The 144,179-nt window shown below is 42.8% G+C and overlaps 1 protein-coding gene across 1 annotated transcript; it reads right to left on the reverse strand.

Annotated features, from left to right (window-relative positions):
* Nucleotides 1–14,833: 14,833 nt before the first annotated feature.
* On the reverse strand, nt 14,834–117,499 carry NRSN1 (neurensin 1). Its single transcript, XM_085607046.1, has 3 exons — nt 117,346–117,499; nt 52,073–52,270; nt 14,834–20,626 (listed from the first exon to the last, which is right to left on the reverse strand). Exons 2-3 carry the CDS (start codon nt 52,259–52,261, stop codon nt 20,228–20,230), a joined length of 588 nt encoding a protein of 195 aa, XP_085463172.1. The 5' UTR covers nt 52,262–52,270; nt 117,346–117,499; the 3' UTR covers nt 14,834–20,227.
* Between the last annotated feature and the right edge of the window lie 26,680 nt (nt 117,500–144,179).

Raw genomic sequence — 144,179 nt, forward strand, 5'->3', positions numbered from 1 at the left:
CAGGGTTTTCCCTGCTGGTAACTGCTCCCTAGCATATAGAACTCCTACATATGGAGGAATTTGAGGGCACAGAGAACTTGATGCAGGAATAGATCACATACCTCCCCATAGATGATGATTTCTGTCAGGTGATGGATGCTCCATCTTTAGGGCTGCATCACAAGTAGTATCCCCCCTGGAAAGGAAAATTACACAACTGCAGGTGCAGTGCCTGAGACCCCTCGTACAGAGGAAAGACACTTCTGGGCCCCGAGCCCCCATTCTTCCAGAGCAGCCGGCTATGCATGTTTCTGTCAAGCTCAAGCACTCAGACAACCAAGGAGTCAATCTCAATGCCTTTGACCACCTTAAAAAGGCTTCTATGGAATCTCAGCCCCCGCAGAATGCACCCAGGTAACTAACATCTCAGAGACCGCTCCCCCCTCGACACAGGGGATGGTGACATCTCCCCCAATACCTCAGATGTGGATGGGTACTCTGGCCGGCCATGGCACCCGTCCACCAATCCCTTCTTGACCTCCGATCCCATAGTAGATACAACAAAGTCCCCTGAAGCGGACTTGTTTGACCCAGATGACATTTAACATCAGCAGAATGGTGCCCAGCCCCCAAGGTAACCGCCTACATCGTGAGCAGGTTAAGAAAGCACCTTGAAAAGGAGGTAAGGAGCTGCCTTCGGGCAGAATGCCCCAGACCATCCCTACAGGATAAAGTGGCACTCACACTTAGATACCAGAATAGCCACCTTTCTTGCCAAATTTGTCTGAGACCCCCAAGAAGGGGATAGACAGGTTATGGCGCTCCTGCCAGGACAAACTTCTGGAGGTGGCCGGCCCCTGGCCAAAATAATGGACATAGCTGGGGATGCAAAAGCATTTGGGTCGGCGGTATCTTGGGTATCACCCTATCCAGATGGGACCAGAGAGCCATCATCTTTCTTGAGAATGCCAGCTGCACGATTTCCACCAACATAGATCGATGTTGATTAAAATTGACCCAAAGTTGAGGGAACTTTCCACCTCAGTGCTGGCAAGGTGACTCTGGGAAATCTGTTCAGATATCCAGTCAGTCGCGAGCTGGGCAACTTTGTCAATATGTTCAATTCATTAGACAAACATCGATAAAAAAGTATTTTCCCACCCCGCGTTTTTGTCAGAGCCAGTCGTGGTAGTGGGCACTCAATTGGCCGCACTTCCCAGCAAGCCTCTGCCAGAGGTACCGACTCTCGTCGAGGCCAGTGGCAAGACTCCTCCAAATTTGCAAACTTCTACCACACAAAATCTTACCCCCACCACCGAGTCGCCTGAGGCGGTTCCAAGGGCAATGGTAACTACAACAACTCACAAGGTAAGAGTGCAGATCCCAGCAGGGTTGCAGGTGGGGGGAAGGTTGATGCAGTTTTCAACAATTGGGAGGCTCTTTCCACAGATGTGTGGGTTCTCCAAACAGTAAGAGGGTTTCAACTGGAATTTTATGGTACTCCAGTCCAACCTCGCAAACTTAGACCCCTGTCTTTCTCCCAGGAACACACCGGCTAGTGGAACTAGAGATATTACAGCTTCCTGAAAGCTATCGTTCAGACCACTTTGCACCCCAATGGTTTTCTGAGCAACCTTTTCCTAGTGGAAAAGATAGAGTGAGGTCAGCCCACTGTCATCAATATAAAGGTGTTCAATGAGTGGCTAATCTATCGCCACTTCAAGATGGAGGGCATCCCTCTCCTCAGGGACCTCCTGCAAATGGACAACTGGATGGTTCGCCTGGATCTGACAGACACCTATTTGGCGATAGCCATCTTTCCTCCTCACAGGTGCTTCTTACAATTCTGATGGAATTCTCAGATATTCAAATTCATCTCTCTCCCGTTCGGTCTGTCCTGTGCCCCATGGTGTTTATCCAAACTAATGAGACCGGTGTTCGAACATTTATGGGCTTGAGGTGTGCAGATGATGCATCTATCTTGACGATATCCTGATCGTGAACCGATGCCCGGTGCGTCTTTCTGCGCATCTGCAGATGACCATCGACCACCTGGAGTCCCTTTGTTTCATGATCAACATGACGAAGTCAGCACTCATTCCATTTCAGTCTCTAGAATTTCTGGAGTTCCTCATAGACTTGGTCAAGGCCACCCTCAGCCTCCCGGCTCACAAGCTGACAAAGATCAAACACAAACTCAGAAGGACGTTGGTCAAGCCCCAGTTATAGCTAAGGCAGCCTGCACGTATAGTGGGACTCCTCTCATCATCCATTTAGGGCATCTTCCCACTATCGGGAACTTCAGCGCCTTAAGATTTCTCACCTCCAACGGGGCGTTACGTACTCCCGAGTTATTCCGCTGTCAGTGGACGTGAGGAAGAAGATGCAATGGTGGATTTCCCATATGGAGGACTGGTATGGTTGGTCAATCTTCGGCTCCCAAACTAAACAGGTGAGTCCGATGCCAGTGGCTCAGGTTGGGGAACTTGTTGCAGAGAATTCACAACAGGAGGAAAATGGCCCATTACCGAACAATCCCTGCACATAAACTGTCTGGAGCCGATGGCAGGCTCATTCGATTACAAGGGTTGGACCAAAGACCAGGTTCAATGTTTGATGCTTTTAAAAATGGACAACGTGGCAGCGGTCTGTTACATTAACCATCTGGGATGGACAAAATCCAAAACCTTGTCGAACCTGGCACTCACATTATGGGATTATTGCCTTGTCAATCAAATTTTGTTGGTAGAACATCTCTTGGGCCGTTCCAATCAGGTGGCAGATAAGCACTTTCTTCATTGGAGGGATTTCAGCTTATGGAAATTGCAAATCAGAGTGTTCCGGCAGATTCAAGAGAGATGGGGGTCCCTTCTCCATGGATCTCTTTTGCATCTCATCTGGATTTCCAGCTGAACAGATGTTGCAGTTGGAGGACGGACCCTAAAGCAGTGGCCATGGATGCATTTCTCCAGGATTAGAGCAAGGAGACGGCATTTGCATTCCCTCAATTTGCAATACTAATGAGGTTAGCAGTGCAGATACGCAGGCAGAGGGCGGATCTGGTGGTGGTCACCACAGCTTGGAGGTCTCAAGTCTGGTTTCCAGTGATGATGGAACTTTCTTAGGATTAGACCAATCCTTCTACCCCTCTTTCTGGATATTCTCTGGGATCCCCAAGGTAACCATCACCTGCTGGTCCTAGCGGGCTCTCTTTGTCTTATGGCCTGCAGGATTACCAGCAACGGTGGAAAGTCCCAGGCATTTCACAAGAAGCTGCAAATCTACTCGCCAGAGCCTTGGCGGACAGTACTTCCAAACAATATTATTCCGCCTGGTCCAGATGGCTGGGCTGGTGTCTCCGGTTCTAGGTGGATCCACTGGGGACAGATGTTGTCCATGTACTGAATTTTCTGGAAAATCTGGCCCCAACGGGACTGGCTTACAGGTCAACAAATACATTTCAATCTGCGATCTCTGTAGGTCACATACCGGTGGATGGTCACCAGGGGATCCTGGTATGTACGCTTTTGAGGGGCATTACATTGGCCCTACCCCCAGAACCCAGGTACTACATATTGTGGGATGTGAATAGAGTTCTTTATCTCTTTAAATCCTGGCCTTCTAACAAGTGCCTGTCTAGAAAACAATTATCGGCAAAATTAGCAATGCTGCTATGTAAATTTCATTCCGCAGTGTCAGACATTTGTGCTTTGGGCATAACAGGTAGAGTATTCACCACAGAGGGGTCACCTTTCACATTGCTCATCGAATGAAATGTAATTAAAGAATTGTAACCTATGCTTCACCTTTGTGTGGTTAAAGCGCTCAAGACTTATGAAGCTGTGACAAAGAAACTGCGTCCTCACTGCGAAAGACAAATGTTGATTGCTCTTTCCAAGCTTCATAAGGCGGCTTCTTCCCCTAAGGTTGCCAGATGGGTATTACAAGAAGCAGGTATTGATTATTCCCATTTTGGGCCGCACTCAATGAGAGGTGCCATGGTATCTAAGGTTTATGCGTTCGAAGCTAGACTGTAGGATATTCTCAAACAGTGGATTGGTCTGCGGACTCAACTTTTTTATGAGTTTTACTTTAAACCAGTGTCTCATCTGGCAACCCTAGTGGTAGAAAAGCTTTAAACTAGTCTAATACTTGCCTCTGGGTCCTGACATAGAATGAAGAATTTCTAAGCTGTCATAACGGAAGGTTTCTATTCTATTAGGGACACAGAGGCGAGGATTAGCCCGCCCAATATTTACAAGGTTCCTATTTGACACACTCGATGAATTATGATGAGTTCTATATGAGCAGGGAAGGTGATAAATGTAAATGTACAATTGACGATCTTGCTTCTTTGGTGTTCTATATTTAGCATGTGTTGGTGTTTTCTTTGAGATTGGCACATAGTTCTCAAACTGGATGATAGACACTTTGTCTTATACTTCCTTTCAGGAAACGGATGCCAATAAACAGGAACGAAGTCTGGAGAATCAGGCTGTGTCGCAGGAAGAAAGAGGAGGGTAGAGACTGAGTTGGCGATGATCGTTATATGGAGCTCTAGCACTCTGATTGGATTAACTGTTTTTCTGTTTATTCCCAAGGACTCATGGGAAATGTAGTTTTGTTTCGAAAAAGTGTTAAATGTTCAACGCGGCTGGTTGATTAAAGTGAGGAACGAAAACCCTAATCATCGCCTCCGTGTCCTTAATAGAATTCAAACTTTCTGTTACAACAGCTAGGAAGTTTTTCATTGTGGTGTGCGGCTGGCACTGAGCAGTTCCTCAATCCCAAAGCTGAGCTCCTAGCAGCGGGGCACATAAATACTTGCAGTTTGGCTGCAACCATACAAGGGCAGTACCTGACTAGGTGTCTGTGCTCCTCGCAGCGGAGGGCCTCCACATTTTTCATTCTTGCCATACCAGGACCCAGGAGGTCCCTGTGCGGCGTCCTTTGTTGCCGCTTTTGGGTGTCGCAGGCACATTACGAACCGGCCACTCTACGGTGTGGAGTGTGAACAGACGTTCAAACAGTAGCATGAGGATTTTAAGAGGAGTGGTTTCAGTGCATTGGCCAGGCTCCTCACAAATGTTCACAATGGCGCATTGTCAGTGCCAGTAACCGGACCAGGGTGGTCCCAGTTTGGCTTATACCTTGTTTTGAATATTTTGACCAAGTCCGAGCAATCTAAGTGTTTCTCTACAGCACTCTTCAGGGTCAGGAACTACAGACTTTTCAAGGCTCACAACACAAACCCCAGTGAAGCGTTATCTGCCCTAAGAGAAGCGCATTGGCTTCCGGAACTGCAATAGCTAATGTGCTTTCTAAAATTACCATAAAGGCTCTAAAACGAGCCCACCTGATCTTTTCTTCAAAAAGCACGGCTTGAAATGTAAAAGTGTATAATTCTTAATCCCTTGATTGGATTAATATTGTTTTTGGCGTCATTCTTTTATATACAAAAATGAGCTACTATTGTTCTCAACATGTGTGGATTCTTTTTGTGGTGTTTTAATTGTGTTACTGTGTGTGATGCACAAATACTTTACACATTGCCTCGTAGGATAAGCCAGCATGCTCTGCGCCAAGGAACCAGAGAGTGAGCACAGTTTATCTTTGGTGTGTATCCGACTTACCCTGATTAGAGTGGAGGACCCTGCTTGACTTAGGTGCATACGCTAGACAACCAGGTGCCCCATTCTAACATTGGTGATCAGCGCAGGGGATAGGTATTGTTTTGTGCAATACCATATAGCAATTCAGTGTGCTCTACAACTCTATACTTAGATCAATTAGAGCCCATTCTTCATAATTTGCATTTGTTTCTGTCCTTTTGTTAATTGCCATTTTTCATTTTTCGATTCTCCCTGATTAACATTCTTGATTTTTCCAAAAGTTTTCTTTCCCCATACTCAACGTTTCTACAATGTCTGTGGCCCTGCCTGGCAAAATGTAATTTCAGCTGGCCAACCTGGTGGCCTACACGGTGAACCAACTAATAGGGTTCTGCCAGGAGTGAGGAATGTTCCATAAGGGAAGTTCCAAGAACGCAGAGCTTCAGAAAGCCTTAAGGGCATGGGTGGCAGCTCACCCAGACAAAGAAGTGGATGAGGAGAAGGAGGATTTGGAGCAGGACCAAGATGGAGTTCTTTCTTTGCAGCCTGCTGATGTGGGAATAATATGCTCCTAGGACTGGAAGTCCACTCTAGGGCAGGCAGCAGTGTTTCACCAAAGAACCTGTCTGCAGAGGAGCTGGAGGACAGGAGAGAAAATTGAGACTAGAGCTTGCCAGAATCGAACTGGAGCAGTCTCTGCCAACATTGAAAAGGAGCAGGCCCTTGCCAAGCTAGAAAAAGAGCAGGAGCTTGCTAGATTGGAGAAAGAGAAAGCACTTGAGGAGAACAGGGTTGGCCATGCAGGAAAGGAAGATAGTCTATGAGCTCAGCCTCAAAGAGCTAGATATCAGAGCCCTCCAAGAGGGGACCAGCAACAACAACAATGGTGGCAGCATACCAGCAGCGGCCTCACAAGAATCCAGAGTTCATATTCCAAAAGATGTGGGGCCCAGTTTCAATGTGGGGGATGACGTGGACAAATGGCTGGCAGCCAACGAAGTGGCTCTAAGAGTGCACAGGGTCCCAGAGGAGTTCTTGGTGGTAGTCTTTGGAAGCACATGCCTCCAGTGGGGAGGGACACACTCCTTACATTAGAGGTGAGGGACCAGACCAACTACACTGCCATGAAGGCCACTTTACTCAGAAATTTTGGGTTGACACCTGAGAAGTACTGGCAGCGGTTCAGGGGTAGTCACAAACTTGCCACACAAAACTGGGTGGATTTCCTGTATTGCGCTAGTAAGGCACTGAAGGGCTGATGAGGGGCAGCAACATTAATAATTATGAAGGTTTGAATGACTTGTTTTTTGAAGGAGCACATTCTTGATAATTGTTTTCCAGAGTTGCGCCAACACCTGGTGATTAGCAAGTTGACTTACTCCAGGAAGCTTGCTGAGCAGGCGGACATCTAGGTCAGCACCAGAGTGTCCAGAGTGACTTCAGGAAGGGTGGTTTAGATTCCTCCCAAGAGAGTGCGGATGTCAAGAGAGCCCCTGACAGGTCCCAGGGTATGGGGAAGGAAAAGGTGTTATTGTCCCTACTGAGAAGAGGGAGGAAGTACTGGTGGTGGTGCCCCATGGCACACCATTTACAACCCCGCTGCTTTGATTGCTCTCAGTTAGGACACAAACAGGGGGACTCTGTCAGTCCAAAGAAACCCCCCACTGGTGGGAATTCTACAGGGCTGGCCCATGTGGCCTTAGGGGAAGGTAGTCCCCAGAGGCAGGTCATAGAACTTGCCATGATCTCCCTCAGCTGGGAGATAGATTCAGAGGGTGAGTTGGTGATCCCTGAGGGTGGAAATAATCACTTTCACCAGGTTTGAGTGAATGGGGTCCTACTCACTGCTTTGAGGGATACTGTGGCTAGAAGGGCCTTGGCTGTGGGAGAGCTAGTCTTCCCAGAGCAGTACATTGGTGTGGTGTGTAGAGTGACTCCAGACCCTGGGCAGACCTTTTTCCACCCTGTGACCCTGGTGTTCCAAGAGTGGGGTGGGGAGGTGACCCAGAGGAGGGTTGTAGTTAGTCCCCAGATGCCAATTGAGTGCATTCTAGGGAATGAGTTACCCTCAGTGTCAAGGAGCTAGAAGGGGCGGCTACCACATGCGCACTGGCAGTATCACTCCTCAGAGGAGGGTACAGAAGCCCAGATATAGGGGCAGGGCAGAAAGGACTCACCCTTGACTCCTGGCCAGCCCAAGGGTACCGGCCCTGGGTTGGGAGAGCAGTTGCAGGATACCTGTCCTGAAATGGTGGGAGGTGTAGTGGAGAAAGGATGAAAGGCACCTAGGGCTACACCCCCCCCACTCTAAGAAACTAATGAGGACAGAGACCCCTGGTAGGCTTTTGACACTGACAGCTGTAAGTGGCCTCTGTTGCTTGCTTGCCTGGTTGACAAGAGTTTTCATTGGTTTGGGGACAGAAGTCAGACCTAAGGGATGGAATGGGTCACATCACTTTGTTGGTCATTGTGGAACTGTCTGCCTACTGGGATGCATCTGTGAGCAAATTAAGGTACAGCACAGATGAGGTCCCCAGGTAAGGAGAAGGATTCCCCATGGGTTAGCTTAGTGACCCCAGAAAGCATAGACAGAGGGATCCAACTGGGTTCAGACAGGCTTATAACTGGCAAGTGCCCCTGCAGTAGGGGGCCATTGTCCAGGTTCTATTGCCCTAAGCAGGGAAGTCCATCAAGGTATTGATTAGGCTACCACAGCTTTAGGCGGGGGGTGTTTTGGAAATGGCCCATTTTGCAGGGTTACCCCAAACTTTTTTGGCTTCAACCTCCTCTTTTTGTGACCTTTTTGTTGGTGCTAGGACTCTGAGCACTTTACCACTGCTAATCGGTGCTAAAGTGCATGTGCTTCTTCCCTAAACAGGTGTGTAATTGGTGTATACCTGATTGGCATATTTAGTTTACTGGTGAGTCCCTGGTAAAGTGGTATTCCATATACCCAGGGCCTGTAACCTGAATGCTACTAGTGGGCCTAGAGCACTGGTTGTGCCACCCACACATGTAGCCTTTCAAAATTGTCTCAGGCCTGCCATTGCAAGGCCTGTGTGTGCCGTTTACTGACACTTTGATTTGGCATTTAAAACCACCTGCCAAGACTTAAACTTCCCTTTTATTACCCATAAGTCACGCCTAAGATAGGCCTCAAGTGATCCTATGGGCGGTGTGCTGTCTAACTGAAAGGCAGGACATGTACTTTTAAGTTTTATATGTCCTGGCAGTGACAAAGAGCAACATTAATTTTTACTACTGTGAGGCTTACTCCTTCCATGGGTCAGCGTTGGGGATTCCCTTATATACTTTTAAGCGGTAATTCCTGAACAGAGAGGATTAGCTTCATTATGTTTGGTATGGTTGGAATAGTAATGATAAACCCTCTTCAATGGTAAAGTGCATTTATCACTACTATTTTAGAAATGACACTTTTAGAAAGTGAGTCACATAGTAAGAATGCACTCCTTTCCTTGTGATATTACTTAATTAAACTGTTGTCATCTGAAGATGCGTGCGAACAGTTAGTGTGAACCGACCCAGTCACACATTTTATACAAAAGTGGTGAAATTTGGGCACGACCTTGTGCACCCATCTGTTGCACTGCTAAGTGGGAAACATCCCTCACGATTAACCACTCCTCGTTAATTTATCCTTATTCATTATTTAATTCCAAACTTTGTACTGTTGCTTCACTATTTCATCAACTTTATGAAATCACCGCTGCAGTTGAGAGCCCCATTTGCCAAACATTACCTAAAGTTAGCTGTGGTCGGCATCCCACTTGTGGCTGAAATATTTAACTTGCCGGTTTGCTCAACCAATTTTCCTGGCATATGCTCCATAAAATGGCAACGCTATCGTTGATAGCTCACTGCCAATTGAGCCATGCCTCTTCCAACATAACAGATGATCTTGTGCACCCTTGCTTCCTGGTACAATACAACGTTAACTGTAGCACCCTTGATGAGAGGTTAAAGGCCTCATGTTGTCTTTGAAGATTAACAGGCTAATAGTAGGCTGCCCCTCCAAACATGCCAATCAATCCTCATTGAAGTTGAGGGAGCTTTATGTGCATTAATCAGGAACGTGCATTTTTAACAGTGGGCAGAATATTACACTACACTTAATTTCACATGCATATGTTAATAGTACTATTGCCATTAAAGCAAATTTGCTACGACCTGTTCAAGCCAGGAAACATTGGCTTATTTAATGTGGCTCAGCTAGACCTCTATGTTACCTTGTTCAAAATGGATGACTCATCATGTTCATGTTTTGTTTATAATTTTCCTGCAAGTAGTCAAGCAAGATGTGGGATCATTTCTGAGTGACACTGTTGTCAAAGAAGACTTTTCAGCAGGGGCTCACTAATGTAAAAAAAATTCAAAGGATCTTCTACTTGCACACAGTATTATATTCATTCACAATGGTTTACTGTTGTTTATGTAATTAGTTTCTACTGATACCTCAGGATGACATTAGGTCAGAAGGGTTTAATCAATATTCATGTTGTAGGTTAGTGCTTATGTGCAGGGCTGTATTTTGATTTGTTGAAAATGTATTCCTTTGCTCATGTCATAATGATTCTAAAGTTTTAATATTCGAAGAGAAAATCATCTATATAAACCCTTGAATTTGGACGTGAGGTGGAATCTTTTTGGGTCTAATAGGGATGCAGTCCGATTTCTTACCGATTTTGCTGCACATCTCGGACTTAGCATTTCTTTGATTCTGTTATTATTCAGTCACTATTCAGTATAATTCAGAATTGATGGCTTTAATAGCATCTGAATTCTATGTAACTCGGTAGTTTCTGGTTTATATTACCCTGTATTGTACTTCTGAATTTTTGTAATAAATAATTCCGCTCTAGAACTCAGTTTTTGAGCCACTCTTGTCTAATTTTACTCAATTTTGAAATGCTGTTCTGTACCTTGTCTCTGGGACACATTGACTCATGAAATTGAGGTTAAAACCGTCCTTTATTCACACAAATGCTGGGCGTGCTTTTGGGGAGTAAGATTGTAGGCGTACAGCATGCCTACAGAGGCATCTGAGGTTTAGGGGCAGGTCCTTTAACATAGATATCAGGGTAGGTTATGGCCATTTTGCCTTCAGTAGCGTTTTGTCTGAGTAAAGGTTTCTAATTCCTTCCATTGTTTGTAATACTTTCATCTGTACCGCCTCAAGCACATCTGCCAGAGTTAAATCAAATGGATGGAGGAGTACGTGGCACTCAGAGGGACTTTCATCACAGTGGAAAATTTGTATTATCTTTTGGACTGGACAGCTAATATGAAGTCTGGCTTTGGCTGGACTGAAACTGGTGACTTATAGTTTGTCTCGAGTCTAGGCAGCACAGCTGGAGCAGTAGTAGGTGTCTACCCAAGTAGCGGTTTCTCCAGGCGCAAACGTTCCAGGATTGGGAGTTATGTAACTGAGTATTTGGGAAGTTCATTAAGTAATTCAAAAGGTGTTACTTGACTTTGGATATCAGTGGTAAACTGAAACACTCTGAAAACCCTTTCCAAAAGAGAATGAAAAAGGGAGTAAAATCTGGGGAGTGTCAACCTGAGCCAGCGTAGTCAACTTTCCTATAGAATGCTATCTGCAGTAAATGTAAAAAAAATAAATTGATACTTGTATAGCGCACTACTCACCTGCAAGGGTCTCAAGGCACTTGTACGAATACCGCTGAGGAACCCATCCTGGCTTTCCCTGTGAGGCGTCCACTCCTGGGCACCCCCAAGGTGGAGGCCAGGCATCCTTAGCGTTGTGTGGGCTGTTGTGGAGATTAAGCAAGCTATTGCCCAGAGTTGCAGAGTGGGACTCCATGATTGGAATAGGCACCGAGGCGAGAATTATCAGGTCCATGGAATTTTTGAGCCCAAGACCCGCCGAGGCGGGGAATTGGACCCTGGTCCTGGGCTAGACCTCTGCATCAGGGTCTGCCGCTCTAATCATTGAGCCACACTTCTCCACTAATGCGACTCCTTTGCTTATCCCACTTGTGGTGATCTTCTACTATATCTACAAGATTATCGTTTTCCAAAGGAGGTTCCTGAAACTTCTGCTAAGAAAGAGTGGAAGGTCTGTGTGAAATAGAAGTCAACGTTCCTTAAGAATTGTTTCAGTCAAAACTAGCCAAGGGGAAACTGAGGAATACACTTGTGGATGCTGATCAAGAGACAGGAAAAAGATCACAGAATTCACCCATCATCTGATAAATGAGACGTTCATATGGAACCTGCATCCTAAATATTCAGCATGTTTGTTGTCCTCGAGGTTACTCATCCCAACGCTTCCGACGTCTACACAGGTCTCTTAAATCCTCGTTCTTCTTGTTTTCATCAGGCCTGCCTGCTATGGTACTTCTGAGAGGCAATGGAGGAACAGCTAGCACAGTCCGTAAGCCCAGAGTCCTGATACACTTCTTCCTTCTCCTCTTTCTCGTCGGTTTCTGCTGCAGATGTTATGGGGGTACCTTAGATGGAGAGATTTGAGGAGGTATCATTTATAAACGTGGTTCGGCTAACCTAGATACTAATGTTGTCAAAGATGGCCATTGTCTTGAAATGGCCTTTTATGCAGTTGCGTGCCTTTTCATTAAAGTTTACAAGAAATGTGCAGGTGATGTTGTTATAGAGTGCCTCATTGATTAGCTTGTTTTTGTAGGTACCAACTGATGGCTTTTGTTTGCTGCCAAGGAGGAGTTTGCCAATGGGGATTCTGTGACCAACGAGAATTAGGCTATTGATGAAAGACTTTTCATCAACAAGTGTGCAATGAGCAAGATTGAGTTAAATAGGCTGGAGCCTAAGATGAGGTTTCAGTCATTGATAAAGTACAGTTACTGGTCGACATATCTGTTGACAATGAAGGGGTGGTTGATGATGTCCTGCCTGATAAACTCATTGATAATGAGTATTTGGGTAAGAGGTTCGTTCATTGTTGAGGAGCCACTCATCAAAGTAGAGTGTGTTACATTCTAACCCAGACTCAATATCCTCCAAGAAAAATAGCTTAGATACTGGTTGGTACCTCTGAGACTTGATGCCCAATCATGGAAACTCTACAGATATATGTTTTTGTTTGTTTTGAAGGAGCAGAAGGTAGAGCACTCCTTACTAAATCTTCCCCATCCTTGAAGGGGGTTCTGAGTGCAACCAGAGTTACTGTGAAAAAGGTCTAATGGGCCAATATTTAGGCACATGCTGAGTGTTAGGCACTTTGAGCACCAAGTATGTGGGAAATCAAATTAAATCTTCTTCGAACCGCAAGTGGCACATAGGTTCAAAAGTGCATCCTTCCATTAAGCAAAGGATGTTGCCCTATTACCCATGTTAATTCAATATTTTAGAAGGAGTCTCATTTTGGCCCACAGCTCAGTCACAGATTGAAGAGAAGGCCTTATGCTGTTTTGAAGTTCTGAGCTGCAGAAATCCAGGAGATAGGCAGGGGAGAGGATGTAGCCTAAGGGCTAGGGTGGTAGATCTCAAATCCGGAGAACCAGGTTCTAATCTCAGCAATGATGCTTCACATCCTGTGATTCTGGGCAAATCATGTAATCTCTGCGTGCCTAAGAAAAATGCATGTGTCCTTGTGCAACACAACTGGTGCTAAGGTAAAGCACTCTGATACCTTCTGGTCAAGTTTCCACTATATAAAACTACAGGGAAAAAATCCCATATCTTAAGATTTTCCATTGCAATTCAGGAGATGGTGGAAGAGAACAGCTGTTGAGATCAGAAGTTTTGACAGAGACTCCTTCGCACGGTGTGAAGTAGAAATATAGGCTATTGTGGTCACTGGTGGGAGTAGAGTCAAAAGAACGTATGTTTCATTGCTGAACTTTGACATTTGCAATGAGGTCAACGTGCTACTAAACAGACACCACTGCTTTACAATCTATACTTATTAAAAAACTGCTTACTGCTACTTACAATGTTGTTGGGGCCCTCCTGTATCATTAAGGTGGTTGGTGCAAGCATGAAAATCTATGAAAGATCCAATTCAGGAAAAATTCCAGCAACAAGGGTGAAATTACATGTGTCAGCTCAGGATCACAACGACTTACTATGAGGGCCTTTATAAAATCCTAGAGTGTGACCTCAGCACAACGTGTGGTCATACGCTCAGATGACCGTACCTGCAGACCAGGGTGGGTGACAAGTATGCGGTCATATTCGAATTCCAAGCAGAAGTCTTGGAAACCAAATCTCAGAAAATAAATGAGAAAGATTCAAAAACTATAGACCCACACTTGGATCATCAAACTGTATTAATGGGGTAGACAGTGCTGATTATGTAAATACACCTTGAGTTCCCACGCCAAATGTCATGTGAGCAAGGCTACTGCGACTAGCAAGATGGAAGACAATGTTCTGTGAGTTCTGAGCAGCAGACAGAAGCACTGGGCTTAAGAGTTACAGAGTCCAGAATGCATGGTCCAATATAGGGCTCTTTGCTCCACGTCCGCATCATCCCCGGCAGCAGAAGGGTGCTTCTCTCTCCTGAGAGAGCTATGAAGGCATCTGCGAAAATGACTCATAGGGAGTCGACCGACTACACGAGCCCCTGCTGGTCCTTTCCTCGTGGCAATCTCCTTGCCTGCAGATGCCCTAGTTGTCAGTTTAATCATCCTTAACAAACTGCAGTGTCGGACATGAAATGTCACGTTATGCTATTACAGATCATTAATTAAACTTTAGATTGAAAAGGGCAGGTTGGCCTGCACTATCTCACACAGTTTCATCGCACGTGCCTTCAACTTCACACATTCACACTAGAAAGCCTGCAGAGCGCATAGCTACCGCGCCTCTAACAGATATTGCCTTTATTAATGTCGTTTTCCAGAACGTCTTGAAGGTGCTTCCTACCCCTTAACACGTCCTCCACCCCCTTCTTCCGGTCCTGTGGAGTTCCATTTTAGGCCTTTTTCGTTCCTCTGCTCTTTCAGTGCAAAGACGCGTCACTGTCTTGACATCTCCGGCAGCGTTTATTTCGAGGGCAGCAGTGCGACCATTCTAACTTCATCTTGTGACATAATCACGCAGCACGCTGCTATGCAGACTCCCTTGTAGCAGGTGCCAGCTTTCATTAAGTGTGAGCATAAAGCCCTCTGCCTACGTGGCGACATAAACATTGAGCCTGGCTCGAGTGCGGAATGAATCCCACGCTGGAGGGAGCAGATGTTTGGAGGGCTTCAGCAAAAACAACACAAAAAACAATCATGTCTGATTCCTTCATAAAGTTTATTTAATCCATTCAAAAAATAGACAGTACTATAAGGTGGCACATAGTAGGATAGGACGGAACGGCAACAGCTTTCGGTTATGCAAATCTACAGCGGAAAGTGAGAACGGGGGACGTCATTTGTTAATTGCTTCATTTGTTTTGAAAGGGAAAAGTCACTCACACTGTAATGAGGGGAAGCAGCGTCGGGTGAACATCCAGACACATGTAATATCTATAAGGATAATGTTGTCTATTACCTATAAAAATATAACAGATATGTTTTCAGTTGGCGTATTCTTTCGCTGGGTCCCGTTAGGTGGGCGTGGGTACAGACTGAGGATCTGGGTGGCTATGGCAGTTTTTTTTTTAAGTCGTCGCCCACCAAACACACTGTCTTTTGTACTCACACAGTACTGCATCTTTACATGAAAACACACACAAGCTTTACACCTCTGGCAAGAAGAACATAAAGAAAACATGTTTGTGCCTTAGAAATATCTCTGAAGTTAGATATGATAACACAAAATACATACCGGGACTTTGTGTTGGAATTCTTTACTCAAAAAGCAGCACTACTACCAAATATTTTTCTCCACAATGTTTCTGGGTCTTATTGAAGGAAACAGCACCCAAAATACACAAACGGTTTCAAGTGCATATGTGGTGCAGGAGGTACTTGTTGGTGTTAGAGAAATGCCAGCAGTAACACTTCTGTAATACCACGTGTAGGCATTAAAAATAAAGAATTATATTATTTGCTAGGGACATGCAGAAGCAAAGGTGGGATTTCCTGCTTGCCATGTCACTTCCCAAGAGGTGAAAAATGTAAACAACTCAAAATGTGGTCTACATTTTGTGGCCCTCAATTCGAATGCGGTCCTTTGGCAGAGGCCAAGGAGGAACTTAATGATGCTCTGTGGGCACATTTATGAACTACACTCAGCAAGGAGTAGTGGTCTTGGGTCCCTTAAAAGTTGGGCTGGGGTAACTTTGTGCAGAGTGAAGCTATGTCTGTGCATGCTGGCTCAGAATCCGATACTGTACAAGAGACTTTAAGCTGGGTTGGCAACCTTCTGAGCTTGCTGTTTGCTACATTGTACAATATCTTTATTAAAGCCTACAAGAAAACCAGGCACCGAAATACACAGTTTCCCAAGCACACCCTGGCATTGCCAAGTGCATAAAAATACTTACATTTTCACTATGTGCCTGGGCGTCAGATACTCTTGCTATTATCACGCAAGACATTTTATAGTGCTTATAAATTATTTTCCCTAGGTTATGTTATGTTATATAATACTTATAGTGCGCACTAATACTCGAGAGTGTCCTGGCGCGGAAGCTGCAGACAAAACCTTGTGGAGAGGCCATTAGAGCGCCCCTGAGAATAGCAGAGTTTTCAATTGCTTTTTGAAGAGCCTAAGATCTTGAATGACTCGAAGCCTCAAAGGCAGAGCATTCCAGATGAGAGCTGTTTTGACTGAGAAAGATTGACCACCCAGACGAGCCCTACGGAAGCGAGGAACTGCCACCTGACGTAAGGTGGCAGATCGCAACACTCTGTTAGGAGTATAGAAAGCCAACCGCTTTTGGATGTAAATAGGTCCCCTATTATGCAACGCTCGGTGTGCCAGTCAGAGATTTAAATTGCACTCTTTGGAGAACTGGCAGCCAGTGCAAATCGCGAAGTTGTTTCTTTACACTAAGTCTACCTGAGATGTTATACAGGAGTCTGGCACCAGCATTCTGAATAGTCTGTAATTTGTTGATTAGGTATCTTGGGATCCCCAGATACAGAGCATTAGCATAATCAAGCCGAGAGAGGATAAGGGCACGGATCACAGTTTCCTTGGCTGACTGAGGCAGCAGCGGGAGAAATCTTCTCAGAGCCTTGAGAGTGCCAAAGCACGAACTAACCAGTTTATTAATTTGGTAGGTAGACCGTAGGTCCTCTGCAAACCAAATCCCGAGATTTTTCGCCGGAACGTCCTCAGATTGCGGGCAAGGAAAGTTAGAAGGCCATAGGGATGCTCTAAAATCAGATGGAAATTGACCATACAGGAGAACCTCTGATTTATCCTCATTACATTTCAACTGGGCAGCGGCCAGCCACTTAAAAACTGCCGATAGGCAGTTCTGGGCGGCCGCAGTAGACAAATCTGAATCCTTCCATGTGAAAAGAAGTTGCGTATCATCCGCATAGGCCATTATTTTTGCACCAAGCTCCTCTGCCAGAAAAATCAAAGGTGTAAGATAGATATTAAAAAGCAGGGGACTCAAGGTGGATCCCTGCGGGACGCCCGTAGATACCTTCCTCACCGTAGAGAAAAAAGGAGGCATCCAGACCTGCTGGGACCGATCCTCTAGGAAAGATTTTATCCAGTCCCACACAGGGCCGCCGATACCAATGTTAGTCAGGCGAGAGAGGAGAAGCCGATGGGGAACCGTATCGAAGGCGGACAGAGATCGAGTAACACTAAGGCTGCTCTGCCGCCCGCATCAAGGCACTCCCGAATAGCTTCGGCCACTTCCACCAGCGCGGTCTCCGTGCTGTAGGTTGACCTAAAGCCAGACTGCGCAGGCTGGAGTAGGCCAGAGGATTCCACAAAGGCTTCCAGTTGCCGAAAGACAACCTTCTCACAAATTTTAGCCATAGCTGGGAGAAGAGAAATGGGACGATAGCTAGTTGGAATGGAAGGGTCAAGTGAGGGTTTTTTCAAGAGAGGAAGGAGTTTGGCCTGCTTCCAGCTACTAGGAACCGTAGAGGTCTGCAAGGAAAGATTTATAATTCTATTGACCTCCACAGAAATCACCTCAGCAATACCAGCAAGCACCCTGGCCGGAACCGGGTCAGAGGGAGACTCTGATTTGAGGGATTTTAAAATAGCCAAGGTGTCAGATTCCTCTACATAAGAGAACTTAGAAAAGAGGGCGGAAGGGGCTGAAAAAGTCGGCAATATCAAATGAGAGGAGTCAACCAGGGAAGGAGAGTCCCGGCCAAGACTATCCTGAATCATTTGAATTTTTTCAATAAAAAATTACGACAGTTCCTCGCACCACTCTGAAGAAGATGGAAGGGGAGTTTGTTCGGCGACAGGGGATAGGAAACTTCTAACAATCGAGAAAATCTCTTTACTGTTGTTCTTAGCTTTAGCTATACGGGCGACAAAGAAACTACTCTTAGGTGCATTGATAGCTACATAGTAATCTCTTTGGGCTTTACGCAGAGTTGCCTTAGCTAAAGGGCAATAATCTCGGTGCCAGGTCCGCTCCAATGCCTTACAGGACAGTTTAAGATCTCTAAGGGAAGTCGAGTACCAAGGTTTGGGCAGAGTAGCCCTAGGGCGGCATACGAGGGGAACATTTTGACACTGTTTTCACACCACCAGCAATCCATGAAGTAAAGTCAGCACATGCAACCTCAAGGACGCTGGCAGGCGGAGGTTCCGTCAATGCTAAAGTCTTAGCAAGAGCAGGGATATTGATCCTGCTAGACTGGATTATGTGCTGGACGGGCATGGGGCGTGGACTTTCCAATAGACCATGAGAAATGGAGCAAATAATGGTCAGACCACGTAACCGGTAGAGGGTCAGGAGTTAATAAATCAAAGTTGGAGCAGATCAGATCAATAAGATGCCCCCCCTTGGTGCGTAGGTAATTTAACCCACTGAGTTAAGTGAGACAGGTCACACAAATCATTGAGCTCCCTGGTGCCCGGGGCATCCAAACAGTCTAGGTGAATATTAAAATCGCCAAGGAGAAGGAACCTAGGGAAACGCAAAGCACGAGGAATAATCACATCATCCAAGGCCTTGAGAAAGCCTCCCGGGGAACCCGGGGGCCGGTAGACCAGCGTACCGCCCAAGGTAAAATGAGGGGACAGAACAATGGAGAAATCAAGAGCTTCTCCTTCTACCAGCCCCACAGAAGATTCACTGGAAAGAGTCCAAATGTCTCTAAAAATTATAGCAATACCACCTCCTCTCCCCGAGGTCCGGTCAAGCCTTGCAATTTTAAAACCAGGCGGAATAGAGTGTTCAATTGAGGGGGCACACGAATCATTGAGCCATGTCTCAGTAATAAATAAGAGGTCCAAGTCCGCATCAGAGAGAAGGTCAACTGTGCTTGCACTGGCCTGATAGAGCCAACATACCACAGATCGAAAATGGTTGAAGTCTGGATTATCGAGTAAAGAATATCAAGTGGCCACAATGTTGTGACCAAAATATCGAAAACCAAAATATTGAGGAGGTAAGTCCCACTGGGTACATATAGTTTGACTATTCTTGAATCCACATCTGTGTACCTTGACAACATATATAAATTGTCAAGGAACACAGATGTGGAATTAGGTACAGAAAATCTATTCATACTTACCTGTCAGTATTTCGGTCACTAAATTGTGGCCACTCAATATTCTATACTTAATATTCCGGATCGCCACCATCTAAAAGAACACACTAGCAGGGAGACACCAGTGGCATGTCCAGAATAAAAGAGACACTTTTTATTCCAAGACATGTCTATGTAGAAACAGAAACGAGTCTTTGAAATGAAAACTGAGTCTATATCAAAATTAAAAGGAATGGTCAGATGTACAAATTAGTCTTTGGGTAGGGTTGCTGCTTTAAAGGGTAAACAAAATCCTCTTGTCACATATTGATTTGAGCTCAGAAGAGCATAGTCAACAAGACATTTTAAAAGCTTTTCACAATTTTTGAGCTTACATTTGGTTCACCCTACTTAAGTTCCCACCAACTTGTTATCTGGGACATCTTGTAAAGGGCTTCATTAGGCACAAAATTATTACGTTGATTTTGCCCTAAGGTTTGAGGCTTTCTGAACCAAGAATGAAGGTACAGATTACTTTCTCATTTAATTAATGGAACATGAGATGTCAAACTATTTTGTCCAGTTTTTGCCATATGCAAACTTTACCAGGAAAAACCTCCACACCTGCACAAAAATCTGTATTCCTGTTTTGTAAGGAAACGTACAATCGAGAACACATAATCTCAGGTCAACATACATGATTTTCTTCACACAACCACAGGAAACAAAACAGAGAAAATCATTGACAATTTTACATTTAGAATGATCACTAGAAGAGGTGCCCAATTGTTAGACCTACCACTGAAACTGAAAGCCTGTAGGAGAGTCACTAAAGTTGTCTGGTGAGACCTCCCTGACAACTAGCACTCAATAGGAACTGTGTCAGAATCAACTAAACGCCCTTCTCTGGTATCCCGCAACCGAACAGCTCTGCAAACCACATCAAGATGTCTGCTTGCTTGCAGGCAGCGAAACTTGCACTGCAAAATATTACTGTGATATAACCAAAGGGACTGATCTTTTAAAGAAAACCACGATTACTTTAAATCAGAGGAAAGGTCAGGTTTCAGAGGAAGGTTGGACATTTTGAACTTTGGACAAAGTGACGGGGATCTTTGACTCTCCCGGGGCTGGAGACTTTGTCACTGGCTGTGCATGAGCTTTCATGTCTGCTATTCTCTCTTTAAACCGTTGCTGAAGGTACTTCTCTTCCTTGGAGTAGCTTTTGGCGAAGGTCGACATTAGCAGGCACGCTGCCATGGCAGTTCCTCCGATGCAGAACAAGATTGCTCCCACCAGCTTACAGATGTCAAGTGCACTGTTGAATTGAACCGCATGGCTATCCACGACAATGAAATCTTCTTCGCCAAATGCCTCGATTTTAGACGGTACGAGAAATCCCACAGCCAGTACTGTTAGCCCGATGAGCATGAAGACAGTCCCTGATATGAGCCCGACCTATAACCAAAAATGTAAACAATTAAAGCAGGAACCACTTAAGCAATACCAATTTTTTGATGATATGAACCATAAATATTTTTTCAAAAATCAATATTGCTTTTAACAGAATGAGTAACCAGCTACCTCTGAGTATCTCACCTGTGTGCAGTCCAGCTTATTGAAGTAGAAATCTTTTGTATCAATATACATATAAAAAATTGAGATTATACGACATTAATAATATTAGTAGCTCTCAATGTGTTTCATTGAACATAAGTAGTGCTCAGTACAGAAAAGGTTGGAGACCCCTGGACTAACCCCTTCACAATAAGGTGTCGGACTTGGTTGGAATGATAACAGTCACAGATTCCCATTTTAGGGAGTTCCATCCTATTTCTGTGTATCCTCAGATGTTTCGCTTCCTCTGGGTTCTCCTTTGACCTTAGTTTTAACTAGCTTAGCTGAACTGCAGCCTACAGCTGTGTAACATTTGTTTAAAGGTAAAAGAATAACATCTTGAAGTCATTACACCAGCGTTGGCACTCCTGTGCCCCTGTTTAAATGGTAAACCATTCTTTCATCTCCACAGCCCACTGCTAATAACAGTGAGGTCCACTACAAGTCAGGAAAAATACTGTGTTCATACTTTCTTTATTTTTTATATAAAGCAGGCAAATGTAATATGTCTGCAACAGGACTGCTCCTAAACACCACTGTGCTTCTTTTAAGTTGCATTCTAGAGAAATGCTACTTCACTTCAGTTGCCATTTTCTGGAAATGCAAACAGATGATACCAGACAAGAGATATATCATGGGGCAACAGACAGCTACTTCCGATATAAACTTCTTCGATTTAAGTGACCAACTTCATAACTTTTAGACTTGTGTTTCTTATACGAATAATAATGCAGGGACCACTTCAGTAAGAAAGGTTTGTGAAGGTGACTGGTCCTCACGTTTTCTGCCAAGGTGCTCAGAAGGTCAAGGGTGTATTTACAAGGTGAGTAGTGGCAGAACCTAGAATGATGGATGGTGAAGCTGGACACTGATTAACTGAGAGGCTGCCAGTATGTGACAGCATGGAACTGGCTAGCAGCTATATGCCCTGGAACAGGGCTCTTGCCCTGAAGTCCTGACATGGGTTGGCAAAGTATTTTGTCTTCCTCGTGAAAAAAAGTCCTCTTAGAGGCAAGGGAGAACACTTGGGGACTGAAGGGCTGGTTGGGCAGTCAGAGGGTTGATCTGAGCCGCAGGAAGGCAGAGGTTTCCTTGATGCCTTTGCTTTAACTTGTCAGAACCAGCTTTAGATGACGCTGAGAGAAAAAGAAACCCAGGCCCTTATCCACAAACATTGTGCAAGGTTTTTGTTATTTTTTTAATACACACCCAACACAAAGTGTTGTTGTGGGATTTGCAATCCAACGCACTGGATTGTAACCCAAAGAAATGCAAAATTGGGTTATTTTGCGTCAAGAGGGCGTTCCAATGCAACCACCCGTGGATTTTGACACAGATCTCTATCTAAAAAGATTTGTTGAATGGGATTTGCGCTATAATCCTGCGCCTCTTGGAAGCAGGTGTAACGAGGAGATATGTTTTAATTTTTCCTTACTTTTCTCACTATGCCCATGTGCTGCATTGTACAGTATGCATACAAAGTGGGAAATGCCGTAAACATATTTTTTTAATTGGAAGGGGTCCCTTCCAGCACAAAAACTATGTTTCAGATAATGCAGGCATCCTTGCACTATGGCAGAAGGGTGTCTGTGTTGGCGCATGGCAGCAAAAAGTGCACCAGTGCAGTGAGAGAGCAGACCAGCGCCACATCTTAGTAGATATAGAGCTGTTCTGCTCTCTCCCTTCCAAACAAAGCACAACTTTACTTGCTCCACTGTGTTCCGTGACACCTACCTAACTCTTTGGGTTCCCAACATGGAAGTAAGTGGGCAAATCAAACTGATATAGATTCCTGAACCACACTCCATTTTTAAATGTACTTAGGGTTAGACTGACTTTAGTTATTCTCATTTATCGGCTTTAAATTAGCTATTTACACATTTTCATGACACAAAGGCACATTCAACAATGTTTTCTTGACAGTTTACCAGTAGAATAAGAGACATGAGTCTGGCCAATATGTCCTCAATATCTACATCTCAGGGTGGTCTGCAACACAGGAGATACAACAATGACCTGTGCACAGAGGTGAATCATGTAAAGAATACTGGTTCTGGCTGGATTTTTCCACTGTATTTCTGCCTTGGTTGTCATTCATAATCAGTTAGATTATACAGTGGTCAGTTTTCTACATAAACACTGAGATTAGACAATTCTGACTAGAGAGGTCTACGCACCCAAACTGTCCAGGATGAAGTCAGAATCTAGTCTACTAGCTGCTGTTCTTATTTGACAAAGTTTGGGCATATGCAGATGTAACCTAGTTTTGCTGATCTCTGCTAACAGAAGGCTCACTCCTCCTTGCCCAGCCAACTGAAGGCCTGATAAAACAGAGGCCCTCTGAGTGCAGGTATACAGGGCAACACGTATAACACCTCCCTGCACGCAATGTTAGTTTATTATTCATGCTGTCAGAGCAGGGATAAGAGTGGGAGTAGGAATTATGAAACCTAGTGTTGAGGACCATGATAGAAATGTTCATCATGTTCATTTTCATAGTAACCTTGATAATAGCAATCTGCTTCATATGTTTTGTGGTCACAGCCCATGTAATAAGTCATGGAATACTACAATAAATGTTTTCAAACATTCATTGAGTCATTATTTGTACAGATGCTTGAGTGTGATATTCTAAGTATGACAGGCGGGCCTCCTTAATGACACTGTGTCCTTGGGAGAGGGGCTGTTTAGTTTACCAGAAAGCACTTCTCTACCCATTAAACGGGCAGAGTGCAGATCTGCAGTAACCTACATCCACCTTCCTCATGCATAGCACATTAAACTCAGCGCTTGTGTCATAGGGCTAGGGGGTCTAACTATGTAGACTTCGGGTATATCCCTAAGATATGTAACAAAATGGTGCCACCACATTAAAGTCTTTAACCCGAGTTACTGAGTATATACTAATTGAATATCCTCTCGTACAGGGGTCAGGCGAATTTTGGCCCAAGTATAGCTAGAGCTAGTACCTACGCTGACTGACCACAGAAAAGAGTGAAATGCTCAACCACTGGTATAGTGAGAGATAGTCAATATCCAAACCAGTTCCACTTACCTTCCCTCATTAAGTTGTTTGTCTGCCTCTAGTAATCAGAAAAGTGATAGAACTCCATAGCATTCGCAAAGAGGACAGCATTGCCCCCAGCCCTCAGACGAATCAAGTGGTGTGGTCCCTATTTCCATACATTGTAGTGGTATTAGGGCTAGACTTAATGTTTAGAGTGACACACCATCTTTGAGTGAATACTGTATTTCCTATACCTGCTATCCGATTAGCCAAGGTACCCATTATGTGAATATCTCCCGGGGACTTCCCAATCCTAGAAATACCTATGCGGACTTCCAGCATCAGGAAATGAAGAAGAAGCTTGGCAGTAAGGAAGCAGGGCTCCATTTTGACATTTTCGTTTTGTTATAAAAAAAAGTTGTCACCTTTGTGTTTATTAAGCCTTGTGAACCTTTTCCAAAAATTCCACAGGCTTCTGAGCTTTCAGACTTCGCAACTTCACTCAACCCTACAGCCATCTCTAGTCCGAAGTAGTGATGCCAGTCCTGACTCAGGTATTCTCGCCCTCTCATGAACAATGTACAAAATTCATAAATGCAAGTTTTAATTTATAATATGAAGTTTGTGAATCATAATATGTTTCAGAGGATACAGAATATTTTTCAAAAACCCACTTATCAAGGGTATATAAAAACAAAGTGGCTAGGATGCCTTGGTCTTTCATAATTACGCTGATAGCTTTAGCTTATCATAAGTCATAAGGTTTTATTAAGCGCACATATCACCCAGAGGGGTCTCAAAGCGTTGTAGCGAATACAAATGAGGAGAAGATTATTGGATGACCAGGAGGAAGGAGAGCAGTTAAAGAGCCAGATTTTAAGCTTCTTTCGGAACTGTTTATTATCAATGATCGAAAGCAGCAGCATTGAAAGTTCATTCCAGAAGAGGGGAACTATATGAGAAAATGATCTACCACCGTTCCTGGCAGTGCGGACCCCAAGAGGAGTGAGTAGATGTTTGGTTCCTGACCTGAGATTCCTAGTAGGTAGATACCAGTTGAGTTTCTTGGCCAGGTAGCTTGGCCCATTTCCATGCATGGTCTTATGTACCAGACAGAGCCTTCGACTCGGACCTTTAACGCTGGAGCAGGCCTTTAATAGCCGGTATAGCCTGCTACGGCGGGCTATAAGGCTATATTCTAGTATCTGTTGGGTTGGTACCAAGAGTGATTAATAATGTGGGGTGTCATCAGCGTATGACACTACATCGAACCCATAAGATCTGATTACCTTGGCCAAGGGTGCCACATAGAGGTGGAAAAGCATGAGACTAAGTATTGATCCCTGGGGGACTCCCTTGTCTACCGACCGACTGCAAAAAAACAGAGTACCTAAATGTACAGTGGTGGTTCGGTCTTTTAGGTAGTTTCTAAGCCATTTTAGGGCCATTCCTCTGACTCCCATCTCCCGTAATCGTTGTTCTAATATACTGAGGGAGATGGGGTCGAAGGCTGCTGACAGGCCTAATAAGACTAGCATTGCTGACTGCCCGATGTCCTGGGCGAATCTTATGTTGTCGACTACCTCTATCAAAGATGTTTCCGTACTGTAGGCAGTACTAAAGCCTGACTGAGAGGGTCCAACAGCTCATGGCTTTCTAAATAGGTTGTTAGTTGTTTGTTGACCAGGAACTCAAGTACCTTTTCAAAGTAAGGAAGTAGAGAAATAGGCCGATAGTTACTAGGCTCTTTGGGATCTGCCGACGTTTTTTTTAGAATAGATTTGACCCTGGCTTCTTCCCATTTGATTGAGACCAATGCTTGATTTAAGATCATGTTAAAAAGGTTGGTAAGACTTTTAAGAAGCACTGGAGTGTGAGTTGACAGAATATGGGGTGAAACAGGGTCGACCGGGGAACCCAATTTGGTCTTCAGGAGGGCTATTCTGACTTCTTCCTGAGTAAGTTCAATTAACTCTTCTAGAAGTGCTGTGGCGGGTTTCTGTGTACCATCTGATTCGTTACTTTGCTTTTCGGTGTTATGATTGGGGAAGGAGTTATGAATAATTTGGATCTTTTCCTCAAAGAAGGTGGACAATGTGTCTACCCAGTCTTGTGAGGATGGACTGTCGGTTTGGTAGGAGGGATTAGTAAATTCTTTTAGTATTATGAGAAGTTCCTTGTATGAGTTTGCAGCCTTGTCAATTCTGTTGATAATATAGGTTGTTTTGGCTAACTTGGTATTGTCTAGATAATGTCTGTAGATAAGTTTGTAGGCCTGTCTGTCCTCAGTAGTTTTAGTTGATCTCAATTTACGTTCTGCTTTCCTGCTGGGTAGTTTGTCAGTTTTTAGCGATTCAGTGAACCAGGGTGACATTTTAGACTTCTGTTTGACTTTAGACAGAGGTGCGATGATGTCAAGGGCCTGTATGATTGCCTTCTCAAAGGCGTCCACTGCATGGTCAATGTTTTCGGAGCATGTCAGGAGAAAGGGACAAAAGTTGGGCGAAAAGGCAGCAAGAATGACTTTTCTCCAGGGCCTGATCCATTTCTGTTCACTGCTAGGATTTTCAGGGTGGTGGCTATTTGTAAATAAAATTTCAGGAGGCTGTGGTCCGACTAGATCAGAGAGATAGGAGGCTTCACCTTAGTGTTGGCTTCATTTGTGAACAGGAGGTCAAGGGTGAGGCCAGCCAGATGGGTGGGTCCAATCACCCTCTGTGCTAGTCCCAGTGATTTTCGGTTGGTGATCAGTTTGCTGGTATCTGTATCAGAAGAGAGTTCTGAATGGAAATAAAAATCTCCAATGAGAAGAAAATTGTCCGCCGCTAGTACATGTGGCCTAGTCATCATCAAGTTGATTGGGAAGAGCAATATAACTTCACACTTTAAGGCCTTCCAAGTAGAACAATCCACACCTATTAAGTAGGTCAGATTCGTTTTTGTGCTTGAAATGAGTCACCCAACTTTGCTGGTCCTAAACATAGCACGTGGGCTTTCCTTCTGGGCTTTCTCATCAGACGAGAATTCCTTTTATGAACTGCATACGCAGAAAACAAAACATTTGTCCTTCCTCCCAGGCAGGATTTACAGGAAATTAAACTGGAGATATTGTGATCTTGTTGGGACAAGCCTCATAAAACTTTGCTGAGGTCTCTTTTCTGTAAATGTGTATGTCTGGTTAGGGCAACTTATACTTAATCGCTTTAAGGTGCAGAAAAACTGCATATCAAAAGCCAGCATGTATGAACTAAGGTCAATGCAATGTACGAACAACTGTACCATTCTTCTCATAAATTCAACGTACTGGTTGGCACTGTGCTTTCCACTACTGCTCAGCCCGACATCTGTAAGTGCATTTGTTGCTCCATGCGTCTACTATTGTTTCACTAAGAGGGTATAGGCCCTGAAGTGGTGGTGCACCCAAAGTGTACTCCGATCTATAACACAAGGTACCTATTTTCCTCTCATCAAGCCATGATGGAGAGACTGACGACTGGTGGCAGTTGAGATTCTGAGAATGGAGGCAGGACTTTTTAACCAGGAACACGAGTAAAGAGTCTGCCAACCCTTCGTCTGAAAAACCTGTACAGTTTTCCCGTAACATCTAATATCTGTGGCATGAAACATATATGTACTGTATGAATTTTGTTTTTCCAGAGGACATGGTGAATGCAACATATGGTAGAAGTTGACTTTCATACTCCAGTCATGCATTTGTCGACCTGAGGGGCTGGGAGGGCTTAAGCAAATCTGTATTGAGCCACAGCTAAGCCTGGCGCTGTGGGAAAACACATTACTGGCCAAATTAGGTGTTGCTGGTTGGCAGCCTTGCTCACAGATCTACCTGGGGAGGTTTTAGGACTTTTAATCGAGAAATAAAACTGACACACGCATTGTGCTGGTGAAGTCCCTGCAGTGAGAACCAGATCAGTTAATTTTATTACACATGGGTCCCTTCATCTTCTCCTCAACCACCATTTTCTCTTCCTCTGGTCCAGTTTACCTGTTTAGTTTTCCCTGAACTCTTCTGTAACTTCAGGAAGTAGAGCAGAGGCAGTGGCACTAGATTACGAAGTGTTTGGCTTCTGAGCTCCCCCTGCATGTAGAGACCCACCTCCTTTTTCCTATTTTTAACATTTTGTCTTCTTTCATAATGTATAATGGGCCTAGGCTCATGGACTTTAGAAGAAAATGTTATAGGGGGTGAACCCCGAATTGCGCCCCCAGTATTCCTATTTTGTATTTTGAGAAAGGAGATGGGATTTTAGCAGCTGATGGCAGGAAGGAGGGAGTGATATAGAAGCAGACGAGTAGTACAGAATTGGAAACCAAGTTGATTACAGCAGTACAATGTATACATACCACCGGGGCATAAACTTTTCCTCTTCCTGGGAAGTCTCTCTCATCAATCCTCTGGTAAAAACCCTAGAGGATATCTGCAGTCTTCCCCTTTGTCGTGCTCTAGGAGATGCGCTTACATCTCTTCGTGGAAAGCACAGAAACATGTGGCAAGATTTGCTAGGCAAGAGTGACAAATTTTAACACGACAATTTTAGCGAGACAGAAGTTTTGAATGTCGCTAGTTTCCTCTCAAGTGAACTGTATATGTTCTGGTTCTTTTGAAGAACGTTTCAATTAGTCTAGTTTGGAAGAAGCTCTACATAGACAGCTTGGAGAGAACCGGATCACAGCAGGTTGCTGTTCCGTACAACCCTGGGACCAAGCGTAGGTCGCAAGAAAAACCTGCAACTCTGGTCATTCACTGTTTTTGAAAGTGGTTGCAGTCCCTAGAGCCAAAGTAAGACCCAATAATCTGAAGATGTGTGGGGGTGACGCAAGGACCATAACCTTCTTGACAAAAAACGAAGTCTGCAGCGAGCTGGCCATGATCATCCAATGACATCTACCAAAGACTTGCTTTGACCATCGACCATCATCAGGTGGACAGACTCCATTACATCTTTACCTCCTATCTTTGTGAAAGCCTGATTTGCTCTGTCTCCAAACTAGGAAGGACTTGAAGGGTTTTGTTAGTGAGACTCGTAAGCCTGATCCCTGAACCATTTGAACCACCCCTCTATTCATGAGGCTACAGAGACAGTGTGGCTTAAAGGCATACAAGAACTCTAACCTTAAATTTGCAAGTGGTAGTCCTAGTGTGCTGTGGGGCCTCCAGGTCCTGTGGATGGCCCTTTTTCTCTGAAATATTAGCTGCAACCAGCCCTATAAAGGATACTGTCCCAGATGTATGTGCAGGCAGGTCGCAAACTGTGGGTGCAAATTCTGAACTTTTTGCAACCTGCTTGTTATTGTGCAAAGCCACCTATGTACTAATAGATTGCATCACTCACACAATTCCCATTTGGAGAGGGTCGCACAACGTCCTGCCCAATGAATATTACCTATGCAGGCTACTGTTTTTAACTATAACAACACAAAAAGATGATGGTTGGAATGCTGAACATTGTCAAACATTCTCCCCCAGTGCAGAGATCTGGGCCTAAATTAGGTGTGTTTTTTGGCTCACCATGTTTGGGCCCAGCAAGACTGGGGTTGAGTATTTAAAACGTTTCAGCACTCTGGCCACCATCTTGTTGTGTTTGCTATGTTCGCCCTAAGTGGCCAAGGTTATGCCCGGACATGGGTCCCTTGCTTGCTGTACCGCTGGATTCAAGCTAGCCTGGCCGATGAGATGTGATACCACGAAACTGGTCCCAAGATGCTTGTTTCTGGTCCAGGGAGGACCTGGCCTAGCAGTTTGGTCTGGACTGTTCCCATGGAGAGCAGGGTTACGACTGATTTTCATTTAGCTGGGTGAAAACTAGGGTGGCATAGTGAGGAAAAGAAAGATGGATTTAACCCAGATCTCTTGACTGGGGGTAAGTGTTTGAAAAATGTCATATTGTTGTGTTTGCTATTATTTTTAACTTTGATTGGCCACAGAAGGCCCCTATCCCTGAATTCACTTTCCCAAAAGCTAAACATTTTATTTAAAGGAGCCGTGTCCCTTGAAGGGACAAGCCACTTAATTATTTTTTTCTTGTTTAGGAAGGCATTGTGGGTGAGCATAAACATGGGTCTCCTCCCTTGAGGCCGCTCGATATGACTTTCTAAGTGAACAGCTTCTCCTTTATGAATCTGATACTACCCCGACTAAGGAGTCAAAGTCTGATCAATAGTTTGTGAACGTAACTGAAGTCACAAATCATTGATATATATCGTTGTTGTGAATCGCTATGAGGAGTGTGTTAGAACTGACATTCTTAGTGTAATCTTCCCACAAACTGTTTGCCTTCCCTCCTCCTATTTTTTAAATTCGTTTTTGTTGGCCTTAGAACTCTGTGCACATTACGACTGCTAACTAGTGCTCTCTCCCTAAAACATGGTAACATTGGCTAACACCTGATTGGCACATTTAATTTACTTATAAATTCATATTATATGGTACTACATGTATCCAGGGCCTATAAATTAAACACTATTTGTGGCCTGCAGCACTCATTGTTCCACCCACTACAGTAGTACTTTAGGATGTCTTGAGCTTGCCGCTGCAGCCTGTAGTGCAGTTTTAAACTGCCAATTCGACCTGGCAATAAACCTTTTTCCAGGCCAAACCCTTCTTTTTTAGTACATATGTCACCTCTAAGGTAGGCCTTAAAAAGCCTATAGAGCAGGGTGCACTGTATTTAAAAAGTGGGACATGCATTTTTAACTTTTACAGATCCTGGTAGTGACAAATTCTTAAAGTTGTTCTTCACTACTGTATGGCCATCTCCCATGGGATGAAAGTGGGCTTACTTATTGCATTTAAAAAGTAATAACTTTTGATTGAGGGAAGGCAGAAATTTAATTTTAGACTCAAATGAATTGTAATTTAAAATCCCCTTTAATGGTAAAGTTGGATTTCAAGTCGCAATTATAAAAATACCACTTTTAGAAAGTTGGCATTTTGCTGCCCTAAGCATGTTTTTGCCTCTGCCAGTGTCTTGGGCTACAAGACTGTGAATGGCTTAGCTTTTGGACTTTGTGTGTTCATCCCAAACAGTGAGACAAATAGAACTGGGAGTCGGCAGGCTGGATCATCATGTCTGGATTGCTGGGGGCGGAGCTGTTCCCTATCCCACTTATATTTCAAAGGGCTGTATCTGGGACACACACAAAGGAACCTGACACTAGTCTTGTGTCACCCCAGACTTCTTGAAGGCTTGACAGGGGAAGGGAAGAACTTAACAGAATCAGAATTGGGGGATAGCCTAAAAGATTTCCCCACTTCAAGTGCTAACACCAGGTATAAATATTGGACCATCAGAACACTTCTTCAGGACACCACTGGACCTGTGTAAAAATGCTGACTGTGCCCGTAGTAAAGATGCAGGACTCATGAGGTCTAATTAGGATACTTAATTACTCAAGCACTCCTAGGTGGGAAGAAGTGTAATATGATGTGATATGGACACTCAACCAGAAGCAAGGTTTTCACTGCTACACCTCCCAACCCAACTGGAGTAACTCCCCACAGTTCTGTACTCACATCATACATGCACATACCAAGGAAGCATCATCACTAAAGCTGTCGAGGCAAAAGGAACCGAGAACTAATAGTCACACCAAGATCACGTTCACCAATCCTCATAACCTCCACCTTGGCCACAACAATTTGTCACTTATTAAAGGCACACTGCCATCCACCAAATGTAACTACTGCCACAGCTAACAGCAATCATTCAAAACATTATTAACACGAGGATTCTAACATTAAGAAAAAGATAAGTCACAATAAACAACACATACCCTAGCTTTACAAAAGGTACTAGTGTGAACACACTTGGGTAGCTTGCAACACCTAGCCCATTAAAGCATACCTTATGCAGCAAATATAGAAACAGGGTGCTTCACAAGCCTTCACTGATTTCATCCATTTGTGTGTCGTTCAGCAAAAAGTGTCTCACAACCCTTAACTCAACCCATCAGTTTGTGTCTCCTTCTACAGACAAAGGAACAAGATGCCTCATAACCCTTCATTCACTCCAGCTATGGGTGTCACCTGCAGAAAAAGAAAGGAATGAGTGCCCCTACACCCATCATAGGTTGTTTCTTGTATTAAACAAAGTACAGGGTGTCGCACAAGCCTTCACTCAACCCATCCAAGGAAGTCTGGTACAACTAAAGGAAGAGGGCACCTTCCAATCCTTCACTCAACCATCCACGGAAGTCTTGTACAGAAATCAGAGCTAAAGTGAATCCCACAACCCTTCACTCAATCCACCCATGGATATCTCCTGCAGCAAGGAATAAGGGGCATATTATCAAGACAGGCGATAAAATTATCACTGCTTTAGCGGCAGAAAGCTGCCGCTAAAACGGCGATAATGGGCTTGATAATATGCTCTATGGAATTCCAATTGAAACCCATGTTAGATGTGAAGGACATATAACATGGGCTTCAATTGGAATTCCATAGAGTATATTATCAAGTCCATTATCGCCGTTTTAGCGGCAGTTTTCTGCTGCTAAAGCGGCGATAATTTTATCGCATGTCTTGATAATATGCCCCTAAGTACCTCATTCTCTGTCCATACCCATACCTCGATTAAACAACACCATTTCAACAACCGCCATCTCGCTGAAAACGCTATTATGTTCATGTCGTGTCTAGCACTCTCACCTATAGAGTAACAATCACCTATAGACTAACAATCATTCCGGCGCACAACAGAAATTCTCTGAATTAACAAAACAACATAAAAGCTGAACACGTCAGCAACAATTGCATGGACATCTGATCGATGCCCACCCTCTTTGGGGAAGTATCAGAGTGACACCATAATTGTCATCACTCTGGCACTGTAACTCTCTTCGCAGAAGATGGATCACGATCGCAATACTTCACAAGGCGATACATTATTGGTATTTTCTATTTAATTAGTACCATCGATGCCAGACAGATAAAAACTCCACAGGATCCTCTAAGTAGAACTTCGTGTTTGTTAATTTTTATTTTCCCACAAAATGGTAATAAAACAGAAAGCGGAAAATGGCATCCTTTCAGTGCCTCGAGAGGAAGCAGACACGTTACCATCCCACTCAGCTTGTCTCATTCCAATCTCGTATTGTAATGCAAACGCCAGCTGGTGCAGACAGAAACCGTTTTCAGGCTTTGGTGCCAATTATCTGTACTGCAGAAATGAGTAACTGTAACCGTGCTTGACCAGGCAGCTCTGCGACGCTGTGCAGACGCCCTTCAAAGATTCGCACACTTTGGAGGCCGCTACTTCCGTTCGTCTCTTCAAGTCAATTCTCTACAAGCAACTCGAAATGAAACCAGCACACGGTTCTCAGGAGGACGTATGAACCGATGACTTTTCTATTTTAATAAGCCATATCTGTTTTCTAGGCTATACCATTTTTTTTTTTAATCTTTGCAGGGATATTACTTTCGGAATGGCCACTCAGCGTCATGCAGATAGAGCCAATTATCTTGTGCTGGCCTATCACACAGCCACTAATGACCAAACCCCTCCTCCAGAGATTGGTAGTCTGAGTCTGCCTGATGGAATGAAACACTGGTGGGGTACCCACACTGTTGTGGTCTCCCATGAAAACACGACAGGAAACTGTAAGTGGAATCTTCTGTGAGCTTTTTTCAGGGTCGTAAAGCCACCGCTGCTATCTCACCAGAGGAGAGCCACCAACTGACCAGCATAGAACCCCCAAGATCGAGGGCAACCATGGCAACTCACATAGGTTCTATAGCGTGAATACAACAACCATTGCTAAGCACAACACACACCCTTTTTACTGCAGTACAAGTCATTCCTGGTCCTGTGCATATGGTATTTCATTACAACTCATTGCCAGTGAAACAATGCAAGCTGCAGTCGTAGTGATGAGGCATGACTCTTGACGGTCATTTAAAAGGAATTCATGCCCTGGTTACAGGTACACTCATAGGTGGGAAGTAATATTATAGAATGTTTGCTGGGCACTCCATCTAGAGCTAAGCAGTCACTGCTAGATCTCCAGAGCGAAGTTCAATAAGTTCCCAGAGTGCCACACTTACATCATACATGTAAATTTCACAAAGTCATTATTACTCAGGCTGAGTGGGTAAACAGAACCCAAGTATTTATTCAAAGTTACACAGGCGTTCTAGCCTTGAGGTGGTGGCTGACATAGCAGGCTTTTGAAGAGCATGATCACGAGCAACCATGTGTACAAAATTAAAGCGCACCACTGACAAGAGAAATAAAAAATTACTAATCTGACTGGAATTATTTTGGAAGAAGAAATATGAGCACGTCAACATGATTTTAATTTCCCTTGGCTTGTTTTCCATGGTGATTTGTTCCTGGATCTGCAAGCATTTCTATAGAAAGGACCGTATATTTTGATTTCAAAATTAGTTTTGAATCTGCTGATTTCAACGGAGGAGGACGGTGGGCGATCTAAGAGAGTATTTGCAAGCACAGAAAGTTCTGCAAAGGGTTAAATACCCCCTACTTACTTACTTCCATATATGTACTACCCCCTCCTGGGTTATAGTCCATCAAGCAGGACTCTCCTTCCCACTTCTGTCCTGGGCTTTTCTTTCAATCTGACTCCAGGTGTTACCTATCGCCTTGCAGTCACATTTGTTTCCTCAGTGCCAGGTGTTTCTTGGTCTTCCTCTTTTCCTTTTCCCTAGTGGGTCCCTGGACCGGGCTCACCTGGTGTTGTTTGATGCGGGCTTGTGGAGGTTGTGACCTATCCAGCCCTAGCGTCCTTTCACGATTTCTTCATGAGCAGGGAGTGGAAAGTCTGTTGCTATAGGTTGTTGTTACTGATGGTGGTTGGCCAGAGAGTTTGGAGGATTTTCCTCAGGCAGGTTTTGATAAAGGTCTGGACTTTGTTGATGGTGGTCACTGTTGTCCTCCACGTCTCTGCTCCATACAGAAGAACCAATTTTATGTTAGTGTTAAAAAGCCTGATGTTGGTTGCAACATTCGGTCCTTGAAGTTCCAGATCTTCTTTAGGTGAATGAAGGCAGCCCTTGCTTTTCGCATTCTTGCCTTGACGTGGGAATTTGTGCTGCCCTGCTGCTCTATGACAATGTCCAGTTAAGTGAAGCCCTCAACCTCTTTAAGTGCATTGCATGCAAGAGTAACTGCAGTTGTGCTGGCAGTGTTAGTAGTAGTGCTTTCCCAGACAAAAGAATAAACAAGGGAATGTGGGGGGGTCACGAGAACATTCATCAGAGAATCAGATCGACCATGTCTTCATTGCCAAGAAGTTCTGGAGGTCCCTGCAGGATGTGAGACAGAGGAGTGGACGTGGCATCGGACCATCTCCTTGTCACACCCAGGCTAAAGCTGAAGAAAGCATGGTTGGAAACGACAAACTAACACCAGCAATATAACCACACACTTCTCAAAGATGCCCAGAAATGGAGTGAATACTCAGTCACCCTCAGTAACAATCTTCAAGTCCTTCAAGTATTAGAATATGACAGACACCGAGGAGAAAGTCGGTGGGTGAAGATCAAAGAATCAGTGACATCAACCTGCCAGGAGATGCTTGTCCCAAGAAACACCAGCATAATAAATGTATTGTCACCTAGACTCGCTACAAAATCCAAGAGAGAAAGGAAAAGAAAGCTGCAGTCAATACTAGCCAAACAAGAGCGGAAAAAGCAAAAGATCAAGTCGAATATAGCAAAACCAGCAAGGAAGCAAAGGGAAGCTTAAGAGCAGACAAACGAAGATTCAACGATGATCTTGCCACAGAAGCCCAGGAAGTAGCAAGCCATGGAAACTTGAAAGAAGTCTACAGCATAACAAGGAAACTCTCAGGCAGATTCAGCAAGCCAGAAAGACCCGTTAAAGACAAATCTAGGAAGACAGTCATCGGTAATGCAGCCAACAACAAAGATAGAAAGGGCACTTTGAAGAACTGCTGAACCAGCCTGTGCCACAGTCTCCACTAAACATAGAGCCAGCTGACAAGGACTTGCCAATTGACTCCAGCAGACCACCCAAGGAAGAAATAAGGCAAGCCATCAAACTTCTGAGAAATGGGAAAGCAGCAGGACCGACAACATTTCTGCAAAAAAACTGAAGGCAAACACTGAAACATCAGTAGACATGCTCTGCCCCACGTTTGGAAGGATCTGGGAAGAGGAAAAGGTGCCGTCTGACTGGAAGGAGGGATATCTCATCAAGATCTCCAAGAAAGGTGACCTGAGTAATTACAGATGGATAACTCTCCTATCAACCCCAGACAAAGTGTTTGACAGAGTCATTCTTAACCGAATAGAGGAACAAGTCAACACTCAGTTGTGAGATCAGCTAGCTGGCTTCCACAAAGATAGATCCTATACAGAACAGATTGCAAGACTGTGCATCATCACTGAGCCGCCGATGGAATGGAACTCCCCCCTTTATATCAACTACATTGACTATGAGAAGGCATTTGACAGTGTGGACAGAGAGACCCATTTGAATCTTTGCCACTATCGTATGCCAAATAAACTTGTAAGAATCATCAGGAACTCTTTTACTAGGGAATGACCTGCAAGATAGTCCATGGAGGGCAACTCACGGAAGCCTTCCAAGTAAGGACTGGAGTCCACCGGGGTTGTTTGCTCTCGCCTTCTCTTTTCCTGCTGGCCATAGGCTGGATCATGAAGACATTCACAGCTAGGAGAAGTAATGAGATCCAGTGGACACCTTGGACACAGCTAAACATCCTGGACTTTGCAGATGACCTAGCCCTACTCTCTCATACCCATCTGCAGATGCAATAGAATACCAACAAGGTGGCAGCTACATCAGCACAACTTGGCCTCAACATTGACAGGGCAAAACCAAGATCTTGAAGGCTAACATGGCCAGCAAAACTGCAGTCACTCTTAAATACCCCAAAGCACTTGCAATGTCTGCTTATGATCATAACTGCAGTGAAAGATCCCCCATTCAAACTTCCAAATCTTTGCGTTTAGTGCTCCACTAATCATCTGAATTGTTTCACTTACTCTTTTTGCTGTATCCCTAAAGACGCCTTCAGATATCTTTTGCAGACAGCATTGCATACAGTGATACATAGTTGTGGGTCAGCCCATTGCTCCTAACTGCATGAATTTCTTCTCTATCACTGTTCCCTGCTCCTGGTTGGATTGTTTTTCTCACTATTCCTGTGTGCCTTACCCCTGGGGCAATCAATCTTCAAATCAATCAATCAATCAGGTTTCTTATAAAGCGCGTCTACTCACCCGTGAGAGTATCGAGGCACTGAGTGTGGAGGGGTGCTCACTTTTGAATAGATGAGGTGTATCCTCTCACTGCTGATATCATAAAACAACTTTTCTTGTTTTCGTATTTCATTCCGTATTTAGCACTCGATAGGAATTCATATCCTCCATCCTCTGCTGTGTGTGCACTTAGATAACACTCATGCTGGTTCTCTTTCTCCCCTGGCCTCCCCTGCCTAGTCTCCTACCTCTAACTCTCCCGTGTGCAGGTCAAAAATTTGCAGGACGTCTACTCGTGCTGCATGGTGGGCCTGGTGATGCTGTGAATGTGGTCCCGCAGCACTTTTCGGTGCCTCTTGGCACCCGCTTTCCCAACTGTCTCTCCCTCTCCCACCAGCTCAATGCTGGCTGCCACTATTGACTTTACTAATCATGGATGCTTGTAAAATGCACCGGTACTGACAAAGCCAATAGTAGTAACCTCTAATCTTGAAAGTCTATTTCTTCTACTTTCAAGATAGCCGCCATACTGCATGTCACAATGCGGCATGCTGCCATGCCCTGAAACCTTGGAATTAAAGAAAATAATGTTTTCATACTTCTAAGATGACTGCCACATTGCATGATGCAACATGACCTGAAGTTGAGGCAGCCACCCTAAAATGATGGAAACAATATTTTCTATACTTTCAAGATGGCTACTCCCAAAAGATTTTATCAATCTTTTCACTTGTCTAACCTTATATTCACATGCCGCTACTGCTATCATTTACTTCTACCCTTATTTGACTCACTGTCTGCGGTATTTATCAGTCAAACATTCTTTTATTTATTTATTTGTCCAGTCAATTTCATTAACCAACTTTTTGTATGACACATCCCCTTTTATTTTCTACAGATAAGTTTTCATTTTGCTATATAGTCTTTCCATTTTCCCTGTTTGCTTTTTAATCATCCCAATCCTCTAAGCAAATTCCACCCATCTTTTATACTGCATTCACCTCAATTTCAACTGCACCAAAGAACTTTTAATTTCTTAATTTCTCTAGAAAGATTTCTAGCCCATTCTTCTCCTAGATGCTCCAACCCAATGTTGATTCCACCATTTTCAAGTTAACTGCCTCATTCTCAAATGAATTGCTCCCTTACCTCGTGCAATCAATTGTTTCCACTATTAAGTACCATATCACTAAATGCAAATTGCTTAGCTCTAAATTTTAACTCAACACTCTGCATCTGATTTCAATACTGTACCTCAATATGCAGATCTTAATTTAATTATCCCAGTGCACATATGGTATGCAACTCATTGTAATTTTCTTCTACTTTCCTCACGTGTTATTACTTTCCATAACTATAACTCTCATTACATCGCAATTAGGTAAAGAAATAAAGCAAAGCAGGGCTGAATTAAATGGGTAAATTAGAATGGGGCATTTAAGGGGGGGGGGGGGTGGCTACAGCACCGATCAATATGGCAGCGGATTTGTGAGAGCCGTCTTCATGGAGCTTACCTCTGCAGCAAAAAGAGTTATTTTTTTCATCTGAAACTCTACCTCTTCACATGCTTGAGCTCTTCAAGGACTTTTTTCTTATAAATTCAGCTGTACTCGTCTTGGCGGTTCGGCGAGATGCTTACCGGCCATGATGTGAGCGGGCGCTATTTTGTGAGGCTCAACACTTGCATTTTGTTTTCTTTTTCTTCAGAGGTTGAAACTTTAGTTTATCATCAGACAAGTCCTTAATGTCTATGGTTGGTGGCTCAGACGGCAACAGCTCTGCATTGAGACGTGCCTAATCCTCTGTCATAGTCCCTCTTCTGATTGTTTCCCATTGCCTTCTCCTTGTCAGACAGTTGAGGATTTAATATTCAATGGGTACCATTTTGCATAGCACATCGCTCACACTTTCTCCATGAGGGTTTCCACACATATCCCAAGACACTTCTTTAAGGTTGATCCTCTCCTTGGTTTCTTCTGAATTCCTTCTGACCAGTTTTTATAATCTCCTTTTAATGGATTACTCATATGACTAATATTTTGGGTGATGTTTTCTACATGATTTATTCATCTGGCCTCCTCATACCACTGCATTTCCTACTCTTCCTCCTCTCTACTGTTTTTGCTGAGACTCTCTGATATTTTGTTAAGGCATTGCCCTGTGACTTTGTTTCACTTTTATGGGCAGACTAAAATCCTCACAGAACATACTTTGCACTATCATGCTCCACATTAAAATGACCAGTGATTCCCTCATCAGAGAAAAGACCATCCCCTTTGACAACAAGCCCAAGTCGGTCAAAAATGAGACTCCCTTGCCTATTGTGTCCTCCAGCAACCCAGTTTTAGATAGTATTCTTCAGTGGGTGAGAGGTCTACAACTTTTTATGAGTACTACTAATCAGAAATGCCAGCAAATTGAAAACTATGGAGTGCAAGGTGGTGGAACTGGAACAACGTGTTAGCTCTTTGTGGGACATGTCTACAAAAATTCCTCTTTTGGAATACTAAATTCTGAAGTTTAAGCTCCACACAGAGGATTTGTAAAATAGGAATCATCGCAACAATCTCTGTCTATATGGTCTGCCAGAGAATCTTTAAGGACATCATTTACTTGCTCTTTTGAAGAAATTCATTCCAAACCTGCTTGACCTTCTTGCTTCTTCATCTCTGAACCTGCAATGGGCACACTGTTTGGGTTACCTTAATGCACATTCTACTAAACCCAGAGGCATTATTATGCTTTTTGTTTTTTATTTTTACAGTTTGCAGATCTTTTTGTCCTGAAGGCAGCTAAAGTCAAATGGTGACATGTCTGGTCTGGGCATACAATTTTCATCTCTCAATATCTTTCCAATGCAACCAATGCCAGATGTAAATAATTCCTCTCCCTGAGGCCACAGATAAGGCAAATGAATATTGGTTATGACATTCTTCACCCGTGCTTATGCAAAACAACCTACAAGAGAACCACTAGATCCGTTGATGATCCCCTACAACTGATACTAAGCTGTTTCTACAGAGTACTGCAACACAGAAAATGGATGTTGATGCCACGCAGCTATAAAATGTTTTGTATTTCTGTCTCTTCCTATATATGGCTTTATTCTATTTTTTCCTGCTCTGTTGTTAATTTTGTTAAGGTGTTGACAAGCCTAGTGAAAACGTTTACCGGGTGTATCCTCAGATCTGGATACTTATCCTTAATCTGTTAGACAGAAGTCTATTCAGTTTTTTATACTCTTCTCTTACTCCATTCCAATTTCCTCCCCTATGTTCTTTGTGAGTGTTTTCTTGTCATTTAACCACCTTTCTCTCCCTTGTTTTTCTCCCATGCTTGATATAACCAACACTATTCTTTTGTCTCGATTTCCATTTATGCAGCCTGTCACTCCTGTTACTGTATTTTTATACCTGTGTCTCCTATATGTTTTTCATGGTCTTGGACATCCGGTTAAGCAACAATAGGTACTCTCTAATTTATCTAAAGTTAATTCCAAAGTTGCCTTTCTACAAGAGACACAGTAATGCTGCTTCTGAGCCTGATAAATTGAGAAGACAATGGGTTGGTCAGCTTTTTTTTCTTTAGCAGCTGACCATAAAGGTGGAGCTGCTATCCTTTGTCATAAAACTTTGAAAATATATGTTGTCTCCACTGAATGTGATAGTGCTGGATGATAGGTGTTGGTAAATGCTATTCTTGATAACAAACATGTTACTTTATTTAATGTCTATGATCCTGTCGAATCAGACCCTCATTTCTGACAATCCATTAACGGTGAAACTTCCTAATGCCTCTAATTAAACATGATTATGGCTGGTGACTTTAACAAATTGTTGGATCATTTTTCAGATCGAAAGTCTAAATACAAAGGGAGAGGATGTAGCCTTGCGGCTAAAGCGGTCTACCTCGAAGCTGGGGAACCAGGTTCGAGTCTCGGCAACGACGCTCAACATCCTGTGATTCTGGGCAAATCACTTAATCTTCCCGTGCCTAACAAAAATTAATGTGTCCTGTAATAAAACTGGTGCTCATGTAAAGCGCTCTGATACCCGATGTCTCGGGTCTAGTTCGCACTATATAAAACTAAAAAAAAAAAGTTTAAACCAGACACATCACACAAAGCATTTCAATCCGAATTTCATCGAGACCATTATTTGATGTGTGGAGAACTTAGAATCGTGATAAATTGGATTTCTTTCCTTCTTCTCTAATGTCCATAATACAACATCCAGAATCAATTATATTTAAGTCATTAAGGGCCTTATTACGATTACGGTGGTCCTGGCTCCACGGTACTCGCAGTGGTGGTCTGACTACCACCACCTGTCAGCCCTATTACAAGTGTGTCAGTGGGACTGCCACAAGACCGCCGCTTCCACCAGGATTAAGGATCCCGCTGCAACAGCGGTCTTCAAAGGGCCTGAATATGATGGCGGTGCCGATGCCAGCACCGACAAGCATATTACAACCTGCATTTTTACCGCCCATTTCATAGAGCTTTTATTACACCAAACATGTTGCTAAATTTGTCCCCTCTGATTCCCCTCTACACTGGTCCGGTGCTAAATATAATGGCTGCTTAGTTTATATGTTTTACCAGTATTGCTATGTTCAAACCTTTTGGAATTTAGTTTGGTCTAAATGTTTAAAAAGTATCTCAATGTAATATTCTGTTTACATTAGAGAATGTTTTCCTTGGGTCTTTTTCGCCTAATATTGATCACCTCTCACCTAGACCTCTGCTGTTGGATCTTATCATTGCAATTGATTTTAAAGTAATACTTTCTTGTTGGAAAGACTGTTCTATATTATCCATGCTTACGTAGCAGAATCAAAATGTGCCTAGCTTAGTAACGGTAAGTTTCAATTCTATTAAGGACACGGAGGCAAGGATTATGCTTATTCCTTCATCGCTTTATTCCATAACATTTTTTCAGCAGCCTTTTTAAAACATATCACCAAACATTTTTTATCCCAACCAAAAGGGAAAAACAATCTGTAGAAGACAAAACCAAATAAGTCTGCGACCAGACTACTAATTTCATCAGTCCATAGGTCACTTCCAACATTAGTCCTTTTATAGTGTCCACAGAATCCTAGAAAGACCCTCCACTGCTTTTGTCCCTCTTCTTTCTTCGCGCGAACGCCTCAGAATCACTGGTCTTGATTGGAACCATCATTACCTAGAACAAAATACATCATGTAAGATTCACCAGAAACTTTGAAAACCGCAACATAACAGTAATCCAGAGAAATAAATCAAACATTGTTACACACACCATGTAAACATATCCAAGAAGGCTTACTTACTGGGATCCTTGATGAGAGCTGACGCTGCTTCTCTGCTCCTGCACACAGCTCCTTTGCGCTTTGCACATTTGCACATTTGTTTTTTAAATAATTGACAACTGAAATTGGTTTTGCTCATATGTTTTAAAATTACTGCCAATTTATCTTACTTTGTGGGGAATTGAAGCGGGGGGTTGGTTCTTCGCTGGAAACAAGCGGGGCCTTTACCGGGGGTTGATTGGTGCTGACGACTCCCTCGAGCCACCATTTTTCCTTCTTGAGCGGTCTAGACGCTGTGGAGGCTTTAAAAAAGGACGCGCACCGCAGGCGCGCCTAAGGCTAGCCCGTCTGCGCCCGTCAGCGTCCGACGGCGTCCGGCGCAGGGAATGCTGCTCTCACTTTAGGAAACAATGAAGGTAAGAGTATCACAACGCTGAAATATAGTAAAGATTGCCTTAAAATGATAGGAAATCAAACACTCTATTGTGCTCCCATGAAATTAGCAGTTGCATCGGACAAACTGTTTTTTAACATCTGCAACTGAAAGACAGCTCTTTTAGATGTTAAAGGAGGGACTGTTGAAGGAAATGACCACACTCCCAGGACACATTCTCCACTGAGTAACATAACCAGAGAAAAACTTAAAGCCTTTCTCATTTATGCTAGATCTATGAAGAAGCATGAATTTCAATGTTATGATCTCCTTGTGGGAACCAAGCCGGATCTTTTATTTATCACCGAAACTTGGCTTCACGAAGGATCTAATCCCACTCTTGCGAATACTATACAACCTGACTATAAGATCATTAGGAAAGATAGAATCGGTAATAGAGGCGGGGGTAGCTATTATATATAAGAACTCCCTTCTGTGTTCAGCTATTCCCGTGAATGATCTTGAAGGTGCTGAGGGTTTAGGATTCCATCTCTCTATCTCTGCCCATCAATCAGGCAGGACGCTTCTTAGAGACAATCAGCCAGGCTACAGCATCTATTGCCACCAGATTATAATCAATGCATGGTCCTTGGTGATTTTATCCTGCATTTTGACCAAAAAGAAGATCCCGAGGTCAAGAAGCTATGCGAATCTTTAAACATTTTTAGTATGGCCTCGCATGTCACTACTCCAACTCATGATAAAGGTCATATCTTAGACCAGATTTTCTCCACCCATAACATTGACCTAGATAATCCTCGACCTATTGTTTGGTCTGACCATTTCTTGCTCACTTTTTGGTTGGAAAAAGAGCGTAACAAGACTCGGTCTCAGAGTACCAAACAAAAGAAGGAAGTCAGATCTTTTAAGTCAATTACATCTGACTCTCTGGCAGAAATAATAAGCTATCATCCGATCCCTGTGGAACGGCCTTTAGAGGATGCAGCATTTGCTTTAGAAAGGTGGCTGCATAAATGGACATTATACCCTGCCCCTCCTAAGTGCATAGGGCCACTCGGGGAAAGCCTTCGGCTCCTTGGTTCTCCGAGGGGCCGAAGAAGAGCAAAAGTGCCTGTAAATGCCTTGAGCGCTTATGGAGGAAAGGTTATGATCCTCTGAGCAAACTCAATTACAAACAAGCACTTAAAACACATTATTCGAAAGTCCGTGATGAGAAAAAAAGCTTTCTGGCTAAAAAAATTGACTCTGCCAGTAACTGTAGTAAGGAATTATTTAAGATCGTGAAAGAGTTTGTCTCCCCTAATGTCACCCAGAGTCTTTTTACCCCCACTCTTGAATGGACTAATCAGATTGCAAAATTTTTTTATGATAAGATAAAGTCCATCCAAGATTCATCCATCTGTACAAGTATGGTTGTTGTTCTGGACTCTATAGACCTTTTTAGGGCGGATGCTCTGCTGGAGTTTCCGCCTATCTCCTTGGATACCTCACTTACCATCTTGAGGGTGCTTAAATCCGGATCGCCTTCAGACCCTTGCCCAGCTAAAATAGTAGCTTCTGTCGCCGAGGTTTTAAATCCCGCTGCTAACCAAGTCATGAATCTTTCTTTGGTCAAGGGGAAAGTTCCAGTAAGGTGAAAACAGGGTAAAATCCTCCCTCTTCTGAAGAAACCTTCAACTGACCCAGCCATTGTTAGCAACTGTAGGCCCATAACACTGCTTCCTTTTTTTGCCAAGGCGTTAGAGAAGTATGTGAACTCAGTCATTACTAACTTTATAGAAGTCACTAATGCCCTCCATCCCAGTCAATCAGGTTTTAGAGCTAATTATAGCACTGAAACAGCCCTATTGGAAATCACAGAAAGTATTAAAGTCACCCTTGATAGACGAGGAAAGGCAGTTTTAATACTGCTTGATCTCTCTGCAGCTTTTGATACCGTGCCCCACAACCGTCTCCTTCAGAGACTTAGGGAATGTGGTCTTGGGGGCACGGTTCTTAGCTGGTTCGCCTCCTTCTTGAATGATCGTCAACAATCGGTCTGGTCCCCACCGTTTTCAGCGGACATCCCTTCACTGAATGTTGGAGTGCCTCAGGGCTCAGTTCTGAGCCCGACTCTTTTTAATATCTATATGGCCCCTCTGGCTTCACTTGCGGAAAAATTTGGGGCCAAGATTATAACCTACGCGGATGACTCACAACTTCTGTTCTCATACGGAAAGGATGAACCTTTTAACGAAAGTGAAATTAACCAATGTTTGTCCAATATCTTTGACTGGTTTTGCCAGAATCAACTCTCTTGCAATTCCGCTAAAACCGAAATTATCTTTTTTGGAGATACACCAGGTGATGAATGGAGGAATTGGTGGCCTCAGGATCAACCTTCCCCCCCCAGCCCTGTCACCACTGTGAAAATCTTGGAGTCCTACTAGATTCTGATCTCTCTATGAAGTCGCAGGTTCAATCGGTGACTGGCATGTGCTTCAGGCTTCTAAAAATGTTGAGAAATGTTCTCTCACTACTGCCTTTGTCTCACAGGCAGACGGTAGTTCAAGCCTTGATCACTTCAAGGCTGGACTATGCGAATGTCTTGTACCTGGGCATTCCGAAATACTTATTAAGTCGCCTACAGTTGGTGCAAAATGCGGCTGCCAGGGCTATCCTGATAGTCGGGACTAGGACCCATTTGGCAATTCACCTGAAAACTCTACACTGGTTTCAAGTGAAAAACAGAATTGACTTTAAGGCGCTGGTGCTAGCTTTCAAGGCCTTGCATGATAGCGGGACCCAGTATCTCAGAAAGAGAATCACTCCCTACTGTCCGGGCAGGACAGGTGACTGTAGGCAGATTATGGAATTCACTGCCTCTCTCCCTCAGACTTGAACCTGAACACCTTAGTTTTAGACGCCAACTTAAGACCTGGATGTTCCATCAATAATTCTGCCGGGTAGGAACGGAAGCTTTCAGGATCTCTCTTCTCATGAGGTACTTCTTTAGCGCCGGAACACTCTTCTGAGTAGCCGTGCGCTCTACAAATCCCCCATAACATAACATAACATAACATAACATAACTGCCATTTGGGAGGGTTCGCACCAAAATGTGCCGCGGGAGGGATAATCGTCGCCTCCGTGTCCTTAATAGAATTGAAACTTACCGTTACTAAGCTAGACAAATTTCGATTCTATGTCAGGACCGGAGGCTCTTATTATGCTAGTTCAAAGCTTACTTACCACCAAATGTGCGAGATCCACAACCGGTTTGAAATAAAACCGTTTAAAAGTTGAATCCGAAGCCCAATCCGCAGCTTGTATCAAATCCTCCAAGCGAGCCCCAAGGGAAAAGGCTTTAGAAGCCATTGCACCCCTGGCGGAATGGGCACCAAACTGCTTTGTGTCAATACCCGCTTCCTGCATGACCCAACGCACCCACCTAGCAATGGTGGAGGAAGAGACTGCTTTGTGCAGTTTCCTTAATGCAATAAGCAGTTGTCTCTCGCCCGGAGGTCGTAATTCAGCAGTTAAATCCTCATAAGCCTTAAGGCAATGCACAACACACAGCTTGGGTACATCCAAAAAAGCTGGGTACGAAATTGTTCTTGAAGCGGATTTTGTCCGGCGACCAACTGTAAACGCCACCCAACCCGGGGAAAAGGCTTGCGCCAAAATATCCAATGCGCGCACATCCGAAACCCTGCGACAAGAAACTAAACATAGCAGCATGGCCAGCTTAGCAGAAAGTTCCTTCAAGGAAAGATATTTATTAGGCTGCCAGGACAGAAATAGATTCAGAACCAAATTGACGTCCCATAAGACTGAGTAACGTGGCTCAGGAGGTAAGGATAACCGAATACCCCGCAAGAGCCGACAAACAAGAGGATGTTCGCCCATGGGGGAACCATCGATCAGGCAATGAGCCACTGAAATAGCTGAACGCACCGCATTACTGGTTCGGTATGCGAGACCATCTGTCACCAACTCTGCCAAGAAATTCAGCACGGGAACGTCGCCTGCGACCACGGGATCCAAGTCCCGTCGAAGACACCAACGAAGCTATTTCGTCCAGGCGGACCGATAGTGTTTTGAGGTACTGCTGGCTCAGGCCTTTGATAAAAAGACCTCAGCTGGTCCCGAAAGGCCTGGGAGCGACCAGCGTCGCCTGTAAGCCGCCATGCCATGAGTTGGAGAGAACCCTGGACGATCAGGCGATGCTGTTCCCCAACTGGATCCCAAAGGAGATGAGGAAATAGGGGGAGTAGGATTGGAGAATCCCAAGAAAGTTCCAGAAGAACTGGAAACCACACTTGGTACATCCAAAGTGGTGTCACCACCACCACCACCTCTGCTTTCTGACAGCGGACCTGAGTCGCCATCCTCACAATCATGGGGAACGGGGGAAACACATAACTCAGTTCCTGACCCCACTCCTGAAGCAAGCGTCCGTTGCTTCCACAGGCGGGTCCGGCCTCCAACTGAAAAACCTCGGGAGCTGATGGTCCGGACGGGACACAAACAAATCTATCAAGAAGAGGCCCCACAGACCGACCAACCATTGGAAAACTCGAACATCCAGCTTCCACTGGCTGGAATCCCGCAGGTGACGGGAATGCCAGTCCGCCACCTGATTGGCCTGGCCCGGTAGGTACTCCGTCGTCACGGAAATGTGATGTTCCAGACAATAACTCCAAAAGTCCTTCGCCAGATTTGCTAGAGCCTGAGAACGGGGGCCCCCCAGGTGGTTGATGTATCACACTGCAGAGATATTGTCCATCTTTAACAAGACGCAGGAACAAACTCTGTCTCTGGTCCAGCACTGAACCGCGAACAAACCTGCCAAAAGCTCCAAGGAATTGAAGTGTAATGCTTGCTCGTCTAACGACCAGGCGCCTCCAGTGGAGAAATCCCTGCAGCAGGTGCCCCACCCCGACCTGCTGGCGTCGGACTCTATTACAATGTTGGGGGCAGCCCCGAAAATGGCCCTGCCATTCCAGGCATCCATGTGGGAGAGCCATTAGGACATCTCCTCCCTGAATTCGTCGGACAGGGGGACCATCTGGTCGTACGACAAGCCCCTTCGAAGGTGGTGCTCTTTCAGGCGTTGCACCGCCCAGTAGTGCAGGGGTCCCGGAAAGATTGCCTGGATGGACGAGGAGAGTAGCCCCACCACCCGGGCTATCTGATGGAGAGAGACGTGGGACTTGGATATGGTCTGCCGCAGCAGGTGCTGGATCTTGGTCATCTTCCGAGACGGAAGGCTCAATGACGTGTGGACCGAGTCCACCACAAAGCCTAAGAAGACAATATTCTGGGCAAAGAACCGACTTGTCCTCGTTGATGATGAACCCCAAGTCTTGCAAGTGAGAGACCGTCTGGTGAAACTGAAGAGCCAATTTCTGAGGCCACTGCGCCATGAGAAGGATGTCGTCCAAATAGACTATCATCCAAATAAAGCACCAAGGTGCTGAGGAGAGACCGAACGGGAGGGCGGTAAACTCGTAAACCTGCAGTCTCCACTGGAACTACAAAAAAAAGCGATGCGGAGGGTGGATCGGGACCACTAGATACGGGTCCTTGAGATCCAAACGCGCCATCCAATAGCCCTGAAGGAGAACATCTCGAAGGAGATGGATGCCCTCCATCTTGAAGTGTCAGTACATCAACCAACCGTTGAACTCTTTTTTTGGTTGATGACCGGCCGCCGTCTCCCATCGGTCTTGTCCACAAGAAAGATATTGCTTAGGAATCCGTTGGGGGGTAGCTCCGACCGACAAATCACCCTTTTGTGGAGGAGCTCTGAAATTTTCTCGTCGACCAGCAGCGCATCGGCCGTGGAAAAACTGATCGGATGTGGAATTCTTGCCTGGCTGGGTGAATCGTAGAATTCGATATGAAAACCTTGAATTGTTTGTAGGACCCAGGCATCATTTGTAATGGCTGCCCAAGCCTCCTGAAAGGCCGCCAGCCGACGCCCAATACGAATCTGAGAAGCCGAAATTAGACTTACCGGTAGGTGCAGGTCCGCCAGCGTTATTTTTGTAGCCACCGCAGCCCTGGAACCGCTGGCCTCTGGTCGGGTAAAAATTGGTGTAGTTGGCGGTCTAGTTGTATTGCCCCCGCCCGGAGCCTTGTCCCATGCTGGGATTGTGCTGTCCGCCACGGCCGGTCGCGCGGCCCCTGCCACGACCGGCCCCGTTGGAAAAACGGGACTGAAAGACCCATTTAATGTTGGACTGGGCCTTGTCCAAACTAGTGAAGGTGGCCACAGACTTCCCTAATTCTTTTACAAAAGGGTCTCAGAAGAGGCCCCCTTGTGCCACCGCTCCTGCCTCGGAAGAGGCCAAGTCGCCCAGTTTCTGGCCCAACTTGATCAAGAAAGAGAGTCGCCGCTCAGTCGAAACGGCACAATTGGCATTACCCAGAAAGATAATCGCCCGCTGGCCCCAATTCGAGAGAACGTCGGGGGATATGGTGGATCCCGTCACTTTCACTTCCTCCGCCATGTCCAAAATTTTAGTTAGTGGTCCCACCGCCTCTAACAGCTTATCCTGGCAGGAACGCCAGAAGCGATCTATACCTTTGCGGGCATCTTTCATGAATTTTGCCAAGAAGGTGGCCATCTTGGAGTCAAGCTCCGGTGTAACGGCCACCTTCTCGTCCAACGTCGGTCGAGGACACTCAGCCCTCAGACACCCCCTAGAATCTTTCTCCAAGGGCTTGCGAAGGCGACCCACCACAAACTTGGCCACCTTGTCCCCAGGTGCCCAGGCCGCCGACCGCGGATGAATAATCTCATCCAGGTCCAGCATGCCAGAGAGATCCTGTGGTAACTCAGCGGCAGAACTGGCCAGGCCCCAAGACCGCGAGGAACCTTCCTCGTCATCTGCATCCGCTGGCGTACCCCCATCCGGCGATGGGGAGTACGGGACAATGGAACCAGAAGGGTTCGGGGCCTGGGGATTCGCCGGTGGTGGGACTGCCGCCTTTGCCAGAAAAGCGCTTTTGAGGCAGTCAAAAGCATCTTTGTCCAACCCCTGTGGCCCCCCCGGGCCCTCCTCCGTGTGACCCTTCTTAGGTAATAAGGGACCCTTCCCCAGGGGCAGGTCAGCAACGGGCCTCTGGGAATCTACGTGGGAAAAAGCCAACCTTGCGCATTCCGCAATAATGCGATTAGACATATACTCCTCCATAGGCCCCACTACGTCATTCACACACCTATAAATAGACTCATCCACAGCCTCAAAGAACTGGTCATCTAAACGTAAGTACTGGTATTGTTCCTCCTCATAATAGTCTTCCTGGCTCATTGTTTCTGTGGCCAAAGTCCACTGAATACAAAACCCCCTCACTGCTGGGAAAACCACCCGTTAAGTATATGGGGAACACTGGAGAAATCCAGAATATTCACAGGCAGCCGGACAGACTGTACAATTTTTGGTGCGGGGAAACCTCTGCAATAGAGGCTGCACCTGCCTCGAGCGCGCCGGCCCTCAGCTGAACTGATGCGCCCCAACCACCACCCAGAGCGCAAGAGAAGTTCACCGTGTTGCAGAAAACGTGCAACCGCCCGGAGGCGATTTTCGCGGCCGCGCCGCAGTACGGACCCCCAACGGGGCGTGAAGAATGAAATACGGACCCCCGAGGGGGCGCTCAGGTGTGGCGGCAAGGGGACAAGGCTCGAAGGACCGGAAGTCTCGCCTCACGTCTCCTCATCTGAGGAGACATGCCGTGGGACCAACGAGTCGTCTGAGCTCCCCCTAGCGGCTCAAATAGGAGACCGCAACAGGTGTGGAATAGTCGCGAAAGGAGCGTGAGCGCTCCCGCGGCCGAAGGGAATCTGCAAGGGGAAACCAAGTAAGAAACACAAGCAAAGTGACTCCGGGTCCCGTTTACCACGGAAACCGGGGCCCGGAACGTAAAATCGTACAAGGAATGCAAAATACGCAATTTTCAATCAGAGAAGAAAAAGGTGACTTAGCTTTGGCTGCGGAGCAGCGAAGAAAGAGGAGGGACAAAGGCAGTGGAGGGTCTTTCTAGGATTCTGTGGACACTGTAAAAGGACTAATGTTGGAAGTGACCTATGGACTGATGGGATTAGTAGTCTGGTCGCAGACTTATTTGGTTTTGTCTTCTACAGATTGTTTTTCCCTTTTGGTTGGGATAAAAAATGTTTGGTGATATGTTTTAAAAAGGCTGCTGAAAAAATGTTATAGAATAAAGCAAAGAAGGAAAAAGCATAATCAGAGCCTACGGTCCTGACATAGAATTTTGTATGTGATGAGCATAAAATACACACTCTACCTTCTTCTACCTTACATCGCAAAGTTAAATATGATTTATACTGGTTACCTTTCACTATTTTTTGCTCTTTGCTTTCTCTCAATCTATTTTCCGTCAACTTTCCATTTCTCCTTTATCTTTCCTCTGTCCTCTCTATTCTCTATTTCAATCTTTTTCTTATTTCTCTATTTATATATAAATCAAAAAAATCTTAAACCATTTATATATATTCCCCATGTTTTCAATCCTGTTAATATGTATCTTACTCCATGATTTGTCACTCCGTATTATAATTGTCTTATGCACTTGGGGCATTTAACATGAGAAAAGAACACACATTGAGATATTCTACATGTGAAAATGTTAAAATGGATGTGACAGTTAACAAGTTTGAGAGCAAGTTTATTTACTGAAATTAATGAGAGATTGCCACCATTTTGCTGCCTAATGCAATGAAAATGGAGGACCATTTATTAACATGACTTACTTGTTGGGCATAGTTACTCATGCACTGTGGAAATTAGAATTAGATTATGGTACTCAATGAGGGTGCTAATGCAACGTAAGAAAAGTAAGGACAGGTTATAAGAGAAGTAAAATTTGTCAATGAAGACCAGGATAATAAAAATTTAGTGGAGAGAATGGAAGATAAACAGGAAAAATGGAACGTAAAAAGAGGAGCAGGGATATTTATGAGAGGAAATATAACAGGAAATATAAAACTAACGGTTTACGCTCAACCAAAAATTGTCTAAATGACTCGCTTCAGACAACTTCCCTCAAAATAACTATTTTCACATATATAATTTGTGCTGTGCTGTTCCTGTGATTACATGTAACACAAGTATTCTGTTTCCTTGTGTACATTTTACTTTCCTAATATCCATAGATAACAAATTCAGCAGCTGTCCCTGTTTCTCCAGCCACATCACAACCACACATCACAAACAAAGTTGCTTTACCTTTTTTAGGAACAACCCAAATGGAATTTATATGATTTTTTTACATAATATATCTTGCTTATATTCATGAGGCCAACAATAGACAAGGTTTGCATAAATGACATTGAAGGATATTTTGCAGACATGGTACTGTACCTTCCAGAAAGCAGAGCTCCACCTGTTTGGCGATCTCTGGATCTGAAAATCATCGTCATATTCCCATATAGAAGCCGTACAGTCTTCATAAAACTGGTGGAGGTAGGAACGCACCCCATAGCGATAGTATCCTCCATCAGGAGTCTCTTGAGTGTGCCTCGTCCCACATAATCCTGCACCAGAACTCATCCTTCTCAGCTGAAAGTAAAAATTGAATCCCGAAGACACCTCTCAGTCAAGGAATTTGGATATCATCAATATATACTGTAATAATAGGCTTTCATTAAAGACATTTTCTGATGAAAACTATGTAGTAAAATATTTTTTAAGTAATGGTTCTTCTGGTATAACACAATATCATTGAGTGTCTGTGCAACAGGCTAATATTTTCACAGGTCATTACAATTTATTGAATAACAAATTATCAAAACTGAGACCTGGTGTGCTCTAAAATAATCTCCACAATACTCAACTCCAGCCATTTACTTACAAAGAACTGTCAATGTGATTAAAATAGTGTTTGGCTACCCCTTTTCATTTAGCACGCTCTAGGCGTATCCTTGCAAGAGGTAATGAGAGAAACAAGAATGACACATGCACAATGCAAAAGAGGTAACATACTTTAGATGCAGAAAAGTGCTCCTGAAAATAACACAAGCGTATTAACTAGATACCACTAAAATTTTGTGTGGAAATATGGTCACACCATGAAATGAATGGCTGCCTGAAGGAGATGCTGTTGTCACAAGGACTGCAAGAGGAAAGTGAAGCCAGCATGTGGGTCTACGTAGTGGTAAACCCTCATACTAGGGCCAACAAAGTGGACCCATTGCATAACACATACAAAGAGAAGATGCAAATGGAGTGCCTTCTCCATGTATCCCCCGTCTTTCTACTTTCAAATCCCCATAGGCAGCCACTGGAATCACCCCAATCGAATGGTTTCAGATCTGGGAGAGAAAACGCTCTCTGTTTGATGTAATGGCAGAGGATTTTACTATTTTGTCACCTCCTTTGATAAAACCTTCTAGAATACTTGATCAAGTTAAATTGAAGTTTTGAAGAACTGAAATGCATGTGGTAAGCCATCAAGCTATGTGACACACTGAACTGGCTAAATGGAGAGGCATTCTTGAGATGTCTATCTTCACAAGCATTTTTAAGTGTGCTGTGAGCTAAAAAGAAAACAAAAAGGGGACGCACAAATAAAGTGTCCTTTCTCCACATTATGAATTATGGATTCTCTACAGGGTGGAGGCATTCTGCAGGTTTTCCTAACTTCTGACACCTCAACCAAATGAAAGAAAGAGTTAGATGTTTTATTTTGCAAATTACTAAATAAGTTCATCAAACCTCTGCAAACCAGAGATTCCTTATCAAAGAACAGCGACTGAAGCAGAGCACATGGAGCAGCTTTGTAGCGAATGTCTAATGGGGACTGCTGACTTTCAGACTGTGCTTCCTAGAGGTGGGATGGTAGTTTAATTAACAGAACTGGCATACATAGATATAGATAACCACCCTTGGCTGTGAGCTTTCCTGCCATATTATTGTCCAATACCTGAGTCCAATTCTGGTGTTCATTTGCGACCAACAGTTGGGAATTTAACCTACATGGATTGATATTTCAGCTGGGTCAAGCCCTCCAAAAATTTAGAGAGATTGAGGCCTGCCTATCAAGCGGCTACACCAAAAGTGCAACGCCTACATACTTCAGCATGAAGAATTAAAGAGAAGAGGGGGTTCCCGAAAGTGCTTGCTTGAAACTAGTAAAAACCGGTCAAAGAAAATTCTGGTTCTTTGGCAGGTATGGAAATGATAATGCATATTTTATACTCAGTGTGTCAGCTGACGGTATTTTATGTTATTGTAGCATTTTTATAGCACTTCATATCTGCAATAAACTCAAGTGTTTCTGGGTGGTGGAGTAAGATGACACTTGTTTTTTGTTAGTAAAATGGTGGTTTATAATGTGGTTCGTGTGGGATGCCATGGGTATCAGGCATGAGGTAAAGCAGAGTGCTACAATTGAGTTTTTGGTAAACTTGTGGATGCTCTTGAGCTTAAAGGCAAGCTTGAGGTGTAGGATGCATACTATAGAGTGGTGCTTGCAGATAAAAATGTGTTTCCATATGGTTGTTTGAGTAAGCGGTTACCTGCTTCTTTTGCTTGGGCCCGATTCACAAAGGTAAACTTACACTTTTGAGTAAGTTTACTACTTTTTGGTATTCACAAGGATAAAGTTAGACTAAACGTCAAACTTTATTGCATTTTGTTATTCACAAAGGTAAACTTAGACCAAACATCTAACTTTACTACTTTTCGGAATTCAAAAAGGTAAACTTAGACCAAAAGTCTACTTATAGTAGTAGTAACTTACTTTTGTGAATACAGAACAGTAGTAAACTTACACATACGTGTAAGGTTAACTTTGTGAATCGGGGCCCCTATTTGGCTAATGAGTGCTATGTGTGAGGTCTGGATTGTAAATGTATTTAAATTTTGTATATAGCAACTATAGAGCCAAAGAGACTCAGAGCATTGGTATAGGCAAGCATGCTATAGTACCAAGTGCAAACTGGGGAATGGGTCCCCCTGCCTGCAAGTCAAGATTGGTGGTAAAAAGCAACCATAATCGTGGTTAAGTGTGCTCTTCAGGGTCCAATGGCTTCTATGCTGCTGCCTCTGCTGCTTCATTGATAGTTATCCCTCTGCTGCTGGAAGTAGAAAAGAAAGCAGAAGAGATGATGTCAGAGTTTGTGAAAACGAATTGGGTGAAGGCCAGAGAGTTAGGGTGCAGTGATTCAAGATGGACTAATTACTAGCAGAAGGGAAGATGATGGAGCAAGGTGTCAGGTATCTGGCAGGAGTATGTGGTCTTAGATCTTACATCTGAGGTTTAAATCATGATTTTCTTTTTGTAGTAAATGGTAATGGATAAATGAGCACAGGCGAAGGCTGGGTTATGGTGGAAGAAAGTTTCAGTCCATGACCAATGCTGTGAGACGTTTAAAGCTCTATTGAAGAGAACCAACCATGAGGACGTATGACAAGAGAACATAAGCTCTGTTTTTAGGCTACTATTTTTCGGACTATGTTTTTAATCCATGATGTTAATCCTTAATTGATGTTTCGGGATACGTTTGTCGAAGTCTTTTATCAAAGATTTGAGAAAACTGGGATGGGGGGTTTATATAAAGGTGCCTATATATATCAGGGATGTAGCAGGAATCTTGTAGCTGTAGTAATGCATAGAGTGCAATATAGATGTATAAAATAGGTAGAGTTGGACCATGTCCAGTGACATAACATAGGCCTCCGCAGCCCCTGCGGTGCGGGGGGCCGCACGTGCTCCACGGGCCTATGTTACAACACTGCACCAGGTCCAACCACTACATCATACATTTCAAGAAACTCTTCCCCCAAGCCACCCCACCAGATACTTTCATTGGTTCATCTGATCTGTGCAGAAGTAGATCATCAGTTTGGGAAAAGCCAGGTATTTCTTACACTGCAGAATTACAAGAGATCTTAGAAGCCGGCCCCTGCAGCCCCTGAAGAAAAGATTGTTGCTCAGCCCAACACTCTTCAACGTCTACATGATAACCCTCGTCAGAGCCCATGGCATCCACATAGTAGTATCCTACGTCGACGACACACAGCGCATCCTTTCCCTTACTGACTCAACAAGCACCACCAAAGCAAACTTTGCCAACTGCATGAGCAACGTTGTTGGATCAAAAACAACTGCCTCCATCTCAACACAGACAAAATTGAAGTCCTAATCTTCTGTAACAACCACACCCCGGGACACCTCTAGGTGGTCCTCCAAACTTGGCACCCACCCGCACCTGCAGACTTTGCCAAGAACCTTGTTATCATCCTGGACACCAAACTCTCAATGAGCAGACAGATCAATGCTGTCTACTCATCATGATTCCACATCCTATGACTGCTAAACTAGATTTTTAAGTGGATCCCACTGAACACTAAATGATCGGTCACCCAAGTTCTTATCACAAGTAGACTTGATTATGCAAGCACCCTCTATATCGGAATCCTAGCCCATGCCTTAAGCCGACTCCAAACCATCTAGAATGCTGCCACCAGACGTCTCACAAAATAACCACATCTCTTCACACCTCAACAATCTCCACTGGCTTCCTGTCCAGGAAAGATGTAAGTTCAAGCCACTAACCCTTGCCTACAAAGCTCTCCACAACATAGGTCCAGCTTACCTCAACCGCCGCCTCAACTTCTACCGACCCACCAGACACCTTTGATTTGCATCCCAGGCAAAAGCATACCTCCCTCACATCAAGTAGACCAGAAGCGAAGGATGCTCCTTCTCACACCTCGCAGCCAAGACCTAGAACGACCTACCAAAACACCTCAGATCCTCCCCTCCCTCATGGACTTCTGAAGGGACCTCAATACATGGCTCTTCCAGAGGAAACAGGCATGATCTCCTTCTCCTCCTCCAGACCTGCCCAACTCAGCACCTGGATACCCTCACGGTGATTAGTCACGCTCTACAAATTCACATAACATAATCTAACATAACACAACATAGGCACACAATTCCTTGTCCCAGGAAGGAGCCAGGTGTTGTTTGGATTTTTCTCGGGCTAAATAAAAACACAAAAGGTGTATGGCTCCTTGCTTGGGCGCACACGCACACATGCGCGCACACATACGTACACACACACCCGCACACGTGCTGTAGCACACACACATACAGATGTGTGCCGAAGAAGGAGTCAGATACTGTTTGCATGTCCGTGCTTGAGCAATGAGTCAAGATGCTTACTGGATTTTTCCTTAGGCTAAGAAACCAAAGCACACAAATTATGGCTCCTTGCTGAGGATCTGTTGGGTGCTTGCTGAAGCCAGGACTAAATATTGCTGATATCTACTATGGAACCCCCCCCCACAAACACATAAACATTCCGTGGTGTCTAGTGTGTGGATCGTTACCCAAACCCATAGAAAATCCATAAAAGTATGGTACACCCACACTAAGGAAACCAGGAGATCACAGATATGGGTCACACTTTGGCAGGGATATACTCCTCTATGAGGAAGACTGAAAGGAATTACTACATTTTGAAAACTTTCTTTAAAATCTGAAAAGTGTCAGTTCAGTGTGTTGGCAAGCTAGCCAACCAGGGTGAACCCAGTTTATTACCAGTGCTAGAAACATGAGGATATTTAGCTGTAAAAAATACATAGTTTATATATATATTTGCATACAGCCTAATGGTGATATTTGCTAACAAAAGACAGGTTGCCTAAATCAGCATTTTTCTTTCAGAAGCTTTCCAAATTACTTACTTGACATGCACCAAGTTTATTGCCTGGCGGCACTCCTAACTAATAGAAAACCCATTAATTTGTGGTAGTACTAGCCTTGACAGGGATATATGTTATGTTAAGCTGTTATGTTACGCACATTTGTAGAGCACACTATCATCAGGGAGGATATCCTGGCTCTGAATCCTGAATGAGGGAGCATGAAGGGAATTACTATGTTTTGGAAACAAATGCAAACATTTTAAACAGGTCATGCTCTGTGTAATATCCAGGCCATCTGCTCAGGGAGACGGTGATCTGGTAGCCAGTTATCGAATCCTTAGAATGTGTTGAGGTTGAAAATATATGGCTATTGTATGTCCCAATACAGCCGAGGGGTTATAACTGCGACTAGCAGACAAGTGCACTAAACCCGCATCCGCTTTCAGTTACATTCCAAATTTCTCAAATGCCCTGTACTAGCCTTTGGTTCCCACAAATGCACAGAGAATCCACACATTTCTTGCACCCATTTCTCATGAGCCCTACAAGAACACAGACTGATTAACAACTCTTGGCAGGAATACATGAAAGATATTGTAGGGAATCACCAAGTTCTAAAAGAAAAATGCTGAAATCTGACAAACGTCATGTTTAGTGCATTCAACTGGCCAGCCAAACAAGGTAAGGAAATCTGGCACCCAATGATAAAAACCTTAGAATGTGTAGATGCAGAAAATATATGGTTGTATTATGTTTCCATACAGCCCAGGAGTGAAATAAACGACGAGCACTAAACTGGAATTTTACTTTCAGGTTCTTTCCAAACTTCCCATATGCACTGATCTCAATGTATCGTCTGTGGACACCCCGAGCCCATAGAAAACCCAAATATTTCTCTTGGCATTAATTCAAGTGAGAAGAGGGAGAAACCTTTGCAGGGATATATTGTAGCCCAAGGAAGACTAGGTGGAATTACATTTTGAAAAACAATTGCTACGAATCTGTTTAGCGTAGTCTACTTGAGCAAGGGAGGCCCGGCTTGCACCAAAAGATTCCTTGGTGAAATTAGAAAATATATATGGCATCATTTAGAGTATGGTGAAAAGATCGCCATATGTCAGGGTGGTGGATGTAATTTCCTCCAACACTCCGGATGGACAACAGCTTGCCATATGTTGAGATCCCTGCCAACCCTGAGAAGGTCTCTGTACCTTCAGAGCAGTCGCCATCATGTGAGTCTGAGGCACTAATAGTTCGGACTACAACCCACATGTTTCAGGCGGCCGCTTACCAAATATTTTTGTTTTCCAAAAGCAAATTTTTAATGATATTTACAGCCTGGGAATTCTCGCCCAAGGTGTGGGAACATTTATATTTTCTTCTGTTTGGGGCCTAAACATAAAAAAGTACATCTACCCGTCTGCTCTAAATATGTCGGATGCACCTACATCGATGGCTCCAAATCTGAAGGGTCATCGATGTAGGTATCAGTTGGCAGAGCCAGCAGGAGCACTTCCATTGGACCCATGATGGCCTGCCAGACATTCACTAGAGTGGACTGGTGATTGGTTGCCAGACGGGTACTTTGCTACATATGCGATGGAATGCCCTGTCCATCCAACTCTAAATCAGTCCCACAGTCCTAAATACGTTCCGCATAGTCCTGAGTTTGACATGCGTAATGAAATGAACAGTGCACCAAAAGCAGTAATTCGGCTACAAGTTATTGATTTGTGCTAATACTACATAATTGATTGTGAAGGCTATATTGTCTGAGGGAGCACACACAAAATTGGCATTATCTGACTCCTGACAATGATGGTAACATTACCTCATCATTCCAGGATTTATGCTAGTCTATTTCAGAAATGCAACAACATATTCAGAAGATTTTAAAAAACGAACATATCTCCACGTTTTTCATTATACCTTTCTGTTGAAATGAGATATGGGTGAGATGTTTGCTTCAATACATAGTCCTGAATGTGTTGCAAAAATCCCTTATAGTTTGTGAAGGGGGCACATCAAGACGAAAGCAGAGATAGGAGTAAACAATCTACTGCCGATTTTTGTTTTTAGAAAAGCTGTGGCACAGAGGTACACAAACACTCCAGCAATGAAAGGGTTAAGACTGCTGAAAGTCTCCAAATTATTACCGTTGATAGGTCAGCACACAGAGCTTATGAATTTAAGGTCAAAGAATGTACTTGTTTCACAATCCTTAAGGCAATCTTCAAACTCTCCTAGAGGAAAGTTCTAGGCTCAGATGGTCTGAAAATGTGTTCTTTAAAAAATATCTATCATCTCACCTCCCATAAAGAAGTACATTTAATGGAAAAGAGGGAAGGATGCAGGATTGCATTAATTTTCAAATTTGCAGGGGGTTTTACAGAAGGTAAGGAGCCATTACTTTCTTTGGACGCTTTTCTTTATTTCTATGCATTGAGAAAAGTTTCTTTCCTGGTCCTCATATTTGTCTGAGCAGTGCAAAATGGTTCTACATCATTGTGGATTCTTCCTCATCACTTTCTAATAAAAATATTTCCTTATTTATGTACTCTTCTTTATTATTAAGATCTACCTGAAAGTTTGAGTTGATTTCTCAAAGACTAGAATGTTAAGACTATGACATATGTAAATACTATATGTATATTGTCAAGGAAATCTGCACTCACATTGAGATTTTCTTTTACTAATACATTTAAGCTTCATGCTGTTTCATCATTTTCGAACCACAATTATTAAAAACACAAATAATATCAGAGCTGCTTAATCTTTGAACAATAACATGGTAGCCAGACACTGCATAAAGGGACAGAGGGGTCAATGAGGAAAAGGAGAGATGGGGAGACCTGCATGGCTGTTTATTTTCACCATTGTAAGAAATGTCACTTTTAAAATGTCACCCTGTCTGTGTGCTTTGGGCCTGCTGCTTCAAGTGGGTTGCAGGTCTAGTGTTCAAAGTGACCAAGGCTGGCTCCGCCCCTGTGATGTGTTTGTCGCCCAGCCCCCAACTCTTGGCAGGAAGTCTGGCAGACAGGGTGCACTACACCTTCCCCCAAAACCAGTTGGGACCGGATTACCAGGGAACCTTCTGACCCTTTCTGGTAGGTGGGGTGAGGGGTGTATGTATATATAGGGGGGGCTGTGCCTCCATGTGATAGACTGTGCGTGGACTTTGCTTGAGAGGGGACACTCTGCCAGGAGGTACCACCACAAGGGCCTGTGTGCTGGCCCCTGTGCCCATCTGTACCCCTCTATGTCCACAGGGCCATTGAGAACCCTTCGCTGGAGTAAAAACTGCTATGCCAGGGGGAGTGCCACTTTATGGGAGTTGACCGTTTCTAGGAACTGCTGTCCTGTGCTGATGAGTGCCCACTGTCTGCTGATCTTGCCCAGCATTGCCTGCCCGCTCTCCTGACCTAGCACCTCGTGAGCGCTATCATCTGTCTGCCTGCACCCCAAGGAGGTGAGGAGCGTGAGCGCTACTTTACTCAGTGGGACCCTGGGACTGTGAGCCATCTAGCGCCTCGTGAGTGCTGCCTCCAGCACCTGCCCAGGAGAAGAAGGCACGTGGGTCCTGCAGCGTGTGCTGCCAGGGAGAGCTGGTTGTTTTAAAAGCACCACGGGAGCCTATCCCGCATTTTGCCGCCCTCGCGGGTTCCAACCCCGCATTATTGAGCCTTTATGTTTATTTGAAACAAGCGGGTGCCCACCCCGCATTTGTGCCGTCTTTAGCGGGTGCCTACCCCGCTTTATGCTTCAACCAGTGGGAGCCCACCCCGCGGTTGTGCCGCCTTTGTGTTGACTTGATTGGCAGGAGCCCACCCCGCACTATACTTTGAATTAAGAGGGAGCCTACCCCTCATTGCCGCCAAGAAATCACTGCCGCAACCCAGGGGATGGCCGCCGCAATCGCGCGGCGACCAGGAAGCCAGGCAAACCTTGCCTGGTTGGGGAAGTGTTCTGCTTTCCCCACGGGCCGGAAGGAGCATTCAGACAGGAGCCCACCCCGCACCAGACAATGCCGGAAGAAGCCCGGAGCCCTGCGGACTCCGCACCAAAGTCCCGGTCCCAAGAAGGGGGACCGGGTGAAGTGAGAGGAGCAGGGCCGATAAAGGTACACTGCCGGTGCCTTGTTCCGCCCAGGAGAACCCCGGAGCAGCGCGAGGAGTTGGGAGCCCGGGGGTAGCACAAGAGGAGCCCGGTGAGTGGGGCTCAGTCATCACGCGGGTGAAGGGGTGGTGTCGGGGCATATTGTCGGTGCTCGCCTCCTCCCCCCCAGGCCGCACTGAGTGCATCGGTGTGCCAGTGCAGATTTACATCTGCCCCATCTTACCGCGGGCAGCTGCGACATTGGGGGCAACTACTTTTGTGGGCCAGACTCCTTCTTGTGGATACACAGCGGCACTGCAGTTGCGAGCCGCTGAAACATTGGGCATTTTTCTTCATTCCCTAGCCCCGGAGGAGGGCTCGCACCTACGCCCCTAGGTGCCAGTGTCCTTTTGCTTATCACAGTTGCACCGCGAAAGCGCGGGCAGCTGCACCGTGGGGGCAATGCTGTTGTTGAGTCCAGGAGAGGGACTCATACCTAGCCAGTAACTTGTGGGCCTCATTTTTGCACTGCTACAACGTTGGGGACATTTAGAAGGTGACTCCTGCTCATATGGTTGGGGTCACTGCCAGTGATGTTCATGCCTTGCTGATGCCCAATGCATAATGTGATTATGCCCAATGCTAATGTGCCTGCCAATATCAGACTTTGGTGATCTAGGCCTATGTCTGACCCATTTTGATTTAAGCCTAATGGTATTGCAGTTATGCCGCAGGTTTAGGCCTAATGCTTTTATGCCTGAGAGGCCTCAGGCAAATGTAATTTGTGCCTAATACTATGGTGATGATTTGAACACAAGTTCTTTTTACACATCGTGGCATAGGCGTACCCGCCGTCGCCACTACATTCACCACAGTCCTTTGGGGCAACTTGTTGGTGTGACGAGCAGTGTGCGACCAACTTTTGTTCAAATTATTACGGCTCCCGTGAGCTATCGGGCTGAAGAGCCCTGGTTCTGCACCTGTGCGCCATGAGAGGTATTTGACCTGTTTTAATTACATTTTGGCAGTCCACTCGGCACCCCTTTACATTGTCCTGCTCCCTGCTGACGAGAGGCAACTACCTTGAAACACGTGTCCAGGGATGGCTAAATGCAACACATACTTTTTTCTTTTTACACATCGTGGCATAGGCGTACCCGCCGTCGCCACTACATTCACCACAGTCCTTTGGGGCAACTTGTTGGTGTGACGAGCAGTGTGCGACCAACTTGTGTTCATACTATGGTGATGATGCTTTATTCTTATGCCTAATGCATTTATCCTAATGGTAATGTTTTCCCCTAACGTTTACCAGGTTGATGTTCTGTATAATGTGTTATGCCTCATGCTGCTAATGAGGTTTATGCCTATTGTTGTGCCTGAGGGGCTTTTATGCTTATTGAGATACCACATGCATATGTTTAGGCCCAATGAGAGCACACAGTATGTTTTATGCCTAATGAGGTGCTCAGATGTTCTAGATTCAAGCCTGATCTCATATGGCTATGCCAAATGTTGCTGTGGTTCATGACCTAATGTGTTTATGCCCCATGCTAAAGGGACTTATGCAAATGTGATGTTGCTTAGTGCATGATGCTACTGGCCGTCACACCCGTATTGCAAATGGACTTTCATTTATCCTGTGTAGTCATGATGGTTCTGGCAGCGGCCCGATTGGCCCTGCACTGTAAATAGTCCCCCTGTAAATGGCTACCTGATGCCAGATGGCACAGTGCTTTTACAACTGTGATTGCCTACTGACATGTTTTGCATTATACACAAGTTATTTTCATGCAACCTGGTGTGAAGTCTCTTTTTGTAGTTTGCCTGGTGTGTCGCTTGTGACTGTCTGCGCAGATGCTTTACTCATTGCCTCCGAGTCTGGCCTACCCGCTCGCGCCAGGCTACCCCGTTTCTAACATTGGTGTTCAGCGGTGAGATAGGACTTGTGTTTGCGCAGTACCGCAGTGACAACTGGTTGCAATACAAAGTATGCATTTAGGATAATCACGGGTTGTGGGGATTATTTTTTCTGATTTTGTTGCGCCCTGAAAGTGTCATTTTGAATTGCGCACTCCTGTGGCAGCTCTTGCACCTAGGTCCCTTGTCTTGCACTGTGTCTTAGGACTTGCCAAAATGGAATCTGCCTTTGATTTTGACAATCTGTTTAAGTACAGTGTGTTGGAGTTGAGGGGGTTTTGTGAGGAGAGAGACATAGTAGTAAGTGGGTCAGACACCAAGCCAGTCCTTCAAGGATTCCTGATTCAATGGCAAGAGGATGAATGGAACCGTGAGCACTATGAGGAGGAGGGGGCCCTGGCCGCATTCCGAGAGGGTGGCCCTAAGGATCTGGAACAGGAGGTAGAAAATGACAGGGCGGGCACGACAGTAGCCAATGAGGACACCATAGACAGGGAGTCCCGTGCTGGATCCAGTCGGGGGCACTGCCCCACCCCTTTCCCTGTCCCCAGAACAGTGGGCGGATAGGAGGGAAGAAAGTGAGCATCAGCTGGCTTTGGAGAAGCTCAGGTTGGAGCACGCCAAGAAGATAGCGCAGCTGAGTGTTGAAGGAAAAAGGATAGAGTCCGAAAGGGTCCTAGCGCAGGAAAGGATGGCAGAGACAGAGAGGGCCTTCGCCAAGGAGAGACTAGCTCAGGAGGGGAGGTTGTCCCCTGAGAGTGGTTTCTGTGGTCTGGATTCACCAGTGAGGGTGGGATCCAGTGGAGGCAGCAAGAGTACATCCAGTGCAGGAAGTCCCTCTCCCAGATCCCAGTATAGGATGCCTGATTCCCAGGAAGAGGGGTACGGGTTGAAATTTAGGGGCAGCAAGAAATTGTCCCACGAGTCTTGGGAGGAGTTTGTGGATGTGTGTTGGACTGCACTGGAGGATTGGATGGTGTGTAGCGCGGTGAATGATTGGGAAGGGCTGTTCCATGTAATTATCAGGGAGCACTTGCTCAGAAATTGTTTCCAAAGGTTGCGCCACCACCTGTTTGACCGTGGGCTCTTCGATCCCAGGAAGCTTGCAAGGGAGGCAGACCTTTGAGTGAGTGCCAGAGAGTCTGAGGAGGCATTGGGGAGTGATCCTGAAGGGAGTGGCTCAGGGATCTTCCCACCCAGGTGGGGGGGAGGAGTGCAGAGTAGCCCAGCTAAGTCCCAAAGTAGTGAGAGGGTTGTAGGGCCTCACGTCCTATCTATCAGAAGGAGTGAGACGGGGAGGCGTCCTGAGGTGCCCCAACCGCAGTCTCAGGGCCTGGGGAGTTCCATAAGGGAACCCCAGGTAGGGAGCCTAGGCTGTCCTGATAGGCCGTCCATTGAAGGGGAGCCCCTAGTTTCAGGAGAACCCGGGGCATCTGTAAACGGAGCTCCAGTGGTTCGGGTGGCTGCTCAGTCCCAGTGTTTAGATCCTGGGCTGGGATGTCAGGGACAGATACTACTGGGGGTACTGGTAAAGCAGTGTCCCCCCAGAGTTGTCTTCCAGGGGTACTTCTCCAGGTGGGAGGGTGCGGAACTCTGGGAGGGGGTGCAGAGGGAGGGAGGACTCGCCTCTGGCACCGGTTCAACCGAAGGGTTTAGACCCTGGGTTGGTGGATCAGTTGCAGGGTCACGACCCTGGACGAGTGAGAGAGTGGCGAGTGGTGTTCTGCGGGTGCCCCGTATAGGGGGAGAGTGCAGAACCCCAGAAGGAGAGGTAGGGGTAGGAGAGCCCCGCCCCTGACTGCTGGTCAGCCTGAGGGTGAGGACCCAGGTGGGAGGTCCAGTGGCAGTTTGGAGCTGCACGGAGGAGAGATAGGGTGGCCAAGGGGTACTATGTGCCTGGGGCTACTGCCCCCCACACGGTGAGGCAGCAAGAGACAGAGATGTCTGAGGGTCTAGGGGCCGGTCCTGGCCGCAACCAACTAGAGAGTACCAGTGGGGTGGCTTAGTTGGTCCAGGGAGTTGTGACAGAGGGAACCACTTGGGTCCAGAGTGGCGGAGAACCTGCGGGTGCCCCTGCAGTTGCGGGCCCGCATCCATGTTCTCTCGCCCCAAGCAGGGAAGCCCATCAAGGCATTGATTGGTCTACACTGGCTTTTGACTGGAAGGGGGTCGTGTTGGAATTGGCCCTGCTTGCAGGGTCATCCCGAAACTTTCGCCTTCCCCCTAGCCTTTTTGCTGTGATGGAATTGGTGGGTTCAGGATGTTGGACACTTTAGCGCTGGTTAGCAGTGCAAAGTGTGTGTGCTGTCTGCCTCCCATGGGCTTACATTGGGAGAGAAAAGGTATGCCATGATTGGTACGTGGGTGAACTGCGAATATTAAATGCTGCGCAATGGTGTACGCAGGTTTATTTTCACCATTGTAAGAAATTTCACTTTTAAAATGTCACCCTGTCTGTGTGCTTTGGGCCTGCTGCCTCAAGTGGGTTGCAGGTCTAGTGTTCAAAGTGACCAAGGCTGGCTGCGCCTCTGGGATACGTCTGTCGCCCATCCCACAGCTCTTGGCGGGAAGTCTGGCAGACAGGGTGCTCTACACCTCCCCCAAAACCAGTTGGGACCGGATTACCAGAGAACCTTCTAGAAGCTTCTGGCCCTTTCAGGTAGGTGGGGTGAGGGGTGTGTGTATATATAGGGGGGCTGTGCCTCCATGTTACAGACTGTGCATGGACTTTGCTTGACAGGGGGCACTCTGCCAGGAGATACCACTGCAAGGGCCTGTGTGCTGGCCCCTGTGCCCATCTGTACCCCTCTGTGTCTACAGGGACAGTAAGAGCCCTTCGCTGGAGTAAAGACTGCTATGCCAGGAGGAGTGCCCCTTTATGGGAGTTGACCATTTCTAGGAACTGCTGTCCTGAACTGATGAGGTCCCACTGTCTGCTGATCTTGCCCAGTATTGCCTGCCCGCTCTCCTGACCTAGCGCCTCGTGAGCGCTATCATCTGTCTGCCTGCACCCCAAGGAGGTGAGGAACGTGGGCGCTACTTTACTTAGTGGGACCCTGGGACTGTGAGCCATCTAGCGCCTTGTGAGCGCTTCCTCCAGCACCCACCCAGGAGAAGAAGGTGCGTGGGTCCTGCAGCGCGTGCTGCCAGGGAGAGCTGGTTGTTTTAAATGCACCGCGGGAGCCTACCCCACATTTTGCCACCCATGCGGGTGCCCACCCCGCATTATTGCCGCCATTATGTTTATTTGAAACAAGCGGGTGCCCACCCCGCATTTGTGCCGTCTGTAGCGGGTGCCTACCCCACTTTAGGCTTTAACCAGCGGGAGCCCACCCCGCGGTTGTGCCGCCATTGTGTTGACTTAATTGGCGGGAGCCCACCCCACACTATACTTGAATTAAGAGGAAGCCTACCCCTCATTGCCGCCAAGAAATCACCACCGCAACCCAGGGGACGGCTGCCACAATTGTGCGGCGACCAGGAAGCCAGGCAAACCATGCCTGGTTGGGGGAGTGTCCTGCTTTCCCCCCGGGCCGGAAGGAGCATTCAGGCAGGAGCCCACCCCACACCGGACAACGCCGGAAGAAGCCAGGAGCCCCGTGGACTCCGCACCAAAGTCCCAGTCCCACATGTGAAATCTTGACACGAATTTAGGGGAAGCATGGATTTCACTATTGGTGGTTATTGAAGATAATCGCATCTCTCTTCTGTTCCCTATTATCCTTTTTGTCTTTTTCGCTTTTGGTGAAACTTCGTGTCAAAAAACATCAGATCTTTTCAATTTTCTCTTTCTATGAAAGTATCCATAGTACTTTTTTCTCATTTCTACTTTGTTTCTCATCACTAGAGAATTGTCTTATTGCCATTTAATCTTTGAAATGAATTGCTAATTATTATGATAAACCAATGTTTTAATCTCACCATCATTTTGTATGAACAAAGACAAAATGTATTGTATTTATATTTCCAGCCTTGAAAAGTCTATAATACGTGTTGGCTGAGTCGTGCTGGAAGTACTAATGAATAAACCAACAATTTGAATATGAATTGATGGACTCTTGTGTTTGTCTCTCTTTCGAGAAGAGAGATCATTGCCCTCAGAATTGTTTTGCTAAACGTGATATTGTGATTAACTGTATTTGTGTTGTTAAACTTATCCATGACGTTTTATTGCACTTACCTATGAGAGTGCTGGAACAATGTTCTATTCTATATATGTTGGTGTGCATTAGGTTCCTAATGTGCAATTATCACCTTTCGGTAGTAGGGTGACTGAACCGCCATAGCACCTCGACTTGACTAGAATTCGCTTTAACTATATATTCACACATGTCTTGATTGAAAACAACGTATTAATATTTGAGGTGGGGTAATTTTCCCATTGTTGACCACTACTACCTCATTTAAGCCTTGAGAACTTATTAAGCACAGCACAATATTCACAAGGAACTCATTTGTAGGCAAAAATTCAAGAAATCTGTGATATAAACAAATCCTAGATTAAAGAATACCTACCTCGGCTGAGGTTAGGCATATCCAAAAGGAAAGAAGTCTTGTGTGGGCTTACTAAGAATATTGATTCATGATTGATGTTGTGTTTTTCTAAAAGTTATATTGGTAAAATAGGGTTATGATTGATTCAGAGCGACGATTGAAGTTGCACATTATGAATTTTTGCCTACAAATGAGTTCCTTGTGAATATTGTTTTGTGCTTTGTACCTACCCGGTTCACAGAGACATAGGGTTGCTCTTGTTATTAAGAATATTGAGAACTTATTAAGCCTCGAGTCACTGACAATAAACATGGGTGATGTCTAATGCAAATATTATTCACTGGGCTTTCAGTGCTAAAAGGTGCAGTTCCGGACTATTTAAAAAAAAAAAAAAAAAAGTTTCAAAACAATGCTTAGCTTCGAATTCGAGTTTGCACTCATTTCATGCCACACTAACCCACATCCCAAACAACATTTGTTTTACAAAAAATCAGTTGCAACTTTGGTTACAGGAGAAATCCCCTAACTTTCAGGATAACCTCACAAGTTTGGGCACCCCTCCATTCTTTATAGTCAGTGTTTGTTACATCATTAACACTTCAACTATCGGTTAAAAAGAAAACATTCAACAATATCATCATAATTAAATGCACCACAAGGTTCTGATTCGCCAATGTAAACTTGCACTTTTGTGTAAGTTTGCGACTGTTTGGTATTCACAAAGACATTTTACTAATAGTATCTTTACAGCTGTCGAGTCTCCCCACATAAAATGATAGGACTGTTCTACCTTGCGGAGACTTCGCTGGCGTAGAGATACTACAACTAAAATACGTTTTTGAATAGCAAAAAATCGTAAACTTACACCGTTGTGTAAGTTTACTTATATGAATCAGGCCCCAATAGTCAAATTTAGATGTAAGGTAGACGGTTATTATGTACAGAAAATCATTATTTTGCGCTTATTTAAGTATCAATGCAGCTGCAGCTCGTACAAGTAAGAGCGGTGAGGGTGAGGCCGGGGGGGGGGGGGGGGGGGTAGATTTCGACAGAAGACAACTAGGGAAAATTATTTATTTATTTAATTTTCCCTCGTCCATTGAAACCGCCCTCACCCGGCCCCACCGCACCACTGCTCTTACCTGCACGGGCCGCGGCTGTATGAATGGTGAAAGCACCTGTGTGAGGCAACTTTACAGGATTTGTGAGGTGGACAATGACTTAAAGTGCCACAAATGTTGTGTGCCAAAACCACCTGAAAAACAATGGTATCAACTGCAGTTTGGGCTGAACTGTGACCATGAGGCACTGGGTCAAGACTGATTCGCACATAGCTGGGTATGAACTGGGGTGGCGAAGTGAGCTAAAGAATGATGATGGATTCAACCCAGATCTGTGACTGGGGGTGAGTGTCTGAAAAGTTTCAGTGCTCCGTCCATCATCTCCTTGTGTTTGCTTAGCAACTGCATGAGGAACATAGCTGCCAGGGTTTCAGATTGCTATGTGTGACATTTGCATAATTTCAGAGTAATTATGAGTGACTATTTAACGACTAGGAGGGACACTCTCTTGCCAGCAAAATCAAGCTATGAAGAAGAGGGAAACATATAAATATCAGAAATAACACCAATTTGAGCAATAAGAAACTCTGGGGCCGATTCACAGAAATAACTTAATTCTAAACTTACTACTTTTGGTATTCACAGAAGTTGGGATTTTGTCTTAAGTTTGTCTTAAGTTTGTCTTAAGTTTGTCTTAAGTCTGTCTTAAGTCTGTCTTAAGTCTGTCTTAAGTTTGTCTTAAGACAAACTTAAGACAAAATCCTAACTTCTGTGAATACCGAAAGTACTAAGTTTAGGATTTTGTCTTAAGTTAGTTCTGTGAATCAGGCCCTCTAACTTTGCTGCAAAGTGTATGAAATAATTGTTAAACGACTTCCATTTATCAGACTCATGCCTGAGTAAATATACTTAGAATCTAACAAATATCACGAAGCTTTTTTGCAACATATTAAATCAAGGCTTAGAACATTTGCTCAGGAGCTATTTTTTGTGGTTGTGTGTTTTTTTAGGCTTGTGTTTCGGTGTGACGAATGCAACAAGCCTGCACAACACACCCAGCTATAGAAAGCTGCACCATTCGGCAGTGGGATTGTGCAGACCTTCCTCTTGTGCGCCAGTGTCTTTATTTCTAGTTACAGGCGGTAACTTTGACTGTGACTAAGAATAAAGAAGATAAGCCCTCCAGTTCTGCATGAGACCCAGGCTGTGTCTGCCCCTCTGATGTCACAAGCTCAAGCAATAGGAGAACAGACTTTCTGTCGCATCATTTTGCCACCTGTAGCTATGCAGTTCATCTCGATCATGTGCAACTGTGACTGCCCACCTCCACTTTGGTTACAAGGACGATTGACTGTGTGGGTACAGTCAATCTTACCCACCACCTGCTGCATTCCGTTGACGCAATGTGCCTGAAACCCTATGTAGAAGAGAATAGGATTGTAAATTTGTGCAATTCTTCTTGCACGTCTGGAAACATGTCCAGCTGATGAACAAACTTATTCGGTTCACAACTGTAACGTGAGTAAGGCGCATATGATGCCAATTAAATGTTTGTATGTGGCTTCTACGGGTAACTTTTGTTTTCTTCTTTTGGAAACAGGAAATTAATAAATTCACTCCAGTGAACCGAAAACAAAGTTCATAGGACTGAAATTCCCTTTTGCAAAACATTGGGTGAGCAAAATGCACCAGTTAATCAGACCAGAAGAATTAGGTAAAGGTCACCAGGTACTATTTACATTACGACACTTGCTCTCTCAGACAAGCACTCCATTATGGAAAGCATGTTGCATAAGCAGGATCGGTGTCTCTGTAGATTAATGCATTTACATCATGAATCCATGTTTTGCCTCAAGGTCACCTGTGGATCTCAGAAAGGTTGTCTTAACTTTCATACGTTAAGTATTCGTTGCCTATAATATTTTTTTGCTTTGTTGCTATCCATTATTGAATACGATGTTATGAATTTGTCAAGCACATGATTGTGTAGTTAACTTGGATGAGGCCAAGCAAGGTGTAATGAAGAGTCTGTTCTCCAGGGAACTTGGGGGCATATTAACAAGCCAGGCGATAAAATTATCGCCGCTTTAGCGGCAGAAAACTGGTGCTAAAACGGCGATTATGGGCTTGATAATATGCTCTACGGAATTCCAATAGAAGTCCATGTTAGATGTCCTTCACATTTAACATGGGCTTCAATTGGAATTTCACAGAGCATATTATCAAGCCCATTATCGCCGTTTTAGCGGCAGTTTTCTGCCGCTAAAGCGGCGATAATTGTATCGCCTGGCTTGTTAATATGCCCCCCAATGTCAAAGGTTTATTTGACATAACAGCCAGTAATACAGCACAGCACCAACGTTACTCCGTTGCTCTATCTCCAACTGGAATGAGTGAACATCATCAAGTACATCACTCCATTCCATTACATGGAGAGCATTCCAATGTTCTAAACACAGATCACAACACAAGGCCTTTTCACAGGTTTGCCACGGCCCTTTTAGTGACTGACCCCTCACACGCCGCAGGTTTTCCATCCCACTTAAATAAAGACCTGCTCCATTCCGTAATCACTTTATTTGTTTCAAGGTCTCATTGTACTCCATAACGTTTCATTGTTGTTATCTTGCTTTTCTACCTGGCTGCTTGTACAGCAGTGAAACCCTGCAGATTTAGACACGTATCGGATAATTAATTGTAGCCTAAGCTGAATTTTGCACTCAGTAACGCAGTCTGAAAATGAGGTTAGCTGCCCAAGCCCCGCAGACAGCAGCACCAGCGATGACACTAGCAGGCTGTCACAGACCTAGTGCTACAACACTAGACTCCCTCTCTGCTGATTCATGTGACGCTGCTGCCGGACGCGCTTAAAGTAATTTTTTGGACCAGGACCGGCACCACCAGTCCACTGTGACCCGCACTACGGCTAGCGCCAAAAAGCAAATTATAACCCAACAATCCCAGTGAGAGTTCACTCCATCCAGGCACTACTTACTTTGCTTGTTGAGCAGCAATAGCAGGCCACCTCGTTGTCATGGTGGCGAAGACTCCAGAGGCAAACGCCGGCCCACACGATTCCGAGGCTCAGCAGCCCTGGCTGCGCAAGTCGAGTTTACTCAGCCTCTGGTGGTGAGGTGGGTTGGCTCCAGTCGCGGCAGGGTCAATAATACTGTGGCACAACGCGGTGTGAGCAGCGCTAACATTTCCACTGTGGTGAGTCTGCCAAACCTCATGAACTGCAGCTGCCCACCAAGCATCACTGCGGGCGGCAGCAGGTAGTCCCGCCTAGTCGAGTGCATAAAAAAACGTATACTAACCTAACCCCAGGTCTCTCACTGGACAGCACTTACTCTCACATCAGTCATCACTGATGTATCAAATATGCGGCGCGACCGGCTGTGTTGGGTGAATCCTAGTGTTACATTGTTAATTTCAGTAGCTAGCAACGAGATCTGTGGACTCTGAGCCAGGCCCTCACCTGGGAACAGCGTGCATGGGGCACTGCAATTCCAGCTTTAGTTTTGCTTAAGCCACATGATTGCTAGCGCTCCTCCTTGAAAGCACAGGCCCTATGCATTATGCATGAAAATGCATTTCAGTGCGGTGATGCAGACCACCACACTAAAATGCGTTAGTTTAATGCCGGAAGCATGGTACTTGGTAGAGCTGGGTATAGTGCAGGACACCAGTGCCGTTGTGATTATGTTAGCACCATTGTATTTGCTGGAGCGAGGCCTCACCTGTGGTGGGCTATGAGGGGACGATACTCATGCTAGAAGCCTTACTAAGGTCTATGAATGGGGTTTCTCCATTGGCATGGACTCAGGCTGACCCTCCTTCTTTGGTCAGGTCTGCATCATTCACATAGAAGAAGGGTCAGAAGGTTGCCTATCTTTAAGTGCATGAGGAAAAAGGAAAAGCAGTGAGTGTGACTCCATGCCTCAGGGGTCCACATATAAAACCCATTCAGATGAAGACGCGCGAGCGCGCGAATCAAGATGGCCGCCACTCGGTGAGCTCCTCCGCGTTTTCGCCCGTTTTTTTACATAAAACGCCGAAAGTCTGTCAAAATTTCGCTCTAAAGGAGGTCGCTGCGCTAATTACAGGCTTACCAGCATTGTGAAGGGGTTTCAGCTCGTTTTCATCGTGGGAAGTCGTGTTTCTGGCTCCCTGGTTCCTGCTCCGAGCTCTGCTTTGAAGGACTGCCTGGTTAGTCTGTCAGGGGGGCGGAGCATACTTCAGGAAAGGGCCTGGCTTGGGCCTAGCCACACCCCTAGTCCAGTTTAGCTGCTGCACCAGTATTTTGAAGGATTGCTTTGTTCCTTTTCGTTTTTTACTCATAATCTACTCATTTTTAATCAAATTATATTACCTTTTCTCAAAAATGGATAACAAAAATAAAAGAAAACAGCAGAGTTCACCGCCCCCAATAAAATCAAAGGTGGTGGAGTCATCTGAACCCTCGCTTTCTTTAATTTTGGAGGAAATTCAGGCTCTTCGTGCTAGTACAGAAACTATTGCGACTGAAATAAAAAATGTACGAAAGGAAATGGCGAGTTTGTCGATGAAAATCTCAGACAACTCAATTAAAATACAAGATAATAAAGTTAAAGTCGATGCTTTTACTCCACTTGTGGCGAAAATATCACCTCTGTGCTCACAACTTCTAGACTTGGAAAATCGCAATAGACAATACAATCTTCGCATATTTAATTTGCCAGAAGAAGTTGAGGGATCTAACTGTCGACTATACTTAGAGAACTTACTTCCTGGTCTTTTAAATGTCAAATTTCCAGAAAAATTTGAAATCGATAAGGCTCATAGAATTCCTTCACGTCGCAATCCTCAACATAGCAAGCCTAGACAAATGATATTTAAAGTTCTCCGTCACCATCATTTGGTTCTGATCAGAAAAGCAGCTAGAGAAATTCCTTCATTGTTGGTCAATGGTCATAAAATCTTTATTCATCAAAATTTTGCCAAGGAAACTGTTGCAATACGTAAGGGTTTTACTGATCTTCGCCCAAGATTGAGAAGCCTTGGATACCAATATGGCCTTTTTGACCCTTCAACTATGCGCATTTGGAAAGATAATTTTTCAAAATCCTTTCAGCGTCCTGAAGATCTACGACAATTTCTGGATCAACAAGTACAGCAAACTATGGACACTCAGGGTCCTATCACTTGATTCTTTCATGTATGATCTTCTTTGACAGATTTATATAACTCCTAATAGTTTGGGCTCCAGCGGTTTCTGGCCATGCTTGTAGAGCGTGTGTGCGTCCCAATCTTCATATTTATGTGTTTTGTTTGTCTTTTTTGCTATGTTTTATTTCTTCCATTCCCTTTTGTGTGTTTTGGAGCTACTTTCTTCTTAACATTTGTGTCTTTTTCTGACCTTCCTCTTTCTAATCCTTTTCTCCTTTTATTTTGTCATGGCTAATATTAAAGTAGTGTCACTGAATGTTAAAGGTTTACGCCATCCTGTGAAACGTACAAAAATTTTGGATTATTTAGGTAGTTGCAAAGCTGATTTTTGTTTTTTGCAAGAAACTCATATAGATGATAAAATTTTAAACTATATGAAGAAAAAATGGGTTGATAATATTGTTTCTTCTCCTGCTATTGGCAAGAAAAATGGTGTAGCTATATTTTGTGCGAAAAAAGCTCATTGCCAAGTTTTGAGCAAAATTACAGATACGGATGGGAGATATTTAATTGTTAAGGTTAAAGTTCATGATTCTATCTTATTTTTATTAAATGTTTATGGCCCTACTGCAGATGACCCTGTTTTTTGGGCTACTCTTTCAACGGAGGTGGTTAAAATTGGTAATGTACCTTTAATTGTTGCAGGTGACTTTAATGTCATATCTGATCCGTTATTAGATAGAATATCTCGCACTAAATTCCACCCCCCTAGAGTTTATTTTGCTTTTAAATTATTTCTTCAAACCACTAAGTTAGTTGATATTTGGCGGTTACACTTTCCTACAGAAAAATGTTTTACTTTTTTTTCTAACCCACATAACTCTCATTCTAGGATCGATTATATATTAGTTTCGAAACAGCTGATCAACTGTGTTAGTAACCCCAAGATTGGCAACATTGATGTCTCTGACCACGCAATGGTTTCTTGTATTCTAAATTTAAATCCAACCTTTACTAACCAGCCTAGATGGAGAATGAATTCTGGTATAGCTCTCAATGAACTTAATAAACCAAAGCTCCTCTCTGCCATTCATGATTTTTTTCAATTTAACCCTGAAGGTACTACTTCTTTGGTTAATAGATGGGATGCTTTTAAAGCTTATATTAGAGGGGTAACTATTTCTATTATGGCTCACGAAAATAAGACCTTTAATGCAAATATTAAAAAACTAGAAAAGCAAATAGCGGAATATGAACGACTTTTTATTTCGTCTAATGACCCTCAATATAGAAGTAAGTTGCAAAAGCTTCGATATGAATTCAATACAATTCTTAGTAATAGAGCTGGTGTTCAGATTTCTAAGGCCAAATCTAAATTTAGCTTTAATGCAAACAGATCTGGAAGATTGTTAGCGAATTACTTACGTATCAAAAAGGATAAAACTCAAATTACTTCTATTCATGGATCCAATGGTAAAATTGCTTTATCTCATAAAGATATTGTGAATGAATTTTTGGATTTTTACTCTAAGTTATATGATAAACCTGAATTTCATAATGAATCCTTAGTTGATTCTTTTTTATCCTCATGTGGTTTACCTAAAATTTCTCCATCAGATAAAATGGGGCTTGACTCTCCAATTACTAAGGAGGAAATTTTGACCGCTATAAAATCTCTTAAAAAGAATAAATCTCCGGGTCCTGATGGTATCCCAGCGGAGTTTTATAAAGAGTTTCAATCCCTTCTTTTACCCATATTATTTCAACTATTCACAATGTTTGGCTCTACGGGAATTACTTCAGGATCCTTTACTGAAGCTTTAATTATCGTTCTTCCCAAACCTGATAAAGACCCCACCCTTGTATCTAATTATCGCCCTATTTCTTTAATTAATCAAGACTGTAAATTATATGCCAAAATATTAGCCACACGATTATCCCCTGTACTAGATTCTATTATACATTCGGATCAATCTGGTTTTATGAAGAATAGACACTCTGCAAATAATACAAGAACGTTATTACATGTTATTGAACAAGGTCTTACGTTAACTACTCCTTCAGGAATTATGGCTTTGGATGCTGAAAAAGCCTTTGATAAATTGCATTGGCAATTTTTATTCCATGCTTTATCATCTTTTAACTTTGGAGATAATTTTATTCGTATGATTTCAGCTCTATATTGTGCTCCTACTGCTCGTCTATTTATTAATGGCCAAATTTCAAATCAATTTTCCCTTTTTAGAGGTACTAGACAAGGATGTCCCCTTTCCCCGCTACTATTTTTAATTGGCATTGAACCTTTTCTTACATCTATAAGAAAATGTGATAACATTAAAGGAATTATTATTAATGAGATTGTTATTAAAACTTTAGCGTATGCTGATGATGTACTTTTATGTATTAGTGACCCTTTATCCTCATTTCCTTCTTTATTAGAGATTATAACAAAATATTCTATGGTGTCTGGCTATAAATTAAACACTAATAAAACTGAATTTTTCCCTTTAAACATTTATTGTACTCCTGATATGATACCTATGAATGAAATTGTTTGGCAAAAGACTAAATTAAAATATCTTGGTATTTTATTTTCCTCATCTATAAAATCTACAATGACTTTAAACTGTAAGTTTGTCTTAGATTATATTAAAGATAAAACGTCTAAATGGGCTTTGCTACATCTTTCATGGTGGGGTAGATTAGAATCTATTAAAATGAATATTGCTCCAAAAATATTTTATACTCTTTCCATGATTCCCTCTCAGTTCCCATTAAAATTTTATAAAGATATTGATAAACTTCTCTCCAAATTTCTTTGGAATAACAAATCACCTCGCATTAGTTATAAAAAATTAAAAATGTCTAAATGTAATGCTGGATTTGGTATCCCAGATTTTTTTCTGTATCATAAAGCTTTTATTTTAAAACAAAGTGCCATATGGTTTAGTCATTTCCCTTTACATAATCCACCCTCTTGGCTCCTAATTGAAAAATCTATGGTGAGGCCGTTCCCATTACCAACGCTGTTAACTATGTCCAACACCTCCTCAGTTTTTCATAAATCTATCGTTCTCAAATCCACTAAATTGGTTTTTAATGATTTAGATTCTATTTTTCTATACCCCATGTATAACACTGTTGAAATGTCATTATGGTATAGCAATATCATTAAACTAAATAGGAACATTAGATTTTGGTCTTCATGGATCAAAGCGGGTATTTTTTATCTTAAAGACATTTATTCCAACAATACCTTTATATCGTTTGAGGATCTACAAACAAGGTTTGGTTTAACCCAATCTGATCGTATTAAATATGAATATTTAATTAACTCAATTTTAGATTCCTTTCCACAAGCTATTCCGACTAGTGTTACAGCTGATCTATCCGTGTATATCCAAACTATATCGCTGAAAGCTAATGGTGTTTCCATTTTATATAAAAAATTATCTAATACGTTAGGAAGTAACATAACAATGATTGCATCCTTCTGGAATAATGAACTTTCACTTACATTGTCTAATGATTCATGGGAAATTATATGGATTAGAAGTATTTCTGGTTGGTTACCTGTTTCACTTTATCAAACCAATTCCTATATATTATTTAATTCTTTATGGACTCCACAACGTTTATTCCGAGCTAAACTCCTTCAATCTGACACTTGTTGGCATTGTAAATTGCATCCTGGTTCGTTACGACATATGCTTTTTGATTGCCCTTTAATTGCAAAATTCTGGACAGAAGTTTGGGATTTTATTAAGAAATTGTTGCATATACATGAAGACTTATCATATAAAATGTTAATTTGCAAATCAGTTACATTATCCCAATCTCTAAGTTCTTTGGAATGTAAGCTTTTTGATTTTTTGATTTCTGCTGCGTTAAAATCTATTACCTTTTGTTGGAAAGATGTTTCTAAGTTATCAGTTCATGCTTGGTGGTCTTGGGTTATCTTTACAAGACGAGGTGCTCAATTATCTTTGTCTGGGGTTAATCATAATCCTATTTCCTATCACTCTTTTTGGAGTCCTGTTGATCTCTATTTTGCATCTTAAGGGTATTTTTATGTATTGTATTGCTTTTTACGATTTTTATACTAATTAATATGTCATAGTAGCTCTATTTATTGCTTACTCAATAATTTGTTATTAGATGTTTCCCTCCCCCCCTTCCTTTTAAGTTTATAAGAATATGACCAATTTCTTTTCTATTGGAATGAATTTGATAATTTTTGTATGTCTATGTTGTTGATGTTCATTATAAAATTTCAATAAAATATTTTGAACACAAAAAATAAAACCCATTCAAAGTTCAGTGTTGATGTCCAGCAATCAGCTTTCCGATTCCTAGGCCAGCCCAGTGGGACTGAAGTAGAGCTAAGGAGCTAAAAGAACGACGGAGTTAGCTCCTGCAACAGCGTCTAAAGTAGCACGAATATGGATTTTGTTTTTGTTTTAAAAAACTTAATGCTCCCCTCGCCTTGGGAGTCATCGCCAATGGAGGGGTAGGCACTATTTGTTTTTTATTGTTCGCTCACCACCAGGGTTTGCCTTGTTATGAACAGTAAAAAAACACAAAGGGCTACTTATCCACCCATCCTGATGGGCATGCAAACAAGTAGCCATATCTCCGAAGGCCCTTACTCCTTCAGCCTGTCACAGATGTTTGCTATGGCAATGACGCAGTAGTCACTGCCTTAGCCAAACCGAAGGTCCACCCACTTAAATTGGGTGGGTGGACCTTCATATTGACGGTATTTATACTCCGATGCAATGGGGTATACATACGCCAACATATAAATGAGGCCCTTTGTTTCTTGGATGATTCACAACTCAAAAATTCAAGATCCCTTTCAAATAAGTAAAACACCTGTCTAGTGCAAGATATAGTAGATAAAGTAGAGATAGTAGAACAGATGACCACTGTATGCATAAAAACAGAACATGGAGTGTCTACATTGAAAATGCAGGAACGTTTAAATGTTACTAGTGTGTGCAAATCTGAAGCACATCAACATATTGACATGGTAGAAAGAAGGAGACTCGCAGACAAAGTTCTTGTGCACTGTATAAAAGAAACACAAGTGTGCCCTGTATTAGGGAGCTAAAGCCGTAAAGAGAGAAGGGTTAGTAGACACTAGCTCACCTACTGCAATCTGTACACAATTATTCTTGTACAGTTGTATCAAAATTGGTTCCAAAGGGATTTCAAGTCTTATATGAGCAAGACTCACTTCTACACTACAAACGAAGTAAGACAGGATTTGGAATCGATGTAGATGTTAAAGGCTTTTCTCCAATGGAGAACGAATGAATGTGGCTGTTGATCACAAAAGGCAAGTATGGCAATGTTGTTGCTTGCAAATGAAGTTACATCTAAGTACGTCTGTGCACCCTATAATTATACCCTCCATGAAACCATTAAAAAAACATTTGGTTTGGGGTTTAAAATATAAGCAAGGATGACAACGAAATTAAACTTTTTTTCCATTTAGGTACCAAAAATTACCTTCAGTCCTCTGTATTCAAATGAACCTTTGAGGTACAACAGGCTATACTACCATTCACTTGATTATATTATTGCGCGTTGTTGTAGTGTTAGCAGTGCACAGGATGAATTCTTTACCTCATGATGGGTCTGATAATCATTGACATATGGCTGAGTAACAACTTCCTTAAATTGAACAGATGTCTTCTCTTGAATATTACCTCCAAATGTGAACCCCTTACTGCTATGATTTTATTGGAACAGGAGGTTTGATAAACATTGTTTTTAGCAATCAGGAAATTTTGTCAGCTGCTTATCTGACATACTCAGATAATTACTTTGGTGGAATTCCCTTTTTTAGCGGAAAAGTCTTTGTCAAATCTTACTTACCATCACTGTGCAAAACGACTACAGTGTACAAGATCTGTTAAATGCTGAGTTCATAAACATAAACTTGATTCATGCTGGGCTCCCACTTGTTGAATTAGATGTCTTAAAATGATTCAAAATACAACAGGGCGTCTGATAGAAGGATGCACTTGTCCCACATTCAGTGATTGTATTTATAATTGCATTAGTTGTCATTAAAGTGACTTTACAAGCCTATGCTTGCAAGGCACATGCATTCATGTCCTAAAGCTGACATATCTGGTCAATGAACTGGATATTAACTATGAGGACTGTTCCTTACACTCTGATGATTATCCCCTTGTCTGGGTTTCTGCGCAAGGGTCTTATGGGTGGGCATCCACAATATTTCTGCCTGAGACCTATTGCACAAACCCCCACATTCACTCTAATAGATCAACATACCACTACATGGACACTCCTCTGCTGGAATACATCAATAAGTGTACATCACTACATAAACTCAAACAATATGACTTGCTGGGTGAGAGGTGTGTGGGTAGAGTAAGGGTTGGAGTTACAGAAAGAGACAGGCAGGGGTATAGGTTGGGGAATGGTTGTGGTGCTTGTATGTGCAAAGGGAGAGTCAGTGGTGTTGAAGTAATAACTAAATTACAAGATGTTGATTTGGAAGTTTGTAAAGGTATTTACCGTTGATGTAGTAAGATTCTAGAGATTAACAATTTTTAGGTACATATCCCAGAAGGCTGCCTTACACATCTTCTGAGGGTTGGAATAATTACAACTGCTTAAGTATCAAGAAGTAATGAAGTTTGCTCTTAGCAATTATGAATCCCAAGTAAACACAAACATATGCACAAAATCGGTCACTGATAATGAGGGTCATGCAGCATCTTCAGTCATAGCATCATTCTTGAAGTGGAGTGGTACCAGACATAGGAGAAACTTAGTATACTATCTTAAGGCTGGCAGGCAAGTCAGGAAAATGTATAAAATCATCAAAAAATACTAATCAAATGAAGCATGCAGAAGAAAGATGCAAAACAATAATTTGTGAACATAACACGTTTCTATATTTAGATTTTATAGATTTATTGAGCGCCCGAATAATCCCGGAGGGGATATTTCGGCGCTTAAGCAGACTGTACAGGTCACAGTTCGATGATTACATTAAAGATTAAACAAAATTGTTTTCAAAGATTTCTTAAATGAAGGTAGGTCTGGACAACAACGTAGCTGGTTCCAGAGTTTGGGGGCCAAGAAAGAAAAAGAGCGGCCCCCCCATGCTTAGCTGTACAAATGTAGCTAGTATGTAACTGTAATAATTTGCTAGGTCTATGTTGGCAAGCCGGGATGTAGGGCTGCATCTTGTTTTTGAGGTAGCATGGGCCATTCCCATGCAAAGATTTTCAAACCAAACTAAGAAGTTTGAAAACGTCATACTTTTTTATAGAAAGCCAATGAAGGGAACATAATAAAGGTTCAGGAGGAGACCGAGGAGGATAGCTGCAGACAAGGCAGGCAGCTGTGTTCTGCACAACCTGAAGTTTGTAGAAAAGGCCTTCATTCATTGCGACTATAAGGGAGTTCCCAAAGTCCAGGCAGCTCACTGTCACTATCTGGATTAGTGCAAAGGAATCCAATGAAAGCTTTTTCTGAGCATGCGCATCACACCACAACATGTCCCAGAGATTGAATTGAAGGCTCATTCATAGAAAGGTTGTCATCTAAGAATACACCTAGATTATTAGCCATATATCTTTGGGAGTAGGAGTCGGTCCTAATTCAGACGGCCACCAGTCGATAGACAAGAATGCATGTGCCTTCCCAAAGAGCAGAATTTCCATTTTACTGGAATTAGGCAGGAGAAAACTGGGCGTCATCCAGGAAGACATTTTTACCATAATGTCCCTAAATTTATGTTTGGTGGATTCCAGATTTGGCCCCATTGTGATGACAAGTTGGGTGTCATCAGCATATGAAATGGCATCAAAGCTGCATGACCTGATAACCTTAGCTAGGGGATCCACATATATATTAAAGAGGGTAGGACTTAAAATGGTTCCCTGCTGAACCCCTTTATCACGGACCATGGTTCTGGCATTAAAGAGGTCCACTTGCCCCGTGTGAGTTCGCTCCAACAGAAAATGTTTCAGCCATCCCAGGACTTTGCCACTGACACCGATCTCCCCTAATCTCAGGATTAGGGTTGAATGAGAGATGGTATCAAAAGCTGCTGATAGATCTAGGAGAATCGGCATGGCAGAGTTCCCCTGATCTAAGGCAAGCTTGACTGTGTCAGTGGCCTCCACCAAGGCTGTCTTGGTAGCAAGAAGTAGTGGGGCCAAAGTAACCATAAGGTGAGAAGGATCATCAGTAGATCTAGATTTAATCCTGTTAAGCAGGACCAATACTTGCTCAGGCGTGGCAGGTTTGAAGCACACAAAAGTTGTAGAAAGCGAGGCTAGCTAAAGATTCAGGCGGGGCTTGCCTTATCAATTCTTCATTATTTGAAAAGGATTGGTAAATGTTATCGATCTTTTATTCAAAATGGGCTGCGAGATAATCACAGAACGCCTGAGATGCTGGAATGGTAGGGATAGAAATCGTCGGGTTGGTAAATTCTTTTAGGATTTTACAAAGCTCTTTTGAAGAATTTGCTGCAGTGTTGATTCTATCAACTATATGAATCTTTCTTGCCACACTGATATTTTTAAAATACTTTCTTAATGCAGATTTATAGATACATGTATCCTCAGTAGACTTGGAAGTTCTCCACTTACGCTCAAATTTCCTACAATTTGTTTTTTTCCACTTTTAGGAATTCAGTGTACCAAGATGAGACAAGATTCTTGGTTTAGGTTTTGCTAGATTTCCGAGGGGCAATGGTGTGTAAAGACCGTGTGAAGGTTACCTCAAAATCCTAGGGCTAGATTAATGTCTCCATAATCCTTCAAAGAAGGAGGGGCGAAATCAGGTGAAAATACAGAGGTTACTACCTTCCTCCATGGTCTGGTAAGTTTTGAAGCACTATTATTAGCATTTCTTGGTTTCTCCATATCAAAATGGAGGCTGATGATAAAATTGTCTGTCCACACCTGGGCAACCGAGGGATCAACATCTAAATTGGGAGGTTGGAAAATATTAGATCTAACGTGTTTCCTGCAATATGGGTTGGACATTCTATTTTTTGGGCAGAGTTCTAAGGATTCCAAATCTGCAAGCAAGTGGACAGTGTCAGGATTGGAGATTTTAATCAGCATAATAATTAAAATCTGCTACAAGCAGGAAATTATCCGCTGCTAGAATGTGTGGGCGAGCCATTCCATTAACTTAATGTTAAATTCTTTCTTTACACCTGGAGGATGGTAAACCAGAGCCCCCCTCCATGTTGACTTTGAAGTGGTTTCTAATTTAAAGATAACCATCTCTAACCAGTGGGCAGAATATGAGTCTAGGAGCATGATTTTTAGTGGGTTATGTGAGACCCTGCCCCCCTAACTCACCTAGTTTTGGACTGTCTGTCCAATCTGATTAGGTTATAATCAGCAGGAGCTGCTATTGAAATACACAGAGAAGCTGCAGAATGCAGCCATGTTTCAGCTATAAAGCATATATCTGGTTTATCGAAATCTAACAGATCCCAGAGCTCAGAAGCATGTTTCGGGACAGAGCATGCATTAAGGGTAAAGCTGAGAAGAGGAGAGCTTGAGAATTTCAGACGGCGTACTATTCTCATTAGTTGATGGACTTTACTGCAAAGCCCAGAAAGCTTGTTCTTAGGTTGGGAGGGTAAGTACAATTGCAAACACTACAGCGCAAAAGGTATTTCATTAGGCACAATTTAAAGATTATAAAGCCCATAAGGAGACCGTATCCTGGGTGATTATGTCACCCACATGGAGGATGCACCTTGTACGGTCTACTAACATTGGTTCATCTCTTGTCACATCCTGGTCAGCTCTTACTGTTGGTGCTGACCCACCAAACCACCCTACTAAATAACAGAACTGCTTTGGAGGGTGCCAACATGCAATCAACCTCAGCTGCAACTGTAAAGAAGTGGGGCAGGCATCGTTCTTTACTGGTAATGGAGAGGTCTCTGGCAATGAAGTGCAAACTAGGACTACTTTACTGACCAGTCATTTACGAAGAATGTATACCCGTGAATGTATGTACTGCTGCAAAACATTAATCAATATTGAGGAAAATACAAAAAAGGAAAGTGACATTACTGACTCAATAGTTAATCTTGGTGCAAGGTGAGAGCCGAGCCTCAGGCAAAAACACCTTCATGGCAAGGCTGTCTGTTATCTATTGGTCCTATTCATTAGAATTAAGATGAGCATAATTTTGTACGACGTCCAACTATTGATGCTATTTTGTATCTGGGACATACATGCTTGAAATCAAATGCAGAGTGAAACTCAGGTGCCCTGGTAATGCTGAAACAGGAGATGTGTGGTAAAGTGCAATGCTCGACAGACTCACGCCTGCTTGCCATGTGGGCTGCTCTTAGCAACTGCAAAAGGTGCATGTGAACTAGACTTAAAATAGATAGATGACAGGGACATTTTCCATGTGGACTAAAGGGCACGGACATTTTCAACACGTGCACTAAAGCAACATTTCTTTTGGTTTTTAGTTTGACCTTATTTGAATTTGGGAATTGTGTAATTAGATGTTGGCTAAACAGACACTCACTTCGACATGTGCACATTTTTCTGAGGTAAGCATCGACATTGCACATCCATCTTCCTCACTGTTACTTGACAATGAAACTGAAGAACTCTTGGATAAAGATTTAGATGGCAATCAACTTCGTTTAGTGTCAATTTGCCTCAGCTGATGTTGTCGTTTGGCCTTGTGGGCGTGCATAGAATGTCGCTTCTGGAACGTTCGTGTGTCCATTTTGTTATCTCATCATGACGCACGTAGCTTTTGCTTCGCCTTGTAAACCGTTACGAAATGGTTCTGCTTCCAACAGCCTTTGTATACTTGTCCAATGGTGGGACATTTACCCTAGTGTGGAAATTAAAATCCACATCTAAAGCACAGTTTTTTTCTTTAGAGACATCACTTGATGTCCTTCACCTTTGTGTTTCTGCTTGCTTTTTATGTTCATGACTAACTTATCCTGGGCACCTCCAGCCACCATGTCAGCAGCTTGTCGATCAGCACGTTCCTCAACTGTGGAAGCCATGAGAACTAGTTCCAGACTAATGATCTCTCTCAGCAGTCATCATCTGAATGAATCTGACAGACATCCGTCAATAACTCGTAGACATATAGCTTCTTCATCATTGAATTAATTGAACTTGCAGTGTTTGATGAGCTTTTCAAGTCTCTCAACAAATTTGTTGATTGTTTCACAAGCTCTCTGTCGTTCCTGACTAAAAATATATCTTTGTAATCAACATTCGGCATTGGATTGAACTTGAGATTTAATGCTTCTTTGACTTGAAGGTATGTGACTTCATCAGTTCGCTGCAATATCTTTATTACCTCATTTACTCCTTCACCTGCATGATTTCTGAGGTATTTGACAATCTCTTTGTTGTGTGTTACTTCCAGTGGATCGATTAAATCATCAAACATTTCTATCCAGGCAGTCCATCAGTCATCAATATTCTGCATTTTAGCAATGTTGAATGGAGGTGGTGGTTTCAGGAAAGCGGTGGCGGTGTACCTTGCACCCCTTGCTACTGCTGTGGAACGTATTTGCTGTTCAGACAGCGCTTGATGTGCATTTGATGCAATACCTTTTACAAGAACTGGCACCATATTTGATCTGGGGTCATCTGACCCAGTGACTGGACGCACTGCACCTGCAACATCTTTTACGGTAAATACTGGTTTTGTTTCTTGTAGCTGTAATTCTCTTTTCTGCATGGTACCTGGTTTTCAATGCCATTAGCGCTGTTCTATATTTGGCTATTTTAGCTGCAAGCACTTTCTCTCCCTTGTCTATCGCGGCTTCTAGCGCTTCTCGGTGCCTGTTTGTTTCCACCTTTATTCCATACGATTTATGACTCAGTGCTGCGTAGTGGCGTTGTACCTCCTTCATGACCTTAGTAGCAGATTTCTGGCCAACCATGAGTAAACTTCTCAGTGAGGCTTTTGTTATTGTCAACTGCTACACTGCAGCTGGAGTTGCGCTTTGACTCCACATATGCCAAATATCCATCTTCAATATGACGGAGGCACATGTGGTACACACAAGCAGTTTGCTGGACCACGGCAAACTCAATAGCAGAGCACTGTCCTTTTTCGGGTTATATATCCCATCCGCGTCACCAGTTTAGCGCCCTCCCAGGTCGGAGTATTCATAAATGAATAAGCTTAGTATTACACGTCTTTATTCCTGTGTGAAACTGTGAACTCAAAGTTCTAAACATGTACTCTATTCATCAACTGAAAACTTACATCACAGGAACCGAAAGGATCCCGCCATTGCTAATGCACAAGACACTACACCCATCACATTAGCTAGAGGCCTGCTGTGGTTGACACACAGCTGACAAAAAATTTATCAGAGACTGAAAGAGGACTTTTTTGTTTTGCATCTCAAATTACTGTATCTGGTCCAATAGGCTTGGTTTGAAAGACAATTTAGAACCCCTTGCATGCAAATTCCTTGTATATAAATAATTATTGCTTAGTTTCATAATGCAGACTTTATTTTTATCGCCTTGTCCTAGTTGTTTTGGGATATTTTATAAAAGTCCAGCAGTAAAAGAAAATTGAAAACCTTTGGGAGACTTGGTGTTTGAATCTAGAGGGTGTTAATGAGAAGGGACTCTGTGTCACACTTGCCAAATAGCTACTGAGAAATGCAGAAAATACAAAGTTGAGATAAGGAACAACACACATTTTATCCAGGTTATGAATAAACCTTTCCCATGCAAGTGGTTCTTCAAATGTTCATTTCAACCTTATCTGTCTCCGCTAAATGCAAAATAAGCGGGACATTTATGTGATCACATTGTGGAGAATAGAACACTACATATGAGAACAGGAAAAAAATGCAAGAATTTAATTTGAAATCATCATTTTTTACATCAGAAAATGTCATCAACTTACACCACCAACTAAACATTGAAATCTGTTAGCTCTTATCTGGAAGCTCAAAAAAGTCCTCAGGTACTCTACTATAAATCAACCAATATCTACACTGGAATGTTACTCTTAGATGTAATTTCACATAGGTCCACCAAACATGATATATGTATATGTCATCCTCAACTAACAATGTTCCAGATAAGGGTTACATATTTCACAAACGACTACTTTTGAAGCAGTGTTGCTCCTACGGTAATCATATTTAATGAGTATTTGCAGAGATCCTTTTTCCACTGGGACATTGACACAGGGGCACCAATACGGCCACAGGGAAAGGGATCCTGACATTAGGACATGGACACAAACATGAGTATAAGCACATACAAAAGGACACTAGGGGGCATAGCGCTAGCGCCGCTGCAGAGTCACTTTTTGTTATGCAGCAGCGGCGCAAACAGTGCTCCACACTGCTCTATATATTCAAACTGACGCAAGGGGCCCAAGGTTTGTAGAGGCCTGTGTCACATTATACGTGCAGCAGGTATGATGTATGCAGGGTAGGCGTTCCCGTGTTAAAAGCGATGTAGAAATTTACAACTTTTCACTGTGTCACTCTATAACTTGACTGCATCAAAATCCCAACGCCTTCTCAAACCAGGCATAGGCATTGACAAAGGGCTTTTAACATGGGACATGCCCCTGTGTTCTGACGCATTGCTGGAGTTGCATCAGTCTTACGACCAACTCCAGCAATGCGTCACTTTAGCGCCAGAAAATGTGTCAGAATTTCTGATGCATCCGTGAATCCTTGCGCCATGGAGCACTGTATTGTAAATACAGCGCATTCATTGCGTCTTTAAGGCGTTTGCGGCAGGCGCAAGAAATCTGAGGCTTCAAAGCCAATGCGCCAGTTCTTGCTACTATGCCCCTGGGTCAATACAACTGGAACTAGTATAGGACAGTCACACAATGGCAAAGTGACGGGGACACATACACAGACACCAAGATATGGATATCAGAGGTCAGCTCCCGGTACATAGACACGGCAACAACATAGGGCCATGAACACATTTCACAGTCATGAACAGGGGCACACTACTATGTAAGACACAGCAATTCCCCAAAACCCTGACAGCCACAAGGCCACAGAAACGGCCCTAACAATAACAATACTGAAATAATATACAATAAATGAGTTTTTACAATTGTAACCACTTCTTCCATGTTTACACAATACGTCTTAACTCTTACTATGCTTGCAGTTGTAAAGAAAGGTGAATCAACATTGTTTAGATTTAGACCGCGCTCGTACACATCCTCCTTTAACAGCAAACCAAGAATGTAAAAGAAGATAGTTCCAGGAGGAAATGTTTTTAATGACTGTAAGCTGCCAATAATTTTCCTCCAAGTACATCATCATTCAGAAGCAGAGTTCCTCACAATTTAAGAGTGTTATCACTCGGAAAACTCTGGAAGATGAGTCATAGTTTCAAAATATGCAACTGCACACTCGGCCATCCAATAACAGCTTAGTTACCATGGCAAAGACTGCTGTGTGTGTATTTTGAGCTCCATTATTCATTATGCCCTGAACACTGGAGGCGTAAAAGAAATCAGTTAGGGGAACAGATGAAATATAGTGGACAGCATGTTTGGGCTAACACTGAAAACTAAATGCTGAATCAACCTGCCCCTGCTCTCCAGTGTTGAAATAATTTAAATGCCAATTCTGGTGAGAGGCAAAGCAGAGCACTGCTTGACCTGACCACAGAACAAAAGACAGTCTCAAACTAGGAAGAGTAACAAAGCAAGCAAAATAAAAACAGTTGTTACTCTACTTGACACAGTATTAGTAAAATATCATCTTAAGTATTCCCTTCATATCTGTTGCTTTCTGGAAAAAAGATGTAGAATCATTATGGATTGGCGGTAGTAAGCCACCAGAAGAAACAGTCGGGTTCCGAAAGAAGTAGACTACCACTATCAGCCTTCACAGAAAGGCAGGCAGAGAGGTCTGCAAGATCATTGTTATTATTGGTAGAGATCACCGTCAAGGTCCTCCCCATGCTGCAAGGTCTCTTCTGCCAAGGCTCATAGTCAAAGGAATTCATGTACACCAGTTTCAAATCAAAACACAGTTGCCATGTACCATAGATTGCCACAGTCCAATCTGGGTACTCCGTCTAATGCTGCATGTTGAGAGTATTGCTTGTCATATTGTTAGAAAGGATCATCTTTTGAGTGGTGTACCCCCCAGACTGTTGCCTTGACTATTTCTGCTGGCTGTAGAACTCTGTGCCCTTTACCCCCTGCTAACCAGTGGTAAAGTGCATGTGCTCCCCCTTCCAACTTGACGAAATTGGCATACCCATAACTGGCATTTTGTAATTAACCTATAAGTCCCTAGTATATGGTACAAAGTGTACCGAGGGCCTGTACATTAAATGTCACCAGTGAGCTGCAGCACCCATTGCGCCATCCACTGCAGTGACAGTTCAAACATGACTGTAGTCATATCATTTGTAGCCTGACTAGGCGGTTTTAAAACTGCAAATTTGACCTGTCAGAAAAAAAACCTTTTGGCAGACTCAAACCTTCTTTTTAAATATTAATAAGCCATCCCAAGAAAGCCTTACTGCCCATAAGGAAGGGTAAATGGTGTTTTAAAGTAGAACAATGTAAAACTTTAACGTCAAAGACATCCTTACAGTGAAAAGGTCCATAAAGCTATTTTCACTGTTGTAGGGTTGGTTGTTCATTGGGATACAATAATAAAATGATTAATGTTACCTCCAGCTAGGAAACACATACAAATGTAATTCTTCAATTCACTGGTGAAGCTGTATTTGTAATACATATTTTGGAAAAGGTACTTTTAGAAAGTTACCTTTTCTCTGCCTAAAGCCTCTGGAGGCCCATTTCCATAAGCTCCCACTTTCAATCCCACTGCCACCCGGCAGCGGAATAGCTCCCTTGATGAGATGTGAAAACTACTCCCAGAACAGAACAAATGCCATGGGTGTGGGGAGGTGTTCTGCTCCTCAGGCAGCATGACCATCTGGGCAGTGCCCAGGAACTTGATTAACTTCGAAAAGTCTTACCCTGTCACAGGCAAACCCTGTCACTGATACCTGGGCAGAGCGCTTCTTTTTTCCCCCAGTTAGCCAGGCACCAATCCCAATAGGAAAGAAGCTGCTACTATACCTCTTTTAGAATGACCACATGGGAAGATTTGCTCAATTGCCTGGCTACACTACTGGGGTGGGCACATGATCTCTGCACAAGGGAAGGAGGGTTGTGCTATCTTGGTTTTAGGTAGAGAGGGACATTGTGGAATTGTTTCAATAGGGCAAACAGGAAATGATGCTAAAGTTGCTAGGGTCACCCCCGGAAACTTCTACCACATTAGTTAGGGAGTGTGTGAGGGATTTTCCTTACCAACATGCTGGTGCTAGGCATAATGTGCGATCCCTAGTACCTTCCTCAGAACTCTCTTTGACTTATGGAAGATCAAAAGAAACCTTAACCTGGTGTCTGAGACCTGACAAGAGACTAAAGGACTGTACCTGCTTTCCCTGGTGAACCCACGACAAGAAGTGGATTCCAATGGTCATAAGACTGACCTCCGGTTCAAGCTACCGGGAAGCAACAAATTACAAGAGATAGTTTCTTCAACTGCCCAGCTTACCAGCTACAACTGGACCAGTCTGGGACCCTGCTGTGGTGAGTCTTGCCCCCACATGCTGGCCCCAAGCTCCTGGACCTGTGGCTGGTGTCAAAGTGTACCCGTTCTAACTCTTCCTGAAACCCGGGACTTAGAAATCTTTGGGTTCTAAAGACTGCCAAAGGACTGGGACCAACCTGGAAATCCAATCCAAAAAATGTGCATTGTCCCTGTACAAAGATTGAGATTGCTTTGGCTTGCAGCTTTTCCACACCAGCAAATCAGATTCAGCTGGATCTCATTAACAAGGTATCTGACCTTGTGAGTAATCTTTGGCTACAGCCTGTAGCCTTGACCCGCTGGAAGAACTAAAGCTCTTGAACAGTGATAAAGGCCTACTGTAGAAATCTATAAAGGACGAAGGTGCCAAAAGTATCCAGCCAGTGAGAGACCTTGGGCCCAAAATTTAAAGTTCTCCCACTATGGACTTTCCCTTCAAAAGTCAACGGCTTCACTGAGACTTCGGTCCGTGGCTATCCGATAGCATGGAGCCCGTTTTGGCTACAGCGTGCTGCCTTGCCCCACTGAGAATTTTCTAATTCCATTTCAGAGACTAAGAGCCTGATTTAAATCTTTGCGGGCAGGTTACTCTGTCACAACGGTGACAGATATCCTGTCTGCCAAAATATAAATCCCATAGGATATGACAGTAATTATATTTTGGAGGACAAAATATCCGTCACTGTTGTGATGGAGTAACCCGTCCACCAAGATCTAAATCAGGCAAATCTGTTTCAGAACTGCAAAACTACTTTTCGCACAGCCTCCAAGTTCAGCCTGTGTTCTCTGTGCAGGAGCTTCCAGGGGGTTGGTCGGGGAGGGGGGATTGTTAGGTTTATTTAGTGACTTTAAGGGTTTAGACTGACAAGGGTTGTGGTTAATATGTGACGTGGATACTTACTCCCTGAACTAATTCCCAAATTTTGTACAGATATCTTCTAAAACATACTAGTAGGTCCCTCCTGTGCCTCCTAAATCTACAATCAAACTTTTCCCTAGTCAATCTACACCCTATTACCTAGGCATGTAGTTTAAGTAATAGAAAAAGTAGAAGTTTATCTCCTGGCAGTTGGAAAACACTGCCTTTATGCTGCTTTGTTGGCGAGAATTGCTTTAGTTTGGTTTCTGAGGTTTCAGTAGCTTATGTGTGCCTGTCGTTTTGGGAGTTAAATATATTTTCTTAGGCCGGAGTTAGAGCCTTGCAATCAGTTAGCTGAGTATGTGCAGTGTATAAAGCTGCGGAATTTCCATAAAAACAATGGAACTTTATGGTCAACATTTTATAAGATTTCTTTTCCAGTTTTTCAATGTGCTATTTCCACTACAAGGGAAATGCAACTGTATGGTAATGGATGCGGTAACTGTATTTCAGATGGTTTTGTCTCTTAACTTCATACTTAATTCAGGCTGCAACTGTGCGTTCTTACCTTGCAAGTGTGGTGGATCTAGCTAAATCAAAGTCAGACATGTGTATAATGTTTGACCCATAACGTCTGGACTGCGTCAGTTTAAAACCAATATACCAGAAGAGATGCTACCAATTGGCTGCTCTTTAGATAATTATCATAACACAGAATACCCTGAGGTAAATTAATAATGAGAGTGTAGGGTACGGACTTCTTCCCTGTCCACTCCCCGTAGGGTAACTGATGAGCTCCATACAGACTGCACATTTGACTGTTGATCACTGTTGGCTCCTAAACTTTGCTTTTGAGAGAAAGAGATAGAAAATACCTGTGAGAACAGAATGATGGTATTTTTTCAGAGCTTTCAATGAAGGAGCTATATAGAGGGGAGGAAGGATGAAAATTAAGCATAAATGCAAGAGAGATTTGGGAAGTGAAGAACATAGGGGTTTAAAGAGTTTAAGAAAGATATTCGGAATATCTGTTTCTGACAGATACATCTTTAGGAGACAACTTGATTTCAAATGAGATTCAGAGATTTTTAGAAAATAGTTTGGATGCAAGAGGGGCAAGGGAGACATCAAGGAGAGAAGGAGAAGGACAGGAGCACAAAGAGAGATTTGCAAAGAATACTAGAGAAAGATGTAATCATTTTCAAAGAGAGATTTAAAGAAGGATTTTGAGATTTAGAGAAACACTTAGGCTCCAATTACGAGTTGCATATTCCTGACGCAGTGAAATATTTGCACCAATAATTCCTGTTACTGTGCTATAACTTCCCCTATTCCAACAGACAGTGACAACTTAATCCCAACAGAAGGGGAAATAATTGTGCGGACCATTTTTTTGCAGATGACATTCTGCAAGGATATCTTTATTTGATGGGCTTTAAAGCTCCAAATTAAGAGCTGCAACGAGTTGGTGATAAATGGAAGCAAATGGCAAGTACATGCCTGAGATGGGATGGATGGCAGAGGATCAGAGGTGAAAGTAGGCTGGCGGGGGGAGCACTACATATCTCTCCTTTTCTAGGAGGGGATCAGGTGGGGGGCGGTGCCAAGGTTGGGCTGCTCTTGGATCATTGGCTGTAGACAATTTCAACCAATGGATTTTCTGACAGGTAAAACAAAGTCTGTTGTACCTAAACCCAGAAACTTCAGGTACAATCGAACCACTTATAATTGAGTAGAGAACTATCCCACTTGGTAATATTCAGTGCCATTCCGATCCCCTCATCTTGTAATAGGCCCCTTAGAGGTGAGATTCAAACTACCTTGCAGATAAGGGTAATTAGACAGAAAAAATGGCAAGATTCAAAGCAATTTACGATAGATACAAAGAGACTATGATCCAGAGAGTTGAAGAAAGTTTCCAAAGGAGATTTAAATAAAGGTGCAGACTAGGATTCAGAGAGCTGGGTTGAAAGACATTAGGACAGAAAAGATGATTTTCCTGAAGATGCTCATAGGGACAGGAAGAAACATTTTGGAAATAAGATATAGGGAGCAAAATGTGTAGCAAATGTTATCAAGATTTAGAGAGAACCATTTATACAGTGGTTTTGCAGTTTAGAGAGATTCCAGGAGAAAGAATTAGAAATGTATAGACAGTGATTGGTTTAGACATACTGAAAGCCATTTAACAAGTGGAATTCAATGATTTTGAAGAGTCTGTTCACTGAAACGGACTGGGAGATTTAAAGGGAGTCCAGATGAATTCTAGAAATAACGAAAGATTCATGCAGAGCCAGTAATACTTGGAGTGAAAAACTGGATTTAGGATGAAAAATATAATAATTGGTAAGAGAATCAAAGTTTTAGAGAGAATGATTCTGAGATCTATGCAGCATTAGAGGTTTGGTGAGGCTCTAAAAAGGTATATGAATAAAGACTTTGGGAATTATATAGAGAGATAAAGTTCGCCTTTAGGCAATTAGGGAAATGACTTGGAGAGTATGTCGAACATTTTAGAGGGATGTGTGCATTTATATAGAGATTTAGATAGAGACATACATAGAAAGAGATTTGAATTCAACAATTTCGTAACACATGGTTTAGAGAAGAAATAGTATTTACAGAGACCAAAAAACATACAATGGATTCAGAGCCATTTACAGAGATATTTGAGAAATATATTATAGATGGAGAAAGACAGAGTTACCCACATAAAATACCTTAGTCACAAAAGGTGGACAGAGAAGTTTATAGAAAAGCAGAATCTAGGCATAAAGCAGGTGAGATATACAGGAAGCTAGGTTATGACATTTAAAAGAGTTTATTTAGAGAAATATGGAGAAAAGTTTTTAATAAAGACTTAGAACAAAATTTTGAGAGAGATGTGGAGAACTTCATAAAAAGACTTAAATAGATTAATAACAGGCCAATAACTTGGTGTGCACTTGTAACATACATAACAATACTATAGTCTGCCTCTTGAGCTAAGAGTTAAGCTTGAGGAAGGGGAAATGTGCATATCTCCAAGATACTCCTGGACTGGTCACAAGGCTCTGTTACCAATCACACATTGACACATAATCTGCTCAACAAACCTGCCATATGAGGTAGCCCAAACGTGTTAAACTCTTTAATTTTCTCCATGCAGTACTTACTAACAGGAAGTTGCACAGGAACAAAACTTTTCTAGTAAATCACAAGCTACTGCTTTCAATATAAATCCAAATACATTTTAGTAACCGAAAAAAGGTAAACCGTGATGTAAAAGACTTAACTCACCAGTCTAAATGAAAATAAAATATCATACTCTTAATGTTTTTGGTTTGACTGTCAATCATAAAATGTGACTTGAAAAATAAAACAAAATACAATTGATATAAAATGGTCAGTGCTTTTTGTGGCAAAAGCAGATGTGATGGGTGGATCTATGGAGAACACACTTATAAATGGAAGCCAGGTACATCGAAAAATGTAGAACAGCTACCGATGGACTTAATGAAAATGATGAAGTAAGGTCTCTCATTAGACTGTAATGGTTACTCCCCTTTGCTTGTTGGTCTCTGGCCTCTGTTATCCTTCCTTGAATCCCTTACAAGATGTGCAGTACAATGGATTGTGACACAAGGTGTACATCTTGCAAAAACGATGATGCATCTTGGTCGCTTCTGTTCTTTTACCCATTTAGCCTTATGTTTTCTATATTTGTTTTGGCGTCCCTGTACCCTCAAAATAGAATGAGAATACTGCTTCTTGTTAGTCTTGATACCAACCTTCATATACTATGGAGGATGCTCTAGAATTGGTTTCTGTACTATTAATTTAATTTCTGACTTCAATACACATAATAATCATGCCACCAGTTCTCCATGGACGCCACGTTTTCTTTTTCTTTGAACTATCATTTTTACTTTCATTGCTTTTCGTTGAACCCCTTAGCAGTTTAGGGAAGAGGAGAGGGGGACTGACTTTGGTTTCTACCCGAGCTCCAGTAGTCAGTAGATAATAGTTAGGAAGGTCTCTGTTGAAATGAAGACACTCTGCAGCGGGTAAAGTTCAAGCGTCTTTATTCTGTCATCCACTTTCCGCCACTGACAACCTGTTGAACATTCCAAGGTGAACTCTGGAGGATCGTTCCAAGAGGGAGGAAAGGCGGGGGAGGACAGGAAGCTACCACTAGGAAGAGAAAAGGAAAGTCACCTCAGGGAAGGAACAGGGGAGAAGGAGAGAGATTACAACAGTCTCCTTTCTGACACCATTCCAAGATGGCCCCTGCGTTTCATCCAACACCAGCGTCTGACGCAGTCATGATTCCACTACTTCTAGAGGCTACTTAATTTTATTCTCGTCCTGAAAGGTGGTCGCCTACTGTTTCCACAGGTATGTGTTTCTTCTTGAGTTCTCGCCTAGACTGCGTTTACAGGCGGACATTCCTTCCAAATGAGTGCTTCTTTGTAAGGCCTACACCCCACAGCTCGGTGGAGTGTGTTTGGAAGAAATGATTCAGTCAGTTTTGTTGGCTGCCTGGGTAAGCCCTAGACAGGGAATCTCTCTGCCTTCACAGAATTGTGGTACTATGTGGTTCTTACTCTTTGTTTTCCTAATTCATGTCTAGAGTTTTCTTCACACCACAGTGATGTGACCTTGCAGTTTTGATATCTAGGGAACCCTGATTCAGGTATACGGTGGGATCTATCAGTCGAGATAGTTAGATCAGTATTGGGAGAACTTTTTAGGCTGGTTTTGACTCTGTTTCACTTTGACTGTGTTGAGAAATTTGGTCAATCCTTTTTAGGGCATGCGGTGAAGGGTTGTGGAACAAGGTGGGTTTGCTGGCCATCTCCTATTATGTTGTGGGGCCTTCTCTCTTTTGAAGGTGGCATACACCCAGTCTCTGGTGTTAGGCACAGGTGTCTTCAGACATTTTTGCATGTTTCTACAGTTGACTGATTCAGGCTTTGGCGCTAACGTACATGCTTTTAATGTTTTTAGTGAATCTTGTGGACTTGACCTTGTTGTGTCCTGATGAGTCCATAAGACATTGGCCAAATTGCGTTACTCCTATTCTCTAAAGAGCTTGACATCAGATTTTCACTACTACAAAGAAAATGAGTCTGGATATTTCAGACAATGACTGGTTCAACATTTTATCTCCATGACCCAATGTTTTGCTACCTGTAAGCGGACCACATACTAACAATGTATGGTGGATGTGTTTCTTAAAGCATTGTTGGGCAGGCATAATATTTACTCAAATAATCTTCACCTGAATGGAGTATTGTTCATTGGAATACAACTGCTGTGAACATTTTCCACTCAGTAAAGATATTTCTGGAAACGTACTTTATTAGCATACATCTATCAAAAAATGTGAGTGCAAAGATGTTTGTAAACGATAGGAAGATTGTTTAATTCTATGGTGCCAGAGAATATTGCATGTCCAATAATAATGAATTACATTACTGATGACTGACAAATGTGTTAATTTATCCCTGCTGAGAGACCTTATTCTTCCATGGGAAAAATATCACTGTCATGGGAAAAAACAAATTGCACCATTTTAAAAACCCCTTTTCAGTGTGAGTACTGTAGCCAAAATCCCCCTTCCTAAAGGCCATCTCCCTCCATACTCCACCTCGTCTTGCTATCCTATTTAGGGTTAGGGTGGAAAAGTTACCCTGGGCACCAAACTGAAAATGCGAATGCCGGGAACTGCAGGGACTGTGCACCTAAACTAGCTTATGTGCTACATTCTTTGTATGCTTCTGTAGAGGTAGATACAAGCCTGAAGTTCCTAAATTGTACAAAGCCCTTACATTTTGCTTCTTTAATGGGATACAGTAAGCCTGCTGCGCAAACCTCCTGCTCTAGTCACCCACAGATGAAGTCTGTACATTATGCTGCAGCACCACGTCACCAGTCATTTGTTTATTCAGTATATGAAAAGAACATACCAGTAAAAAGTGCTGTTTTGAGTCAGGGTGTAAGTAGGCTGTGGAATCAGGTGCAGGCACTAGCAGGCAACTGCTGACAGAATTCTACCAACCGGGCCTTAGGTGCGGCATCTTGCCTCCCCACCCAGCCCAAAAGCAGCCTCCTAACCTGTAGCTCCATGGGGAAATCACCAAATCCCCACTTGGCCGGTCCTTGTCTGACATGAGAAGTACATTACTTAACTCTTTGTATTACCAGCATTTCCTTCTCAGTTGCCATTTCTACAAACCTGTTTATACCTGATTTAGGCTTTAGGGAGACAGGATAGGTGACATAATGGCAAAGGTTGTGAGGAGGTTGCGGGAGCAAGCAGCCAATATTCTATGCGCTACTGATCAAACAGATATATGGTGATACATTGAAAGGGCCAGCACTTCTAATTTACCACGAATAAGACCCTCTCTGTAGGAATCAACACACAGAACACATCTAGATAATCCGAGGCTATCCCACTCAAGATATTCCGAATCAAGTTGTGAAAAAAAGGGTAGCCATGTACTCTGAAATTCCTCTCTCATTGAACGTTCTCATCTTCAGGCCTTGTATGATCTTGATTACTGAGCTTATCCCCATATTGCCAGTGGATATGTAGAGGACGGTTATGGGTCCTTGTTGTTTCCCCATAGAGTTTGATATTTGTATGCCTTCCCTGCCAGCAGAGCTGCTTACTCTAATGTCACCTTCTGAAATCCATGCCCTCTGAAATCCTTGCATCACTAAGAGGCAGTCTGTCAAAGTTTTACAAGTAGTATAAACTACGTCTTTTATGGATTGCATCTCTGTATTCTTTTATTCCTTCAAAAGGCATGCCCCAATGACAGTACATCATCTTGTTATGACTGTATTTCTCCTCTTAAAACTAATCAACGACTCTTTGTAGTCCTCCAGCACTGTGCAACTCTCACTGAATATGCCTTTTATACTGTCCTGCAAAGGCACTTTTTCCACAGATCCAATAATTGTACCCTATAATCTCTGCAACAATGGCCAATGGCTGAAAGTGTTGCAATACATTTAAACTTGAAGGTTGCCCTCAGAGCTTACATAAAGAAAAGGAATACATTTCCTATTATCAGAAAACCAATTTCTGTTGACCCACTCGGTGAGAAGGAACTCCGAGTGATCTCAATTTACAACTGGAAAGACATAAGACACACCTTATACAAATAACAGCATCAGTTCCAAAATGTTAGGAAAAAAGGTACAGATTTTGTCCAGAATATTTTGTAAGTGCAAGATTTTAGCTTTTACATGTTCACCAGGTCTGGATTTAACCTTTAAGCAGCTTGAATGTCCCTTCACCTCTGGGCCTTGGTATCCCACATTCCTATTGCTAGCTCCAGACTTTGAGCCTTTCAGACTACACTCTCCTGCCCCTAATTCCTCCCAACTCCAGCATTGGGAGGAAATGGTCTCCTGGATCTTCCATCGCGGTGCAACTACACTTCTTTTGCTAGTTAATAACATTGACACATGTCACCTCATCATCTGCATTGTTGGGGGAGGCTCTGATTCGGCAAAATACTTACGATTGTGCCTGCAGTGCGTTTTGTACAGTACCTATTCAAACCTTAATTATTTGTTATTGCTACCTTCTGCGATTAGTCTTGTATGCCCAAGCAAACCATACATTCATTCCTGTTTCTTTTTGGTGGATTAAATTAATAGTAGTTAGGTATGATCATTAGTTATATGAGCTCATGCACGTGGTTGGCCAAATTAATAAATGAGCTACAACAGATTAGGTATTGCTAGATTGCAGGTGTAATCCTGTAAATGAGATGTGGGCAATTTGCAGAAATACAAGAATCAAGATTAAGGCAAACATGCATGTGACACTGAGAGAGGAGGCAAGCAGAGGATGGAAGGGAAGGAGAGAGCTATTTTGGAAAGAAAAAAGGAACAGCGGCAATCAGAGGTTTTAAGTAAAGGTTAGGTTTTCATGCCCGATTTTAGGGATATATACAATATTTTTGAGATACCAAACAAGTTGAAGCTACAAGATGGTAGAAAGAAACAACATTATTTGCATGTGAAGAGAGAGCAATATTAGTTTTTTTTGATAGCCTAGCAACTTCTCTGCTGCTAGGCTACTGTTAGATCACCACTCCAACCAGCTGCTAGGCTACTGATAGACCACCATTCAAGCCAGGTCAGTTGATCAGCTCAAAGGTTGAAGATGAAAAGTAATGGTTTGGTGCATATTTAGGGAAATATCCAGCTTTAAACTGCATTCAAAGGAAGCAGTAACCTCGTGATCATAGCAATGTGAAAAATATACGGGTAAGAAGTACACATTGAAAAGATAGGTTGCCGCTGGGGCACAGTATGACGTAATACAAAAGAGGTCATCATACACTCAAGTTTTTTGATAAAATGTAACATTTACTTACAGGAGCATCCTACAAAGAGTGAATCATGTTATTCATCGACATAGTTTCTCCCTTTTTTATTGCACACTTTCGATTGTTGCAGTCCTTTAAAACAGAGTTATTTATTTTGCCTTGAGTGATTGACAGGTCACAGTGCCCACAGGCCCCAGTGCCTGTAGCCTCCTAGGCAACCATCTGTTTTGATATCTGCTCATTATTCCTCCACGATTCTTTGCTAAAGGTCCACTATTGTTGCAATAATCTCCTCTACAAATCTGCTATTTTCTAGCAAGTAGCATTCACAGTGTGTGCAGGGAGACATTTTGAAAGGAGGCATTGTTTGCATTCTTCTAGAAGCAACAGCTTTGTTCTTCACAAAAACTCAATTTTAAAACAGAATCCGGTTTATTATGAGCTGGGGTACAGTCATGTATCCTCGGCAATGCTGGAAAAAAAATCTTTTCATTTCGTGCTCTTTCATTTAACTCATTTTTAAATTGACTTACGTAGTCACATTTGAATGTTGTGCCACAACATTTTCCCACACTGATCACGAGTCCAGTACTTTATTTTGCAGAACTAACTGCAGCCCACTTAGATGGACCTTAATGTGCTGAAGGACATAATATGAATTAGGTACTTGAGCAAGGGCAACCACATCATCAGAGTTCTTGTATTTTAGGGGCCAATTGAGACCTGGCCAGTGCTACTGTGCAATACCAGTGCAATTGGCCAGGAGTCAGACCTACTGACGGTTTCAGGAGTAGTAAGACTGCCCCACACCAATACCCGAAAGGCAATAGCGTATGGAGAGAGATAGGAAGGAATAAGTAGCCTCTACCTGTACATGAATTATTCTATCGGCCCACAGCCTGCTGTCGACGTCCTGCCCAGGAGACCCGATATGTGCTGCAGAAACGTGCCTACTTGATACAGTGTAAGAACCTTTAATTCAAGAAAAGGCCTGTTGGAGCGGTAAGGACAAACCCTGCACCACCCAGGAGAACGGCTCCACCATCGGAGTTCTTACAGGGATGAACACAGCACAGCAAACAGAGACAAAGCTCTAGAGTGGAAAAGGATGCTCGTAGGCACCATTGAAATATGGGTTGAAAGCTCCCAACAGCCTGACAAAATGTAGATCTCAACATTAAAATCATCTAAGTACCAGGAGGAAAAATTGTAGCACTTCACAAGGTTTTTTGAGTTCAACACAGTTCTCCAAAAATTGTAAAGTGTTAAGTCTTCCATATAGAGCAAACCTGGGCACACGTAATAGATAAACAGTTGATACACAATGAAAAATTATCTGAAGGTCTACACCGGTAGTTCCATTAACTCAGTTTTATGTAAGCAATGTTCGTAAGAAAAGTAACAACGCCAGCCGACACGTGTTTTGTCAACAGGTCGATGCCTGTGACTCTTCAAGGCTGTGCAGAGCGTTATGCGGATATCGGTGTATCGGTGATAAATCCGACCCGATTAATGGGTAATGAGAGCCGAAAGTAAGGCTACATATGTACTTTATACACTTATCTTGGTATCCTGCTTGAGCGCCACTGTCTTGTTTTCTCTGAAACCCTTCGCTGGCACATAATTGTTAAGTCTTCCATGTTTTGTCATGCAAACTTGTGATTTTATCATGTGTCATGATTTCTGAATCAAGGGTACATATCGTATGATTCGTCCGCCCTCCTTCATCACGCTTAATGAAATACTTCATTGATAAGACACTGGCATATGATTTGGTAGTCACTTCACCAAGCTTTAGCATTACTTGATTGGTAACATTCAACTCTTGCCAACCTTTAGTTAGCGGACTCTAGATATTGGAACCTAGAATGTAGATATTGTTGAAGAACCCGTAGTACAAAAGACCAGAGCAAACAAATCTCATTCACCTCTCCTACAGCCAGTAGAAGGACATTGAAAAGAGCAGGAAACCAACAGTAGAGTTCAGAGTACATGATAGAGTCTCAATGCAACAATAGGACTGACCGTGCTGTACAAGAAGTGACTCTGCAGTGAGATGACAGATGGTGTGAGTGGAAAGACCACACTCATCAGAGCCACAGTGAATCCTGGGACACTGAGAATCACTAGAAACCCAGAATCTCTGCAATGTGACCTACCACAGATACATACTCCTGCAATGGTATAATCAGGTGATGAAAAAAAGTTCCCCCGAATGTAATGGGGCTGCAGCAACTTCTCTTGTACTGGCTGCTACTGAGCAAGGGATGTTGTGATACTTTTTGCGCGTGCTTCTCTGCTCTATGTTTCAACATTAATCTCCAGTCACACTTCTGCTTGCCTCTTCAAAGCTCCACTTTTGTTTTGATTACTACGTAAGATTGTTTTTTTTCTGTAATCATGCACCTGCAGATCTCATCCCTTCACTCTCTGAGGACCTGAAGAAAAAAATAGATTCTTCAATGCCTTAGACAGTAGAACCCAAGGCAGCCAAACTCACTTTGAAGACGTAGAGCCGGCAACTATAATGTAGGTAGTCAACTTTTTGACCATTCTGGAGGCTACTTGGAGATTACAAGTGGTACCCTCAGGTTCCCTACAAAAATGAGTAATTACCAGCTGAATCTGTAATTCCAGGTCTGAACTCCCTAGTAATTCCTCATTTCTCTCTGTTTTTTTCACACAGATTTCAGCTGCTTTTATCAGCCAAAATCGCTGTGGAAATACATAGAACTGCAGAGTTCCTGCGGATCTCATAATACTGAAGGGGTCGGTAACTGCTGTGCCCCATCGTAGTTATGAGATCACTCATAACGAGACCATGTTACAGTGCTTGAAGGAAGGAAGGAAGATGGCACCAGACGAGAATGCAATGATTTTTAAAAAGATCCCTCTCTAGTACAAAGAGTACATAACAGCTCACACAATTTCATCCGCTATCCACCAGTGGCACTCATCAGTCATCACAATATATTTGAAGAGGTGCTCTGTGCTGGCTACAGCATTTCAGGCCAAGAAACTATGGTGGATTGGCTTTAATGAACACGGTATTGAATTACATGTAACATCAAAAATTCATAGATTATACTTGTAGTTTTGACCTTTACAATGTGTGAACGTTTTGAAAAGAAATCCACGCCTAATTATGGGACACTCAGACGTGACAAGACATACATGTTTTTATTTTATTTTCGGGTTAAAATTGGGATGTTGTCTCCAACAAAATGAAAGAGCTCACAACTGCACCAACTTATAACCAATCTCCAGGCACATTATTTATTTTGAGTTTAAGAAAAAAAAAGATCACTATCGTGGGGATATATTCTATTTATTTGGAGATATAAATATAAAGGGCCCGATTCACAGAACTAACTTAAGACAAAATCCTAAACTTACTACCATTTTGGTATTCACAGAAGGCACTTACTGATTTTGGTATTCACAGAAGGCACTTACTCATTTCGGTATTCACAGAAGTTAGGAGTCCTAACTTTAGGACTCCTAAATGCCTTCTGTGAATACCGAAAGTCTTAAAATTAGGATTTTTCTCAGTTTAGTAGTAGTATAGTTAGGACTCCTAACTTTAGGACTCCTAAATGCCTTCTGTGAATACCGAAAGTCTTAAAATTAGGATTTTTCTCAGTTTAGTAGTAGTATAGTTAGGACTCCTAACTTTAGGACTCCTAAATGCCTTCTGTGAATACCGAAAGTCTAAAAATTAGGATTGTTCTCAATTTAGTAGTCCTAAATTTAGATTTAGGACTACTAAATTGAGAAAAATCCTAATTTTAAGACTTTCGGTATTCACAGAAGGCATTTAGGAGTCCTAAAGTTAGGAGTCCTAACTATACTACTACTAAACTGAGAAAAATCCTAATTTTAAGACTTTCGGTATTCACAGAAGGCATTTAGGAGTCCTAAAGTTAGGAGTCCTAACTATACTACTACTAAACTGAGAAAAATCCTAATTTTAAGACTTTCGGTATTCACAGAAGGCATTTAGGAGTCCTAAAGTTAGGACTCCTAACTTCTGTGAATACCGAAATGAGTAAGTGCCTTCTGTGAATACCAAAATGAGTAAGTGCCTTCTGTGAATACCAAAATGTTAGTAAGTTTAGGATTTTGTCTTAAGTTAGTTCTGTGAATCGGGCCCAAGCTTTGGAAGCAAATATGCAGATTTCATTAAAACCTCTCATACAGACATTGTACGGCATGAATAAGTGTATGGCTTTTGGTCTTACGGCGCACTAGAGGGTGTCGTCACAGTAGACAGACACAGGCAAAATAAAAGTTGGCTACAAAAGGGCATCTTTTAACATACTCTTACTCCGAGAATTAACAAACTTTGTATGGGGCATGGAAAAGGAATGAGGTCACAACAGGGGCGAAGTCATGGGCCATGATCATAATTTTGTGGAGAGTCATGAGTAACATCAGGGTTAATGTGCCTCGTGCACAGCAATGGCAAAAAAAGTAGTTCACAAATGTCCTTTCTATGTAACAGAGAACAAAGGTTTAATAAGTTTGTTACAGAAATTCTGCCTACACTCTTAGTTCACAAATTGGTAGCATGGTAAAAATAGCTTGGTGGATGATGAACCAGCTGCAAACAACTGCATGTACCTACACGGTATATGTTGGAGTTCAAGTTGGAAATCAATCTTTTGCTATTCTAAGGTTTATACTTAGCTATTTTGAAGATAAGATATTAAACACATTTTTTTAAGTGCCCCAAAAAAATTGTCACATGAAAAAACAAAAATCTGTGTATGATAGATAGAGAGCTTGAAAAAGTTTTTAAAAATGTTTCAAATTGCTTTTTATTTCTTGTCATCTTGAAAATTGACAGGCTGAGTGACTCCGTTGGCACGGATGGAGTGGCATGTATGGCAATGTGGCATGAGTGCCCAGAGGGGGCTTTATTCAAACTTTAACAACGGCTCCTAAAGAGGAGTCAAACGAAAAGGAATTGCTGATTATCCGTGACATTGGCTAATGGTTGTCGGTTGGCGAGCTGGAGTGAAATGAGAGCCTCCTATCTGGAGGGCACTGAACAGACACTTACACTGAAAGCATTTTTCGGATGCTCCTACCTCTGTCCCAGTGTTGACACACTGCATCCACACGACTGACTCATGATGGGTGGGAAACCTGGCTTACCCAATGCACACACTAAGAGTGTGTGTGCCAAATAATGTGTCCCAATGTTGACACATAGTATGTATCATGAAGACTCACTGGGGCCGGCCTGGAACTCTGTTCTGGCTCACGCATTGCTGCTGGAATTAGACTCTGCTCAGCTTCCACTCCACTGCTGCTCTGAGATTCAGGATCACTCAAGCTAGCTACTCAAGTCCTATAGATTGTGTGAAGACGCAGAAAGAGAGCAGAGGATGGCTGCAGCATGCTGGAGGGAGAGTAGGCTTTATAATTACTCCACAGATAACCTGGACTGGTTCCAACCACGGCTTTGTGGCTGAAACAAAGACTCCTAAAGAAAGTGATTAAGTTAAAAGATGAAACAAGTAGCTGCATTCTGAAAATGTTGTAGATTGGATTTTAATAAATAAAGAAGACAAAAATAAAGAGAATCATGGCAGTCCAATCAAGATGAAATTATAAAGCTACTGCTTTACAGCAACACATTGGTAAGGCTAGTAAGATTTTATAAAGCAGCACAATTTGGAAAAAGCAACTGCTGTGAGTTTATTGATCTGAGGAGGGAGAGCTAGAGACTGAAGTGATGGAAAACTGAAATTCTGGACCAAATTTTCAAGGCTTGGAAGGGTTACAAGATTTGCATGGCATACAGCTGAGAAATACTGCAAGTGTGAAGTTGTAAAGAAGGAAAATATTATTGGAGATGTTTCTGAGAGTCAGGAAAATCCTGGTACCAATCTGGTAAAGAGAGAGGGTGAAATGTACTTAGTCACTGCAAGTTAAACTTTTAACAATATAGTGCTGGCTGTGCCAACAACTGAAAATGCACTAATGGTGCCTACAGGGATTCCACCTGGTAAGATAAGAGAAGAGGTGGTCACAGTTGTGTCATGAGCTGAGACTGAGTCCTAACGCTACTCAGATTCACTCAGTAGAAAAAACAGTTTTTACCAAAGTGTAACCATATTTGGCAGCTTAGCTTGAGCATAAAGTCAGACCTGCAGGAAAATGAGTGCAAATTAACCAAAAACAACCCGTATGGAAAAAGAAAGAAATAACTTGAAGGTCAAAATTAAGTTTTATACAAAATAAAAATTAAATTAGCTTAATGTAACAAAAATAAAGGAAGTAGTTAAAGGAGTGCAACAGATATTAAAGATGAGGGCCCAAATTTACAAAATGTTCACACAACGTAGCACCCAAAGTTACAGCGCTGCGTGACAGGGAGAGAGTAGGAAAGTGCCATATCTACAGATATATGGCACTGTCCTACGCTCTCCCAAGCACTGGTGCACAATTATGTCACACATACACCTTTGTGCTATAGTGTAAAGGTGCCAGCATGAGTCTAGCATAGGTTTTAGAAGGGTACCCTTGCAAAATACTATGCCCAGACTAACTTTAAACCTTTTCCTGTGTCACATGTGTGCTGTACAGTGCCGCACACATACAAAGCTGGAAAGTGAGCTTTCTTGTTCCGGGTGTTTTTAGCTCCAGGCACGACCAAGCTCAAGATGCAGAATCCCTAGAAGGCCAAAATCCCATTCTCTTTGTCAGTCAGTTCAGCAGGCAGTCTTCCACACTCTTGGAACAATTTAACGGTGGCAGATAATGAGGTGGGGGTTTACCTCCAGCAGGCAACTTTTTCATTTGTCATTCAAGCAAAGAAGGAGTTCTCTTTTTCTTTTCTCCTTCCTAGAATTGAACTAAAGTACTGAGGATCCAGCATGGGTTTTTAAAGAGAACAGCCTAGCGTTTCATTGGAAAGTACATGAAAAGCAATCCCTAGTTCTCCCTGGGTGTTCCACTCCCTAATTTCAACAGTGTGGTGTAACTAGAACTCTGTATTCCTTGCTTTTAGGCTGTGGAAATATCACAGATCACTTCTTGAAAAGTGCAAGATGATGAAGACCTCTCTTGTGGAATAAATAGCTCTGTTGGGTCAGGATGCCATCAACCTGACTTGCAATCCACACCCATTACACTACAAAGACATTCTGCCCCTCCTTGCTAAACAATAGGCAGGTTGCCTGACATGCTTCTGGAGACTCAGTATTTAGGAAAAAGCAATAGTCAAAAGAAAAGTGCGCAAACTTGACTTCACACCTAATTGACTGTTTCAATAAAGAGCCAGGAAATTCCATAACATGTAAAATACCCCTTTGGCGTATCCAATGGGCACATTTTACTTTGAAGAACTCTGCAAACCAGCAATAGTGAATAGGAACCGCAGAGGGGGTGGAGCAGTGTTGCTGGCCTGCTTAGAGATCGCTCGTTTTTTTGGCAGTTGCAGCCTCTTGGCCAAGACCAGATGGTTTCTTGTCTTTGGCAGTTGCAGCATTCTGCTGGGGCCCGGCAGGTGCTTATCTTTAGCATTTGTGGCCTCCTGGCTGAACGCAGATGGGTGCTCGTCTTCAGCAGCTGCGGTCTCTGGCAGAGAACAGGGGTTCCACTTAAGCTAGTCTGGATCACAGAGAAGAGGTGAAGATATTGTGCAAATATTCTGGATTCCAGAACAACTGGGACAAATCAAATGTATTTCCGCTTAATACTTGGGAACCCTGAAAGGACACCTCCTGCCCATTTCAAACATACTGGCATTGATTTAACTATCTGGAAATATAGGTAACAATAGGTAGTCATCTTTTCTAGAAAGAATCTACAAGGGCTTTTGTCAAGATTTAAGGATGATGTTTCACATTAGAAATTGCTCCCTTCATACCAATTGGGCAGGATTGCATGCAAAACAACTATCCTTCCCAATTTTGTTTACGTCCCTTCTGTATTCTTGGGGACTTCTTTGTAGGATGAATAAAATGACTGATGACCTAGTATGGAATGGAAGAATGGCACAAATATCTAAATAAACTATAACTTGGGGTATATTTCAGAGGTATAGCACTCCCAGATATTCATAAATATTACTGGGCATCCCCAATGGCAAACCTGAATTGCATTATTGACACAACAGGATCTATCGCTGATGAAAGATACACATGTTAAGGGAATTAGGGGTATCCCAGAGTCTCCTATGGAGGCAGAGTACCCACTAAACTTCATGAACACACCAGGGTGGTTATACAGGTATGGATAATGGCCAGGGAGAAAATCGGCTGGAAAGGTATACTTTCCTTGGTAATTTCTCTAAGGAACTCAGCGTTGCTGCATGACCTGAGGAATGTGGTTCTGTTTTGGAGATGGGATATAGGTGAGAACACCATAGAAGGTGGGGAATTGGAATGAAAATGGGTGACGCAATGAGAGAGGAATTTTCATTATGCAAATCCCAAAGATTCAAACCTTTCAAGTGAAATAAGCAATCAATTATCACAATGTAAGGATTTCCTTAACAAGATACAGGATGAGTCACCCTTGAAATGTAAAGTGTTAGCAGTTACATCTCAGACGTGCAATCTCAATCGTTTACAAAAGCCTCATTTATAATCTGGGAAACACTGTAGAGAAGCTAAAGAGAAGTGGATGTGTGATATCAGCGAGATGGATGAGTCAGAATGGAATGAGGGGAGGATTTATTCGAGAGATGTGGCTGCCTGCTCTGCGTTTCGGTTGATACAAATAAACCCCTGCATTGTATATATGTGGTCACAGGTCCAAGGAACTACGGTTCTGAAACGCGTCGGGACAGTGTTTGTCTTTGCTTGAAATAAAGCACGCTATTTGAAAAAGAATTGGGGCTCGGCGCAGGTTTTGAACTACGGAAGATTGATTGCTTGTTGGATATATATATATATATATTGTTGGATATGGAGCGGTCGCGACCCTGCCGGTTGCCCGCCACCTTTTAAGAGGCAGAGATCAAAGCGAACCGAGGTTATCTGAACCAAAGAACTCTACGAACCTCCATGCGGTGAAAAATAGAGTAATGGACACCAAAGATAGGATGACAAGATTTATTCCTCACACACCTCGGTTTGACATGTTTCGAGCAACACAGTGCCCCTGATCACACACACACATATATATAATATATATATATATAATATATATATATATAGATATATATAGATATATATTTATATATATGACACAAGCGTAGTTATATAACTGTGGATGGCTGAAAGATCATAATTGTCTGAGGGGATGTGTATAGCAAGGGACCTTTTGTCATACTGTTTGCGACTGCTCACAGATTAGAAATTCTGGAACAGTGTCGTGGAAAATTAAGGGACCATCACAAACACATCAATAGATATCGATGCAAGGGTACCAGTCCTTTGGCTGTGAAGGACAAGTCATCTCCAAAGTACATGAAAGTATTGTTGGATCGGGACCTGTTGTTGGCATATAGTATGGACTGTAGAGCGATTTCTCTCCAACACTCTAGAAATGGGGTGTCACAATATCAATTGATCCATACTGTCCAAACGGACTGTTTCTGTTAGTTGGGGGTGGCCAAAGCTTTTTTAAGTTTAAAAAAATTTGTTTATTAAATATATATCAAAGGAGAACATCAAAGTATCGAGTAACAAAGCATCAAAATGCATTACGAAAGATAACATTAATTGCAAAGAGGCAGGCAATCATACAAGAAGAGAAAATTCATGGCGAAAAATAAAAGGGTGAAAACAGATTCTAAAATTATTAAGTATACAACTATAACCAAATTAAATGGAATCAAATAATTATTAGACTTCTCACAAAAACAGGCGATTCACAGGGGTTGGACAACTTCTTGAATACTTGGTACTGGAGCAAAAGATCTTTTTAGGTAGCCTCTCAACTAGCTGGACTAAACCAAAAACATTGACCTATTATTGGCTGCAGCTTTTCAGCAGATAACTAAAAACTGGAAAGATGCTTCCAAACTATCGTACTTAGCTTGGTGGTATTCTGTATGTTATAACCACAGACTGAACTCGACCTTCGTATTTCCTATGTCTATTAAACAAAAAAGACTACTTTTATGGTCTCTTGTTACACAATTTGTGGATAATAGTGGCCTAAGCTTTGATAAAGTGTGGGGCATGGAGGAACCAATATGACAGTGGATACAAACTATCGATTAATATTACGTGCCCTCTATGACCTGGAACACGGGGATGAATAGAAGTAGCAAGTCAAGCAACATATTAGTTCAATGCCTATGTGATCAAAACCTGATTAAATTCACACGTTTGTTACGTATATCTGTAGATGGTGATAAGATTAGTACTGAATACACTGAATGTGCCCCACAGCTTGACTCAACGTTGCTTTTTTATCGAAAACAATAAAATAAACATTTCTAAACTTAGCAAGAAGGCCTGTCTGCTTTTGCACCTCACCAGCAACATCTACAAACCCAATCAAACTCCAGCACGAAGGCGCCTGTGCCTACACTTCCAGTCCCTAGACAACTGGCTTTTACAACAAGACCTGTTAAAGGGAAAGATGTTTTTGCCTGAGTAAGGTGCTTTCTGAAGTCAATTTTACATTTCGTAAAGCTAAACTTTAACAGTAACAAAAGAAAGTGGCCAGTTTTTTCACACTTCCTCTACCTTTAAGATTTCTGGATTTGTATTTATTTGTTTGTTGTTATTATTTGTGTTTTAGTTAGCATTTCACAACTAAACAATACTTACTAATTCGGCTTCAAAACTGAAACACAAAATCTATTAGCATGAGACACTCAAGCATCTTACAGATGGAAGCAAAACAGAAAAACAATGATTTATGAGAACCAAAAGGAGGTGAAGTTTAGCTGAAAAGCTTCAAGGGGCCAAAAACATAGATAATAAATTGTGGGGTCACACAAACATATCAAGAGGTTACTGTAAAATCTACACATTTTCCAAGAAAGTCAAGAATCAGAAAACGATACAACACTTTGTTAGAACATGGTCCCATATATTTTCATTGGCCCCACAAGCCACCAAACATCTACAAAGCTAGAGCAATGAAAATTTGGCGAACAAGTACAATTATGCAATTGGACATACATAAGTAAATTCAAATGCATTATTTTTTGTGTGATGTTTAAAACTCCACAGAAGCAAGAACATGCCATTAGAACTTCTAATAGATGATGTGGCTTATGAACAAATGTTATATTAAGCAAATCTAAGTTAATTTCAGGCACCAGATACTGGGTACAAAGAACCCTACTAATCCCAAGTTGTTACTCATAAAGGACTGTTTCCAAAAGTTCTTTGCGCTTAGGAAGTGAATGTAATGACATAAAGGGAACATGGGTAAGCAGAATAAGATGGAAACAAAGGCATGTTGAAGAAGACAGTGCCCCAGCGTTAAGTGGGTAATTTCATTTCATGTGTCTATCTAAAGGTGCCCCCTGAAAGGACACTTTATGAAGTATGGGACAAGGGGGCGAACCAACAATAACATAATGAATTGTCCCTACCAGTATTACTTCTTATGGGGCCAAGACTGGCTCCCTAAGCTGGCCAAATGATGAATAAAACTCTAAGACAATGATTTAATCTTATAGTTTTATTTATCATTTGGCCGGTTTAGGGAGCCATTTTTGTCCCCATTAGAAGTAATAGAGGTCGGGTGAGACAATTCACTGTGGAATTGCATTTCACGTAAAGCAGACTCTATAAGTCACCCGAACTTCTCTCAGACCTAAACGCAGAAAACAGCTAGGGTCTTGAGCGGCACAAAACAAAATTATGCGGCCAGCAATGTACAGAGGGTAAAGTTATTGTCACTGTAAAGTTGGAGACTACTACTAAGAGTTGCCTTTTACCGAAATTTGTAGGGAGGTGCGTCGTGTGACTTGAATTGGTGGTTCTTTAAAAATGGCAGCAAAGCCTGACCTCTATGCCTATCTCCCGATACTCAACCAGCCGTGCTTCTAAGCATACCCTCTTTGTTACACTGACTGCAAAGATCAGCATCTATGTTCCTCTTCCCTCATGAAGTGAATTTGAATTTGGATTCAACCACACAATCAAGGAAGCAACCTAAACCTAAATCGCTGAAAATCACTCTTAGCTATAAAAAAACTTTAGACCTTTGTGACCCATGGCGCACACGATACCCGTTAAAAAGAGAATACACATGCTGGTCAGGGAGATTTAAGTCTTCATCTCGGATTGATTTTTTTCTCGCTTCTAGACGGCTTAATATGTCCCATCAGAGGTCCATTCATAATGGGTTTTCAGATCATGCAATGTTAGTTATTGGGTTTGCTTTAGTACAAAATTTAAAGACTCCCAAGCGCTGGGTATTTAACAAAATATATTTGAATGATGAAGCATGGGTAACATTTATGAAATCAGAGATCAGTGATTTTGTATCCCGTAATATTGAAACAGCTCCGCTTAATATCATTTGGGATGCTATGAAGGCCTTTGTTTGTGGAATTATTATAGGTAAAGATGCAGCAGTACCTAAATTGGCCAAATGCAAGCAGATTGCCTTGGAACACAGAATACATGTTTTAAATGAATTAAGGCAGTTGAACCCCTCCAGCACTATTTTACATCAATTAGATGAAGCAAAACGGGCTTTCAGCGCGCATTACTATGCTCAAATTGAGGAGATTTTTTTTAGGCAATCTCAAAAAATATAGTATGACAGTAATTTTACTGGGAAGTTTTTAGCCTGGCAGGTGAGAGAACAAGCTGCGGCTAATTTGATCAGAGGCTTAATATGCCCAGTGACCCAGACAGACACAGTAGATTCGGAGGGGATAGGGAAGATAATGCTTTCTCATTATAATAATATTTACAGTCAGCAACATGATATTGATAAGCCAAAGCTAGCAGATTTTTTAGAAAATTGTGCATTGCCCTCTCTCTCCCAAACCGATCACTCAATATTGATGCGCCCATTTTCTTTGGAAGAAATAGAATTGGTAGTTAAAGATCTTCCAAATGGTAGGCCTTGCAGCCCGGACAGATTGTCTGCTGAATTTTTTTAAACCTTTTTTTGTGTTTTTTCTAATATCTTTTTGCAATTATTGAATTCGATGTTGGAAGGAGGCCCAATTCCGGACTCTTTTCGAGAAAGAACGGTGGTGAGTTTTTTGAAGAAGGGGAAAGAAGCTAAAGATCCCGTATCGACCTATTACATTCAGACTATAAAATCGTCACAAACTTACTATCAATGCGTTTTAATCGAATATCAACAGACTTGATCCATCTGGATCAGAATGGCTTTATTCCAGGAAGGCAACTGTTCACGAATACGCATTATTTAATTGAAGCCTTAGATTATTTCGAGACACGGGGGATCCCAGCTTTGATTTTGTTATTGGATGCAGAAAAAGCTTTTGATTTAGTGGTATGGGAGACACTTTTTATTATTTTGGAGCATTTTGGTATTCCCGATAAAATCGTAAATTTAATTTGGAATCTTTATACTATGGCCAAAGCTAATATTATCGTAAATACGGTAATGGTTGGGACAGTGATAGTCAAGCGCGGCACGAGGCAGGGTTGCCCTTTATCCCCAGTTCTTTTTGCGTTTTTTATCGAACCTTTGGCCGCTGCAATAAGGAACTGTGTAAGTATTCTCCCCCAGTTCCCTCAATGGCGAAGATTAAACTATATGCGGATGATATAATGTTACTAATCAATCCCGAATTATATTCGCAAGTAAGGGTTCTTCAGATTTTCGAGGAATTTGAAGCCTTAGGGGGTTATCGGATCAATAAAAAGAAAACAGAGATTCTGGTGTGCGGGAGCAGAGATCTGGAAATAAATCCCGAATTAAGGTGCTGTATCAATACTAAACCGAAAAGAAATCTCGGGGTCTTTTTCTCTCATACACTCAAGGTTCTATATTCGCTTAACTTTGACCCCCTTCTTCTAAAGATTCGCTCAATGTTTATGCGTTGGAATTCTTTGCCACTTTCGATTTTGGGTCGGATCCCCCTGATAAAAATGTCCGTTCTTCCCTTATTTAATTTTCTGTTTTCCACTATACCTTGTTTTTTGCCAGGAACTTATTTTTCCAGGGTAGAATCTTTGTTTTCCGCTTTTGTCTGGCCAAAAAAACCACCTCGCATTGCAATTAGCACTCTTTACGAGGATTTAGATCAGGGAGGACTCTCTCTGCCAAATATTAGAGATTACTACAACGCATATTTTATACAGTATTTGTTGAGGTTTATGAATCAAACTCAAGGTCAGACCTTATTTATATTTTTTTTTTTCTATTTAATTTGTCTAGAAAATCAGATACTGCCCCCCCCGCAGATATTTAAATCTCCCAAATTAGTCTGTTATAAGATTTTGCTATGGTTTCTTAAAAAACGTGCCGCTATGTTTAAAAGATAGTCACTCCCATTGATTAATTCATCAACCCTGTTGTCCAGTATCTTTTCGTTAATAGGTATTAAAAGTGGATCTGAGATAGTGGGTAACTGGGCCAAGGCAGGATTTATTAAAATAGTCGATTTTTTTAAAAATGGAGTATGGATAACTCCGATAGAGATGGCATGTCTTATTCAGAGGAATTTTTTGTCGGTCGGGTCCTACAATACGATCTATAAATTTTTGGGACAACTTGATGTCGTACATCTTAATCAACCAACTCAATTGGCTAAAGACCTTTTCATGAAGGAATGTGTAAGGAAACCTGGGGAGTGGATGCGATGCCTAGCGTATAGTTGGGAAGTGGATTTGTGTCAAAAAGCAATCAAAAAATGGCAGGAACAGGAAAATCATGTACTATCTTTGAATACTTGGAGGACCATTAACAATCTTAATTTTAATACACACCGTGGCGCTAATTGGCGTAGAATGTTATTTTTGGGGAAATGGTTGTTGTATCGTACTCCCGCGGCTATTTCCAAAATGTATACAAACTATTCATCTAATTGTTTTCGATGTCTACAGTATACCACTGCCAATTGGTCTCATGTAATGGTCCACTGTACTAAAATTAGGGTATTTTGGGATGAAATATTTGTTTTCTTTCAAACCTATTATAAATTTATGATCCCTTTAAATGAAAAATTGATGCTTTATGGTTTTGATCCGGATCTTAAAATTCCTGTGCAGTTGGTTAAATTACTTTATATCGCAATGGCAGTGGCAAGATCCTTGCTATTGCAGAACTGGCGGCCAGAACAGATCCCATCAACGCAAGAGTGGATACAGAAAATGAGGAGAGTCAGGAAAAGTGAACAAATCTATGCTATGCGGGTGGGGGTGTAAGAAAATTCGATAACATTTGGGGACCTTATTTATATTGATTTCTATTTAGTTGAAGATGCTTAACCGTAATATCTGGCTGTATTTTAGGATGAATCTGTTTAAGCTGAATTTGGTCTTATGTATTGCTGTTTTGTAATGCTTTTTATGTCACTGAAGTACTTCAATAAATATAAAAAAAAATAAAAAAATTAAGTGATTGCAAAGCTAGGCCTCTGCACTCGCCACCTCTTACAGGAACTCCAGAGTCTCACCTCGCAACTCAGGACTTTCTTCTATTATTTCTGCCCAATGTCCTATTGACACCTGAGGCTGGAACTATGCTGCCAATTTACCCATTCAAATATCAAAAACTGTCGGATTACTCCAAGAAAACGAGCACAGTTGCAGTTGTCAACTTATGCTCTTTAACATTCACTTGTGAATGAAAAAGTAATTCATGCACACCTTTCGTACACAGACTTCGTGCGGTTTGGAACAAAGCCCATGCAGCACGAGTACACTGCTATGCACAGAGAGGCAGAAACCAATTGTCTTGTTTCAGGGCGGCTGTGCGTGGGAGCTGATGACCTGCTTCCCTGCTTCGCCCTTCACTCGTGTCCTGCTGCTCTCCAAGGTACTGAGCCCAAGCGTCAGCGTGCGTCACGAGAGGCGTCACACAACTGCCCTCCCCTCTTCCGTGTGTCAAGCAGAAGCTAAAAAAACCAAGTCAACAAATGAAAGCTGCCAAAAACATGACACATGCTCATAAGGGAGTACAATCAGTGGTTTTCTTACTGAAAAAAATACAATTTCAGCCGGCGTCTGTGCCATAAATACACGTACAGACTTTCTCAGCTGTTAATTATTTACAAATTTATGAAAACACCTATTCTCTCCACCTCCTAATAGTTAATAACCATATGCAGTTGAATACAGAATTCCTCTCCCTCTCTTGCGTTTTTATAAGCTATGCCTTTAAGGTATCCTACTCTCTGGCTAGTCATGTTTCATATATGAGCTCCGAACACTGTGAAGGTGACGCTTCATTACAGTAATAAAAGCTACATGCCCTATTTGAACCTTTCTCGGACAAGATGCACCCACGGCGATGTATAGCACCCAAAGATATTCGCACCCCTCTTACCTGGAGATTTTGTGGGTGAGAACAGGTGCATACCTCCCACTGTAAAACAATAGGGTTTTCACACAACAAAAAAATAATCAGACGAATGATAGTGGTCACATGTATTGACAATTGACAAGCGGTGATGTGTCTGATTGTAATGTTTTCGCTATATGCTTGATTGTGTAGGGGAGAAAGTGAAGAAATCGAGTTCATGAGTAAAATACAACGCTGGGTATCAATGCACATATTATAATTCTTGGTAAGCATGCTAGCAAAAGTACTCTCAAATGTGTATACAGAAAACTCCATGGGATTTCATTAATTCACATCTCCTGCTCCCTAACTGCACAAGACTTTTCAGCCAACGACCCCAACTTCCAGCTGTATTTATTTCAAGGTCAAGTCGTGTTGTCTGAGCTTGAAATGAAAGCGATGTAAGGGCAGGCAATGCCCCAGTTAAACATCATTGGCATCAAGGGATCAAAAAGAGGTCCAGATAAGAATGATTCCTGCAAAAATTAGCAAGCGGGCTATAGGGAAAGTAAAAACAAATCTCTCTACGCAATGCACTGAAACATGTTTACGGTACTGGTAGTAGTCTCACCTGGTGAACATTTCAGCTGCCAACTTAAGGAGTGTTTTCTACTACATGTAGTACCGAGCAGAGTATTGATTTTGGACACTTTCGACATACGAAATACAATAATTGAATATTTATGTAGTAATTAAAACTGGTTCATTAAAATCAAACGGCATCATTACAGGCCAGCAACAAACCATTCCTGACGAGACACCAGAACCCAATTTCCAGATACATCTGGATTAAACAGGAATTTCCACAAGCATTTGTTAATGTTGTCCAAGCAATAACGTCATTCACTTTTTGAGGACTTAACTAATAATATATATGACAGGTTGGTGATAAATGCCTGTTCAATACAAAAAAAGAGGTTTGGTCAAGCGACGCATGCCCTCCTAGGTGCCCTCTCCCTTCTATGCTGCTGTTATGCTAGTTGTAACAGTACCTGTCTGTGACCCCTTTGCTTGCTGCTGCTTCCACGGGACTTGAGCAGTGCTGCTATTCGCAGGTCCCTTTTCCGGCTCCCATCCTTCTCGCCGGAGGACACTGGCAGCACTCGTGCTATGGCATCTCACCTCGCAGCAGCACCCGCCGCTCGCAGCCTCTGCCTTCGCCACCGAGGCCTGCGCACTGCTGCGGACAGCTCCAGGAACCCCGGTGCCAGCTTCTGGGCGCCATAGCGACTCAAGTGGCCGCGGGGTAGCACTGCAGCGCACAAGCCAGCAGTCTGCCAAAAGCGTCTGACAAAGATATATAAATGTTACGGCAAATTGACCGGCCATCTTGTCCTGACTGTAAGGTTCACTATTAATGGGGAATACGTTTGTCCTAAAAAAAAGAAAGAAATCAAAGCAATCCTCAATAGGTTTTGTTTATAAGTGTTGGAAGTTTCCTCAATATTGTGTTTTAATTCCTTAACTTTAGATTATCTAAAACATTGAAAAAAATAGGTTTCTTGCAGTGCACGCTATTTTAATTAGAATTAATTAAAATAATTTTTTGTGATATCATTGGTAAGCTCGTTAAGCTACATTGTATGGTATGTAATAGAAAGATGGTTGACACGTTCCTTAATGCACTTAAATCAGGAGGCTCAAACGCCAGCCAGTGTTGCCCTTTCTTTGTTTCTCTGGGCGCATTCGATGAAAGCTACACGCGTGCTTCATAACAGAAAGATGGGCGTTTAAGAGTTCAAGCCAAACGTTTGGTAAACATTAAAACGCGATTATTTCTAAGCAAAGACATAGTTTTATTGATATTATGTTGATGCAACCTCACATGTTTACACTTTTTTTTAGTTCACTATGAGATCTATATGGCTTTTTATCTATGTTTTATAAGGTGCCCATACCGCGTGAATTGCAAAGGGCTATTCCGGTTTTCGGAGGTATGTCCGGGCATCCCGAAGATTTTATCTGTTTTAAATACATGATGTGATGCTGAGAGGCAGTGTTGAAACTAAGCTACATTACACAGGGTCACAGGAGGTCAGCTGGAGCCTCAGTTCTTGCTCCCAACTGAGAGACGAAGCGGATTGGGGGGCATGAATGAGGTCATGTCACACTGGCACACTGGCATAGCTTATGGTTTAAAATTAATTCTTGTAAATAAAAACAGCAAATTAACAAGAGCCTAAAACCTTCAGGAGGAAGATCTGGCCCTCATTATACTGGATATCCCAAGTCCATAATACTTACCAAGGCACTAAGCGTATGCTAAATGTAAAAGTAGGCTACATTTATCTATTGCAGTGTATCTGTAAAAGTAGCAGAGGTTAACATGAAAAAAATGTTTTGAACTGCAACCTTCTGGACAGCTTCCAGAGTATTTGAAGGACACTGCCACTAACTAGAGAGAGTATGGGGTCGAATACGATGCCATTCGGAAAGCATTCCGACCGAATCAGTCTTGGAATTTTTTTCCGACCAAATCGGATCCGGGGAGTCCGAAAGACCGATTGCTTTGCATCCGGATACGATTCGTTCAGACTCCCATTGACTTCAATTGGAGCCTCTGTTCCGACCGAATACACAGGCTCCCTTTGAAGAAAGGGGTTGCTAGGGAAAATCGTGCACCCTGTGGTGGGCACCCCATGGTGCCTGCCCCACTGTGCATGGCCTGAAAGGGAAGTCCCTTGGGTACCCCCACAGGACCGATTCGGAAGGCTCCGGGTGAAGGGGGTCCTTCTCTGGGCTCCCAAAGTCAGATTCTGATAGCCGATCCGAGTCGGAACAACCGAATCGGAAAGGCTGTCCGAATCTGACATTGTAATCACTTGTTCGTAAAGCTTCTGAGTAGTTCGTAAACGCTGCTCGTAGACACACACGATTTGGCTCCGAACGACTTGGACTTTCCGAATGCCGTCCGATTTGTATTCGGAACCGATTTTGAAATTCCGACCATCATAATCGGTCATTTGGAAATTTTTCAGATTTGGTCGGAAACAAGGCTTCCGAATCCGATTTGGAAAACCGGAATCCGATTCGGAGCCGTTCCGAACAGCATTGTAATCGATCCCTATGTGTTTCCACGCGCTCTTTCAAATATGCCAATTCAATTTCATTGTCACACATTAACCCTACTTCTATGTTTGGCCGGTCTCGTTTTTCATTTTGAAACTCTGGTCACCCTAATTGTAAGTTGTCCATAGAATCACTAGACATCTTAAGAGCCTCTTTTCCATCATGAACTGTTTAAGATGCCCTGGCAATCTCCTCTCCCTCACACTGCGACGTACCAACACTTCAGGAGCATATTGAGCTCCACCACCTGCCACAATGAGACTTCCACTCTCACACCTCTCATTCACCCTCAAATTAGGTTCATTTCCTGTCCCATCACCCATCGAGTTTCCACTCGCATCCCCCTGAAAATTCCACTCTTGTCCACCATGTGCACTAGCACCCTTACATAAACTCACATGGCGTAAATTCCCCACCCTTTCATCCTCAAGTCTTACTGCACCTTGTAATTCACTCACAATCCTCCATGGATCCAACCAACAAGGTGTTTCCTTTTCCACCAGGCCTGGTTTTCTCACTCGCACGTACTGACCTACCTAAACACTCAGAATGTTCTTGCCCACACTGACCAGGGTTTGGTATTTTTCCACCTTACACTTCATCCTAAGATTAACCTCCGACTTACTTTCCTCTCCCTTTTTACGTCTCAACCACCATGGTACAGGTTTTTAATAAGGTTTTCACCCTCTTAACACCTCAAACGACGTTCTAACTATTACAGAGTGTGGAATAATCCTGTATGATAACAACATACTATTAACAGCTTTCTTCCATGGGAACCCAGAATTAAGTGCTAATTTTATTACCTCTTTAACCACTTTATTCAACCGCTCAAGCTGGCCGTTACTTTCAGGATGATACAATGACACCCTCACATGCTTGATCCCACACCTTTCCTAGAACAATCATCCTCCATAAAATCAGTACCCACCTCTGTGGTCACACTACCAACCATACGTAATCTGGTCCCTTAGAATAATAATCAATGAGAACAATGGCGTTCGCCTCCTAAGATGGCAACATGGTGAATGGCCCAATAAAATCAATAACAACTTTCTGCCGTGGTCCTTCAGGAAATTCTATAATTTGTAAAGGAATCACAACAGGTTTAATCAGCTTGCCACTCAATTGACATACATTACACTCCCTTATCCAACAACCTACCATTCCATCCACTCCCAGTCACCAAAAATGTTCTTTTATTTTCCACCTTCTACCTGGCATTACCCCATGACCTTCATGACCAAACTTATCAATGCATCCACACATTCCAATAGGAGGTACAATCCTATCTCCTCTCAGAACAATACCATTGCACACAGACAAGTCCTACTTCACTTTCCAATATGTTTAATACTCTCCTTGTAACTGCCGTTCCGATGACCAGCCATTTACAATAAATTCCTTAAACATAAGAGCACTTCATCTTTTCCCATTTCATCCATCCATTTCACCTCTGACAGCTCTAACCCACTCTCAGCATCACTTCCCTTACCAAGTCACATCCTCATATGTGTACGCCACCTCACATTCATTCTCATCCTTTTTATGTGTGTCACATGATTCCAGTGGAAACCATGATAACCCATCAGCAACACAATTGTTCTTGCCTGGAACATGTTCGATATCATGATGATAGAGTTGAAACTTTGAAGCTAACCACAGTGTAAGATTTTTCCCACCTCCTGGTTTTAAAATATTTACCAAAGGTTTGTGATCTGTACAGATTTTAAATTTTCTCCCCCAAATATACATTCTGAACCATTCCCATGTTGCAGCAAGTAATTCCTTTTCTTTTACGGAATAATTCATTTCTGCTAATGTCAGGGTACAAGATGCATATGCCACTACCCACTCATTAATATCCTTCTTCTCAGATAACACTGGTCCAACCCCATATTTCCTGGCATCCAAAGATATGGTACAATTCACTCCCATTACAAATTATGTTAAACATGGTGCATTTACAACACAATTCTTAATTGCTGCAAACTCCTCACTGTGCACCTGCCCCCAACAAAACGCCACATTTGTTTTTAGTAACGCCACAAGTTTGCCACCTTTGAAGCGTAATTCTTCACAAAACGGGAATAAAATTCTGTCAGCCCCAAAAAAGACATCAGTTGTTCTTTACTGTTGGGTTCTGGGGCCTTCATAATGTCTTCCACATGACCTATTTTAGGACGTACACCTTCCCAGGATATAACATGCCCCAGGTATTCCACCTGCTGTTTTCCCTGTTTTCCAAAATTACACTTTTCTTCTTTTACTGTTAGGCAGTTCTTCATTAAAGCATGTAATACCTCCCTCAAAATCCTGTCATGCTCATCTAGATTCTTCCCAAATATTAAAATATCGTCTTGAAACACCATCACTCCTTTAAAGCTTGATAGTACCCTGGACCTCTCCCGCTGGAACACAGGCGATGCACTTCCCAAACCAAACAGCATCCATTTATACTGGAACATGCCCTCAGGTGTTATAAAGGCCGTACAATGCCTAGACTCAGGATCCAGTTGAATCTGATGATAAGCGCTGGTCAAATCAATTGTATTAAAAATAGTAGGCTCCCTAACAGACAATAACAGTTCTTGCAAATCGGGTAATGGAAAAGCATCCACCCGAATAGCCATGTTAGGACAGCGTAAGTCCACACACAATTTTAAATCTCCGTTAGACTTCAAAGAAATTACAATCGGAGATACCTAATCTGAACTCTATATTGGTTCAATAATGTTTTTTTCCACATAATTCCTGTATCATATTTTTTAACTTTGCTCTGTAGTTCAACACAACATTCTTCACTTTCTGCCTTACAGGCATAGCATTTTTTCTCAAAACAATCCTATGTTTAAAACATGTCATGCTACCCAACTGGCCCACAAACACACTCGGGAATTCTTTCTTCAAATTAGAATACACCATTCCTTTCCCACTATGGTTACTCTCCTCATCCACAGCATACACCGACGTATTAGCACATGGATCCATCTTCAACCCAAGTTCAAAAATATGAAGCCGCCCCTGAATCATAGCACCTTTTTCAGTCACAAATACTTCACCAGTGTAGGAGAGTAGGATCTGCTTCACATGGGTACCCCCACTTTTTGCTGGTGTTTCACTGTTTTTCGACCTTAGTCTGGCTGTGGCCCTGCTAATCAGGACCACAGCCTAGCTGCTTCCTCTCTAAAATGGTTTGCATGTACATTAGGTACATATCGAATTGGATTCTGGAGTGCCTTATAAGCCCCTAGTATATGGTATACTATGTACCTAGGGCATAGGTACCTCAGAGGCCTACCAGGGGCTGAAGCATGTATTATGCCATCTCTGGGAAGCACTCCAAAATGGCACCGCAGGTCTACTACTGCAGCCTGGGTAAGGGTGTGCTTGCACCCCTTACAGTGGTATAGGCTACCTTTATCCATATATATATATACAGACACATATAAACCTATAAGTCACTCCTATGGCAGGCCTTGACAATACTGAAGCCAGAGTGCTTGGTTTTGTGTGAGAGGGTGCCCAAGCATGAGCTGAGCCCCTCTGCAGCTTTCGGAAATCCTTCCTTATAGCTGTTCTGTGATACAGCCATACTATATACTCTTAAGTGCATTATAACCTTGCTGTAAATGCTAACTTTGGAATGGCTGCATCAAAACATGTTGTGTTTGGTGTCAAATGCTTTGGAATACCTCCCCCCCACCAGTTCTGGCGGCGGGGGTAGCATTCCACCCTTCTAGAGGGAGAGACATGTTCACACTGGTCAAACCCGGTAGGACTTTCCTGAGCCCTGGCATCACAAAATGGATGCCTCTGCCACAGACACGGGTCTGGCCTCCTGCTGCTGACCGAAACTCCGGCAGGGAAAGCCTGGGCAATAGGTTTCCTGTCGAAGGGGGGTGTAACCACCTCCCCAGACAGGCAGATGTGTATTGGGGCTGGGCGGGAGCACTCTCTGGTGCTTTGAAGTCCTGCACTGGGGGCACATTTGGTGTCCCTGTACATATTCAGTTCAAACCGGTTGCAGGGGCTACCTGCCCCTGCTCTGGCGCGAAACTGGACAAAGGAAATGGGTGTAACCACCCCTCTTTCCAGACCCACCCATAGGTGGGGCCTTAGAGTTAGTCCATCCCCTAAACTTACTATAAGTATAGGAATCCAGTCTCTAGGACTTTAGATTACCCTGGATGAAACTCTGCAACGTACATCCTGGACCTTTGACGTTCTATCCTGACTAGAAGACTGAACAAATCTTCCTTGGGGTCAAGGAGTGACTCCCCTGCTTGGCAGGCTCCAAAGAAGCAACTGACCGGTCTGCATCGCTGAAGCTCCCACCGGACCCCGAAGTCTTTGCATCAAAGAGGTGGATTTCCAGACTTCCGCGAGGCTACCCTGAGTCCACAGAAAAGCTGAGGCTCGTGGCTATCGTGGGTGACGTGGAACCGTGACCCGTGGACACTGTGAACTTTTGCAGCAACACTATCTTCCTGGTCCTCCTCGAAGTTGTGCTTTGGGCTCCGAGTAGCCCCAGCCTTGAGCACCTCCTGCACGAAGATTGTTGGCTCCCACCCCACGAGTGACCCGTGGGCCAGTTTCAAGTGCGACCGCTCGAGGCTCCTTTGCGATCACTAGCCCGTTGGCTAGCAGGTCCCCACGAAGGCAACTTCTCTTCTGCTTGGGCTTTCTAGGTTGCTCCAGACGTGCCCTGACTTACCCTCGCTGGGTGAGTCCCTCAGACCTTGCTGGTCTGCACCGCAGTCCTTTCTCTGAATTCCTGTGACTTGCGGTTGCCAAGGCTTGTTGGGTCATTTCTGGTCGCCGACACCGCAGCACTCGACAGACTTCGTGGGACAGCTCGAATCTGGCTCGTGGACTTCGCCAACACCTCCTGGAGCTCGTGGCTGAAGGGTCAAGACACCCATCAATTCAGCGGAAGGACCCAACATCTGTGGGCATTGGTCCATCCTGCCCTCGGGCACTGGCAAGTGACCCAGACTCTGTCCCCTCTGCTTTCAGGTTCCTTCCTTCCTAGATCCGGGCTTGGATCTCTTCGGACACTTCTCCTCTTCACGGCAGCAGCAGTTCTTTGCAGGCTTCCTTTTTTTTTTTTTTTTTTATATTTTATTGAGATTTCCTGGTGTCATACAAAAAAGTTTTTACAAATTCATTAAGTAGTTATTCCTATTAAACCATAATAGAAACACGTTACACATTAATAACCATAATAGATACATATAATACAAAGCCAAACTATTAAAATAATAATAAGGCAATAGTTCTAAACCATACATAATCGGGAAATAAATAGAGCAATAATTAGGCTCTCGAACTCCTCCAAATGGCAAGTGGTGCCCAGATGTTTCTTCCTAATTCCCTTAATTTTTTACCTTTTAACTCATATAGGCAAGACTCAATATTGTGCACTCCCAGCAACCTTGCAATCCACATTTGAAAGGTGGGAGGGGAGGAATCTTTCCAACCTGCTGAAATGAGGATACGCAGCACTGCAGTAGATATAAAAACCAAGGCTTCAGCAGCATTACCCAGCTCCAATTTCCTATCTATGCCTAGCAGCATCAAGGTAGGGGATAAAACAATCCTACAATCTAGCAGCCCCTCAAGAAAATTTGAGATTTCCCTTAATAACGTAGATAGCTTATCACACTGGTGGAACCTGTGGATTAGATCCGCAGGACCATTATCGCATTTAGGACACTTATCGTTCTCCACCAAGCCCCAGGCATACAACTTCGCCGGAGTAAGATACAAATTAAACAGCGTTTTGTAATGCTGAGCCCGTAGGTTAGAAGATCGAAATAGTCTCTTATTTAATACAAGTGCTAGATCTACATCCACATCAGGATCGTCTAATTTCCCTGCAATTGCAGATTCCGTTTTCTCCAAATCGTCCTGAATACCCACCAATAGGTGGTTATAGACGAATTTTATTTTATTACACCCGTTCCATAAATAATCAATCAAGGGGAAGCGTCTTGTTACAGAGATCCTCGGTCTAAAGGCCATCAGCGTTTGGACTAGCTGTCCGTACAGAAACCAATGGTTAGACGGAATCCCAAACTTGTGCTGAATCGCTTCAAACCTGAGGACCTCCTCCCCCTCCATAACGTCCCCTATAGTTCTAATTCCATGTTCTTTCCAGAACAGGCAATTCCTGTCCATACCCATATGAGGGAACAGGTTAGAGTTCCAGAGGAGGAGGTGCGCATTAATCTTAGGAATTTCCAGCAGCTTTTGGATGGCTTTCCATGTCCCCTAAACCCCACCCACGATCTTAAGCCGGGCCTTCTTATAATATCTCCGATCCACCTCACTCAAAAGTAGCCCCACAGCCTTCTTCCCCAATAAAAGCTCAAAAATAGATGGGGGATCTTGACTCTCTCCCTGGGCCGCTTCCGAGCTAGGGATTGATTGAAAAAGTATTGACATTTGAGCCAGAAGGCAAGATAGATGATATAAGCGAAGATTTGGTAAGGCCATGCCCCCCCTTTCATACGGGAGCGACATAAGCTTCATGGAGCGCCTAGTCTTCCCATATTGCCAGATAAACCTGTTAAATATTGATTCCAGATTTTTTAATAGTTTTTCCTCCAGCAATAATGGGATGGCACGAAACAAGTAAAGGACCTTCGGGAATATTGACATTTTAAGGACGTTTACCCTCCCTACCAGAGAGAGGTGTAATACATCCAGCCTCTTTAATTCTGCTTCAATCGATCCCATAAGGTTGCAATAATTTTCTGTGATGACCTTATCCACTGAGGCGTTAATTCTTACCCCTAAATAGACCGCTGAGTCTACGTATCTACTGTCCGACTTATTAATGTTCTTAGTACAGATAATCTGGGTCTTCCCCTCATTTAGCAGATACCCAGACCTACTACCAAAGTCCTTCGCCAGCTCTGCAAGTACAGGCATCGCCTGTTGCGGATCGGTAGTAAGAACCGCCAAATCGTCAGCGTATGCTAGCAATTTACTTGTATACCCGTTCAACGTCACTGGACTAATCTGAGGGCAGCCCAAGATTCTTTGAATCAGGGGGTCTATATATAGTGAGAAGAGGATCGTGGAACAGGGACAGCCCTGACGCGTTCCTCTCTTGATCACAATTTTCTCCGAACTCTCTCCCATTACTGACACCCTGGCCACTGGATCTTTATACATAGCTCTAAGAGCTCTGATTACCTTAGGACCAAATCCCCTGCCTACAAGGATACCCCACAAATACTCCCAGACCACGTGGTCAAACGCTTTCTCCGCGTCAAGGAGGATCATGGCCATCTCTCCCCCCCCGGCAGCATGGGCATCAAACAACGCGATAGCTCGGCGAGTGTGGTCGTCGTGCCTTGCCCAGGCACAAACCCATGCTGCCAAGGAGAGACAAGACCGCCAATGACCCTCCCCAGCCTTTTGGCCCATATTTTCGAGTACAGTTTAGTATCCGCATTAATGAGCGAGATAGGCCGGTAAGAACCTGGGTTCTCCTTGGGTTTATCCTTCTTGTGAAAGATAATTATATTGGTCTCTTTCCAAGAATCTGGAATGTCCCCTGTACACAGTATACCATTAAAGAGATCCAGCAAGATAGGGACTATCTCAGATTCGATGCTTTTGTAGACTTCCAGGGGGATTCCGTCGGGGCCTGCTGCCTTACCGACAGCAAGTTCCCGTAGGGCAGCCTGAATCTCGCTTCCAGTCATGTCCCTATCTAGCTCTTCTCTAGATAGATCATCCAGCATTGGGCCCCTATTGCCATTCTCCTCCATTTGCTGTCCTTGACGGCTCTCTTCATCGTACAGTTTTTGATAGAAATTTTTAAAAACCATTAAAATTTCCTTTGACTCCGAGTAATTCTTACCGTCCTCTTGTATGCTCGATATGATGTTCCTTGTTCCATCCTGTCTGATACGAAGTGCCAGGACCCTACCTGCCTGCTCCCCTGTCTCATACCGCTTAGCCCTTGAAGCCTGATAATCGCCTACTGCCTTCTGTGTAACCAATTTTTGAAGTTCGGCTTTAATAATCGCCAACCTTCTTTGGCTCTCCGTCCCAGCTACACCGCTACCAATGTCCCTAATGTGCAGTTCCTCCGCCTTCGCTAAATCACCCATAAGCCTATCTAGCTCTCCCCTGTCCTCCTTCCTTATTCTCGCTGAGCAGCTAATGGTTTCCCCTCTGAGAGCCGCCTTAAAAGCTTCCCAAACGCTGTTCCTGGATGTACTATAGCGGTTTGCGTCAAAGAACTCCCCTGTCCATTTTTTAATATGATCTAAAAATCTTTTATCCGATAATAACCTTCTTTCAAAGGTCCAGCTGGTATGACTTTTCTCTACTAAATCTATTCTACAAGATAAGATCAGCGGATTGTGGTCGGAAATTATTCTTGGGATTTTCTTTATACTAACTCTATTCAGTTCTGACGTCGAGATAAAGAAGTAATCTAGTTTAGAGTATTTTTGAAACGGGTGCGAGAAATACGTATACCCAGGGTTCTGTGTCTCGTTTTCACCCCAAACATCCTTAAGCCCATGTGAGCTCATTAGGGAGGACATAGCCCGAAACACCCTGGGTTTCGTCCTGTGTACTTAAATGCATTATGCCAGCCAGTGGATATGTTTAGATCACCACAAACTATCATGGGGGTTGGCCAGCCCGCTAGCTCTTCTTCCAGGAAGTCAAAAACATCTGGATCATCGCACTTTGACCCGTAGATCGAACAAATTGTATATCCTAAACTCAGCTCTGCAATGACCCACCTGCCCAAACTATCGCTTTTAACCCGCTTCGCCCCCCCCTAAAGAAGATCTACCTAGGATTGCAACCCCCCTAGTTGTAGATGTCTGTGATGTGCAGGCTATCAGGTCAAAACCCCTAATACAAAGTAAATTCCGTTTGGCCCACGGCAGGTGGGTCTCTTGCAAACAAAGTACATCTATCCCGTTATATTTAACAAAATAATCCAGCTTTTGACGTTTTTTCCAGTCATTCAGTCCGCTAACGTTGACTGTACATATTCTAATGTTCGGCATTATATAAATTTCTGATCATCCTTGCCGCTGTATGCCCTGTTTGTCTCAGAATATTCTGTAACATTATCCCAGCTAACGCTCTTGCAACACTGAACCAGCTGGATTCATAACTGCCAATCTCCTTACGACACCAGATTATCTCATGTTTTCTTTTTTCCCCCCACACCCAATTCCCCCTCCCCACTCCCTCCTCACCCCCCCTACTCCCTGACCCCCCCACACCCTCCCCTGTTCTTTGCAGGCTTCCATTGAAATCGACGACGCGACCCGACATCAAAAGACACCTATACACCCGGCTTCCCTGGGTGAGGTAACTCGAGTACTCCGGTGCTCCCGTGGGTGCTAGCCCTAGAACTTCTTAAGCCCAAAAGGGTTTGGTCCTGACTCGATTAGAAGGGTCCCTAATCTTTAAATTTCCAACCGCGACATTGCCCATAGAAGATAACGGGAACCCGCGGTTGTGTTTACACACTGCATACAGTCCCCGTGGGTCCCCTATGTCACTACCTTGGGTGGTTCCTTGGGGTCCCAGCGATTCTACAGGCTTTAGGCCTAGTGTCTATTCCAGTCGTGGTTCTTATACCACTTTTTAGGTCTCGCCTGACCCAGCGCTTGCGCTGGTCTGGCGAGACTTATTGAGAGGGCTCCAAAAAGTGCTACCAGGCCAGCCTAGAGCCAAAGTGCTTGTGCGCGGGTGCGCGCACCGCGCTTTACCACCATTACTTTCGGTTTCGCAGCCGCACGGCCGCTTTGATGTTTGATCGTGATCGCGCGGCCGCTTTGCATAGCCAATAGGTCTCGCTTTTGGGACCTTATAAGTATTTAGTTATGCAACTGTTGCATGGCTAAACACTTATAAGGTCCCAAAGGCGAGACCTATTGGCTATGCCAATGCTTGGCTTCCTTGTAGTTCAGCTAATTTCTATAGGCTGGCTGGGGCAGAGCAAACACAATCTGCAGATTAAGTCTGGTTTACGATACCCCTTAGAGTGTATAGTAGAACCTTTGAACACGTTTCCACAATAATCTTGCATCACCAACCTCATGTTCACACACAAGTAACTTTACACTCTTATCGGGCAGCAAAATCACCTTGAACGGCTGCACGTGCTTTCAGAACTCAAACTGGCTGATGGGATGAAAAAAAGACACCTCTCTGCCGTGGTTGCACTTAAGTCACCTTCGCTGCACAAACTACTAGCGTAAATTCATATTTGGATTTCACAAAACATGTATTTATGGTTGTCAATTAATTTATATCAATGTTACGTGCAATACAATGTGTTTCCAGCGATAGTGGGCGTTCAAGGGCGAACATTCAATATAAAGCTAACGAACACCCACAAGTTGTCAGTGCCAATGCTTACTCGTGCAATTCGTAAAATGAGAATTTTCCAAAACGTTGTTAATCTACGCCACACATCGGCATAAAACTCCAGGTGCATATTTACATATTTTTTTTCAGAATTTGAACCGAAGCCTGCTGTGTTCTCAACCCACCATTCTAACACAAACGGGGAAATCTGCTCGGTCCCATGTCGACAGCGGCTCGTGGGAAAGGTTTCTCGCGGGGAACCAAGATGGCCGCAGCCCAGGTGACCTCACAGGCGTGGCGCCCGACAGGTGCATGGCACCACACCAGCACTTTCATTTTCATACCAAAGAGACTTAGTCACTCGGAAAACAAACAAAAAACCCTCTTCCTAGTGAGAACGAAGCAAAGCACATCCCGCAGTTACTGCCTTTGCAACTGTTGAAGCAAACACTTTTCAGGTCCCAGAGTGGAGCCAATCTGTCGAACCGTCTGTGCGTGCTGGAGCGGGTAATACAAAATTTTGTATACCCCCCATTTTGCATGTTTATATTTATCCGAATAATCAATTAATTGTAATATTATTAATTTGTTTGAAGTGATAACTCACCAACTATATTAACAAGAGAATTACACGTGGGAATTGCACTTTGCATGGCTATATTAATTGTGAATTAACTGGTGTACGCATATTAATAGTAGAAAATTAGAATATTACATGTTATATGTTGCTTAAGTGACGTATTTGTGATTTGTGCTTTATTCAGTGAATATAAGCCGCTTTGAGTGTTGCATCTGCTAGATAAATACACACACATATGGATATTAGTAAGGGGATAACATTTTATTAGTCATTTCTATCTTTTAATTACGTTTTTGTGTTTCTTTTGCTTAAGTTGAACATTTCGGCCTAAACAAGATGGCTGAACGAGACGTTAAACGTGACTGCCCTGACAACACAAGGTTCTTGGTAAAGTGCGCAGGCGTAACCGCCAGTAGCAGTGGCCTGGACCTGACCCCGGGAGAACATGTACCCTCCAAGGACGCTCCGGGAACCCATCCAAAACTAAAGACAAAGCTCAATTTAAAAGCCGGAACAAGCAAGTTTGATGACTTCATCATTCGACACCCTGAGAACTGTACCCCGCAAGCCAAAGTTGACCAATCATGACTCTCTAAATCCCGATCTTGATACTTTTTGACATTATTTCCATTATAAAAGTAGGTAGGGAATTGAACTGAACTAACTACCTTCTTCTTGACGAACTCGAGTTCCTGATGTTATGCTGACGGAGAGGACGGTGACACTGCTGGACAGCGGTTATCCTGAATCTATGAGAGACTGAATTGCGTCCTAACTTTGCTGAATAAAATTCTCCTTGACTGACTGACTTAGAGGACGACTTTAGCCAGAATAGGTAAATATGATGCTCTGAAATGCTGATGATGATTTCGAACATTTCTTGCAATATTTCTTAGATAAAGAATAATTGATTAATTGACAAATGTGTTATTTGAACAAGAGAATAAAAGAAAAGAAGTAGAGCATAGATAGATGAGTTAATCATCAATCACAAATACAACTAAATGATCCATCTCTGTATGGGAGGGATATCTTAGGTTTGATGTCAATGTGTTTAGGGTAAAGTAAAGGTATTCCTCTCATATCAGCGTTGAGAAACGTATTGTCCCTCAGAAAACAGGTCAACCGAGTGTAAGTATATTGGTGTTATGGGCCCCACCAATGAATGTATTTCAGTGAATTGGATGCCGAGGTAGTTGGTCTGTGCCGAAGGGGGAATTTGACGTTCTGCACTGCAACAGTTTTCTGGTACCAAGACTATGGTTTTTATTGTTTTGGTTTGGTGATTATTGCTTGTAAATAGCTTATTGATTATTGGTTATTGATATTGATTTATGTACTAACACTCTATGTTGAGTCTTGTTGAGTTTTATGTTGTTTGCACGACATCTGGGATGTAGGAAGTCGGAAGTTTGTAACGGTTCCGTAGTAGAGTAGAGGTAAGCGCTGTTCTCGGGAAAGACGGAATTGTTGTTATCCTGTAGGTACACAGGAGAAAACGTGTAACGATTGAAGTTGCATGACGCATTGTCTGGGTTCGATTCGGTGACATCGCCGTGTGTTGCCATTAGAGACATTTTCTGTGCAAGAGAAGTGTGTATGATAGCGAAGGTTACCTGTGAAATTCTGGTCTTAGGTACCAGGGATCCAACTGGCATTCCGATAACGCTTATCACTGGAAAGGTAATAGGTACTCACTGAGCTTGTTAGAAGGACAAAGGAGAGGTAAGCGCTGCTTTGTTAACTTATGTCATAATTCTGTAGTAGAACAGACTGTTCGCTGTTCTCAGAAAGACAGGATTCTGCGTGAATGTACTACATTTTCTAGTGTGAAAGTGCGTGAACGGAATAGCATTTGGGTTAAATGCGAAATTGGGTTTATTTCTCAGGAGCATTGGGTCTCCAACTATGTGTCTTAAATACTAGAGAAACAGTTAGCTAATGCTTGTTAGAAGGGTGAAGTAGAGGGATGTGCTACTTTATCAACGGAAGTAATGATTCCGTAGTAGGGCAGAGGTAAGCGCTGCTCTCGGGAAAGACGGAATTCTCGTGAGAAAGGTCTATTGCTATTCTTTGGTTAGCGAAGCGGACAATGGAGACGTTTTTATGTTGTTACTAACAGAATTGTAGAAATTGAAACAAAACTTACTGAGCAGATTTGTAAAGGAGGAGTAGACAGGAGCAGGAGCTGCCGCAGCGGCTGCTGACGTCAGAACGACCGTGCTGGGATTGGACAGTCGGTCAGAACTGCAAAACGCTCCGGATTGGTGCGATAGTGTGCGCCGCGCTAGGAGTGGAGAAATACAGGGTGACGTAAAACGCTCCCTATTGGTGCGTTAGTGTGAGTCGCGCTGGGATTTGAGGATTGTGACAGTGACGTAGACGCTCCGGATTGGTGCGTTAGTGTGAGCCGCGCTGCGATTGGACAGAGTAGCGGTACAGTTGTACGGAGAAACTAGTGAGACACGAAAAGAAAGGAAAATGTATTACGATCCACCAGAAAAAGAGAAAAAGTCATTGTTTGGTAAAATTAAGAAGTGGTTTAAGAAGGACAAACCGATCAAAACAAGGGAAGGACAGTTACTTCCTCCACCGAAAACCCCTGCATCCTTAATGATTGCGAAATATGGATATCACACCTGTATTTGGTTAGACAACTGGGTTAAGTATACAGAGAAGGACGTAGTGTTAGCTTTTCCAGAACATGGTTCATTCAATTTGGCTGTTTTGAGCAATTTGAGAGAGAAAATGATGAATTTAGAACCGAGACCTAGACCGACTCAATTTGAGGCTTTGACGGAGTGGGAAGACAAAATGCATGACCGAGAAAGACAGAGAAATGTTAGAGGATATAGGTACTTGTTTGGTAGATCGTTCGGACATGAGACGCATGATGATCGAATGAGAAGGTGGCGGAATGCGAGTATGACTGAGGGTTTGTTTCCCGTAAGAAGTGCAGGAGAGAAGGAAGGACGAAAGTGTGTAGAAAAGAGGCATAATGTGGAGACAAAAGGGTATGGAGTGAATGAGTCCGAGGATGATGTTCTTGATGATATGTTCTATAAGAATCCACCACCATACCGACCAGAACAAGAAATATTAACTCCGAGTGCCCCAGTGAAAGAAACAGTACGAATCATAAAATCAGAACCAGAGTTCCAAGATTTGGGAAGAAACAATCCTATTAGAGAGGTAGAAAAGAAGTCTGGAGGAAAATTGGATGGCGAAAATTCAGCAGAATTAGCCAAAACAACCCTAGAATTAACAGAGAAAATAAGAGAATTGACTAAGAATCTGGAAGCGGTAACTGTACCAGTAACGATAGGTCCAGAAATGCCTATTTTTGACAAACAGAAAGACAGCGAACATTAAACGTTTGACAGTTCCTTATAAAAGTAATAAGCTGGTTGAACAACCAAGAATGAGTCAGAGTGAGAATCCATGGAGACAGACTATGAGTATGATTGAACCTAGTTTTTCAAATAATCCGTTTGTAAGTCAGAACTGTGCAGAGAAACGTATGACAATGATAGAGACAATGTCAGAAATTTTAAAAGGATTTTGGACAAGGAAATGTAGAGAAGCCAGTAGGACCATCTACAGAGGAGTTGAGTGAATGGTTGAGAAGCTTGCAAAAGAAAGACAAGGAATCCCAGTCAATAGATGTAGAAAAATTACGAATGGTACTGGAAGAATTAATAGTAGGAACTATCCCGACAGAGAAGTTAAAAACGTACCAAGATGAGGAATTGTTATTTCTGTGCAAAAGCGTAACATGGAGAGCGAAAAGTCTTCATGAAAGATTAGAAGTGGCAAATGAGATGGGTATTGTTATTGAAAAGGTAAAAGCCTTACAGAAACCCTATCGAGTAGATTTCACCGAAAAAGACATTGAATACATGAATACCACAGGACGAATAGGTCAGATTAAGGATATAATTATTGTGTTGAGAAAATGGGGAGATGTGGACAAATGGAAGAGCAGATGGTATCGTAAGCGAGACGAAGTTTCAGACAAAACGTTTTCAGCCTATCCTATGAGAGAAAAAGAGAAGGTTGTGACAGAATACCCTATGAGAGAGATTCCAGGAGGAGGATATGCGCATGTCCCATGGACTAGACAGGATATTTTGTCATTTACGAATGACTTCCCTCGACTGCGTGAAAAGTCCGTCGAGTGGTATAGACAGGTGGACACATCTGTGAAATTATCCAAAGTATTGTGGATTGATTTGAATAGCCTGTTTGATATAATTGTACCAGCAGATCTATGGACAGAATGTAAAATAGTAATAGATTGGCCGACACAGGAATACCCAAGGGATCCTAAGACAGGAGCTCCAGACCCAGAGGTAATGAAGAAATACGAACAGGTTATGGCATTCTTGAAGAACAAAGTACCCCCTAAGGAGACAGATTGGGTGAAAATTGACAGAACACATCAAGAAAGCAAAGAATCAGTACATGCCTATTATGAGAGGTTAATTTTAGCCTTTAAACAATTCAGTGGAGATGAAAATTTGAGTGACAAGGATATGAGTCATTTCGTATACCGGTTTGTATATGGTCTTCGTCCAGAAATTAGTGAAATGATAAAAAAGCATACGGTAGATTGGCAAAACAAAAGAATAGACAAAGTATTGAGACATGCTAAATATTTCAGTGATGAAATTGAAGCAAAACAGCGAAAACTAAAAGAGAAGGCAATGTGGGCACAGGTAAAAGTAGCAGAGAGACAGGAAGCACAATTAGTGGAACAAGCTGGGTCAAAACAAAGATTTAATCCTGGGAAAAATAAAGGGAATATTGAGGAAGCTAAAAAGAAATTTCCGTGTCATAATTGCGGTAGGATAGGGCATTGGAAATCCGAGTGTAAGAATCCACCAAGTACTAATGATGAAAATTCATCCTTGAATCCACAGGTGCAGAATGAGGTGAGTGGTCAACAGCAACGACAACAGCAGGGTGTAAAACAACAGAATCAGGTGCCAAAAACCACCTTTTCCACAGAACAAAAATTGCCAGAAGTATAGTAAGGAGAATGGATTCTACAACAAAGAACGGGTAAATAGGCCGCAACGCGCTAGCGCTGCTGCGCAGTATCGGCTGCAACGCGATTAACGCTATTCAGAAGAGGGTTATTGACGGTGCCGAAGGGAGGAAGAAGAGTGCGTACTTGGCGCAACTCTAGAATTAGAGCAGACAGGCCCATTTGTAGATGGAAAAGTTAATAATTAAAATATTACTTTCCTAGTTGATACTGGTGCTACTCGATCAACTGTTAGATCAGCTGATGTTAAGAATCTTCCTCTCTCGGATGAAACGATCCAAGTAGTTGGGGTCTCCAACAGACAGTTTAAAACTTATCTTACAGAACCAGTGAAAGTTAGTATAGGGAAATTTTCTGAAATGCACAGATTCGTAGTGTGTGACACTAGTCCTGTGAACTTGTTAGGTAGGGATTTATTTTACAAGATGAATTGCACTATATTTTGTACTCCAGATGGAATAGCCTTTGAAACACCAGATGATGATGTGTTGTATAAAATGACATTGGCAAACAGAGAGAAAGAGGTTACAGGAACATATGCTGTATTCAACCCTGACGAAATACCAAAAGAATTGAAAGAATCAGTAAAAGCAGAAGTTTGGGACTTCACAGGAGAAGATGTAGGATTTATGAGGAATGTAGATCCAGTAAAGATAACTGTAAAAAAAGGAGTATGTTATCCAAATGTCCCACAATATAAATTGACTGCTGAAATAATTGAAGGAGTTACTCCTGTGATTCAGACAATAATGAAACAAGGAATTTTGAGAGAAATAATGAGTAGCCCATGTAATTCACCGATAATGGGACTGAAAAAGCCTAGCGGGAGGTTCAGAATAGTGCAAGATCTGAGAAAGATAAACAAAATTGTTCTACCATGTTGTCCCATTGCACCAAATCCATCTGTGATTTTATATCAGATCCCTCATGACGCAGAATGGTACACAGTGATTGATTTGTGCCATGCTTTCTTTTCCATCCCATTGCACCATGACAGTCAGCAGATTTTTGCATTTCGTTTCGGGGAGCGTATTTTGGCGTGGTGCTGAATTCCACAGGGGTATACTGAAAGCCCCTCAATATTCAATCAGCTATTGAAAAAGTCTTTGGAGAGTCTAGAAATGCCTGAAAATTCAGTACTAGTCCAGTATATCGATGACCTACTTGTAGCATCGAAAACTCATGAAGCTTGTGAGGTAGACACGGTTGCTTTGTTAAATCATTTGGCAGATGGAGGACTAAAAGTGTCACCATCAAAATTACAATTTTGTAAAAGAGAAGTCCAATATTTGGGACAAAGCATTAAGAAAGGACACAGGAAAATAACCATAGATAGAATCAGGATCATAAAAAGAATGAGTCCACCAATGGCCCAAAGAGAAGTGAGAATGTTTCTGGGAATGGTTGGATATTGTCGTCAGTGGATAGGCAATTTCTCACTGATTGCAAAACCTTTGGTACGACTGACAAGAAGTGATGTGAGAGATCCGATTGATCTGAACAAAGAGGAGTTGGCAGCGTTCAAGAAGTTGAGAGAAGGATTGTGTGAAGCGCCAGCTTTAGGTATGCCTGACTATGATAAGGAGTTCGAGTTGTATTGCAGTGAGAGAAATGGATGTGCACTCTCTGTTCTAGTACAGAAGCATGGAAAACTGAGGAAACCAATTGCATATTTTTCATCTATGTTGGACCCAGTAGCTGTAGCCCTTCCTGGGTGTCTGAAAGCAGTAGCTGCTACATGTCGAACTTTGGAACAGAGCGAAGGAATTGTGATGGGTTACCCTGTGAAAGTGTTTGTGCCCCATGATGTGGCGATTCTTTTAACAAGGAGTCGTACTCAGTATATGACGCACAGCCGACTGACTAAATATGAAAAGGTCATTTTGGGCGCAACAAATGTGAGTCTTGTGAGATGCGTGAATATGAATCCTTCAACATTGTTGCCTGATGTAGAGCATGTGGAGGTAAGAGATGAAGCAGATCATGATTGTCTGGATGTACTTGACTTTTGTACAAAACCAAGACCTGACATAAAAGATGACCCTTTACCAGAAAGTGATTATGTCATTTTTGTTGATGGATCCTGTTTGAGAACAGATGATGGAGTGCTAAGTGCAGCATATGCAGTATGTACAGTTGCAGCAGTGATGGAAGCATCCTATTTGAAAGGAGTAAGGTCGGCCCAAGTAGCTGAACTTATCGCCCTGACCAGAGCATGTAAGATTGGGAAAAGTGTGAGAGTGACTGTGATAACTGATAGCCAGTATGGCCACGGGGTGGTCCATGATTTCGGCCAAATTTGGCTGCAAAGAGGTTTCCTGACCTCAAGTGGAACTCCCATTAAGAATGCTGAAGTGGTTGGAAAGTTGCTTGAGGCAATACAGCTGCCTAGGCAATTGGCTGTGGTAAAATGTGCTGCTCATAGTCGCTGTGGTGAGTACATTGCCACTGGAAATAAATTCGCCAATGACATGGCACAGTATTGTGCACGAAATCAGAATTCAATCAATCTGGCAAAGGAAAATGAGATGATTTCTTGTTTCCCAATGTTTACTAACACTGTGGGAACATAGGATGAGGTAAGACAATTGCAGGAAGAAGCAGGAGAGGAATAAGTAAAACAGTGGGTAAAAGCAGGATGTGCACCAAGAGAGAAAGATCATGTGTGGGTCTATCAAGATGGAAGACCAGTTAAGCCTGATAGCATGATGTCTGCCATGGCACGGATGTATCATGGACAGGGACATATAGGGAGAGACGCCATGATTAGGTCTTTTAAACAAACTTGGTATAATGCCAAGTTTAGGCTTGTGGCGGAAAGTATCTGTCAAAGATGTCTAATTTGTCAACAGTACAATCCAGGAAGAAAAACAGTGGTGAGTCTAGGAACAATCGGCAGAGAGAAAGGACCTTTCACCAGAATGCAAGTAGATTTCATTGAAATGCCTCCTTGTAACAGGTTGAGGTATGTCCTGGTAATGGTATGCCTATTCTCCAGGTGGGTAGAAGCGTTCCCAACAAGAAGAATTGATGGAATGACGGTGGCAAAATTATTGTTGAGGGAATTTATACCTAGGTTTGGGTTCCCAATTTTCATAATGAGATCATAAAATTGATTTGTGAAGCATTGAATGTACGACAAAAACTGCATTGTGCCTACCGACCAGAGGCTTCTGGTGTAGTAGAGTAAATGAATGGTACTATCAAAAACAGAATAGGGAAAATGTGTTTAGCCACAGTTATGAAATGGCCCGATGTCTTGCCTCTAGTACTCATGACTATTACATCAATACCAGACAGAACTACTGGTTTGAGTCCTCATGAAATCATCATGGGACAGGCAATGAGACATGTATTTATACCAGTCAACAAGCTGATGACAATAACTGATGACATGGTATTGGAATACTGTAAAAGCCTGGCTGACGCAGTTCATTCTGTGTTTCATCAGGTTGGAGCAGATGCCACCACTCTTGAAAAGAAGCCAGCTCATGATCTAAGCCCAGGGGACTGGGTAAGGATAAAAGTACACAGAAGAAGAAACTGTTTGGTTCCCAGGTGGGGAAAACCAAGGCAAGTCATCTTAACTACAACAACAGCTGTGAAGTGTGCTGGATTGAAGAACTGGATCCATGCAAGTCATACTTTGAGAATTCCAAATCCAGTGGATTGTAAAGAGAAAGAGTATTTTGATTAATCAGAATCCAGTACTGCGTCAGATGACGGAGAGCCAAAGGATAAGGAAGGAGAAAACTCTGAAAGGGGGGAGACAGAGCCAAGGTTAACTTTGGTCCCCAGAAGTAGCTCCCTAAGGAAAAGATTGCAGATTTCTGAATCCAGTTCAGACTCAGAGACAGAACAAAGAGCCCATTCATCCAAGAAAGAACAAAGGAAGAACAAAGAAAAGGACAGTGGAGAGACAATAAAAGAAATCTGTGAGAAGGAAGTACCAGATGAAAGATTGAGAGAAATTCCACATGAAACAACACCTTTAGATGGACAGGTGCAAGTTACAGAGAGAGAGGGAAAGATTATTGCGGAAGACCCCCGAGGAGGTGTATGGAACTCCAACATCCAGTTAGAAGCAGGGACAAGTAGTCAGCAGGAAGATTGCGTGACGGAGATTCGAGGAGGGACAGAAGTAGGGAAAACAAAAGAGGTGGAAAAAGAACTTGTTGAAGGTAAAAAGCAAGTTGAAACGGAATCTGAGGAAAGCGAAGATGAAATACCAGAAGGCTGAGTTCTGAGAAAGAGAGCGTGGAGAACTGAAAAGAATGATAAAGGGAGTAAATTGAAAAGAGCGGCCAGAGACGAGGTGTGGCCAAACAAAATAAAGAGACTGAGATATCGGCTGACACGTGTAAATTCGCCAAGAACTGAACAGGTGAATGAAGTAACGAGTCAGGAAAAATCGAAAGAAGAACGGACAGTAGTTAAAGAAAGCAAAAGAACAAGAAAACCTAACCAGAAGTATAAATCACCGGAATGGACATATGTGGCCCTGCCTGAAGTGAAGGAAGAGGCGGATAGCCAAGGAAATCCAGAGGTGGTTGTACCGGAAGTGGTTGAGGAAGACGAAGAATCGGAAATCCTGAGAGTTATCTTGTTCGATATTGGAGAAGAAGCGGATGTTCAGTATGTTGAAAACGAAGGGAAGGTGAAAGATGATGAGATGCCAAACTGAATGAGACAAGAAAATTACTGATGGAAAAACAATAAAATACTGAAAAAATCAAAAACTGGTAGAACTACGTAGGTGCTTAGAAGCCTAGGGTTAGAAACTAGTTGTGAAGTAGAAGAGGCTAAGTCAAAAGACACGGCTCATTTTAGAAAGATGGCAAACATAGAAAGTAGCAAAAGTAGATGTACCTTTCTTAGAAATGGTGCAAAATGTGTTGTTGTTGTACAGGATTATTAATGCTTCTTTGGAGTATTCTTGCTCTACTAATTTCATTTAAAGTTACTGTAGATACATTAGAAGGACATTGTGATCACAGAACTAATATAGGGAAAGTTCAAAAGGAAGTTACAACTAGAATAGATAAAAACTATTTACATAAAGACAGGTCAATAACAGATTTTTCTAACAATGTGTTTTCAAAGTTGCTGTATGAATATGTAAAAACAATGGACGTAAGGGATTGCTACGTATGTATGCAATTACCTGCATCTGTATCTGAAGGAGGGACTTATCATCACCTTCCTGTCACATATGGAATAACATGTAGTGTAATAGCTAGTTTATTTTATCAAACAGGTAAATTAGAGTATTATTTTTCAGATGTAGATACTATATTTTCACAAGTACCAGCAATTAACAAACTAAACAAGGTAAAACCTGCAAAGGTATTAGGTGAATTTTTCTTAGAGACAAATGAACTAACCTTAGAATGTATATTTAGAAATAACCTGACTTGCAGTTTAAAGAAAGAGGAGAAGACATTTTTGGATATGGTTGAAGAAAGGAGATTGAAAATGCAAAGAAAGGTTTCAGAAGGGAAAGTGGAGAAAACGGTTTGGAATGTAGAAACGGAGAAACATTTAAGAGGAGAAACGAGTCCAACTATGACTTTAGATTGGCCTCAGAAAGAGAAATTGTGTATAAGAAGGAATCAGACGGCGTATGACAATTATTTTCTAGGGAATAGTGAGTGCCATGATACATACCGAATCATGGGAGGATGGGGATTTAAAGGTGGAAGAGATCCAGTCTTTCCAGGACTGTATTTCATTTGTGGGAACAGGGTATATTATCGTTTGCCAGACCATTGGTATGGCACATGTTATGTTGGCCTGGTTTTTCCAAAGATTTTCCACATGGATAGAGGAGAAGATGGTGTACAAAGTCTAGGTAGTTATTTAGCACGTAGCAAGAGAGAATCTTGGACTGAAATTGTGGGTGACATTTTTGGAGCACTGATACCCGCAGTGGGAATATCTCTGAATGCAAACAAAATTAGAAAACTTTCAACAGTAGTGGATCGCTTGTCAACAAGCACCGCTGGAGGATTCTTATTGGTAAATACTTAAATGGTTGCCATGCGTACTATGGTATTGCAAAATCGACTTGCCCTTGATATTCTATTGGCAAAAGAGGGTGGAGTCTGTGGAATAATGAAAGTTCAACATTGTTGTACTTACATTCCTGATGAAAGTAGAGATTTGAAAATTTATATTAAGAATATTACAGAATTGCATGACGAAATTGTACCACTGGAGGTTGAAGGTGTTTGGGAGAAGAATGGTAAGAAAATATCAGCTATTAAAGACTTTGTAGTAAAACTAGGTAGTACATTTATAGGTAAGATATTATTTCCATTAACTTGTGTGATTTCCTTAGTATTAATAATTAGACTAGGTTGTATTTGTTGTAGAAAGAATAAAAACCAGAAAAGAATAAAAAGAGAAAACTTAAGGAGAAGGGATAAGAAACAAGAAAAAGAATTTGAAGAAATACAACTAGAAGAACTAAAGGATAGCATGCATAAAACAGCAAAAAGAGAAGAAACAGGGGAAACTTAAATATGAATGAAACAAAGAAATCAATTCGAAATTTCCGTAAAAGGGATACAAAATTTTAAATTAGTATGGTGATATAATCACCAAAGGGGGGATTGCTGGGGCGGGTAATACAACATTTTGTATACCCCCCATTTTGCATGTTTATATTAATCCGAATAATCAATTAATTTTAATATTATTAATTTGTTTGAAGTGATAACTCACCAACTATATTAACAAGAGAATTACACGTGGGAATTGCACTTTGCATGGCTATATTAATTGTGAGTTAACTGGTGTACGCATATTAATAGTAGAAAATTAGAATATTACATGTTATATGTTGCTTAAGTGACGTATTTATGATTTGTGCTTTATTCAGTGAGTACAAGCCGCTTTGAGTGTTGCTTCTGCTAGATAAATACACACACATATGGGTATTAGTAAGGGGATAACATTTTATTAGTCATTTCTATCTTTTAATTACGTTTTTGTGTTTCTTTTGCTTAAGTTGACCATTTCGGCCTAAACAAGATGGCTGAACGAGACGTTAAACGTGACTGCCCTGACAACACGAGGTTCTGGGTGAAGTGCGCAGGCGTCACCGCCAGTAGCAGTGGCCTGGACCTGACCCCAGGAGAACATGTACCCTCCAAGGACGCTTCGGGAACCCATCCAAAACTAAAGACAATGCTCAATTTAAAAGCCGGAACAAGCAAGTTTGATGACTTCATCATTCGACACCCTGAGAACTGTACCCCGCAAGCCAAAGTTGACCAATCATGACTCTCTAAACCCCGATCTTGATACTTTTTGACATTATTTCCATTATAAAAGTAGGTAGGGAATAGAACTGAACTAACTACGCTCTTCTTGACGAACTCGAGTTCCTGACGTTATGCTGACGGAGAGGACGGTGACACTGCTGGACAGCTGTTATCCTGAATCTATGAGAGACTGAATTGCGGCCTAACTTTGCTGAATAAAATTCTCCTTGACTGACTGACTTAGAGGACGACTTTAGCCAGAATAGGTAAATGTGATGCTCTGAAATGCTGATGATGATTTCTAACATTTCTTGCAATATTTCTTAGATAAACAATAATTGATTAATTGACAAATGTGATGTGTCGATTATTTGAAGAAGAGAATAACAGAAAAGAAGTAGAGCATAGATAGATGAGTTGATCATCAATCGCAAATATAACTAAATGATCCATCTCCGTATGGGAGGGATATCTTAGGTTTGATGTCAATGTGTTTAGGGGAAAGTAAAGGTATTCCTCTCATGTCAGCGTTGAGAAATGTATTTTCCCTCAGAAAACAGGTCAACCGAGTGTAAGTATATTGGTGTTATGGGCCCCACCAATGAATGTATTTGAGTGAATTGGACGCCGAGGTAGTTGGTCTGTGCCGAAGGGGGAATTTGACGTAACGGGCATGTGTGCCAGGTCAATGGATCTGGTCTGCTTCTGCACCAGCACATTGCGTGTCGAATGGACATAATATGAGTTTTGTAAAGCACACGGGTTTCGTGGCACTATATAACAAACGCTTACTATCACCCCATCGAATGGTATGTATTTTTTCAAGATGGAGTTGCGTTATACACTGGATTCAAATTGGCGACCATGGCGGTCATACACTAATTCCCACAGTCCCCAGAGACACAAGGTCACCGAATCCCGCCGAAAACTTTGGACTTACTTTTCATTATGTTAAGGTCGCCAGATGGCTCCTACCAGAAGGTACACCTTACTCCAGTCTAGTCTTTCCTCTTACAGATCATGGACATCTAGAAACTCAATCCAACTGGTTCATTTCGGGCGAACCTCGACAATAATTCCCAGAATGCAGTCAGCTTTTCAATGCAAGGCCAGGGCAGAAAGACTGCGCCTGGCTATATGGAGTTATTTGGTCCCCTCAGTCATTGTATGCCAATGGTTTTCTGTGAAATGCGGAGCACAAACAAAGACTAACAGAAGGAGCATGTTTTGCAGTGTCCTGCCCTCCTTCAAGAATCTCTCTAAGAATGGGACACTCTAAAGTTATTACAGGTCTGAAATATTCATCAAGCTGGTCTATTGTAAGACAGTCCTCTGAAACAAATTCTTGTGAAAAACCAGCATTTGAAATTCCAGACTTGGGAATAGCAAGTTCACGTCAATATAAAAGTAAGAAGTTAAATAAATAAATAAATAAATAAATAATAAATAAATACACCAAGGCTACGTTGGTCTGTAGTGAGAGCTACTTCTGAT

Source organism: Triturus cristatus, chromosome 5_2 (genome assembly GCF_964204655.1).
Source record: "Triturus cristatus chromosome 5_2, aTriCri1.1, whole genome shotgun sequence".
Lineage (NCBI taxonomy): Eukaryota > Metazoa > Chordata > Amphibia > Caudata > Salamandridae > Triturus > Triturus cristatus.

What these genes read in the sequence shown, in the direction of transcription:
- NRSN1 (XM_085607046.1), bottom strand. Translation starts at nt 52,261, where the DNA reads ATGAGTTCTGGTGCAGGATTATGTGGGACGAGGCACACTCAAGAGACT. An exon ending in GGAGCTCTGCTTTCTGGAAG is followed by an intron (nt 20,627 to 52,072) that starts GTACAGTACCAT and finishes TTTTGGTTATAG; the next exon opens with GTCGGGCTCATATCAGGGAC.